This window comes from Vigna unguiculata, chromosome 3 (assembly GCF_004118075.2).
Source record: "Vigna unguiculata cultivar IT97K-499-35 chromosome 3, ASM411807v1, whole genome shotgun sequence".
In the NCBI taxonomy this organism is placed as follows: Eukaryota; Viridiplantae; Streptophyta; class Magnoliopsida; order Fabales; family Fabaceae; genus Vigna; species Vigna unguiculata.
The window spans coordinates 11,558,093-11,702,271 of NC_040281.1; the positions used below are offsets into that span (position 1 = coordinate 11,558,093).

The window sequence follows — 144,179 nt, forward strand, 5'->3', positions numbered from 1 at the left end:
AAAAATTATATTTTCCGTCAATTTTGTTTTAAATTTTATTTTGTAGAAAATACTTATAAATTTTGTTATGAAAAATATTTGCAGGAAATTGCTGTCATTTTTTTGCAAAATATTTTGTAAGAAATATTTACGAATTTTATAATTTTGTAAAAAATAATTACTCACGAAAAAATTACTTGCTAATTTAGATCTTTAAAAAAAATAGTAGAAACTTTTTTTTTTTACAAATTTTTTCAACAAATTTGCAAGAAAATTTTCATATAATATAAAAAAGTTTTATTAGTAAAGGAAAAATTTTTTTGGGTGCCCAAACTTCAAAAATAATGTCCTTTTGTAATATTTGTATGGTTATATGATTTATTTATTTATTTTTATTACTTTCTTTATCCCTACTACAACTTTCATTTGTAATTTAAATTTTATTTCCATTATCTTAAAATTTAAAACTATTCTTAAAAATATTAAACTTAACCAACATAATTTGCAACGTGTCTAACAATATCATTCTCAATCACAATATCCTTGAAAACGCTATTTCTAAAATAAAACATCATAATTTTAAAAATAAGTCGCTGAAACATCAATAACGCTCTCACCTGTCAACACCACAATTAATTAACACAGAAAAAATACTATTAATTTTTTTACCAAGTTTAAAAAATTAGAGAGATTAAATAAAAACAAAAACAGTCAAACATATTTTTTATTTTTTTAATCACGTACCGTACTGTACTGCTGCACTGACAATTGTCAACGAAATGAGGAAGTGTACGTCATTTATTATTTTATTTGATTGATAATTAGTAAATTTATGACACAGGATTTGTGTAAGAAAATGAGGTTTCAGACGAGTTGTTCGGTACTTCCAAGGTTTGTATGATCAAATTATGGGTATATAAAAAATTAAGATCATACACTTCTTTCTAATCCACATTTTAAATGAATGAATATGTAGTTTTTTTTTTGTATTATTTATTTTATTTAAATATGAGGCTTGAAACTGACAAATAGATTCTTAAAATCATGTTTAAGATTGAGTGAAGTGGAATGAGTGGTGAGAATTTAATATGATACGATGAAACACTAAGAAAGATCAATAGGGTATGGTGATTGGTGGTTAAATATTCAACGCCAAATTTACAATGGCCAACAACATTACGAGATTCAGGACAACTACACAACGTTATTATTTAATTATCATTGGTTTTCTAATCCAACCATGAATTTCTGTTTTTTTTTTTTTTTTTTTACTTATCTAAGCTTTATTTTGTACTTGGAATATGCTTCTACTGTTCTTCTCAGACTTTTTCTTTTGAATGGCTCAAGTTACTTAGAAAGCATGACTTGAATCAAAATCTTTAACCACACCCTGCTATCAAAATGAGTCAACCTGCATTGTAAATATAGTTTAGATAGAATTGGTTTAAAATTTTCTATCATTATATTTTCTTATTATTAATAAAGAGTTAATAAAGAGGATTCTTTTGTAATCATTTTATAACTACCATTTTCAGGATACACAATTTATTATCAATTTTATTTTATTTTATTATTTTTACTTTTGAGGTTTTATAACTATTTTTTAAAAATTTAATGTACTACTTTTAATAATTAAAATTATCTATGATAAAATTATAAAAGACTAACAAAAAAATCATTAAAAATGTTTTTTCTTAATTTTAAATATCTTTTTCTCAACACACTTAAAAAAAAAGAGTAAATGAATAAATAGTCACTGTGGATGACCTTATCAGAAAATGCACCAACCTGAAACATAAATAATTAATGGGTTGGTGAGATTCAACTACTGTCCAGTCATTCTATCCTCCGATTCATATCACATCAAAAGAACACTGCATGTTATCTTCAATATTTGAATAATAAATATTTATGAAGCAGTACCATACAAATTGAACCCTGTGCAATAAAATATTTGCTTGTTTTTCTCTTCATGAACAATACTATTTTTCTTTTCTAATTTGTGTAACAATTTTGTGTGAAATAACTAGATAAAAATAATAAAAGAGTTGTCTAGGTATTATAGTTGTATCACAAGTGTTTGTTGAGGAATCTTTTGTACTAATTTGAATCCAACAAACTAATAAATTTGTTTCAATGAATAAAGTGTCTTTTCGATAATGTTTTCCGAAGTAATTAATGCTATGTAACAGAGAATATAATGATAGCAAATGTCGAGGTGCTGTGCTGTTAAAGTCAATATTAAAATTTTCAAATTTGAATTTTTTTTTATTTTCATTTCTTTCCTTGAGAATGCAAATTTGTTAAAAGTATTATTAATTTCCACACAGTAAATAAATCTATAATAATATATAAATATATAAATATATAAATGAATTATTTTTTTGTGTTAATATTTTTTTTTCAATTTTATCTTTAATTATTATTTTAAAATTAATTATTTTATAATTATTTTTTCTTTAACCGTTTTTTTAAATCTTTTTTATTTTAACTGTTATTTTAAAATTTTTTTTAAACAGTTATTTTATTTAACAACTATTTTAAAATTTATTATATATATTTTAAAAATAAATATTATTAGTCTTATAAAATTAAAAAATGCAGATACACAAGAGTGATAGTGCCTGTGTGTTCTCTAATATTTCTTAATATAAATGTTGTAATGCTAATATCCGAAGACCAACTTAATCTTCTAAAGAAAATCATTTTCAATATTTTGATAATATAAATGAATTTAGCGATTTTGTTTTTTTATTACAATTTTATATTTTCATAATGATATATTCTATTTGTTAAAATATTGGTGCTTCCTCTTGATAACAGAAAACATAATTTTCTTTTGTTTTTTTCCTTTGGAAGGAAGACCCTGTAAATCAAGTATTTCTTAAATACAGATATATTTTTAAATTCTTAAAGTTAATTATTTTAGTTAGAACTTTATTTTTTTTGCTATTTTGTAAGTATTTAAATTTTTACATTTTTCAATTAAAAATGTAAGTATTTATTTTTTTGAATTATTATTTTATTAAGTAGGTGATGTTATTATTATTTGGTTTTGTCATCTGTTTACTTATCTTTATATATTAAGAAATGTGAGGGTACGTGATTGATACAAAATGATATGATTGCAAATTTTTTATCAACAAAAAAATATATTATAAACATTAAAACTCTCCTTGTGTATTTTAAGAGCCTCTAAAGTGACCTATAACCTCTTAAACACAAACAATATTTGTAAAGGATTTTAACATTTTATGGTCGGGGAAAGATAGGCCTCAAGCTCAGATTTTGCATATTATTGATAATGACAATAATACATAGACAATATTATATAAAACCACCAACCACAAATGACAGTATAATCTTTATTGTATTGATGTTACAGAGTAACCATAATACGTGTCAGATCATGTAGAGCTTCTGATAGATAATCTATTTTTCATGTACATTTATGCATTGTACAATCACTGGGACCAAGTCTTGGCAGCATGTCAGAAATCATCACCGACACTAGAACACTTCTTGCTATGTGGCGCTTAATCTGGTACAAACTTTAGATAATTAGCTTAAAAGGAAATTAAGCATAGATTAAACATGTTTTTATCTCTATAAAGATGCTAAATTATCAATAGACAAGCTTTTTAGACTCTCCAGAACTACACTGCAGAAATAATTGCGACAGCAATAGTTATATTTGTTGTCTTGCAATGAACCTGGAACTACAATTCAAACCCTTGGTGTTCACTTTTAAAAATTCAGAAAAAACAAAAAATAAAACCAAGTCTAAAAATCTAAAACCAAAATTTAGTATACTAATTAATCGGGAGGAGGAATTAATACCCTAGTTTCATTGCTTTGGCTTGTGGTTCACTGTGATGAGGGTGTGGCTGGCTTAGCTTGAGACTAATAGGAGCAAATATATCGTATCCATAACTCATACTGCAAGAAGGATTGGATGTTGCAGCACCTTCCTTTCTACCTTTTGCTTCAAGAACCTGAAATTCAAATTATTAAGCTTGAAATAAAACATATATGTATGAAACTATGAATGATGTCTAAATATAGAGAACGAGTTTCTGATATATATATATATATATATATATATATATATATATATATATATATATATACCTTTTGTAATTCTTCATTGTTCTTGCGCATGAGATTTATCTTTCTGTGAAGTTCGACGTTTTCTTGATTGGCTTGGCTTCCCTACAATAGCATAGATTAAATTAGCAGTCAGAAATTGTTGGAATACTAGGAATCATTTTAAGGAACAAGACCTGATTCATGAAACCTTTTGGTGTAGTTCTTTGACCTCATCAATCAGGATTTGATCCTGCACAGATAATAAAAATAAGTGATCATGTAAGACTCAAGCATGTAGCATGAAAGGGATCAATGATTTCTAAATATAATGGATGAGCAAGTTTTGGTTTGGTTTGGTTTGGTTTTTGACTTTGAACGATGATACCTTTTTCATGCGAACACCCTTCAAACTTCTCTCCAGTCGATTTTCCAGATTCCCCAACTCCTTAATATCCAAACCAGAAAGTTCTTGGCCCATCATTTGTCTGCACTTTACAAGAATGAAGTATGGAATATCATTCTTAGCCTATATAATTCAAGATGGAGGAAGTTGTCATCCATGTTGGATGTATATTCAAACTAATTACTGATAAATTCTCCTATTTCAAGTTGATGATGAAAGCTGATTTACACTTCAAGGATTGTATATGCCAATCACTAACAAGAGCAAGTGTGGAAAAAAAGGCTATAAAATTCTGAATCACAAAGCTGTTGCTATATTCATTATTGACTGAAATCCTTTTGAGCCTTCATCAAGTTAAAACTTGAATTCATGACCTATATGATGAAGACTCTTAAGGGAATGCTTGTCAAATAAATGGTGAAGTTGAAGTAATCAAATAGTCATGACATGATTGAGCATTTAAACACTTTCTAAAGGAATTGTGATCATACTTCTATGTTGGTGAGAAAAATTATCCAATTGTTGCATATGATATGATGATCATTATTGGATATAGTTAATTCTAAAGCACCTCTTATGCTACACTTATGAGGATTCTTTTCACAGTATAAAAAGAAAGGAGATGAACTATGTGATAATGGTGAAGATGTGTCAAATAAAGATAGAATGGCAAACCAATTTGGTATCCCTGTGTTTTAGCTATTTGACATAATAAAAATGCTAATATATACCTTCAAATTTTTGCTTGGGCATTGTTTTTCTATGAGACATAAATGTTGGTCTTTGCTTGGGTTGTTAATTCTCTCTTTCTGTAATAATAGTCAACATGTTTGGTGGTTGGTTTGCTTGTTTTGAATATGTAAAGTTAAGCGATTCTTATTATTTCTTTCTGCATTTTAAGATTATTATTATTATTTTGTTCTTATGCGTATGTATTGTAACTATGCCACATGCAAGGGTTAATCATGATGGACAGACTCTTGTCCATATTGTTTATTTAGTTTATCAGATAGATTATATACAATAGTTTTTTTTTTCTGGAAATTCTTAAATGTTAATTATATAATACGAGGTTATGAATTTTTTGCATCTAATTTCCTTTTACAGTCGACTTAAACATTTAAACCCTCTTAAATAATTGCTATAATTTTTCCAAATGAATTTACTTAATAACTCACTAGTCATATATTTCTGACTTACTTCTAATTACACAAGTGCTAGTTTGCTTAACTTTTTACCTGTGACATTCTTGCATGTACTGCACTTGTTGCCTCAAACTTGCTACTTCTCTCTGCCAAAACTAGTCAATAGCAATATAGATATCAGATATATGCATATAAAATGACTACAAAATATTACAAAATATTGGTACACGTCACATTATTTTATTTTTCTCATCTTGTTAGTGAAAGAAAAACTATATCAAGTTCTAAATTCTATCAACATTGCTTTTTACGTACCTGATTTCTTTAGTCATAAATTGAGGAAATGCTAACTGCGTGTATGTAGGTTCCGTTACATGGGCTTTGATTGCAGTTGTTCTTTTAGTAGTTTTTCGGTTATATTGTTTGTTTCTCAGATTCTTTCATTTTTTATTTCTATCAGTCAAAAATATATATTAATATAAAATAAAGTATTTGGATACTCTAACCTACCTAATATTTACAAAGAATAATCTCCATAACTTTATTTCTGAGCTTTGTATCTACGCATGCATGCTATCAATATTTGGAAGTCTTGTATAACCTTATTCACATAATAAAAGTTTGTTTTACTTCTCTCCCTTGAATCTCACCATGGTAGAAGATTACCATGAGATAAGAGTTAATCCTAATGAAATTTAATGTTTGTTAGGTCTATTGTTCTACCCGCAATCAGCCCGCTATCAAATTATCCATTAATAACTAGTCTCATACATGAGATATATATACCTCAGCATAAGAGAAGTGTGTTGGAAGTTCCACATAGAATAGAGATATAGCCAATTTAGAATATATATATAGGGTGCAAATTTTTCCTTAAAAGTCGATTTTGTAGAATTGTTAATAGTACCACATCACTTTAATATATAGTCATTAACCTTATAATATTATCTAATTGTTAAAACTTTACCAATAAAGGATTATAGGGATACCATATTAAAAGTTATCAACCAGAATCAATTTTAAGTGCAAAGAAATGTCCTATTTTTCTCATTTTTGTTTCATTATGTATATGAGATTGGGTTTTTATGTTATTCATAATGCAAATTGCATTTAACAAAAAATTATACCAATTATGTGATACTGATTTAAAAATAGCTAGCTCAACAATAATTTTGAAAATAAATGCATATTATTTATATTAAGTATGTTTATGACAAATATCATTTAGTTGCTTACCTCGATTGAAATTTCTCAAGTGAGAAATTTTTAAATTTCTTTTTATTTAAACCCTCACTATTTGAAGATTTGCTAAACTTGGATTACCGCAAGGAGCTAAAAATATTATTCAAATGAGATGATTGATAAAAAAAAGTGAGATATTTTAAAGAAGTCATATTAAAAAGAAAACTAGAAATTGACATTACAATCTCTTCAGAAATATCTAACTTTGAAATAGAACACTTTTTACATATGTCATATATATAAGATGAAAGAAAACTCTCTAATCAATGTAAATAAATTTTGATTTGTAACGACTCCAATAATACTATCACAAAAACACAACTACAAGTGAGATATAATGGGATTTTTAGAGGAAGCAGATGCAGCAGTTTCTAGCAAGGAAAAAAATACACACTGTCTAATTAAGGAATGACTAAAAATAATTCTATTTGGCCGAAAAAGGAAGAGGTAACAACTATAGGAAAACTAAATTTTGGTGTAAAGTTGCAATTTTCATATTTAAACAATATATTCGAGGGAATCTAAATATCCTACAATGTTATTTTTTGGGAAGTATCACTTTTTTGAGGATGAAAATAGTTAGATACAATCATATGTGTAAAAATAGATTACTTTTTAGAATAATATGTTAATTATATTGTAAAATTAGAAAAATATTTCGAAAATAACATTGTGGCAATATCTATTTTAGATACTTTAATTTTTTTTAGAAAGGAATTTGTTTCTAGTTTATCTATTGTCAATATTCCTGATGAATTGTGTTTGGGATGAGAGGGAGGCATAAAGAATATTTTCCAAAATGAAAGTATAGGAGGAAAAAGAAAGTTGAGATATTTCATATTTGTGCACAATTAATTGAGATTTCAAAACATGGTGACAGTACATATGTTATTACTTTTGTTATTGATTTAACATAAAAATATGGTGATGTGATTTGAAACGATGTGACTGTAAGATTGGAGCACCAAGTACATATATAAGAGTACCTGAGATGCACAAATATTGCGAAAAAAAAAAAACATGATGATATGGACATGTGAGATGCATACAGAAGAAAAAAACTGCTACTATTTATATTTAAACAAGTGTTCATAAAAATAAAAATAAAAAAACGCTCGAGATAACATAATACAAAAAAGAAACCTATATTGTGGAAGAAGGACTCTTATTTGCCCTAATTGCTTTCTTATGTGTTGCAAGTGATGATGTATTAATTCTAAATCATGATTATTTTATGAAAAATATAACCTAATGTCTATTACAATGTTTTTACTCATGATAAGATTAGATTATTTGCGAGGGTGGTGGGTGGTAGCGAAGCTTCTTCAAACTCCCATACTTGAAGACTTTCTGCGACTGTTTTGGTCTTGGTCTCAGTTCTAAATTAACCAAAATCAAAAAGATCTTATGTTCCAATTTTTTTTGGAGAATCGGGACCTAAAGAAATTTTGAAATTTGAAATTTTGACATACCTTTAGATCTTAATTGTATTGGAATCAAGTTAGAAAAGATTTTTTTGTCTTGATTATTTAACAATTTTGCGAAAATTTTAAAATTGCCATCATGTCTTAATATGTTTCGTTTGTTGTAAAACTGAAGCATATAGTGGAGTTTAAAAGCGAAAATTGTACTAGTGTAATGGTGTAATAGCTAATAGATTTTAACAAGATTATGGATGATCTTAAAAATATTAATGTGAAATTCAAATACGAAGATAAGACTTTACTACTTTTTAATGTCTTGCTCAAGGTGTTTAAGCATTTTCAATATGCTTTGTTGTTTGAGAAGGAAAAAGCTTCAAGAGCCTAAGAAAGGTGTATTGCCCTATAACATGCTCAAAATATTTGTAATAACTGAAAGCAAACAACACATGAGGGGCATATAATTTGGGGCTAGAAAAGTAGAAATCAAAGCAGTATCTTATAGTATGATATAATACGATCCAAGGATGCAACCAAAAGATTTTCTACCTATGTCTGGGGAAGTTGTTCATAGGTGTAGTTAGTGTTAACATTTAGCTGCACATGTATGTAGGAAGTTGTCAAGATATTGTAAGAGAGGAATGTATCCCAATAGGAAGGACTCACAGGTGTTGTAAATTTGGGTGGTTTAAACAATAGCTAGCTCATGAATCAAAGGGCTAAGAACTCTCGTTTTCAGAGATAGCATCTAATAGTTCTGAATTTGTTGGAGTGTTAATGGGGTCAATGTCAAATACATGGAGAAATTGAGTCATAGGCTCAAGCTGCACTTACACATTTGTCCAATAGATAAGTTCTTTGATACCTCAGAATTGAATGAAGGAAAGGTAGTTATTTTTAGGAACAATAAAGTCTATAAGGTGCAAGCCATGATGTGAGTTAGAATGTGTAACAACTATTAGATATTCAAGAGTTTGAAAGAAAGCTTTTGTATATAATTGACAACCAAAATTGAATGAGGTACTATAAAGATTTTAAAGGTAGTGTCTACAGTTGTTAAGGGGGAGGTGAAAAGGTTCATCAATGATTTGCATGAATTTGTGGCTTGTTGGACATAACAAGATTATATAAAGTTATAGCATCTGAGGTTAAAACTCATAAGTTAGAAAAGTTTGGTGGATCTAGGCAAACGAAATTTGCTTTGAGGTGATAGTATGAAAGAGCAAGACTTTTGTGATGAATGCACAAGCCTCTTAGATTGAAGTTTGAGACTAATAAGTATGTGTTCAATAGACCATATAAGTATGCTCACGTAGAACCTTGAGATCCAACACAAGTTCAAACTCATAGTGGAGGGTCGGTCTTATTCCCTTACCATCAGAGATTAATATTTACAAAAGGTGTGGACTTATATCTTGAAAAGTAAAACTAAAGACTTTTCAAAGATTCAAGAAGTAACACATTATGATCAACTATAAATAGGTAACCGAACTTAAAATATTTGTGTAGAAATGACAATGAATTAGAGTTTGTACATATCAATTTAAAAAGTTTTGCAGGAAAGAAGGAACAAAGAGGCATAAAACAATTGTAGGTACACCTCAACAAAATGGTCATGCTATAAGAGAATGAATAGAACCATTTTGAAGCGGGTAAGGTGTATATTTTGGAAGTTGATTTGCCTACATCCTTATGGGATAAAGTTGCTAACATTGTCGTCTATGTGATAAACGTGAGTCCATCATTTGCTCTGATGTTTAAGACTTCTATGGAGGTATGGAGTGGAAAGATAGTAAATTATTATAATATAACGATGTTTAACGCTTGACATTTGCACATGTTAAGGAAGATAAACTTGAAACATGAGTAGACAAATGATCTTCATTGGATACACTTAAGGAGTGAAGAGGTATAAGTTGTGGAGGTTGAAACATGGAGAAGTCAGATATTTCCTAAGTTGAGAAGTCACATTGGATAAGACTCAAATGACTATGATGTATAAAGATATGGGGAAGGGTAACGAGAAAGCTCTTGTTAAGGTGGAATCTTCTGAATTTAGATAAGATTATTTAAGGATTAGGATGACATATCAAATGACTAGAATCAACCTTCTACCTCTAACTCGAGAAGGTCAATTTGTGTGAATTTGAACTTCAATTATTAGCTTACAGTTGAATTGTTGCATCTGTCTCAGCAAGGATATTTGAAGAAGGTTGTGAAAAGGTTTAGAATGCAATAATATAAATCTATAAGTACACCTTTGAGTTATCACACAAAGCTATGAATTTCTTAATTTTGAGGAAGATAGAGACTATTCCACTTTCAAATGTAGTAGGGAGCATGTGGGGATGGTAAGTAACATACCAAATTTAACACATGTTGTTAGTGAGATTAGTAAGTTCATGGAAGATCTTGGACCTACTCATTGAAAAGTTTTGAAATGAGTGTTCAAATATTTGAACAAATTATTATGTTCCTAAAGTTATCCGAACATGATCTGATAAGAATATTTTGGTAATTCATCTAATCTTGATATTGTTGTAATATTTTATATTTCATATTTATTGGAACTACTAGTTCATGGTTTTTTCCTTTTTATCATGAATTTGCAACCATGTGTTAAACACATATACTTCTTAAGATTCACATTAAGCATTTGAATGGGTTGTAAGTAAATATGGTTTTTTTATTTATTATTCTTACTATTTATATTGTGTAATAATTATCTTTTAATACATACATCATTAACAATCATGTGTTATATTGTGTGGTTCTCCTACTTGCACAAGTATCCTGACATATTCTAAATAAATAGTAGATTGATAATGAAAAACAATTTATTTATGTCTATCACATGAATTAAGTTTATATAATTGTACCCTAACAAATGATTATTTTGTTATTAGTTTTTACATTGGATATAACACTATAGAAGTTAGTGTAAGAAGATATTTAAATCCATTGAATACACATTTATTTGCTCGTAAATGTCAATTAAAAATTAAATGTTAGTTATGTTTGTATTGAATTGTAATAAAGAAATAAGACACCATAAGTGCAACCACTATGTAATTCAATTGATCACCACCATTGTGTGAGTTATCATTAAAAAAGGTTAGGATCAAGTAACTATGTTTCATTAATTCCATAATAAATAATTTGATTGCAATTTATGAAATAATTTCAAGTTATAATGCCTTTCTTTCATATTTAATGGATATACAATTAATTGTTTTACTCTGAAAGTACTCTAACTTTATCAAATCAACATAGACAACATATTTTACTAACTTTTACAACACATTACACACTTGACATATATTAGATTAGATTTTAGAATTTTAATTGATTAATTTTAACTTTTCAATATAGGTTTTCATATTTTAAATATTGGGGCTTTAAAATTCTTAATTATTATTTTTTTTTTTGGAGTTACAGATGCTTTTCGTTATAACTAAAAAGATTTTATAAGTTTATTATAAATAATATTGAACCTATATATTATAAATTATAGATTGTGAAATAATTTTTTATATCTATAGGTTAATTAAATTGAGGTAAGTATTTTTGTATTAAAAAAGCTAGGTATGGAGAGAAACTATCATCATATTCGCATCTTCAAAGGACAGGTATGGAGAGAAACTATTATCGTATATTTCTGCAGTTGAACTTGATTTAAAAAAGATGACAATATACAAATAAAAACTGAAAACTGAACTATCATCATATGTGACTGACATGCATTTATATATAACAATGATTCCCAGAGTTACATGTTTCAGTAACAATTAAATGAACAACGGTTTAAAAATCTTCATTAAAGAGAGTTTTTAAATCATCCTTGAAACCTCTTTTTCCAGTGATACATTATATGAGAAAATGAGTTTATATACATCAGAATAAGGCTTGGATTCTTCATATAATACTAAATTCAAGTAGGTATAGTTTTAGAATCTTTCAATACATATTGGTAAATATAACTAAATTCAAGAAATGGATTATGGCTGTTACCTTGATTTCTGAAGCAGGGTTCATTAACTGATGATGGTCCTCTTTGACCTTGTTATAGCGATCAATAACAGATTTCATGCTGCAGAAAGTATATTAATCAGATGGGAACATGATCATGATCATCTATCTGTAAATCCTTATAAAAACACTTCTTCTATCAATACTGTTCTAACTTACACAAAAATCAATATTGTATGTTCCATAAATTATAAAGTTCTACGTCAATTACTTGCAAAATAATACATAATTTCATTGTTATAACATTGATATATTCTATTAGTTCCTCAAATGATAGTATACAGTGTAGTATTATTTTTGTAATATTTATATAGTAATTAATTTAATTTCTACCAGCTTGAAGTTATTTTAACGAAAGCAATATATTTTGTGTTTTAGTAAATGCCTTTTGTTTTGCAATGAAACCAAATATGGGTTAGAAAAGAAGATCAAACAGGCTTGACTAAATCTAAAATTAAACTATAATCTATTGATCAATGGAGCTAAATTTTGAAACTACTTAGAACAAAGGGAATACAAAAGGTTGAGAGTGAAATTTCAGAAACATAGAAAAGAATGCAACAAATAATAGAGATGCAGAGGATGGGGTTTTTATACGTACAAAACTTCAGCACAGATTAGCCACCCCAACTGGTTAATCTATTGTAAACTTGGATTTTTCTTTGAGCTTATAGATGATACCAAACGCTCTCAAAGACAATGGTTCTTTCTTTCAGAAACATTAATTCCTGAATGTTTTATGTTAATAGAATGCAAGCAGAAGAACAGTAATTGACTAGATTCACCTAAAAGAGAAAGTTACTCCCCAAAAGTAATAATCAGTGAGAAAAGTGGAAAAAAAAAAGGAAAAAAGAGAGAAGAAATTGATGGTACCTTGAACTAGCATAGTCATAAAGCTTGCTAGTGCTGGAAAACACAATCAATCCAACTTCTGCATCACAGAGAATAGATAGCTCTCTAGCTTTCTTCACCAACCCACTTCTTCTCTTGGAAAACGTCACTTGGCGGCTGGTGGAATTGTCAATCCTTCGAATCACGATCTTTCCTCTCCCCATCTTTCTCAACCAAACTCAAAACTTACTACTAGGGTTCTTTCTTTCTCAAACTGTTCTTCCACAAGGTGTTTCTTCTTCAAGTGCAGGTCAACGGAAGAGAAAAGAATCAGAAAAGTTGAAGGATACTAAGGATGGAAACGGGCTTAATTAGAAAGGAATCGTTGAAGGATTGAGTGAGAAATGAAAAAAAAAAAACGCGATATAAATGAGGAAAGAAAGAGAACATTTTACATTACTAGTAACAAATAATAAATAATGTTACAAATATGGTTGAGACGAAAGAAGAATAATAACCAAATCAGTAACTTACTTGAAAATTATGGGATGGAAAAGGAAAACTGGAAGAGGAGCTAGAAGAAGAAAGAAAGTGATGCAGTTTGGGAGCTTTATAGGGAAAGTGAAAAGTGGTTTTTGTAGGACTCAAGATGGTTTCGGTGTGCTCAGGTTTCAGACTGTGGGGCCAACTCAACCAGTGCAATTCACAGAACAAAAATTATATCTTAATCTGGGTTTGCTCAGAAATTTGTAATTTCAATTTATACAATTTTCTCACAAAATAGCTAAAAAAAAAGGGGAAAATAAAGAAAAGAAAGAACTATTTTTCATGTCGCATACTATAAAAATTTGTTGTTAATAATAAGATATTATGCACATAGTCAATACTAAAACACAGATAGAAGCTGATCTATACAGCTTTTGAATTTCACGTTTCATCCAAAATCTTGGGATTTTGATACCAAACTAAACATCTGAATGTAACAAAATGTCAAAATTCTGTGTTAAAATTAGGGAGGATAAATAACTCCTAATGAATATCAAATAAATATTATTAATAGATACATACGAATCATGAGTATGGTATTTAGAAATGTTGACTATCTGTTAATAATCATAAATAAATTTTATTTGAATATTTTTTAAACAAATGTCAAAATAAAATTACTAAAAAAATTTAATTATTGAAAAATTATTTAAAATTTAATTTCGTAAATTTTATTATATTATTTTAATGAATAATTTGACTTAAATTATATTTCAAAATTATTATTTTTATCTAAATTTATATTTAAAAGTTTACTTTTAAATAATTTAATTTCAAATTTTAGAAAAATAAAATATTAAAGTATGTGTCGATGTTCAAGCATCCACAAGTATTAAGAAAATTCATGAATAATTGTCATACATCGGCAGTATAGATGAGATGTTTTATATGTTTTTTTATTTTTTAAATTATCTAATATTATTGTTTAATTATATCTTATGTGTTCTATCATTAATCTTAAATTAAGTTGAAAATGAGGGATGAAGAATAAGGAGGGTACAGATCTAATTGACCACGTTTCGAAAAGTGATTGGCCGTTTTCAAATGAATGACGTGGCAGTAAGTGAATGGTATCTGAAATTGATTTATTGTTTTGGTGTTGTATTGGAGAACTCAGATTATTTATTATTTTCGTCTTGGAATCCTGACAAATACTATAAATTATATATTAGTTAGAATCCACTTACTCTTTAAACATTTTTTATATTACCACTTTATTTCATTAACCTATTTGATTATTAGGAATTGGTCCTTATTCGATTTGGTGGTAATACACAAAAATTAATATCTAACAAACTCAAATCAGACTTCAAGTGATAAATATGACCTAAAAACTGCTCAAATTAGCAAACAAATTAGTTATTTAAAAGTCAATTTTAATTTTAGCTATCTACAAAAATAGAAATCAACTTAAATTTTTTTATTCTACATATAAACTTGTTATTATTGTTGTTAAATATGGATATGTATATTACTGAAATTAATAAATCTAATTTGTTTTAACCTTTTGTGGGTTCTGCATGTTAAGAACCTATAAATTTTTGTTATACCTTGTTAATATTATTTTATATGTTTTAATTATTAAAATTATTTTATTGATTCTATGTTTTAGTTTTCAAAACATTGATAATAAATATTACGAAGTGAAATCCAACACCATAACTTTTTTTTTCTAACTTGGTGAGTGGAAAAATTCAATTGTTTTTTCATTAGAGGCGTTGAGTTTGGTGGTTACATTAGAGGCAAGTGAAAGTGATGATATAGAAGCACAGTGGTAGGAAAAGTGGAATTAAAAAGATGATTTAGAGCTCCTACAACACAACTTCATCTTCTCACTTACTTCACTCATTCTCCCCTTCATTTTCGGGAGAACACTGCAGAATCTACCATGTGGACTCAACACACAACTTCATGTAATTATTCTTCCACATGCACCATCGTTTTAGGCTATTCAAGAGTGTTTATAAATTATCTTCTTCATGCATTTTTATACAAATTTAATGTCTTTATTTTCAATTTTTCTTTCATTTCATGGATTAACATAACAATTAGACACATTGCATTATACATCAAATAATACATATAATCAGGATTTTAAGATTAGTTTTTAACTTAACTATAAATGATCATAAATCATTAATAGTTAGTTGATCTACCATTACCCATTTTATATATTTTATATATGGCATTCTTTTCTTATTATCAATTTTTTTACATGATTTGCAAGCTGTCTGTCTGCAGTTTTAGGGTAATTAGCAATATTGTTATATTGATCTTGACTGAAAAAAATGTGTGCGACATTATAAGCCATTATTAGGTGTAGTTATGGTTTTCTTTGGAAAGCTTCATAATTAGTCACATGTGCGCCCAGCTTTATATTTGATTGTAGTAAAACCTAGTAGTGGGGTACAACTATATTTGGATAGTTTTAGTTTAAAACTATTTTTAAGTTGCATTTTTTAGTTAAGTCCCTGCAATTAACGACAAAAACCTAATTAAGAATTTTAATTTCTATTTCCTTCATCTCAGTTGGCTCACCAATCGATCTAATTCCAGATGCAACACAAATCAAGGTGGGTGTGGTAGATTCAGCTGCAACTCACAGAATCTCCCAATAACTCATAATGTTAAGAGAACACAACACACTCACATGCCATTAGAGAGGCCAACTTTTTGTTTCACTCGCTGCCACAAAGACAACTTGTCGTATCTAAAATAGGAATCACTTGTTTCGGATTCAATAAGGTTTCCCAAATTGGAAATAGTTAATGACTGCTATTATATAAATGTAACACTAACACTATTTCGTGCCTCCTTTCAATCCCATAATTAAGTATTGGAACTTGAAATACTACCTCAACCATTTCAAATTCATTCATCCACCACCAACAACTCATGACTTTTTTATTACGTGCTCTAGTCACAAGAGAGCAAAAAAAAAAAAGATACGACATAAAGTAATGTTACATAAAAAAATATATTATTAACAAATTTTGTTTATTCTAAATCATTTTTAACGACCATAAATGATGTGGTATAAGGTTAAATATTCCCGTAATAACAGTCTACTATATGTATTTTTTTTTACTTTTATCATGTACTAAAAAAAAAATTACAAATGACTAAATACACTTGAAAATTGCACATATCTTTCGGACAAAATTTAGGCGGTGTCAAGATAAAATATTAAATATGTTTGGTTTGATTAGTCGGATGGTATTTATTTTCGTTCAGAAGTATTAGTTTGATATCTGTTTTTAAAAAAGTGTCAATCGAGTCTTAACTTTTGAAAAAGTGTCTAAATTAGGTCCCTTTATTAACAAAATTATTAACACCATTAACTTTATTCATGACTTTTACCACTAAATTTTAATATAAATATCAATACTTAATTTTGTAAGTCATTTTAAATATTAATACTGTTAACCGCGTTAATATTTTTTTTTTCTGAAAGTAATCTAACTGAAACATTTTTTTAAAAGTTAAGACTCAATTGACACATTTTAAAAACAGATACCAAACTGACACATCCGAACGAAAGGTGGGTACCATTCGACTAATTAAACCAATATGTTTTTAGTCTATGAACTTTGCTGCAAAATTAAAATTCGTTAGTGTCTGAAACTTTAATACATTTTAGTCCTCAAAACTTTAAATGAATGAATATAGTACTTTTAACCCAATTAAACTAATTTTTGTTATGTGTCAAACACATTTATCAACAGAACGTGTCAGGTACCGTAAAGAACTCAAATGCTAGAAACGAATTTTAATTTTACATCAAAACTCAAAAATTAAAAACATATTCAACACAAAAAATATATAAAATTTTTAAAAGTATTAAATACATTAAAATTGAAAAAAGAAAAAAAGAAAATATATATATATATATAGAGACAGATAGATAGATAATCTTCGTAAAAAAATTGGGGGAGGGGTAGGGGGCCATGACCCTCCTATGGAGATATAAGGTCCGCCCCTGGCTGTATGAAAAATATGATGAATAAAAATAAAAAATATGAATAGAAATAGATAAAAATAAAGTAAATACTTTTAAAGCACGATGATACACGAATGCTAAATTGGCCATATGTGTTTATATTATATTGGAGTGAGTAATTTGAGAAGGAGATGAGCGGAACTTACAGACTTGTGGTTGGTGATACCCACGTGAAAAAGATTTTTTTGTCCAATAAAGATAGGTTTGTTTCCTTAAATTAAACGACTAACGAATATATGTACTTAAGTAATGCGACCAAACAAAAGGGTTGGGCTTTATTTTATGTGTACACTAGCCAAGTGTCAATCATCAACAAATGATGGGTACAATTAGTCAACTACTACCACCATCCTCTAATTTATTCCTTTCATTCTACTCCTTGGAATTGAAATTCTCATCAAAACAATATCAACTCTGCATTTGCTGTTGCCATATGATAATCTTTTTAATATATATATATATATATATATATATATATATATATATATATATATATATATATATATATATATATATATATATATATATGTAAAACTGTTCTTATTATAACAATAACAAAGGGAATTAGTTTAATTTCACTTACACATTTCTTTTTTTTTTAATTACTATCTGCTATGACTTTTTTTTTTCAGGTAAGAGAATATATTCCTCATATAACTGTAAATAAGATCACACTCTTACTATCTTAAATTTTCCTACAAATAATATTTTTTACTTTATTTTTTAATCAAAGAAGAGCTAAACACAAAGTAAGGTGTTATCCCGATATTCTATAAATGTTAAGCAAACACATGTTTTGTAAAAAATAATAATGAATTATTAACATAAAAATAAATGTTAAATTATAACTTATTTAAATAATATGTAATAGAGATTTTATTATACAATTTATATTCATATTTTACTCTTTATTATATTTTAAAATTACAATGAAATGCTTTTAATATTAAGAATAATTACACAATTTTTACTATCACATGGATATCATTGTATGTACTATAGAGAAGAAGGAGAGAATTGCATTATATTTATTTTTCTCCTTTCCTTCCATTTTCTTTTGAATTTAATGATTTTTCATATTATGTGTGTGTGATTGTGTGTGGATGTGTGTGTCATGTGTAAGTGTGTGTCTGCACATGTATGTGTGTACCCACGTTTTTATGTGTGTACATGCATGTTGTTTGTGTGTGTACATGTGTGTGTATATTTGTAAAAAGATAGAGAAATGAATAAACAAGTTCATATAAGTGTCAAGGATATATATTCACAATTCTTCAAGATTTTAGGTTAAGTGTACATAGTGTCAACTCATTCTTAAGATTATATCACTCGAGACGTATCCAAAAGAGAATTACATGACTGGAGACATATAATATTGAACTTGAAGTATCTTTCCTATGTAAAAAGTCTTATGACGAGAAAGTCATATACACCATTAAAATTTGAGTTGAAGTTTCACATTAATTGACTTGCACAATATACAAGTGAGAAAAATCATAAATTTATGGCTAATTTTTTTTGTCCTCTTATTCGTTTGAAATATTCAATTAGGTCTCTAATTTTTATTTGGATAAATTAAGTTCTCGTATTTGTAAAAATGATCTAATTAATTTTTTTTTAGATTGACGTTAACATCGTTCATATACATACCACATGTCATTTTGTAGTATTTTGTTTATTGTGTTAATTTTTTTTATGTATCTTATCATTGTCATGTCATGTGACACTATGGCATTGAAATTGACACATGACGATTTAGTGTCACATGTCAATATTAATGTTTTGTATTCAATTTTGTCCATATATTTGAAATTTTAATTCAATTGAGTCCTAATATTTTTTAAAATGGAACAATGTTGTCCCTTTTCAAAATAAGACCAAATTAGTAATTAAGCTTAATTCAAACTTTTATATATATATATATATATATATATATATATATATATATATATATGTTAAAATAACTTTTTGAAATTTATATATATTAAATAACTTTAGGTATATATTCCATTAGACATTGTCATGTGACACACTGACACATGAACGGAGGCGTCACGTGGCACTGACACTGTCAAGAGAATCTGTTATTTGAACAATGACATGGTACGTGACAAAATATTTGAACAAAAAAATACCGAAAGAAAAAAATATTACGAAGTGACATGTATTTACGAATACAACATTAACACGAATCTAACGGATGTGATCTAAATTGATCATTTATATACAAATATAAAAATTTAATTAAATCAAATAAAAATTAGAAACCTAATTGAATAATTTGAGACTTTTAACCTAAATTTATTATTCTAAAATTTTGAATTGAAGATAGTAGGTTATTATGTTGTGCGATGAATCATAATCATTGATAAATATATGTTTCTCTTATTGAATCTACCGATAAATGATATTAAGGCAATTTTTTTTTTTAATGATTGATTAAAACAAGTACTATGGTATGATAAATCAATAAACCATCTTGTATCATAAGTTCTTCTAATAAAAGTTTAAGCCATATGTCATACTGAGATGAAGGACAATCCAAATAAAAATTATTATTGAAATAGTCATGGTTAAAATTTATTTCGCTCAAAGAATAAGCATGATGTAAAAATATGTATACTTAAAGAGAATGATTTCTATATCTCAATAAAAATGAACAAGTGAAACAATATATAAATAGAAAGGTGTGTATCGTCTCATCATGCTCTCTGAATTTTTCTTAGACTTTAATATATACACGCCAAATTTTTTTATATATTATTTATACCATAAAAAAAGGGAAGGTTAGGGTTGTTGGTGTTTATATAATTGATCAACTAGTATGAGATTTTTAATGACTTAATTTGTTTAGTACGAGGATCCTGTCATGTGTGGTTTATTTATCAGAGTATGCACGTGATCATTCAGAGATTAGCTGGCTTTATATATATATATATATATATATATATATATATATATATATATATAATATATATATATATATATATATATATATACACTGCTGAAGAAAGTGCATAGAAAAGAGGAAAGATAATTAGAGAAGTGTGACGGGAAAAAAATTACAGAAAGAAAAATGCAATATAACTTATTAGTATAATAGAAAAGATAATGGATTTTTTATCTTGATTTAATTTTTAATATGATAAATTAGAGAACCTTTTTTTTATTATTTATTGTCAACATTAAACACAAAATTATTGTCTATTTGATCATCATCTCACAACTAATAGTTATAATGTCCCAATTAATTAATGAACGTAATTAAAAATAAAACGTCATACAATTATAATATAGCAGCGCAGTCCTGAAATTTAAACATAACACCTTACAACTAAGGCACACCACGGTGCCACCAAAAATAAAAGAACATGATAAACAGTCTGCTGGAACCACAAAGATATGTAAAGACTGACGAATACATAGGCCGTAGCCCTAAAGATATCCAAGAAAACTAAGTTGCAGAGTCGTTTCTTCCCCGATGACCACGATTATCCCTCGCATCTGCTCCCATCAATAAATTGATGATCATCGCAAAGATAGAAACACAACATACAAAGCAACCAACAAGAAAAGGGTAAGCTAGAGCCAACAATGTTTTTAACATACAATCAAACATGCTTTCACCATCCAATTTACATACATCATCCAAGCATGTTGTGACTCTTCAATCAATACACTAAGACTCGACTCGACTCATCCGGATACGTATAACCTGGTCGGATTCCGCGGATGCTTGCACTTGTGGTGGATACCTCTGCTCACCCCCGAGCTATGTGTTACAGTGTTACAATAAATCAATTTCCCTCACCACAAGGTTAGCCCTTAGAGAATTTTAGGCCTCCTGCTACTCTCACCACAGGAGTCAGTCCGCTCTAGGTGAAACTAACTGACTCCTTAGAGTGTCAGGATGCAACCTTACTTGAATCCTTACCTAGTTATACATATGGGGCACCACCATGGACACCCACTAACATTGGCCATAGAATTACGTCCCGACCACTGAAGCGCGACCCTGAAAGTCTCACCTAGAGACCTCAAGGAATTATTCACTGACACAGACAAAACATGATCACACATTCAAATAGTATTCGCCATGCAAGGATATATTCATTATGTCAACCTTTAAAGCCAATACCTTTCATGTTTCCAGATCCAACTCATTCCAACTCATCATAACCCATCCATGCACATAGAATTCAACTTATCTCGTTATCATGCCACTTTAATGATAACCACCTCATTTAGTTCACATGCTAAGTTCATACCAAACCCATCATCTACAATCCATGAATCATGCCACGCATACATAACACTCCATTATATATTTCTCATCATAGCAATCATACTTAAATAAATACCCACCATCCAAGAGCAACAAAGCAATCCAACAACGTACCTTCTCGCCCAGCCCCTCGCTCAGGCTAAAGGGTCTCGCACAGGCGAGACGTTCTCACCCAGGCGAGCCCCGTTCGCCTAGGCGAGGGCTCGAAAAAGAAAGCAGGAGCACACGCAGGATCTCGCTTAGGCGAGACCCCTCTCGCCTGGGCGAGGCGCTCGCTCGCTCAAAAAGCCAAGTTGGTCGCCTGGGCGACCTTTCGCGCAAAAGGTTCTGGGCGAGTCCCTGTTTATCTCGCCTAGGCGAGATTGGCTCGCTTGGGCGAGATTAACAGGTCTCACCACTGTTCTCCTGTAACAGTCGCACCCACCAATCCAAAACCACACACCAAAACATGCAAGCATTCAGAACATCAAATCAGCCAAAGACTCTCAGCACAAAAGTAAAACAGCAGTAAAAACGAAGTACACGAGTGGGTTCTAGCTTCTCTTACCTGGAAAAGGGGTTAAAAGGGCTTTGGCAACCAAGCGTGGAAAATGCAGCAGCTCCAGGAACGAACGAAGGAGCTGAAAGAACAAAGAAGCATGAACACAAGATGAGTTACTAGGAAACCCTAACTGGAAAACGCGAAAAGAAACAATGAAGACTAGTACGGGTTAGCAACAGTACTTACATGGAGTAGAAATCAGCTTCGAGCTAGCTTGAAGATGGCAGAATCCTAAACCCTAGCAGAGCTTTCTGTGAGAGGGAGGGAGATGTGACGGCTGAATCTGTGAGAGTGTGAGAATGGGAACGTTAGGGTAACTGCGGACCAACTTTATCCTTTGGACCAGCTCTTTGGCCCATCAGATTTTGGGGCAGCCCTTTTTATTAAGGGTTATAAAAGAATAGGGCCTTACAATAGTCATAATAGATATGTATTATGTATGACAAACACTTACCTTTTTTTTGTTGTTAACAGTAAAAAGTTGAAGATGTAGTTTTAGGCCTCTTATGTTGTGGGAGAAAGTAGTGAGAATGTTGAGGTTCCATGTATCGTTTTGGCATAAGTGAGAATGCATAATCTGGAATTGTGTGTTTGAATAATCGGGATTATTGACCCAACAAAACTAGAAAATAATTGCAAACTACCAAAGCCAAACATATACTTCTTGCTTTAAGCCAGGTACAAAATAAATAGCTTATGATGTGATATAAAGTTTTTCATTATTGAAGAATTTAAAAAAATTGTCTAAGAGATATTACATATATTTTTTTTTAATTTTATCGATGGAGATATAATATATATATTTTTTATTATTATTAAATATTATGTATTATGATGATATTTTAGGTTTTATTTTTTTTTATATTATGAGATATTATACTCTATATATTAAATAAGTTTCTAACACATCAATATGAAGAGTAAAAAAGTTGTCTGAGTTACTTTTCATCAAACACCTCTTATACATATTTTTTCCTTTTTCTTTCTCATGACTTATATACTTATACATATTTAAATGATATCAGATGAAAACAAAAAAAAAAAAAAAAACTTTTCGCATTTACTCCTTTTTTTTTATTTGCTATCATGGTAAATCCTATTTCATTATCTGCACTGGCGGACCTAGGATGTGACAGGGGGAGCCACGGCTCCCCCATTTTTTTTTTTTGAATTTTTTTTTATATATATTTATATATTTTTTAAAATTATATTATATATTATTTATATTAAAATTATATTATGGAAAATTATAATAAAAGATAAAATAAAAAATTTTAATAGAGACATTAATTTATAAAAGAGATTAAGGTTTTTTTCTGACTATAAGATCTTTCCATCATGTAAATTATCATGAAAGTCTGTGAAGAGAGATAAATACAAAGGTTGGGAAATAGAGGTTGGAAACACATAGATTGAGATTCATGTATACATTCTTGCATGATCTATCACAAATCAAGGTTAGTATCTTATTATGATTTATGTATGTTAGTTTATGATTCTTTTTAGGATGTTTCTTCCAAATTAAGTTTATCCTAAATTAATATAACCCCTAATTATGATTTTAGGGATTCTTTTATGAAATTGGTATGAACCCTAATTATAATTTTTCCTAAATTATTATAATCCTTAATTATGAAATTTAGGGATTTTTTGTTTTTCGCTACCTGTGGTATTTTTTTTTTAAGTTTTGAATTTATACAGTATTGCTTATTTAATTAAAGTAGTATGAGTTTTATTATGTTTTGCATTGTGATAATTGTGATTTGTGAATATAAATTTTATTTATTCTAAATAGGTAAGAGGTGATAAATTTATATTAGAAAGATTATGATAAAAAGTAAAAAAATTGATTCCTTTTGTTCAAAGAGGAAGGTTTGTGATGAAGATGAAAAAGAAATGCATTTACGTTAACTAAGCTTGAGAAATTTAATAAGAACCAAGAATTTAAGACAATATAAAACAAATCTCTAAAGTTATCAGAGTTACATATAATGAATTTAACAATTCAATAGAACGTGATCTGGAAAAAAACGACATCAAATTTGACAATACCACCAAATCAAATTGATGAGATACGAATGCTTGATCTAAAATGGTATTCATGAATTGGTATCATGATATAATAGCGAATGATAGTAATATTTTTTTGAATTCTACTATTATATGTGTTTGTTATAAGAAGAGGAAATGAAGAGAAAAAAATGAATAGTTTTTCTTCTAAAAAAAATTATATATAACAAATCTAATTTGGTCCCCCTACAATTTTAGTCCAAGTTCCGCCACTGATTATCTGGTTCATCGTCTTTCCTATATTCTCGTCGACTTTCTTCAGATTCTCGTCAACTTTCTCTAATTCAACTTCAAAATTTTCATTACATTATTAGTAATTTCCTATGTTAGCTCCTCTTACATTATTTCTCGTGTTGTTCAAAGATTTGTTCCAAGACTCAGAAAAATTATGGAAGTCCCTGCTATTTAAATTCCTGATTCAAAAACCAAACATATATCACTATAAATATACACTAATAAAAATTAACCTATTTGGCTCAATCTACCGGTACCAATTCTATACATTCATGCAATACAAATGAAAAACTTTCAGAAAAAATAAAATAAAATTTTAGTCAAAACCGAGTCAAATTGTCGTATACTTTGTTATTTTCTAAAAAACTAGAAAGAACTTCATAAATATAGAAATAAATAAGAGATTTTATATTTTAGAAGATAAAATATTTTATATAAATAAAGATGATTTTTTTTTATATTATATGTAATCTTTACAAATTTTAAATAACATTTTTATTCCTATTTTAACTCAATTTTTTTGCTATAAACCTATAAAACAGATATTTACATGACATGGATATCTACATAATGATAAAATTATTTTGAGATGTTTTATATTTTATGAAAACTAAAACCTATAAATAATATGAAGCATAAACCACAACGGTAAAGTACAAAAAAAAATCTGATCATTTTATATATAACAATTAATAATGTGATCTTTTTAAACTATTTTTCTTCTACATATTTTTTATCTTTATAAAAAACAACCAAGTTGATAATTTTATAATCACTGAGAGCAGTGTCTTGATAGAAAATTATAACTGTTTATATTATGTGTTTTAAAAATATTACAATAATTATTTATAAACATTTTTAATAAGTTTTCAATATAATATATTCCTAATTATTTTTTATTTAATAATTATGATTTAATTTTTTAATTATATTTTTAGTTTTTCCTCCTAAAAATGGTGGAGAAGTCTTTATGAAAGATATTTGAGAAATGTAAGTGAACAGAAATTCTTGAAATAGCTTGTCAAGCTTAATTCTTTGAGTAAAAGCAAAGAAATCATATAAGCCTAAAAGTTTTCACATTCCCAAACCAAATGAAGAAACCTATTTGCATTGGAGTTGGTGATTTAGATTGCTTTCTTGCATTCCACTTCAATATGCAAGTAGATTCACAAAGATTGTTCACTCTTCATAGTTTTGTCAAATAAAAATTTCGTCACTATAACCAAAACTCAAACTCACTTTTCTGTAACCTTAAAAGCATGCTAATCTAGGATCTTCAAAGATACGCGTAAATTTTAAGATTTTCAAGCGTGGCAATTTTCTTAGCCCAGAAAATCAACAGATCCAGTTTATTTTGGGAATAAAAGTGAGTCAAAGTTTCATATTGGATAGAATAGACAAAGTTAAACACTATATAAGACTAAAGACCCATAATAACATTACTTTAATATTTCAGTGACCCCTTTTTATTATGGTTATGCAATCTGTCACTCGAACCATCGGCTCTAATACCACTGAATAGATAAAATTAAATACTAGAGAACCATTGGATAGAATAGACAAGGGACTAATATCATATAATCATATAAAACCACAATCTCACGATGACTATAACTCTAACCCATATATGAAAAAATATACACCCAGCGGTTTCAATTAGTTTTTTTTCCACGAAAGTTGTGAAGAGTTTCATATATACGTGGCTGAAATCATGATAAAGGTCTATCATAAATTTGAGGAGCTACTTTTAGGGCGTGATTGTGCCCACTGTCTACGTTTTTATGAACTTGTGCACGTGTTAGTTTTGATAATTTAAGAACTGTTTGGAGCTTTCTTTTAAATTTTAAAAGATAAGTTGTTTTTAGTTGAAGCTAAAATGTTATTAATCTTCTTGTGTTTGCGAGCTAGAAGGTTTAGTCAATTAAAAATTTATTTTAGTTAATTAAAATAACTTAGACTTTTTAAGAAATAAATTTTGTTTTGTTGTAGACAATTAAAACACACTTTTAATTAATAAACTGAAAATCCATTTAAAGTGATTTTAGCCAACTAAATGTCGTTTTAGCAAATTAAAAAAACCGTGAAACTTTATTCACTGTGTTTTATCTCACTAAAGTGTGTTTTGTCTGGTTAGAACTATAACAATGTAAAACAAAAGTTCATTATGTAAAACTCTCTTTTTTGCCCTAAAAATTTAAAGGGTCTATCCCCATTTGTTGGGTCTAAGGGCTGGTCCATAGGGTGTCCAAGACCCTAAACTGTCATAACCTTCTCATTCACTTCATTTTTCAGAAAAACAACTCTCACCCTCTCTTAGAACAACAGTCGTGCTATGCTAGGGTTTGGTCCCAACTCTTGGTCAAGCAAGCTCAAGCTTTTCCGCTCCACCTCATTAAGATATCTCAGAGCAATGGTGCTCACTGTTCGGAAATACGAGTCTTTTGGCTAGCTCCTCCCAGGTAAGGGAAGCTAGGGTTTTACCCGTCCTTTTATTTTATGCTTGCTCTAGTATGGTTTCTGCATGATGATAGTTTATTTGATGTTATGAGTGCTTGGAAAATGCTGAAAACTCTGTTTGGTTGTGAATGCTTGACTGTATACGCGAGAACAATGGAGAACTCTGATATTTTCGCCCAGGCGGGCCAGTCTCGCCTAAGCGAGAGCATCAGAGGTTCATCCCTGGAGCTTATGCGAGCTATCGTTTAGACGACGAGCTCCTTCTTGAGCGAGAGCCATCTAGCTCAGGCGAGGAGGTCTCGCCTAAGCGAGAGAACGTGAAAGCTCCCTGTTTCTCTTTTCGAGTTCTCGCCTAGGCGAAAGGAGCTCGCCTAAGCGAGAGAACCCTCTCGCCTGAGCGAGACCTTTCTGCCTGAGCAAGGGACTGGGCGAGAAGTGTGCTTGTTCTATTGTTTCTTTGTTCTTGGATGTTGGCCATATGTTTGGATTGATTATACTTTTAAAGCATGAATTGGATGATTATGTATGAGTGAGATGATTTATGGTTTGTGACGGATAAGTTTAACATGATTTGGGCATGTTGCATGTATGGAATGATTCATGGGCTAAAAATGATGAGTTTGGTATGGTTTTGCTATGGAATATGAATGAAGGTTGGTTATAAATGTTGGCATGAGAATTGTATGCATAACAAGTACATACTTGGATGGTGAAACATGATTTGTATGTGGTTAGGGTGTAATTCCACGATAGTTTCGTGGTGGTGCCTCATTAGTTAGGGCGTAATTCCATGAGCCTCTAGGTGAGACCTCATGGTGGTGCCTCAGTTGGTCGGGAAGTAACTCCATGACCCCTGTTAGTGGAAGTTCATGTTAGTGCCCCATTTATATAATTTAATAAGGATTCAAGGTAAGGATTGCATCCTGACACTCTAAAGAGTCAGTTAGTCTCACATAGAGCGTACTGACTCGAGTGGTAAGAGTAGTAGGAGGCCTAAAACACTGTAAGGGCTAACCTTGTATGTGGGGGAAAGAAACACTGTAACAATTAGCTCAGTAGAGCAGAAAAGGCCACCATAATTGCAAACATCCGCTGAATCTGACTAATTATATGTATCTGGATGAGTCGTGTCTCGAGTCTTAGTGTATTGTTTGCAAGTCATAACATGATTGGTTGACATAAGCATCTTGGACTATGAAATCGTATGTAACTGTATGTTAAACCATTTTTCGCTCTAGCTTACCCTTCTGCTTGTTTGTATGTTTCGTGTGTGGTTTTCTCTCTTTGCGGCACTAGTGCAGATTTGATAATTTACCTCACCTTATAGGCCTCGGTTATGGCGGAACCGAAGCCTATAAGGAGGCGATGACAATTTTGCAATTTCAGCAACCTATATTGCTTCGGTTCTACAAATAACCGGTGCCGTAAGCAGTTTTAGGCCTCGGTTCCTTAAGAACCGAAGCCTATTAGGCAGCCCAGAAATGAAAATTTTAAAATTGGCACCAGCGAGAACACATTTGGCTTCGATTGCTTTTCGACCGAGGCAATATTGGGCAGTTTTAGGCCTCGGTTGAAATAGAACCGAAGCCTATAACCCTGCCCAGAAATTCTAATTTATAAATTTCACCAGCGCCGCAATTCACCCCTCTCTCTCACTTCCTCCTTCACCAATTCGGCCCCCACGACCTCCTCTCGTCTTCCACTCCCCTTCTCTTGGAAACCCACCATAACGCCTTAACTTTTCTCCCAAACCACACCGTCGATGACGACTACCACCTCCACAACCACAAGCTCAAGAATGCAGCTCTCGAAGCTGCCAACAAATCCCATGCACCCTACACCGCCTCCCCATCTAGCGTCGCCCTCCTCAACCGCGACGGAATATTTACAAAGGCTCTTACTTGGAATCCGTCGCTTTTAATCCCAGCCTCGGCCCTGTCCAGGTCGCTCTCATCGCTTACGTTGCCGCGGGCAGCGACGACTACCATGACATTGTGATGGCAGCGTGAAAGCGCGTTGGTGATGGTTCAGCTGCAAGCGCGGTGGTGATGGTTCAGCTGTTGTAAATTTGAACTGTAGGCAGCTTGCTCATGGTGGTTCGATGGGGTATGGTGTTGCGATGGCTACGTGTTGCAGAGAACATGGAGAAGCGGTGGCTGCCGACAATGGTGGAACGTGAACTGCCAAGGTTGGTGCGCGAGGAAGCTTCGCGGAGGCTGCGAATTTTATTTTATTTTTTTAAAAAATATTGAATCTATGGCTTCGGTCTCTCTGCAACCGAGGCAGAAAAGAGATCTATGACTTTGAGTAATGACCGAGGCCAAAAGGGTGTGCCTTTTGGCCTCGCTTTAATATGCCTCGGTTCTTAAATCGAGGCAGAATCTTGAAAATAACCGGGGCCAAAAAGGGGGGTACTGCACTAGTGCGGTGATCATCAATTCATTGATGTGAGCATATGCGAGAAATCCTCGTGATCAATAGGAAAATGGTGACTCTGCTGCATAGCCTGCCTGGACTGGATTCTGTTTAAATGGGCTTTTCTTTTAGGGCTAAGGCCCGTGTATTGTATTGCCCTTGGGCTTTATTTTGAATATTGTCTATCTTTTACTCCTTTTGGTTATAGGTATCGTAGTGTGCCTTAGCATTTTCTTTTAAGTACCTTAGATATTTGTAAGAAGATTTTATACTCCGTAACTTGGCTCTTTATATTATGCGGTGTAAAATTTTATTTAATTATGTTATTATTTAAATGGGGTGTTACACATTCTAGTTAAAATAAAAATTGAACCAATATTCTTAATATTATTAAAGAACACCGAATTTTTTTTAATTTTTCTTAAGAGTTTTACACATTGAGAAGCATATTCTTGGAGCTAATTATAAAGGATGGGGTGTTACACATTCTAGTTAAAATAAAAATTGAACTAATATTCTTAATATTATTAAAGAACACTGAATTTTTTTAATTTTTCTTAAGAGTTAAGCATATTCTTGGAGCTAATTATCAAGGATCATTGAATCAAGATCATAGACTGTACTCTTGTTCCATATACTTTTTCATTTTGTGTGTGTTCTTGAGATGTTTTCCTTGTTTTCTTGAGGAAATTGTTAAACTTCAAAATAATGTATTAGCCTAATCATAGTAATTAAACAACAGAACGTAACCTTCTTATGAGAGTGAACTAGTATTCTGGTTGTAGGGTTTAAGATCTCGGTTTTTCCTTTTTTGTGATAAAGTTTCACAAGTGGTGATTAGGGTATAAGAGATTTTTTAGGCTTCAAGATTTTTTTTCTTGTTTTCTTGAGGAATTCTTGTAAAATTTGAAAAAAATAATGAATTGACCTAATTATTCAGGATGATTAAGTAATTAGATGTAACCTTCCGATGAGGACAAACTAATATAATTTTTCAAAATTTTCTCTTGTTATCATCATTAGTTTTTTATTCTGCATATTTATATTTATGTTGTTTTGAAATTAAATAATATTAATTAAATATAAAATAGTGAAATTATTGTTTTAAATTCCCAAAATGCAATTGATTTTCAAAGAATTTTGTACATTTTTCTATTCAAAAGTTGGTGAGATATCTTGATAAATTCATTCCCCTCTTCGACTTAACATATATTTGTAACATATGTCATTCAAGCAATAATGTCCAATACTTACGCCATGAAATACAAGTTTGAGGGAGATAGAGTCACTTGATATTCTATCTTTTCTTTCTAAATCTTTTGTCGCTCAAACTACTTAAGTGATGAGAGTCAATACTAATTCTCCATCTCTGGATGAGTGTGACTTTTTACACAACAAGAAAATCATTATATAGTAATTAATATTAGGCACCAAAGTATTACTATATTAACTAAGGTAGATACCATTTTGTAAACTAACAATTACTAGTATATAAAATAGTTTTTACTTGAATAAAAAATTATAATTGATTTGTGAATTACAGTCTGAATTGATTTTTAACATTAGTTACCAATATTTTAGTTACTTATTATTATTGATTCTAAATTAGTCTCTAATTTTAAATTAGAGAATAATTTAAACACTAATTTTTTGGTAGATAAAACTTTCAGTACTAAAAATTCTTATATTACATGAATCTTTCTTGTAAATTTGTTAAAAAGATTTGTAGGAAAAGACTTTTTTTTACTTTTTTTTTCTAAGAATCTTAATTGGCAGGTAATTTTTTTGTAGATAATTATTTCTTACAAAATTTATTGTGAAAAGTGTTTTAAATTTTGTAAAAAATTGGCAGCAATTTCCTGTAAATTTTTTTTCTAACAAAATTTATAAGTATTTCTTACAAAAAAATTTCAAAATAAAATTGACAAAAAACATAAATTTTTCTAGTATTGCTTGATAATGTTAGAGATCAATTTAGATTTAATTCACAAATTAATTATAATTTTGTATTCATAATAGGAAATGTTTTAGATACCAATAACATTTAGTTTATAAAATAGTTTCTTAAGTTTGTCAATATAGTGAATAATTATTTTTAGTTTTTAAAATTACTTGCTATTTAATGATCTTTTTGTAGAGTTTAGTATAAATTTGGACATTTGAGTTAGAATGTCTTAAAAAATAGTCACATTTAATGTCTTATTGTTTACTACACAACAATAAAATCAACTTTCTATTAATTTCAAAATTATAAATAAAAATTAGTAAATAATGATTATAATTACTTTATGAAAGATCCATGGTACAATCTTAATCTTAAGGTGACACTACAGTGGAAATGAGAGTTAAGTTGTAGCAAGAATTGGAAGAGTGTTTGGTGTAGCGTTATCAGTGGTGTTGAAAATAAAAGTAAAATGAAATGTTAACATCATTCCATAAGGAAGAAAAAAAATAGAAGTTAGTTTAAAATTTAATATTGTTATAGGTGAAATTAATTATCCCTTGGTCAACTTACAATTAAATCATAATATTTAAGTTAATATATTTTTACGTAGAAAAAGTTGTAATCTAACTATCATTTATAATTTTTGGCTAAATTATTAGTATCAATCACGGGATCAATTTCAATGAGACGACTATAGAAAAAATATATACTATAAGTGATATCAATTATCATATAGCATAAATATATAACCAATTTCAGACTTACAAGTTAAACGGAGTCTCACTTTCAATATTTAACTCACTCAATTCAAATAAACAACAATATTCAACTCTTTATGTCTAAAACAAAATATATTTATAACATAAATTGAGAAGAAAATTTTAGAACAATGCGAAATAGGTATTGGATCTATATAAGAGCTAGAACTTAAACTCTCAAAGTTACATATGCTAAGTCTTGAATTGACAAATGTTAGTAATGAATAACTGAGAGTCGTGTATTAAAATTTCACATAGAAAAGAGTTAGGCTAAGATTGTCCAACAAAATCAATGACTAAGCATTAGAGTTATTATCTATACTATTTTATTAAAAAAACTATAGCATAACATTTTATTCAACACGTAAGTTATTAAGTAGTATAATATAAATAATAGGGAACAAACATTATTGTAAACATCAAATTTAGTGAACCAAAAAACAAAGAAAAGAATCTTGCCAAACCAATTTCAAAACAAGCTTATTTTATAGAATTAAAAATACCCTAATATTAATAGTTAATAAGAATACTATTAATAATTATAACTACTGTTTTTATAATTACTAACTATAATAATAATAGTGCTGATAATAATAATAATAATAATTATTATTATTATTATAATAATTATAATAATAATAATTATTATTATTATTATTATTCTGATACTAATAATGACTTGCAATGATTGTATGTGTTGGGCAATGTTAAGTGAAGATGAATTAAGTGTCCATTCATACCCTTCCACCGTAAAGATTATACCATGGGTGTTACTTCCTGCAGCCTCTCAATTTTCTTCCTACACCCCATCATTGTTTTTGAATTTTTTTTTTCCAGAATAGGAGTAGGTGAGTGCTTTCAGAAAAGATGAGTGTGTGTTTTTCAGCAAAGTCTTTCCGGAAGTGATTTAAGCGTTCTGAAAAATAAAATCCGAAATAATGGGATGCATAAATAAATTTGATGGGTGCATAAAGTAACAGCCTTATATCACTTTCCTTCAGCCCATTAAATGATTGGTTTACGTCATTAGTCACCTAATCATAGCCCAATGACAGATTTCACGGGTCATGAAGTAGAAGTCTAGAACTTTGAATAAGCAAGTACTTTGTCGTAAAAAATCCTAAGGCTCACCAATGCAAATAAACATTATCTCATGGATATGTTGATTTCATTTTCTTTTCATATTTTACTATCATTTTTCTGTGGAGAACTTTCCATCCATCGATCCTAATAATTGAAAAAGTTAAAATGAAGTGTTCTTCCTTTGATAAGTTATGCAGGCTCAAAGTTTTGTACTTCACAAATTCCAACAATGCCGGCCAAATTCGATTCGTACACTAAGTTTCAAGAATCAACACAAAACAAAGGATAGACATTATAAGATGCAGAAATTTCGGCTTTCATGATCCTGTATGGAATTTTTAGACTAAGTCACAACTCACGTCTATCACCATCGACAAAAACATTGTAGTTATCATTCAATCTATATAAAATCTAGAATAGGACTTTCGAATTCAATTAAATAATCAAAAATACAATCATGTACATGAAAACATAAAACTCAATATATATGTTAAATCTTCCATACATGAAAGTGTTCCAACACAAAATATTGAACTAGCATTCCTCACTTATACATGGCTTGGTGGCATAACACTGTTCATAATCCAATTCTTTTCTGTCATGCAATGAGAACAATTTTCATCCTCCAAATACTCCCTCTTGCAAACTCATTATCATTTGATTACCCCAACTTCAAGAATGGTGATGTAAAATGGGAAGGGGATGCTTCTATTCTGAAAGGAGCGATCCAAGTCACTTCCAACACCATAGACCAAAACAACAATTTCAGTGTTGGGAGAGTCACAAGTTTTGAACAGATGCTTCTCTGGGATATGAAGTCTAGAAAGCTTTCTGATTTCACTACTAAATTTTCCTTTGTTATCTTTTCAGAAAAGAGATACTATGGAGATGGAATGGCCTTTTTCCTTGCTGATCCTAATCTCCCACTTCTGAAGGACATTAAACAAGGAGGTGGTCTTGGACTTGTGGATGGTGAACAAGTTTTGAATTCAACTCAGCACCCATTTGTAGCAGTGGAGTTTGACACCTTCCACAACAAATTATGGGACCCTTCAGGTAGCACTCATGTAGGTCTGAATTTCAACTCTATGAAGTCCAACATAACTAGGTCATGGTTGACAGATATTCAAATTTGGAATGTTTATAATTGCAGCATTAAGTACAATTCAAGTACTCTAAATCTGAGCGTTTCATTCACAATGTACAATGATAGTAAACCAGTTGAAGAATACATTTCGTACAAGGTTGATTTGAGAGATCACTTACCAGGGAGGGTTATTCTTGGTTTTTCTGCCGCAACAGGGAAATTGTATGAGGTGCATACATTGAGATCATGGTCATTTAGTTCAAGTCTTCAAAGCGATGAAAAAACAGATGAGGTAAAACCAGAAGCAGTCCCACCAGATTCCAATCTTATCAGTTCAGAAAAAGGAAAGAAAATAGGATTGTGGGTAGGGCTTGGAATTGGTCTTGGCTTGGTTTTGAGTTTGTCTTTTACTATGTTGTGGAAGAGGAGTAGAGGTAGAAAAGAAGAGTTAGTTTTTGATCTCAGTATGGGTGATGAATTCCCAAAGGGCACCGGACCTAAGAGCTTCTCCTATAATGAGCTAGCAAGTGCTACAAACAAGTTTGCTGAGTCTGAGAAGTTGGGGCAAGGTGGTTTTGGTGCTGTCTATAAAGGTTATTTGAAAGACACAAAGTCCTATGTTGCTATCAAGAGAATATCAAGAGATTCCAAACAGGGAATGAAGGAGTATGTGACAGAAGTGAAGGTAATAAGTCAACTGAGACATAGGAATTTGGTACAACTCATTGGTTGGTGTCATGAGAAGAATGAGTTTGTCCTTGTATATGAGTTCATGCCAAATGGAAGCTTAGACTCTCACCTTTATGGAGTGAAAAGCTTCTTAACATGGAGAGTGAGGTATAATATAGCTTTGGGCTTGGCTTCAGCATTGCTTTACCTACAAGAAGAGTGGGAGCAGTGTGTGATTCACAGAGACATTAAATCAAGCAACATTATGTTGGATTCAAGTTTCAATGCTAAGCTTGGTGATTTTGGTTTGGCTAGGCTGGTGGACCATGAGAAAGGGTCACAAACGACACATATAGCAGGGACTAGGGGCTATATTGCACCAGAATATTTCAGTTCAGGAAAGGCTACTAAGGAATCTGATATATACAGCTTTGGGGTTGTGTTGTTGGAGATAGCTAGTGGAAGAAAATGTGTTGAACTAAAAGCTGAGGAGGGTGAAATAACTCTAGTTGAGTGGGTTTGGAAGCTCTATGGATTGGGGAGGTCACATGAAGCAGTTGATCCAAAGTTATGTGGAGAATTTGATGAGAAGCAAATGATACGTTTAGTGGTTGTTGGCCTTTGGTGTGTTCATCCAGATTTCTCATTCAGGCCTTCTATAAGGCAAGTGATTCAGGTCCTTAAATTTGATTCTCCTTTACCTCTTCTCCCAGAAATGATGCCTGTGCCAACATATCTTCCTCCAACAATAAAAGCACTTTTTTCTTCAGTTTCTTCTTTCTTTTGGGAAACAAGTTAGTCATAGAGATGGACTCAATTAATGTAATAATCATCAGAAAGTTTTGATGTAACGTTTCAGTAATGAACTTTATGCCCTGTATATTAATATAGCTCACCGTGATCATCAATTTGAAGTGATCATCTGACAAATGCATCAGACTTGTGCACCTTGCACCTTGACATCTATATATTCCCCTTTGTCCTAGCACCATGTTTTGTACTATCCTTTTAGAAAAAGGAATTAGTAGTATAAAACAAGGATAAAACAAAAACTTTGTTAAATAATTTTAGAAGAAGAAGACCATTATAAGTTTTTTTTTTTTTTTTCTGTCTACCTCCACTTCACCAAGACAAACAAGAAGATAGAATTTCAAAAGTCTATGTTCCCAACAACATACATAAGAAGTTAATACTACATATTGTAATAAGTGTTCTAATTATGATAACAAAAATTAATATATGTTAAAGTAAAATTTTTCAGACCCTGATTGTTTTGATCGAGTGTTATAAAATAACAAAATATAAAGCAGGAATATATTTCGTATATAAGATGAAAGACTTTTATGCACAATATTGTGTAAGACATAATTAAGTCTATCTAATACAATATTTTGTAGTTCTTGCTTCGACTGATAAGTGAAGCCTTACTTAAACAAGAAGCATACAATCTTAAGTTAATGTTGCTCCTCACAAAAGTTATTCCACATTTTTATTTTGTATTTCAAAGGATGTTTTCCATCTTAAGTCTTTGAAGCTAAAGTTGCTATATCTTTAACACCTGACATACGATTTTCAACCTTTTATGGTCCTTTGCTTTACTCACTTTTTGAGTGAAAGCTCTTTAACTTGGATCTAATAAGTCATGTCAATTTTTAAGATGTTGATTAAAACGAAGAAACATTGAAAGCATACCTGGAATGTATTTAATGCAACTCCATGTTCTTGCATGATCAAACACAAGAAGATGGTTTCTCTAAATTAAAGTTGCTCGACGTCCAGAAAAGAATTTGAGATTAGTGATGTCAATTTGGGCAATGATCCATGAGTGAGTCCTACTCTACCTTTCATTAAGTCCTTCTTTTAAGAAACTCAAAATGAGGGAAAAAAAAAGCTCCAACCCCGAAAGCCTCCTCTCAAGTAGGTTAGTGTCATAGTTAAGGTAGCCTTGGCTCCACTAAAAGACTTTAAAAATAACACTTTAAGTCTGAGTCAAAAATTGAGTTGAGTCGTCTCAGGCCAGACTGAGCCGAAAATCAAGACGGTCTGGTCCACGACAATTTTTGAGACGAACTGGTCCAGGCCAAAGGTTAAGACGAGCTGGCCTGGACCGAAGGTCGAGACTGCTTGATACGAGTTGAAGGTCAAGACGGGTCGACCCAGGTCAAAAGTAGAGACGTGTCGGTCAAAGTCGCAGATCGAGACTGGCTAGCCTAGGAAGGTCAAAATGAGTCGGCTCAAGCCGATTATCGAGACAAGTCGGCTTAGGCTGAAGGTCGAGACTGACCAACCCATGCCAAAGGTCAAGACTGGTTAGCACGGGGTAAAGGTTGAGACGGGTTGAACCTGAATATAGGTCGAGATGGGCTGGGTCGGGTTGAAGGTTGTGACGAGTCAACTCGGGAGAAATGTCAAGAAATGTCGATCAAACTGGAGATCAAGATGGGCCAACCCAAATCAAAGGTCGATACATGTTGACCCAAACCGAAAGTTGAAACGTGTTGGTTAGGGTTGAAGGTCAAGATGGGTTGGCTCAAGCTGACCCACAAAATGGCTTGTACCGAAGGTTGAGACGAGTCGTCCCAGATCAAAGGTCGAGATTGGTCGGCCCGAGCTAAGGGTCGAGAAGGACTGAAGGTTAAGACGGACCAGCCTAGGCCGAAGGCCGAGATAGGTTGGACTAGGCCGAAGGTCAACATAGGTTGACCCTTGTTGATGGTCAAGATAGATGGACTCAAGCCGAAACTTGAGTCTGGTTGAGCCGAACCAAAAGTCGAGATAGGACGACCCAATTTGAAGACCAAAACGGATCGGCCCGGGCCGAAGGTTAAGAAGGCCTATCGAAACTCGAGATTAACAAGCTAGAGCCAAAGGTCGAGACGAGTCGACCTTGGTGAAAGATCGAGACGAGTGGGCCCAACCTAAAAATCGAGATGGGTAGACCTAGATAAAAGGACGAGACGTGCTAGCATGAACCAAAGGTCGAGAAGGGTCGACCTGGGTCGATTGTCGAGACAAGTTGGTCATTGGTGATTGTCGAGACAGGCAAACTTGACTAAATTCGACCAATATTTGGACGTTGCCTACTTGGCTGAATTCAACATAATTTTGGACTGACCTTACTCGATTGAATGTTGGCTAGGGTCGACTTGCGAAATTCGGACTGGGCCTAGTCGACAAATTCAGGTAAATTTTGGCTAGGATGATGCGGCCAAATTTAGTATATTTTTGGCCCTGCTCGACTTGGCCATATTTCGACAGACTGATTTTGGCTAGGTTTGAATCAACTAAATTCATCTGAATTTCAATTGAAATTGTCTCATCCAAATTTTGATCGAGGTTACCTCGGTCAAATTTTGACCAGGATTGACTAGGACGAATTCAGTCGGGACCAAAATTTTTACCCAATTCACCCGAATCCGCCCTGTTTGAAATTTAGTAAAATTGGACCTTATTAGTCTTAGACAAATTTAAAAAAGTTAACTTCAATCAAAATTTAATCAAATTCGTCCAAGTCACCCATGTCACCCGACTCAATGAGAAGATCATCTTAGGTTACCCGGTACTTAAGTTTGAGACATGGTAATTTTAGATCATTATGGTTATATATCTAATTATCTAAGAGGTTGGAAGGTTTTATTAATATAAATATTTTTTATTTTGAAATATTTATAAAAATAAATAAATTTTAAAAAATTATAAAAGTAAGCGGTATTGAAACGCAAAAAAAAAACATTGTATTTTAAAATTTAGCTTTATAAAACTTTAAGAAATCTCGTTTCAAAATACGAATCAAGAAAAAAAAATTCAGTTGAAGTCTTCTTTTTAAAATGAGATTTAGAAAAAGTAAATTAGGTTTCAAAAGATGACTTAACAAATTCAACAAAAAATTATAAATAAATGAGACTTCGTTAATTTGTTTAAAGTAAAGTTATGTTTTAAAATTAGATTTTTATTAGAGCTGTCAAAATGTGTTGAAATCCGCGAGCCAACCAGCTCATCATGAGTTCGGGTTGGGTTGGGTTAAATTTTTTTTACAAATTTCAATACGAGTTGATTTTTGACTCGACTCATTTAGAACCCGACTGATCCGGGTTGAACCTGTGGTGAGCCGGGTTGGTGAGCCAACCCGCAGATAAAAGGGTCACACAAGTTTTTTTATTAGGTTGAACTTTACATTTGGGTCATCTTAGGTTATTTTTTTAGTCAACACATAAATAATTTGTATTTTTTTATTTTGGTTTGTATTTGGATTGTATTAAAGTTTATTTAGATTTTAATTAGAATTATAAATTAGTTTTGACTGAAAAATAAATAAAAAATTTGTATTTTTTTTAATTAAGTGAACTCATGAGCCAACCCGTTTAACCCGCCAACCCGTAGTGGCACCAGTGCAGGAAGGGCTTTTGACCTCGGTTATTTTCGTCATTTTGCCTCGGTTTTAGACCCGAGGCATATTGAGATGAGACCAAAAGAAGGAACCTTTGGTCTCGGTTGCAAAGAACCGGAGCCATAGAGGGACTTTTTTGCTTTGGGTATATGAGAACCGAAGCCATCTTCACGCACCAACTACGCCACAAGCCACCGCGCCACCAACCACCGTGCCACCAACCTGCAACAACGCATAGAACAACAACATCACCGGCGCGCAGTCCACCATGGAAGGTCTCAATGCCATCGGCGGAGGTCGCGGTAGAGGCACCCGCGGCTGAGAAGGCTTCACCCTCGATCTGGTGAGCGGCGGCGGAGGCTTCGTCGGATGAGAGAGTGCCGTAGCATTTGGAGAGTACGGAGGGGAACCGACAGCGACGCATCCTTCTTTTCCTTCCTCGCCGCTTTCTCCTCCGTGTCAAAAGTTCCAAGCCAAACCCTAGCTCCATTCTTCTTCGGATCCCTTATCTCCGCCGCGAACTTCCCCCATGGCCAGCGCCTCACACCTCGGTAATGTTTCCACGCCGGTGGTGCGTGGACATGACACGCCACCGCATCAGTTGCGTCCTCACTGTGGAAAACAATGTTCTCGAGGAAGAGAAAGAGCACCCACACGTGAAGCAGAGGAGAAAAATTTGGGTTGGCAGCAGCAGAGAGAGAGAGGAAAGAGTTGCAGAGGCGCGGAGAAGAAGAAGGGGGTTCGCGAAATTGAAACCCTAAATAAACCCTATGGCTTCGGTTCCTTTAACAATCGAAGCCATATACCCCTTTTTGGCTTTGGGTCTTCTTGGACCGAGGCATATAATTCTCTTTGGCACCGATTTTGGGCGAACCGAGGCCTATAGCTCTCTTTGGCTTCGGGTGTTAGCTGAACCGAGGCATAAAACTTGGCTGGAATTGCAAAAATGTCACCGCGCCATTATATGCTTCGGTTCCTGACCAACCGAGGCATATAAGGCGAGGTAAAAAGGAAATTCTGCACTAGTGTGGGTCGGGCCGGATTCAAACTTTTTTGACACGCTAAAAAGTGAGTCGGGTTGGGTTGACTCACTAAATCATCAACCCATGGTGGGTTGAGCCGGGTCAGGTCGGATTACCCCTTTTGACAACTCTAATTTTTATAATATTTTAGATAATGAAAAAGGCGAGCTTTAAAAGATAATTTGTTTTTATTAGAAGCAGTGTTTTACATATTATCGCTGTCCTGAAGTGTTTTAAACTAGACCGATTTTCATGTTACTTTTTTAAATTACAAAAAGAGTAAAAGAAAATTTTTATGTACAACTCTTAATTTTTTATCCTTATTTCATAATTAATAAAAAATAATCTTTTTATTCTTAAAATTGATTTATGTTAAATTATTTAATATTGTAAAGTAAAGGTATAATTTTATTAATGAATAAAAATTAAAGTGTCTAAAAATAAAAATCGGTGATAATAGGAAAAAACTTTCTCCACCACCCCTTACCATGTTGTTAAAAAACAAGTACCAATCCACAATTTAAATAAGAAAAAAAATTACATTATAAAAATACACCAATTCAATTACTTAATTTAATAATTTATAATAATAAATTTCTTTTAATTAAATTATTCACTACAAGAAAAATCATTATTATCGACGGTCAAAATTCGTCGGTAATAGTCAAAATCCGTTGCTAAATCAACATTACCGACGGATCATCGACGGTCAAAAATTCGTCACTAAAATGCTTGTCTGTAAAATTTTACCGACAGAAATCATGTTCTGTCGGTAATTACCGACGGAAAAATCCGTCGATAAATTCCGTCGGTAATTACCGACGGAAAATATCCGTCGGTAATTACCGACCTAAATATCCGTCGGTAATTACCAAAAATCCATCGGTAAATTAATTACACTATTCATCTTCTTCCTCCTCCCTCTTTCAATTTTTTTTTTCGTTAATTCTCGCTTCTTTTTAATTACCAAAAATCCGTCGTTAATTCTCGCTTCTTTTTACCGACGGATAAATCCGTCGGTAATTTAAATTAGGACAAAAAATTTCCCGCTTTTTTTACCGACGGATTTTTCCGTCGGTAAATCCGTCGGTAATTCAAATTTGGGCGGGAAATTTTTCGCTTCTTTTACCGACGGAAAAATCCGTCGGTAAATTTGTCGGTAAAAAAAATTTGAATTATCGACGGATTTTACCGACAGATTTTTCTGTCGGTAAATGAAATTTTTTTTACCGACGGAAAAATCCGTCGGTAATTAAAATTTGAGAATCCGTCGGTAAAATCCGTCGGTAATTCAAATTTACCGACAGAGGTATATCCGTCGGTAAAATTCCGTCGGTAATTTCAATTTTTTTTGTAGTGATTAAATGTTTATTTTTGGTAGCGTCAAAATATCACCGGTCTTTGTGTAGTCCAAAGCCTCAATAAACATCTCTTTTGTTTTTGTTTTTCTTTCTCTTGATAGTTCAAACTTCTCTTCTTTATCTCCATTGAACGTTAAATCATTTTATACATGAATAAAACAAGGCATATTGTGGTTTTATGAATATTTTCGCTACAAATCACAGCTAGTTTTGTATGTAACTAGTTACAACATTCCATAACTCCGAATTTTGCCGTTTTCACCTGAACGTGATTGCGTGTGTTCGTTGGAACATTCATCCCAATGTTCATCACTGACACATCACAAATCACAAAAGTTATGAACGACACATAAAAATATAACACAAGAGGCAAATAAATACGTGAAACCAAAGTGTGTTAGGCTTCAAGCATCAAACTAAACTCTCACTTAGCTATGGCTGCGAGTGGATGGAGAACCATTTTGTTTATGCTAATAATCAACACTGCAAACGTTCAACCTCACTCTTTCGATTACCCAAACTTCAGTTCAACTTATGCAAAGCAACTAAAGTTGGAAGGTAATGCTTCCACCTCAGGTTCTGTAATCCAACTCACAGTGAACGCAAAGGATCCAAAGAACAACGGGTCTGGAACAGTAGGAAGAGTGACATACCCAGAGAAGATAACTCTTTGGGACAAAACTTCAAATGAACAAAAAGACTTCACCACCAACTTTTCCTTTGTTGTTTCCTCCAATCATAGTATTTATGCAGATGGTTTAGCATTCTTCCTTGCAAGCCCAAATCTTCCATCCACAGACAACGAAAACCTAAGAGGGGGAGGCCTTGGTATAGGGCTTGTTGCTGGCTCAGAAAATCTCATTGAAACTGATTATCAATTTGTGGTAGTGGAGTTCGACACCTATTCAGACAACTGAGACCCAGATGGCGCTCATGTTGGTGTAAATATCAATGCTATGAAGTCTCAAATATACGAGACATGGTGGCCAAATATCACGCAAGGGGAAGTATGCAATTGTAGTATTGCATACAATTCTAGACAGAATATTTTGAATGTTTCTTTCACGGGATCCAAGTTAGGTGGTGGGAATGAAACTACTCAGCAACTTTCATACCACTTTAATATCAGAGATCAATTAACAAAGTCAGTTATCGTTGGCATATCAGCGCGACAAGAGGATATGCTGAGGAACATACCTTGCTCTCATGGTCATTTAGCACAAGTACAAGCCCATCACCAAGTGTGGTTAGTTCCACAACGAAAAGCAAGTTAATCAGTTCAATAATGTTGGAGGGAATTGTGATTGGTACAGTTTTGTTTTTAATTTTATTAGGGTTGGTGTATATTTTGTTAAGAAAGATGAACAAAGGAAAAGAAAAGCGCACTTGTCATCTGAGGATTGATGATGACTTCAACAAGAGAACTAAAGAGATTAACTTTCATGAATTGCCCGCTGCCACCAATGTTGCTATAAAGAAGATATCAGCAGGTTCACCACAGGGTTTGAAGGAATATGCAGCAGAAGTGACGATAGTTAGCCAATTGAGGCACAGGAATTTGATGAAACTCACGGGTTGGTGCCAGAAGAAGAATGACCTCTTCTTAATATACGAGTACATGTCTAATGGAAGCTTGGATTCTTGTCTTTTTGGTGGAGGGAAGTTCCTGTCATGGAAAATGAGGTACAATGTAGCTCTGGGCTTGGCATCAGCATTGCTTTACCTTCAGGAAGAATGGGAGAAATGTGTGGTTCATGGCGACATCAAATCAAGCAACATAATGCTAGACTCCAACTTCAATCCTAAGCTTGGGGACTTTGGCCAGGCAATGCTGGTAGATCATGATAAAGGCTCAGAAACCATGGGTTACATAGCTCCTGAATGCATGAACACAGGCCAGGCTCGAAAGGAATCTGATATATTCAGTTTTGGGATTGTTATGTTGGAGATAGCCACCGAAAGAAAAGGCATTCAGCATGAAGACATGGAAGGTGAAGTATCAGTGGTTGAGTGGGTATGGGGGCTATATGGATTGAGGAATGTCCTTGCAGCAGTGGATCCAAAGCTGGATGGGGAATTTGATGTGCAGCAAATGGAATGCTTACTGGTCGTTGGTCTTTGGTGTGCTAATCCAGATGTTGCATCCAGACCACCCATAAGGAAAGTGATGAAGGTGCTTAAGTTTGAAGCTTATTTGCCCATTCTCTCACAGCAGATCCCATGCAAGCCTCTTTCTGTCCAATAACTTGTCAGATATATCATTTTTCTTTTATAATGCTTTTCACCTAAAATAATGAAATGGTGTCCTTTTATTGTCATTTGTGCTTTCATTTATATAACTGTATGCATTTATGAAAATATACAAATATAAATGTATGTTAGTGTTAGCAAAAAAAAAACATAAACTTATTCCCTTCATGTATCGTTGTTCTATTCATGCAATTACAAATACAATTCATAGACTCACGTATTCTGACCGTTATACTCAAAACAAACAAAATACGATTATAAACGACCAACACATTAGTTACCTATAAGATTTCAATGACTAATACATTAACTACTCTTAAGACTCCAATAGTTAATTCATTAACTACCTATAAAATTCTAATGACAAATACATTAACTACTCTTAAGACTGCAATAATTAATTCATTAACCACCTGTAACACTTTAATGACTAATTCATTAACTATTTATAAGACTCCAACATAAACATAAATGTTTCTCTTATCCTTCGTCTCAGTTCCTCTATTCTTCATCATGGCTTCCCACATGCAATAATTCTTTTACTCCTTTCATGAATACTTGGGTTCTTCACTTTTTTCATGGCCAACTCCGTTTTCACTATGGTCTTTTTGTTCTTTACTCTCTCAATAGTTGACTTGATCTTCTTTTTGCATGACTTGTTCCTCTCTTTGCCCATTGTTCTTATCTTTGGTCGACTTGTTACTCTTTGTGTTCCTTGTTATATTAGTAGCCACACCTGTCTCCTCATCCATTTCAAGACGTCACTTCTCACCTTACATTCATTGGTGCAGTTTTGGCATTTTAACTCGCATTATAGGTCTCGATTGTCACTTAACCGAAGCATAAAATGGCACAGTGACAATTTTGCAATTTTTTCCAAGTTTTATGCCTCGGTTCAGAATATACCCAAAGCAGAAAAGGCCTTTATGCTTTAGTTCTAAGAAAACCGATGCCAAAAAGTGAGCCAGTATTTCAAAAATGTCACTAGGGTGATATTTGGCCTCAGGTGAAATTGAATCGATGCCAAAAAGGGTTTTCTACCTTCGTTAAAAGTTGAACCGAGGCCAAAATGTTGGCCAATATTTAAAAAATGCCACTAGGGTGATGTTTAGCCTCAGGTGAAATTGAACTGGTGCCAAAAAATGTTTTCAGCCTCAGTTAAAAATTCAACCGAGGCCATAAGTTTTTTTAGGGTTCAAAAACACGAATCCCTTTTCTTCTTCTTCTTCCTCGCGCCTGCAATTTTTCTCATCGCGCCTCAATCCTCACGCCTGTTATTGCTGTTGCGCTCCAGCCACTCATTCCACCACATGTTTGCTGCTCTGTCTACCTCACACTGCCATGTCGCACCGTTTGGTCTCCTTCTTCATAAACAATGCTACAATCCATGGTGCTGTTGTTCATGGTGTAGATTTGTGGTGAACGTGGTGGTTCTATCTTTGGTGACTTTTGCAAGACGAGATAGTGTACTCGTTGATGTGTGAAGGTGCAAGTGACGGAGGTTCCTAGGTGGCGTGGTGGTTTTCGGTGAATCAAAGATGGACAACAACTTCCATGGTGGTTCGAAAGTGGTGGAAGAACATAGGGTTGATTTTCTATCGCACCATATGACTTCAGTTCTTATAAGAACCGAGGCAGAATGTGGGGTTTCTGCTTCAGTTCACACTCGAGGCCAAAAGCTAAACCCATTTGGCCTCGTTCTAATATACTTCGATTCTGAAACCTGGGCAGAATGGCAAAAATAACCGCTGCCAAATTCCCTTCCTGCACTAGTGACTTACAATGCAGCTCTAACATCCTTTAGTGCACTTCTAGTGTACATAATATAGTTTCATAAGGGCAAAAGGGAAATTTAAAAATTAAATGGGTGCATGAAGAAAAATTAGGGTGCAAGAGAAAATAGTCTAATACTAATTGGTAGCGTAGATGACTATGATGCATAAAGATTTAATGAAGACATTGCATAAAGATTTGATTAAGATATGAAGGATTAATAAAGACATGATGAAAACTTGATAAAGTGATGAGGACGTGAATGATTGGTTATGTTGATCAAGCTTGAAGTGTGCTTAATCTAGCTGCATGTGAAGATCTTGAAGCTTGAAGATTGGAGCTTAACTTGAAGACTATTTGACATATAATTTATGTATTATGTCTGGTTGCAATCTTTTAGTCCATTGAAATGGATTTTAACATGTTAATTGACTGGCTGTTATAATTTTTCAAATAACATATTTGATCGGCTGAAATAGTAAAGGGAAATCAACAGATTGAACAAAAATTTCAACCTATTCAACATGTCAGCAAGTAGACTATAAAGCCTGGGCTTTTCTGAGAGAATGTGAGAGATTCATTTTTCTAGTGCAAAATCAGTGTGATCATTATGGATAACCCGTTCTCTCAATGTTGCAACAGTTCGTGAGTGATTCTTGAAGTCTTGAAGCCTTGTTGGCTTGGTGTGGGTGCTTTGAAGAAAGCTTTTGGTTGGCTAAGGATAGCCACCACTGATGTCTAATCTTTCTTAGGCATCTGTTGTTTCTCTGGTGTGAGTTCATATCTGCAAGTGGAAGTCTTGTTGTGCTATATTAGATTCTTGTGAGATTCAAGTGTCTTGGTGTCTGTGTGTGTGTGTGTGTGTGTGTGTGTGTTTTTCAAAAGTGTAATCTTGTACCGATTTTGTAAAACTTTTGAAATAGTGGAAAGTCAAGTTAAGGTTGTCTTGATAAACTAGATGTAGTTCAGTTATGAGTGAACCATAAAAATCTATGTGCATTGGTTTGATTATTATATTCTTAATTGTTCTTTGATAAAATTTTCAAGAACACCATTTTAATCTTTTTGTGTATTCTGGTGCTTTAATGTAATCTGGTGTTCAAATAGTGTTTTTACTATGAATATGAATTAATCTTGATTGGTAATTTGATCAGATTTGAAGTCTTGCATTAATTGAGTTTCTGCATAATTTTTCTCAATATTTCAACCTGTTAATATTGTTTCTCAATTTGTTGAATTATTATGATATGTGTGTGCGACTCTCTGTTAGTGATTTCAATGTGCTAATATTATTTTTAATTGGTTAAAATGTATATTCCAGAAGTGATAGATTGCTAAAAACTTGGTCTAATAGATTTAAATTAAAGAGTTTTTCAAGTATAAAACCGAACCTAAGTTTTAGAAATAGCCAACTCAATCCCTCTTCTTGATTAAACACTTCTTTTACATCTTACACTAATTATTTTAAGTCTTTAAGAAAATAGAACTCAAAAAACTCAATAAATTTTAAATAAAATTGTGATAAAAAGGTCTTAAATTTGTTTTAAGCCTTCTAAATCTTTGAATCGTCTTAGTCGATATGCTATCAAGAAAAAAATATTATTTAAAGTATTTTAGTTAATAACATGGCTATTTTAATTTGTATTGGAAAAATCTTTATTGAGTAATTTTGGCACAGAAAATGTCAAATAGAACAATTATGGTCTATTGGGGACAAAACAAATATTCATGATGATATTGCATAATTGCTAATGCAACAAGTGATAGAGAGAATATCACCGAGGGTATTCAGGATTTTCTCAAATAGTATTAATGTAAAATAATAATTTTCTTATACGTAATAAAAAGGAAATCAATAAAAAAGACATTTGAAATGTCGTACTAACATTTAACACTATAAAAAAACTTATATTTATTGTGAATTTTGTTTTGAAAGTTTTTTCGTAGAAAATACTTACAATTTTTGTTCTGAAAAAAATTGCAAGAAATTGCTACCTTTTATTTTTTTGCAAAATGTTTTGTATGAAATACTTTTCGCAACAAATTTTGTAAAAAATACTTCCAAATCTTATAATTTTGTAGGAAATAATTACCCACAAAGAAATTACCTGCCAATTAAGATTCTTAGGAAAAAAAATGGCAGAAAAAAGTCTTTTCTTGCAAATTATTTTAACAAATTTGCAAGAAAAATTTCATATAGTATGAGAATTTCTAGTAGTAAGGTGTAACATAGAGTTGTCAAAAAAATCCATACATGTGGCTATTCGTAGGTAAAACTCGCAACCGGTAGGAAATGAATACTAAAAGTAGATATCCGTGGGTAACGGGTACGGGTATTTTTTATACCCGCATGTTAACTGGCGCGGTACAGGTATCATAATATCTATACCCGTGGATACTCGTACCCGTTATACTAATTTAAATTAAAAACAAAAAAACAAATTATTAAAATATTAATACATTGATTTTGAATTAACTATTTTTTAACCATTGTTTTAAAAAAAATATCCATTTATTTGTAAATTGTCATTCAACACTATTTAAATGAGTTATTTTCACTTTGTTTGAGATTTATAAAGGTTATGTATTGTATTTTTATTTGAATTTATGGTTAGACTTTTTTATTAAATAGTAAATATTTCTTTTGTAAATACTCGCGGATACCCGTGAATATCTATGGATATTAAAAAAATATACGGATACCCGCATAACGGATATCCGCACGAATATAAATACGGGTATAGGACAAATATTTATCAGCGAGTAGGATAGGGGAAGCTACTACTCGTACCATATCCACCCCGTTGACATCCATGGTCTAACATAAAGAAAAAGAAAAAATCGGAATTTAAAAATACTAAAAGTCCAAATTGAAAAGCGTACAAAATAATTGTGTCATCTATCCTCAATAATGGTATATTATATTCTTTACAACATTTATTTCCTTTGGTTAAAAAAATATGCATGATATATTCATAATTAATATTATCATTTGATAACTGGTTATTTAATTATTTATAAAGACATAAGTGATTAATTAAAATATTGTGACGAAAGGATCGTTAACCACGGTACATAAAAACAAATTGTTTTCCAAAATAAGATACCGTGATAGAAAAAACTCACTTAAATAGTGGATGGTCTCTATCAAACTTAATCATTTCCATTATATTTTAAACCATTCTATGCATAAATAAAACAAGAAACACATGATTGTTCCATGAATAGTTCCGCTAACTAGCACAACCAAGTTTGTACGTAATTAATTACCATTTTCAATCACTTCGAATATTGCCGTTTGCAGTTGCACTGGCACAGAACAATGGTTGTGACCCCTGCTCCTTTTTTATGCTTCGTGAATCCTATGTTCTCTTAGGAACATTCATCACAATGTTGAGGGTTGAGACAAATACCATTAACCGTATCCAGAAAAAAAATACATATAATTTATCACACAACTTACAATGTGTGTGAGACTTCAAAAAAGATCAAATTCAATGGCTGCTTCTGGATTACTATTTAGGATCATCATTTTGGTCATCATCCTAATCATCATCCCCATTGCAATAACAAAGGCTCAAACTCAGTCTTTCGAGTGTCCCAGATTCAGTTCAACTTGTATAAAACACCTTAAACTAGAAGGGAGTGCTTCTACCACAGGTTCTGCTATCCAACTCACAGAAGATAACGCAATGGACCTAAGCACGTCGTTTGGGAGCGCAGGGCGAGTCACGTATGCTGAACGAATAAACCTTAGGGACAAGAATTCAAATGAACAAAGAGACTTCATTACCAACTTTTCCTTTGTTGTTTCCTCATCAAATCAGAGTATTTATGGAGGTGGTTTGGTATTCTTCCTTGCAAGCCGAAATCTTCCATCCACAGATAGGGTAGGAGGAAGTTTTGGCGTTGGCCTTACGGATGGTTATCTTGAGCTTTTCCAGTTAGGTTATCGATTCCTGGGAGTGGAGTTTGTCACTTTCAGAAACCCATTTCACCAACCTGATGCTGAAGTAGCCATAAATATCATTAACATGAAGTCTAGAATAAATGAGAGATGGCGGATACATATTGCACAGGGCAAAGTTTGTAACTGTAGTATTGTATACGATTCTAGGAACAGTATTTTGAATGTCTCTTACACTGGATACAAAATCAGGGATGGGAAAGTGAAAAAGACTACACAGTATCTTTCATACTCTGTTGATATAAGGCAGGAATTACCAGACTCGGTTGTTGTTGGCATATCAGCTGCAACTGGAGTATTTTCTGAGCAGCATAAGTTGCTCTCATGGTCGTTTAGCACAACCCCACCAAGTGATGATGAAGAGAAGGAAATCAAGGCTGTCATCATAACATTGGAGGGAATAGGAATTGGTGCTGTCTTGTTTTTGAGCTTGTTCGGAATGGTTATGATTTCATTGAGGATGATGGCCAAGAGAAAGGAAGTAGGTCACACTTCAGATCCAAAGAGGGGTGATGAATTAGAAATGAGCACTGGACCTAAGAAGATTAGATATCATGAATTGGCAACTGCAACCAACAACTTTGATGAGACGAATAAGCTTGGGCAAGGAGGGTTTGGTGGTGTTTATAAAGGCTATTTCAAAGACTCCAACACCTATGCTGCTATAAAGAGGATATCAGCAGATTCTAAGCAGGGTGTAAAACAATACATTGCAGAAGTGACGATCATTAGCCAACTGAGGCATAAGAATTTGGTGAAACTCACTAGTTGGTGCCACAAGAAGAATGATTTTCTCTTGATATACGAGTACATGGAAAACGGGAGCTTAGACTCTCATCTTTTTCGGGGAGAGAGTATATTGGCGTGGCAAGTGAGGTACAACATAGCCTTGGGATTAGCCTCAGCATTGCTTTACCTACAAGAAGAATGGGAGAAATGTGTGCTTCATAGGGACATAAAATCAAGCAACGTAATGTTGGACTCCAACTTCAATCCCAAGCTTGGTGACTTTGGCCTGGCTAGGTTGGTGGATCATGATAAAGGGTCAGAAACCACAGACGTGGCTGGGACCATGGGTTACTTGGCTCCTGAATACATGAACACAGGCCAGGCTCGAAAGGAGTCTGATATATTCAGTTTTGGGGTTGTTTTGCTGGAGATAGCCACTGGAAAAAAAGCCATTCACCACAAACACATGGAGGGTGAGGTATCAGTGGTTGAATGGGTGTGGAAGCTCTACGAATTGAGAAATGTGATTGCAGCAGCAGATGAAAACCTAGGTGGGGAATTTGATGTTCAGCAAATGGAATGCTTACTGGTAGTTGGTCTTTGGTGTGCTAATCCAGATTCAGCATCCAGGCCTGTAATAAGACAAGTGATTAACGTTCTTAACTCTGAATCTTCTTTACCAATTCTTCCACAGCAGATCCCAGTACAAGGTTGTTCATGAAGCCTTGTTTGCACTTTCTATGATTCTCTTTAATGTTGTGTCTTATAAAGCTGATGCAATTGAAGCTTTAAGGGTGCTGGGCACGGAATGTGGTTTCTTTCTTAATGTTCAATGTATATTTTGTTGTACATGAATTTGGAGCATTCCAAATACTGCGTTTAATGCAAGGCAGTTCTTTGCCGATAAAAAAAAAGGGTGTTTGTGCTGGAACCTTCCAATACTATTTTAATGAAAAATTAGATACCAAATTTAAGCATATATGGGTATTTATTTTTTTGTTTTGTACATATTAGGCTGTGTATGGTAAATGTGAAAAAATAGGGTTTTCATTGATGCATTTGGCTATTTGCTCTAATTCAAGAATTGACACAAATACAAATTGTTGTATTGTTGTATCATAGTTATGCTTATAATTTATTATAAAGATATTATTTGATTGAAGAATTTCCTTTACGAAAACTGGCATATGGCAAAATTGTATAAACTGAAATAAAATAAATACAAAGTAGCGTATAAGGAGACGAGATCAAAATTTGTGCTAAACAAACAAACCTCCTTTTATTTATCAAATAAAGTATACTTATATGTGTTTTTTCATCATTTATAAAAATTATTCATAATGTTAAAATATAGACATGTTCTGACTTTAGATCCGTTGAAAACATGGTAAAGGTGTCCATCACTCAATTTAACGTATTACTCGTTTGGGAACAAATTTCGTTATAATTTTGTTATTAAATGGTAGAGAAGGATAAAGCTGTTTTTAAATTTTTGGTCTTAAATTTTTAAATAATATGAGACAATTAGGTATGCAAAACAAGTCTCTAATAAAATAAATTTCTCAGTAATCTTCTTACAGGTATACTTGAAAGGATATAGGTGCAACTTCCCCAAATACCCAAAATACTCGGGATTGAGGATTTGAGAATAGTTATCTTTTCTTTCCTTCTTGGCAACATTAAGTTGGAAGTCTCCTTTCGTTGTTTACTTGTGAGGATCTAATTGCGGTGAATTTATGGTCGGCAGCACAACGAAGATCAACGTCTCACTCCATTGATAAAGAGTTAATACAACTTTGGAAGGTTTTGTCATACCTATAATGTCTTTATTTAATATAGGGTTCTTTTCAACTACTTAGAAAATTGACTTTGTTGTATCAACATGCTTACATAGTTTACAAACACTTTTATAGCTTTTGCAATATGGGTATGTTGGAAAAAATGTATTATCAATAAAAAATATTACTGTCTTTATTCCTAAGAATCATTATATTAACAAAGAAATAAGATTAATACAAAGAAAATAAAATATAACTTAGAAACTCCAAATGCAAAAAAAAAAACACAACTGTAGAGAATAATCATTATATATGTGTAAATTTGTACTATATATAAATTTTTACAACACACAGACCATACTTTTAACCCTTTAACTCCAAGTACACACATACCCTCCAGAACAAGAATCTAATTATAAGAATGTAACAAAAGTTAAACACTAGTTCAAAGTGTCTTTTATTTGGGACTAGATTTATCGTGAACTTAAAATTTATTATATAGTCACTTCGATATGAAATTTTTCGGGACATGTTATTTTATCAAAGAAGATAAATCGTCTAGACACCGATCCACATGATTCGGTTCACATTGGTCTGCTACACATTGTTCCATGCTCCGTACTCCGGTAGCATATGGAATAATTTTTATTTCCCTCTTACTTTTCTTAGAATTGGGAACTTGGGTAATCAAAAGCCTCATGTGATGACCCAAACGTATGCCCAATGGTATAGATTTATGCATCCTAAACCTCTTAACAACCTTCTTCAAGCGATATTATTCGAGTCAGCTAAGCCTACTCTAGCACGATACAAAAAGTTCAATTTATTTTTTAAAGTTAAAAGGTAAGGTTATTTTTTAAAATTAATGTTTATATTAGGCAAAACATATATTTTATGAGTTGACGTTGATTACAAGAATAGAGTTAACTTAGTCAATTCTAAAATAACACAAACTTTTAATGAGTAAGAATATTTGTATTAGTATTAGTTAGAATGACACTATTTTTTTAAATAAAATATTTATATTAGTATCAAATTAATTGATACTAGCTAAAATAAATAAGATTAATGTCACTCTAGTTAATACTAATCTTTTTTATTTTTAATATTTGCATTTATTGAAGTTAATGTTGACTCGATTCACAATAATTTTATTTATTTTATTATTTATATAAGTTAGAGTTAGGTCAATTCTAATATAATATACCATTAATATATATATATATATATATATATATATATATATATATATATGTAAGTTAGTGTCTAGTTTATATGAATCTGGATGTGTTTAACAACGAGTTGGGTCGGACACGAACAATGTCTATCCGCAACAAAAAGATTCATTACCTGTTCTGTTACTCGTCGATACCAGTTTACAAAATATACGTGGATGTTTTAAATCCGTAGGCATCCATAGATTCCCACAGATATTTAAAAAATGATACTTTATAAATTTTTAAAGTAAAATTTAAATAAAAATACAAAAAAAATACAAAATATATAAATTAAATTTTAATTTTAATTTTAATTAAATTTAAACTAATAAAATACAAATTAAATTTTATTTTTAATTAAATTTAAACTAATAAAATATAAAATAAATTTTAATTTTAATTAAATTTAACTTAATAAAATATAAATTAAATTTTAATTTTAACTTTAACTTTTTGCAAATAACGGGTACCTGCGCATATGAATAATATGATACCGGCACCAGATTCATTTATAAACGAATATTAAAATACTTGTTATCCAGAGATAATAAATACATGCGGATACCAATTACGGATTTTATCCAAAGATAATCGCGGACACATGTATTTTTATCATTCCTTAATAGGTTATTGTTATAATGAATAGGAACCATATATCATTCTTAATCAAATGCTTAGATTTAAAGATAGCTTTTGTCCCACTTATAATTTTTCTCTCTCGGTTCATGTAACACTTATCTCTTTCATCCATTCATCCTCTTCATCAACATGCATATACTTCATTCACACTCATACACTTTGTTCAAACTCATTTCCTTCATCACACACATTTCCTTCATCTACACCACACCATCTCTTTTAAATCAATTTTTTTTTCTCTATTTTTTTGTGTTTTATTTTTTTGTTGAAGATAGATGTGTTTTATAATACATATTTTTTTAAAATTAATATCATTAGAGTACGTAATACACAAATTAAATTAAAATAATATTAAAATATATTTCACTTATGGTTAGTTAACCCAACTCTAAATTAAATAAATTTTAAAACAAAAATGCATTACTGGGAGTTTAGCCAACACTAAATTTCTTTAATTAAGAATTGAAAATTAGTAATGAAATAATATTATTTTTTTGGATACTATGGATGACAGTGTGGGTTACCTTATTTTGGTTGGCCCCAAATTTGGCCACTACACCTCTCTTATAGAAATGTAGGTTAATTTCTTTGACTTGTCCTACATAACATTTGACATATGAGTTTACAATAAGTATGCAGGTCACATAAAACTTTTTTGTTTTGTATTTTTTTTCTTGTAAAATATTAGGATGCAAAATTTTAATAACTTTGTTTTTATTAATTAAATTAGTAGAAATAATAGTTTCAATAAGTTCATTTCTTAAAATAAGTAATATTCATAATTTTATATTTTATAATTTTTAAGTACAAATCCATTGAAAATAGAAATGAGCAAGCTACTTTTCAATGGATTAGAAAAGAAACACCAATGAGCAAGTTAATTAGAAAAAACACACATGATGACGTGTTGTGTTAGTGATACTGGATATTATGAATTTAAATTAATGCGGGTGATGCGAGCCAAGTACGGATCAGTCTATGTTGGTCTACGCGAGCTGCAAATTATACAAGGTGAGTCTAAGTAGGTTAGTGGGCTAAAATACTCAACTCATCCCACACTTTTTTATTGTGAACTCGTGGGCCAGTCCGCATGGTCCACCCGACATTATCATCCTTAAACGATACTACTTAGAGATGTCCTTCAAAAGTTGATACTAATGAATTAACAATAATGAATTTAGTCCTTATTATATGTGATATGCAAATTCAATTTTGAGTGATTAACGTTGATTTTAGTTGTTAGCATTGACTATTTTCTTAGTGATAAACGCAACACTCCAACCATCTAATCTCTATTACGCTCTGTTCGCTTCCGTCGATGGTACTGTTACCATAGTTTTGCTGCGATGGATTTGTGAGTGAAATCATGTTCACATCCACTAATTTGAAAGAGAATGAAGGAGCGGATTCAGAAAATAACAGTTTCACTTCATCCTCTCTAAACAACAGAGATTTGAGTGAATATATTACTGTTTTACAAATATATCCCTATATATAATAAAACCACTAAATTATTTATGTGAACTATCATATATTTTTTTAAATAATTATTATATATATTATTAATTAATTATATATATACATATTATTAATTATTATATATAATATATTATTATTTATTATTATAATTTTATATATAATAAATAATAATATATGTATATATATAATAATTAATATATTAATATATCACAATTAATATATAAAATAATTATTATTTTTAAGTATATAATAATTAATAAAAATAAAAATTATATATAAATATGTAGAATAATTAATATTAATTAAAATTATTAAAAAATAATAATATATATAATAATTACTATTATTAATTTTTGTATAACTTTTTTTGAAATTTAATTGTATAAATTTTTTTACATTCATACAAATTTAAACTTTTTTATATTAAAAATTCATATAATTTTAATATTTGTTTTAATTCATATTAATTATTTGTAATCATTTTTATAACATCAAATTACAAAACCATTCTCTTTTTTTCATCAAGGGTATTTTGGTAACTTTATAATTCTATCTATTTTTACAATTTATTTTATCTATCACATCAATCAAATCTCTCACTAATTTTCATAAAACTTATCTCCAAATCCACTCATTTTATCCTCTAAATCCACTCAAAAAACCATATATATCCATTCATTTAAATCCACACAAATCCATCTTCACACTCTTCCTCAAATCCATTTACACAAAAGAACACACCCTTAATGTCCATCCCAAATATCTCTCACCGAACCAAGATCTTTTCATATTATACTTTGAGCTTAATTTTTTTTAAAGTTTTTTTATTTCACTTTTATATTTACTAGACATGTCAAAAACAGATTAGAATATGTGAGCCAACCCGACTCACCATGGGTTCGAGCCAAGTCGGGTTGATAAGTTAAATTTTTTTCCAATTATGGTGCCAAAAACAGATTGGACTTACTTAACCTACAGGTTATACGGGTTTGAGTAGGGATTAGGCTAACTTAACCCGCAACCTATTTATTTTTCATCTTTGACCTAGAAAAAAAAAATCTGATTTCATTATATTTATCTATTTTTTGATATTTTTGGAATTATGCAAGTTTCAATATGAAAAAAGGACAAAATTGTTTCTATCTTATAAATTTGAATAAAAAATATTTTTTATTTTTATATTAGTTAATGAGTCAACTCACTTAATCCACTGACATATAATTAATTGAACCGGATTATAAAATATCTAGTCACCAGAAATTGAACCGAGTTTGACTCATTTAACACCTCTAATATCTTAACAGGTGACTAACTTTGGCCTCTCCAACCCCATCGTCGTATTCACCGCTTTCTATGATTATTCTTCCAAGAGCATAAACAACAACAGGAGCTAATATTACTTGAGATTAAAAAGGTATAGTTTTGTACCAGCTATTCACGTTGAAGGTAAAGGTTGTACACAATGGTGTCAGAGCTTTGTTGAGAGTGAACAAGCACAGCAAAGTTTGTTTGTTATTTGATCATAACACGTAAAAGATCCAAATAGGAAAATGTTCTTTGTAAACTTACTTTTTTTCTTAACCTTTCCAATTTCCACCGCATTTTCTTATTTTTTCATTACAATATTCGTGAGAGGTTCGTGCACACAGTATGTTGTGTTTTTTTATAATTGTAATATTATAGCATCTTTATTACTTTAAGCAACACACATAACTTTTTATCCAAACAATTTTAAGAAGTTTTTTTTAGTATAGTTTCCATAAATTCTATAATCTAACTCAAAAGCATTTTATATACAAAGTTAAACAAGTAGACCTACAAAATGGAAATCAACCTAGCATGTTTTCAATTGTATCTTACATAAAATAAGAGAAAAAAATCTCTATCATCCTACATCCCGGGTGGGAGACAGTCATGGTTCATCCGAATTTGGGCATTTTAACCAGCTAGACATGTCTGCTCATCTTTTTTATCGATTGGTGAGTTGTGTACGTGGGAACATTCGTCACTACTTGGATAAAGACAAAGTAAACCTTATTCGTATACTAAACAAATAATAGTGAGAGACGAAAGTAACTTCGTTGTTAACGGAAATATTCAGGAAACAGCAGGCAAAAAACTTAGTTTTCCTTCTTAAATTTAATTGCAGCTACAAAACTATAACGTAATTACATAAAACAAAGTACGAGGAGAAGAAATCGTGAGATAAAGGGAAAATTAAAAATAACAAAAGATAAATACTCAGCTGATAGTCTTCGAAGTTCAGAATAATGGCAGGTTGTGATTGGCGTTTTGATCTTAATGCAATCACTCTGGGGTTTTGTTATGCAAGAGGAACCTTGGTGTTCCTCTTGATAATCCCTCTTGAAAAGGCTCTTTCACAACCATTTTCTTTTCATTACAACTTCAGAAACGGTGCGGACGTAGAACAGCTAAACCTGGAAGGAAATGTTTCTGTCTCAAATTCTGGCATCAACCTCGCAGTGGACCCAAACCATGGTGGAACTGGGAGTGTTGGGCGAGTCACAATTCCCCACCTTGTTAAACTATGGGACAAGACCTCGAAAGAAGAAGAAAGCTTCGTTACCCACTTTTCCTTTATGATCATCCCAAAAAAGAGTTCTCGTGGAGACGGTTTTGCTTTCTTTATAGCAAGCCCTAACCTCCCAAATGTGAAGGCAACGGATGAAATAAAGCGTGGAGGCCTTGGCATTGGTGTGGTGAATGGCACAGTTCCTCTCTCAAACGATTATCAATATGTGGCAGTGGAGTTTGACACTTTCTCAAACGATTGGGACCCTCAGGGCACACATGTGGGTGTGAATGTAAACTCTATGCGATCTGACGTAGTTGAGTATTGGAGAACAGATACTACTTCAAAAGGCCCTTATAAGTGTACCATTAAGTACAACTCCAAGGATCATTATCTGAACATTTCTTTCACTGGATTCAAGCCCAATGGAAATCGAGTATCACAGCACCTTCTTTACCCAATTGATTTGAGAAACTACTTGGAAGAGAGGGTTGTTGTAGGTATATCAGCTGCAACAGGAGATGGATTTGATCACCACACCTTGCTGGGATGGTCATTTAGTAAAAAAACAAGTAATAATGATAAGAAAGACAAGTTGGACAGGAGAATGTTGTTGGAGGGAATAGGAGTTGGTTTAGGTGGGGCTGTGAGTTTCTTTGTGTTGCTCCTCGTTGTACTGTGGAAGAGGGGCAAGAGACAAAAGGAAGAAGTCACTTCAGAAACCTCTTCTGATTTGAAAATGGATTATGAGTTCAAAATGAGTACTGGACCAAAGGAGATCAGATACGAGGTATTGGTATCTGCGACAAACAACTTTAAAGAGAGACACAAGCTGAGGCATTGTGTTTACAAAGGTTATTTCAAAGACATAAAGTCTTACGGTGCAATCCAGAGGATATCAGCAGGTTCATCACATGGTGTGGAGGAATATGCAGCGGAAGCAAGGATCATTAGCCAATTGAGGCACAGGAATTTGATGAAACTCGTGGGTTGGTGCCACAAGAAGAATGATCTCTTTCTGATATATGATTACATGCCAAACGGCAGCTTGTATTCTCATCTTTTTGGTGGAGAGAGTATCTTGTCGTGGCATGTGAGGTACAACATAGCTCTTGGCTTGGCCTCAGCATTGTATTACCTACAAGAAGAGTGGGGAAAATGTGTGCTTCATAGGGACATCAAATCAAGCAACATATTGTTGGACTGCAATTTCAATGCTAAGCTTGGGAATTTTGGCCTGGCAAGGCTGGTGGATCGTAAGAAAGTGTCAAAGACAACAGTTATGGCTGGAACAACGGGTTACCTTGACCCTGAATATGTTATCTCAGGCAAGGCTAGAAAGGAATCTGACATGTTCAGTTTTGGGGTTGTTTTGTTGGAGGTAGCAAGTGGAAGAAAAGCCATTGAGCAAGAAGAGAAAGAGGGTCAAGTGTCACTAGTTGAGTGGGTGTGGAAGCTATATGGACTTAGAAATGTCCTTGCAGCAGCAGATCCAAAGCTGAATGGTGAATTTGATGTGCAGCAAATGGAATGCTTGGTTGTTGTTGGTCTTTGGTGTGCAAATTCAGATAGCAGGAGAAGGCCCTCTATAAGGCAAGTGATTAAGGTGCTTAACTTTGAAGCTCCTTTTCCTGTCCTTCATCACCAACAACAACAGATGAGTTGTTTTTCACATTATGATCTTCCTTAAAGGCTACTAGTTAGGTACTTAGAGATGAACCGAACATAGTCCTCATGTTTTTTCTTATCCCGTTTTGACCTGGCAGATTTTAATTCATTTGTAAATGGCATTATGTAACATTCTAATAATTCAATTTACGTTATACAATTATACAACTTATTTAAACTCATTTATGATTTCGCTTAAAATGTATTTATATATATATATATATATATATATATATATATATATATATATATATATATATATATATATATATATATATATATATATATATATATATATATATATATATATATAATATATATATATATATATATATATATATATATATATATATATATATATATATATATATATATATATATATATATATATATATATCTGATGAATAATTGTTTGTAACCGAAAGTCGTTAACTATTTAGATACAAATTTATAAAATTAAAAATTATTCGTAATTAAAATAGTTATTATTATAAATAAATAAATAAAATTAGTCAGTAATTAATTAGAGACCAATTTAGTAACTAAGTCATTTTGGTAGGCAAAATCTAGATAGCTAATCTTTAGTGATGGTAATCAATTTTCTTTAGTAGCTAAAATCATGGTAGCTAATTTTAAAAATCAATTTAGTGACCAATTATAATTTTTTATTCATAATAATGACTATTTTAGTAGCTAATAATTTTTTTACTTTTTAAATTGGTATCTAAATTAGTCAAACTAACAACTTTTTGTCACTAAAATTGGTTACTTATGAGATATTTTCTTATAGTATAAGTATGTTTTTAATTTATGATTTAATATAAAATTGAAATTTCTTTTTATCATAAATCCATCTTTGTCGTCAAATTTAAAAAATAAATAGATATAATTTTTTTAACGCAGTTATGTTAAATTTTGCTTGAAATGTCAAGTTTCATGCTAATATTTAAGTTGTTTATACCTTTAATACATTTTTGTGTTAATATCTATTTGTTTATACCATTACCTTCCCACAAATCAAGCTTATTCATAGGAAAGTAATGCATAAATATCATACGAGTATCATATACGAGAATTCATTTTATCTTAACAAATTTTATATGACAATTCATTTTATATTAAAAAATATACGATGTTATTATAATTTTTTTAAATCATACCACAACCGAAAAACTATTAATAAATATTATCTAAATAAAATATATTAAATACATTATATGAATTAAAAATGATAAACTATACTTTTAAACGTTTTAATAAAATAAGTTATAAATTACTATATTAAATTTCGGCTGACACGTAATATTAATAAAATACTTAATATTTATAAATTAAATAGCAACTCACACGAAACAATAATATACATAATACTAAAATATCTTCATTTTATAAAATGATTTAATTTGATTTCTTTTTATGTGAGATTGCTCGTATATCTTCATTAAAATTAATATATCAAATTACTTTATTTAAAAAGTCTGAATATTATAATTTATTTTATTTTATAAATAGAGTGATGTGATGCATGAATTATAAAAAAATTTAATGTTAATACGAAAAGAACTTAATTTTAAAAAATTTAGAGAATTAAATTGAATCAAATAAAGATGAGAGATATAATTCAATTTTTCATAAAAATTAGAAGACTAAAATAAGATTTTAACCTAAAATAAAGTGCATGTCATGTATGAAACAATTAATATCAGCGAACTTGAATTGGTGAAGCATAGATCCAAAGTCAAAGACAAATTTAACGAACTAGATATATTCGTGTCAATCACGTCTTCGATACGAATACACATAATTTATCAGCGTAAAAAATCATAAATTTGTAGATTTATTTTTCAACTTACATAAAAAAAATATTTTCAATAAAAATAAAGTGGTGGCAAAATAGGCTAGGTTCAATGGGTCAATTCATCGGCTGTCCAAAAAAGTCAGGCTATGATAGAATTTTCAGCCAGCGAAACTGATCCAACCCATCACGTTAAACCGATGGCCAGCCAACCGGCTAAGCCAGGCCAACCTTCCTTAAAACTCGACCGTGAAGTAAAAAAACTAAAATCAAAACTAGCGGATTAACCTTCTTACAGGTTAGATTATGAGTTCCAACCGGTTTCTAATTGGCAAGCCAGTCATACTGGTTTTCTATGGGTCAATATCTGGTGGGGGCTTCTCCCTCCACCTCCAATAATTTATCCTGTACCCCCAAAATTCTTTTTAATTCCAATTTTATCCTTACAGTAAAAAGTAAATATTAAACCGTAAATTTTTTTTCTTTATACTTTCCAGCAGTCCACCTCCTGCACCTACCCTGATCAAATGCATGCTTTAGGATTGGAAGAAAGGACCACTAAAATATTGACTTTTGAGGTCCCAAAAGAGGGATAAGACCCAAAGAGAAAAGTTAACCCTTCAAGCTAAAAAGAAGAAAAAAAAACTATGATTATGGTTCTGTGTGTGAGTGACAGTGGGATTGGTGAGTATCCTAGGCACGCAGGCAAAGTCTTAGAACAAAGGAATCATTTTAAGACAAACAAAACCGAATAATTTAGCATGTTATTATGGCTCATTCACTAGCTCAGTGTCTTTTTGTAGTGTGATCAAACGTTCTTTTCTTTTGTTCGGGTAACATGTCAGAACTTTTTCTTCTTCCATATCTTAATTGTGATGGATCTTGCGAGAAAATTGGAGAGCTATTTGGTGTTTCATGAGAAAATATGAAACTAGAGAACAACATTGAGAATAAATTTCACTTCTTTCTTGATATGGCTTTTCCTTATGCCATTTTAACTACCCTTATCACCTTGATTTGTTTAACTTGGTGCTTCTGCTGATGATGCCAATAAGCCATAGCAATCCCTTTGTTTCCAGCTGAAACAAGGATAATAGTTCTTGACCCATTTAGCTGAAATTTTTCAACTATTTCCGTTGAAGAGAATGCTCATAGCCTCTCTGCAGATAATACCAGAAAAATTATGATATCACTTTTACATGAAAAATATGCATACTTTTGTTCTGTACATCTCAAACAAGTGCAACTTAAATACAGAGAGTCATAGTAAAATTGACAGAGAAGTAAAAACTGGTGTCACTTTAGACCCAACAGGGTTCGTGGTGTTTCATGCTATGTGAAGACCGCTGAAGATGTCATTGGCCTCAACGAGTTTTGGATCTTTGCATGCCAACCCGTTCACCAACACTGCCATAATATTCATCAAAAACCATGGTGAACATAAACTTTAAAGTAATATTATTACATGTAACTATCATAAAAGAAAATAATCATAAAAAAATAACTTTTGTATCTGCTATATATACCTTTCTCTTGTGGGTCTGCCACACAGAAATCTTGGAATGTACTGGTAGCAGCTGCTAGAATAACTGAAAGTGAAAGAGCCAAAACTGTCAGAAAAAATGAGGGAATAGCCATTTGAGAATAGCACAAAAGCACTATACTCGTCGAGCTCCACTTTGACGGCGAGAAGTGGTTGGTGCTGCTCCGGGTAACCGCGACGTGAAGAAAGGAGGGGGAGGCGAGCAGCGTTGCCACGACGTGAAGAAAGGAGGGGCAGAAGCTAACACCACTAAGAGTGATAAGTGGCGGTGAAGGAATTGCACCTATGGCTCAACCTCAGTTTCACAAAATTGAGAAACGGATCTCAAGATCCGTTTTAGCTTCTTTATTTTTTTAGTTTTTTCTTTAAACGGATTTTGCAAATCCGTTTCACAAAAACCAAAAACGGATTTCAATTTCCGTTTTGTTGTTTTTTTGTTTTTAATGAGTGTGTGTTTTCACTGAAACGGATGTTGAAATCCGCTTCAGAGAAGTGTGAAACGAATCTTAAAATTCGTTTCATTAAATTTTCAAAAATATTTAGTGAAACGGATGTCGAAATCCGTTTCACACTTCTCTGAAACGGATTTGGACATCCGTTTGGTAAAAAAAGCCATATAAAACAGAAACGGATGCTGAAATCTGTTTTAGAGAAGTATGAAACGGATCTCAAAATCTGTTTCATTAAAAAATTTAATGAAACGGATTTTGAAATCCGTTTCATACTTCTCTAAAACGGATTTCAACATCCGTTTCAGTGAAAAACCCAGAAAATGACTAAATCTGTTTCGCATTGTATTGAACATCAGTCATCATCACAAAATGAAATATAACTCCATACAACAGAGAAAGATTCCAAAAGACCATTAATAAAAAACGAATACTAATCTGGAACGTGCAAAGAACGAGGAAAGCTTTAAAAAATTTGAACCACGTGTGGATGACCTTGGAGAGTTTGGAGCACCTGAAGCAGGACCCAGTTTACACAGAATGAAACCAGGGACCACTACACTGCAAAAGAACTTTCAAATGAAAATGAAAGAGAGAAAGTTGGGACCACTGCTCTGAGAATAATAATGAGACCGGAGGAAGGAGAAGAAAGAACAGAGGAAGAAGAAAGAGAACGGAGGAATGAGAAATACATGAATTGGAGGTGCAGCACGCCGTAAATACCAATCAGCCGAAGTAAATTTAGTTTAATTATCTCAATCACCGAGACAGGTAAAAAATTAATTAGGGTCAATTATGTCATTTTTGGAGGTACTGAAGAATCTTTGGGGGTGCAGGGAGAAGCCCCCATATCTGGTTAGACTAAAATGGACCAGACTGACCTGTTTTGCCAGTAATATGTTTTATATATAACGTAACAAATTAACTATATAATAAAATAAGAAAAAATAAAATTATAAATAATTATAATAAAAGTATAACTAACAAAAATAATATATTTATAACATCGTAATAGTAATAGAATTTTAAAATGATAAGAATATTAAATTTATGAATAACAATTAAAATAATAATACAATTAAAAATATAGTATTAATAACAAATATTATTAATTAACAGAAAATTACATAAATAATAAAAATAATAATTAAATTAAAATAATAGTAATAATAATACCATAAAATCGCAAAAATAAACATAAAAAAATCATAATTTAATATTTAATTAAAATTAATTTATATAAAAATAATTTAGTCAATTTATATATATATATATATATATATATATATATATATACTTCTTTTTTAAAAAAAATTATCATAACAATCAAATGACTTTGATCTTTTTAATATTTTTTTAATTTAAACGATCTCAGCTTTTACTATTTATTTATTTCTTCCTTTTACGGTCTATTGAATTTACTTTCTAATCCTGCAATATTAGCGTCGAGAAGATGTGGTTAATTTGGTTTACTATTTTTATTTTGTATGCTATTCAAGTTGAGAATTGTCTTCGTTCATCGTTTAAATCAGTGTTATTGGGCACATGACCCAAACAAAAATAAGATAAAATTGCCTATCAAGCGTCTGACTTTCTATTCAAGTCTTCTGTTACAAAACATTCAAGAATCAAACCAAGTTGGCCTCACCACCACACCTTTCATTCATTCAATGTCAAAGAACACCAGACAGAGACCATTATAATAAAAAGATTTTTCGACAAAACTTTTCTGAGAAAGTCTTAACAATGTCTACATGTTACCCCTTAATTGGATCAATATTCTTTTTTAAAATAATTTATTATGATTTGAAAAGGAAAGAGAAAGATTTGATAAAGACTTAATCATCATTTTTGTTTATGCATCACCGTGTAAGATCAAATCATAATTGCGTAAACAGACAGAACGAGATTACTTTTTTGTGTTAAAAATAATAATAAATTTATCTGGACTTAAATACTAGAGTCTATGTTTATTTATAATATGAATATACTCGTAAACAATTTCAATCGTGAATCAACTGACATGACATTGTTACAGTAAACACAGTGTTGAATGTGAATTCTGAATATGCAACTAAATGTAATACTCATGCAAAATTTTGTCGGTATTATCTCCTGAAATATTCATTTAGGAAATATACCCGTAGTTTCAAAGAAGACTAAAAACAAGGAAACTATTCAAACTTAAAACGTGGTGATTAAACTAAGCATAAATCAGAGAACAAGACTGCTAAAGAAGAAACAAGACAAGCATATTTGACCATACCATTTCCATGGAGGCCAGAATGAATTCTCCAGCCATGGCAGCATCTCAGTACTGCAAGAACATTTATGTACGTGTTTCTTTTCATGTAACATTAACACTCTTGCTTTTTGTAATACACCATGCAGCTTCATTAGAGTTCAACTATCAGCAACTTGGTGACCATGGAGACTTCTTCAATACTTCGGGAGATGTTAAACCTCAAGAAGGAGTGCTCAAACTCACCAACAATGAAACATTCAGTTATGGTAGAGTCATATATCACAAACTATTGAATCTTTGGGACAAAAACTCAGGGAAAGTCACGGATTTCACTACCCGTTTCTCCTTTAGAATCAACGCCGCAAATCAAACCCTAGCAGATGGCATCGCCTTCTTTCTGGCACACCCAAACCTTCCAGAGTCCCAAAGAGATGGAGCTGGTTTTGGTCTTGCCAGCCGTGATCAACTGAGTACTCTAAACTACCCAAAGGACTTTCCTTTTGTAGCAGTGGAATTTGATACCTATGTTAATGGATGGGATCCTAATTATCCCCATGTGGGTATCGATGTTAATTTAATCGCCAGTTCTGACACTGCACAGTGGTTCACCGGCTTGGATGAGAGAGGATATGATGCTGATATTAGTTTCGATTCCAGTTCAAACAAATTGAGCGTCACCTTCAGTGGGTATAAAGATGGCGTCGTAGTTAAAGGGAACCTATCCTCTGTGGTCAATCTGAAAGATGTCTTACCTGAATGGGTTGAATTTGGGTTTTCTGCAGCAACAGGGATTTATTTCAACGAATATGCTCTTAGCTCGTGGTCCTTCAACTCTAGTTTAGACACGGAACCACAAAAGGGTGGAAGCAAAAGAAGGCTGGTCATAGGGCTGAGCCTTGGACTTGGTGCAGCTATTTTAATTGTTATTGTGGGGGTAACTTTTCTTGTGAGATGGATGCTGAGGACTACAGGTATGGAAGATACCTCACTTTTTGACCATGCCATGGACCATGATTTCGAAAAAGTCTCTCTACCCAAGAGGTTTTCCTATGAAGAACTAGCCACAGCAACTAATAACTTCGCAACAGAAAACAAAATAGGACAGGGAGGTTTTGGAGCCGTCTACATGGGATTTATGAGAGAGTTGAATACCTATGTTGCTATCAAGAAGGTATCTCGAGGATCTAGACAAGGGGTGAAAGAGTATATGTCTGAAGTAAAGATCTTTGGTCAACTGAGGCATAAGAATTTGGTTCAACTCTTTGGGTGGTGCCATCAGCATGAGGACCTGCTGCTGATTTATGAGTTCATGGAAAATGGAAGCTTGGATTCTTATCTGTTCAAGGGAAAAGGCCTGCTGACATGGAAGGTGAGATATAATATTGCGAGAGGGTTGGCATCAGCATTGTTATACCTGCATGAAGAGTGGGAAGAATGTGTGCTTCACAGAGACATAAAATCCAGCAATGTTATGTTGGATTCTAATTTTAACACAAAGCTTGGAGATTTTGGGTTAGCCAGACTAATGGATCATGGGACAGAATCTAAAACAACTGGTTTAGCAGGAACAATCGGGTATTTGCCTCCTGAAGCAACCACAAGAGGCAAGGCTAGTAGGGAATCTGATGTATTCAGTTTTGGAGTAGTGGCTTTGGAGATAGCATGTGGTAGAAAAGCAATTGAATCTAATATGAAGGAAGAAGAGATATATTTGGTGGATTGGGTTTGGAAACTCCATGGCATGGGTGATGTGCTTAAAGCTTCTGATCCAAGCTTATATGGACACTTTGATGAGAAGGAAATGGAGATTTTAGTGAAAGTTGGGCTTTGGTGCACTCACACAGATTACCTTCTGAGGCCTACCATGAGGCAAGCAGTTCAAGTGCTTAGTTTTGAAGTGGCAGTGCCTACACTGACGCCACGGGTGCCATTCTTTGCCAATAACACATCATTCAGCTCTATGGACTCTATCACTCCTGCTTTTGCAAATAACCAACCTCTCTCTTCACAGTCCGCCACAACTCTTGAACTCGGTTCTCCCGGAGCTGCACATTTGCATACTTACTAAGTTTCATATTTATTTCTATTGCCTTTTTTTCTGCATGTGTCACATTCTATCTTTAGCTTTTCAATATTTTCTCGTCAATTTGTTTTCTTCATACAATTTCAAGTTAAAAACTCGCTTTGCCAATTCGTAGTATCACAAAGGATGCTTGAAGTGTTGTTTTACACAGGGTTATTGATATCCAATAATGAAAAATATCGATGATCAAAACAATCTTTGTAAAGTTATAATGAAAAGGCTAAAATATTCCGTTGGTCTTCGTTTTTGTCGTAGAATCTCAATTTGTTCATCGTATTTTTATTAGTCTCAATTAGATCCTCATTTTTGTAAATTAGTATCAATTAGGTCCTTTCCGTTAGTAGAGAACTAACACAGTTAAGTATGTGTTACGTGTCAGCTCCTCGTTTGTTTGGATTTTTTTATTTATTTTTTTTGAATTTTTAATTTTTTTTTTAATTTTTTTTAATTTTTTTTAAAAAAATATTTATGTCATGTGTCACTTCTCACTTCTGTAGTGTGCCACGTGTCAATCTAATATGATAACACGTGTCAAATTAATGTATGAATCTCAATTTGGTTCTCATATTTGTTAAATTGATTTGATTTGAGTCCCAATTTTTTTTTTTAATTTTCAATTTCAGACACTCCAAATTTAGACCAAATTTTACTTTTATATAATGTTATGATTATTTTTATTAAAATTTATATTTATATTAAATATTTTAATAATATTAATTATATTTAATATTAAAATTTTAAATATATTTATTTTAATTTTTTATAAAATTGTTTTAAAATTTTACATTTGAAATTATAAAATTGTTATTTTTAAGCCAACTCTAAAATATTGTTGATATTGAATATTATACAAATATTTCGAATATAAATTTATTAATCTATATATTTATAATTTTAAAATAAAATTTAAATAAATTTTAATGTAAAATATAAATTTAAATAAATTAAATGTTGTTAAAAATATGTAATAGAAATATCACTTGTAATAAAAGTATCATCATTACATTTATAAAAAAAATTAAATTTGTTCTAAATTTGGAGCACATGAAATTAAAATTATTTTAAAAAAATTTGGGACTAAAATCAAATCAAATTAACAAATATAAAGATCAAATTAGATTCATACAATAACTTGACACGTGTCACCATATTAGATTGACACGTGACACACTACAAACGTGACACGTGGCATAAATATTTTTTAAAAAAAAATTTAAAAAATTTAAAAAAATTCAAAAAAATTCAAAAAAAATAAAATAAAAATTCAAAAAAACGAGAAGTTGACACGTGGCACCTACTTAACGGTGTTAGTTCTCTACTAACGGAAAGGACCTAATTGATACTAATTTACAAAAATGAGGACCTAATTGAGACTAATAAAAATACGAGGACCAAATTGAGATTTTGCTACAAAAACGAGGACCAACGGAGTATTTTAACCTAATGAAAACTATAACGGATTATGGTAGAAATATTACACTAAAAATTATGTAATACTGCCGCATATGATTTTAATACAAAAGTAACGATATTATGTTTAAAAATTCAATTAATAATAACATCATTTCAAAATACCATAAATTTAAAGTTCAAAACATAAAATAAAAACAAATCATAAAATAAATTGTATTAAGTTTCTAATAATCAAATTCTTTTTCAATCCCAACATAATTGTCTTTAATGTCATCATCCAAATGGGCATATTCCTCCTTCACTTCTCCTTCTTAGAAACCTCAAAGTTAAATAATCTTTTAAATTTGGAATCAAAGATATCATTCAATTCATTTTGAACCCTAATTTGAGTATTCTATTTACCCTTCCTTGCTTGTGTAGGAGTTGGAGTTGCACGTTGACCTTTCTTAGAAGCATGGGAAGATCTAATAAGAATACCACTACATGATAATTGCTTTCTTTTATTAGTTGCTTGTCTCCTTCTATGAACTATTAGTTCTCCAATACTTTTCATAAGTGGGATCATCATATAAAAATCAAACTCCTTACCCTCCCTTTTCATTGTCGTTATCTTCATCAACTTTTTTCACTAACCACTCATTACATTCATCGATACCATTCAATAGAATACAGTATATTTCATCCCTAATATTGTATCTTTGAGCAAGATGTTGATTATACTTTATATAAACCAAATCGCGTAACCTTTTGTGATTTAGCCTAGTCTTTTTCTTTGAATGAATCTGCATTATGAATAAGTAATATGTGAATTAATTTCTTTCTACACTTTACAAATAAGATAACAATGAAATGAGTCATGTCTTATTACTTGCTTAAAAACACTCTAATTTTGCTCACATCTCAATGAATTATATGTCAAACTTAAATTTTGGTTACTAGTTTTTGTAAGTTGGGATTGCATGTCCATAATTCTTCCACCATTGACCTACAAAAACAAAACAAAAAAATAATTTAGAATTAACCATTATATCTTACCGCAATTTAGAAAGTGTTTGAGTATCTCTTACTACAATGGTTAGATTCAACTCAGATATCTATATCATTTAAGTTTGTTTCTTACTTGATCAATACAAATCAATGTATAATAACAAATTGTTACCCATTTATATTCTTACACTTTATATAAGGTGTCTTTACCACAACAATTCTCTGGTTTTGTTTTAAAAAAAAAACGAGATAAACAACTGCAATTAAACGGCCATTAAAGCTTACTTTGATAGGTACAAACCTTATAACATGTTTTTTAGAGTTAAGTTTTAGAGACAAAAAAAAATACACAAACTGTTTAATTTTTATATATTTATATATATATATATATATATATATATAGTAAATGGTTAACACACGTTAATATATTTCACCATCTCTCATTTTTCCTATATCTGAATTAATCTAAAAAAGTATTCACAATTGTTATAATATATCACAAGATCTATCTACCTCATGATGTATTGTTTATCATATTCTTCATTGTAGCCTTTTGAATTTACATGTAATCAATCAAATTTATATACAATATATGTGATACAAAAATTTAATTTATTATATATTGAGTTAACGGGTCAATTAATGATTTATGGATTCAACTTTGAATTCATTAACTCGAGATCTTGGTAGCCAAGGTTCGTACTCAAGGAAGATCATGGTAGGTAGACTGGATGGTATTAAAAATGATATTAAAAGCAAAGTTAACAAAGACAAGGATACAATTAAACAAAAAAACAACGAGAAGAATCCAAGTAATAAACTAAAATTATTTTTTAAAATTCACTTAAATAAGGTAAAGCAAAAACTCAATTCAAATTTATCTATTATAAAGAAAATGATTTAAATACTAATTATTTATTTTGTTGAATTTGTTTAATTTAAGGAACGTTATTAAAAAAATTAAATCAGTATTTAAATCTAAAATTATTAAAGCTACCACAACACTAAAATCAATTTAATATAAAAGAAATCAGCGAGAATTCCAATTAATATTTTCTCTTAACATTATCATCTGTACTTGTGCTAATTCTTACCGGTAAACATTACCAAAGGTTTTCAATATTAAAAAACCATTTCGACAACATCATACAATATTGTAACAAATATTCATTTCTATATATATATATATATATATATATATATATATATATATATATATATATATATATATATATATATATATATATATATATAATAAGTTATTTATTGTTTTTATTTACACACTAAGAATAATCTTATAGTTTTTATTCACTATAAGTCTCAAATTATTATTATACCAACCGATAAAATGGAACAAAATCCACTCAGAGATGCACGCCAAAACAATAATTAAGAGAAGAAATTGCTCCTTGCACAATTAAAATAGGTAAGGGAAAAGAAGATAAAGTTTGTAATGTTTCGATCATTATATTAAAACTGATTTTATATCGGAATTTGCAATACAAGGAATACTCGCCTAAGTTTGCATTCATTTAAATCTGTACTTTGTCTAAATTCACATTTGAAAAATAAAAATTATAGAATCAATAATTTTTTGACACGTAAAGTTATTTGATGTTACATTTATATATATATATATATATATATATATATATATATATATATATATGTGTGTGTGTGTGTGTGTGTGTAGAGAGAGATAGATAGATAGAGAAAGAAAATATATGAATAAAATAAAATAAGTTTCTCTTGTAAATATCTTATATGCGTATAATCTTAAAGAATTGTTAACACTCATATACAATAATATTTCATATTGTAACATGACTCATATTTTATATTATACTATGACTCTTAAAATTTTACTAAGTCAGCATCACAATTAAGTTCGCATTCCAATTAAATTTATATCAAACTATCAAGATCAAAATATAGACTTAAGCGAATGTTTATTGTACATTCTATAGAATGTTAATAAACTATAACCAATGAAATAAATTTCAATCACATCTCATTAAGTTTTTGCAAGTTATGCTGATTTTTTTTTTAATTTATATAAACATTTTGTTTCAAAATATTATATTATTACTCTTATTTTATATTATATATGTAAATCCTTCAATTTGGAAAAAAATATATTACACTCGTAATCTTAATAAAAGATACTACTATAATAAAGAAACAAAAAAATTTAAATATAAATTAAGAAAGAACAATTTAAGTAGCAAGACAAAGTTAAATAAACTTAAAAACAAAGGTTCCAACAACATCAGAGTTGGATTGGATTCAATTTTCATTTCACCTATAATCCATATAATATATACTTTAAAATCAAACAACATTATTAATAGGGGTCGACATCCTGATGAATTAGATTGGATTTAGTTTCAATTTTATTAATTCAGTACAATTCAAATTTAATATTTTCAAAATTATATTTAATTTAATGGATTAATCAAATACAGATTGTGGGTTAACTTGAACAAATTATTCAAATTTATTTGATATTGAATCAGATTTCTTTTCAAAAGGTTATACTTGTAGTTTAGTTTTAAATAAAAGAAATAAATTAACTAAATTTGTAGTAAAGAAAAATCACATCAAATGATCTTAATAATTTATGTTTGTAATACACTATAAACTTATATAATTTATTATTATATTTTAATAAAAACATATAATATCAAAACTAAAATTTAAAATATATCTACAATTTTGTAGATATTTAAAATTCCCTAAAATCATTATCATTTTATCTGTTACCCGTTGACCCTACTCAACCTAATTGAAAACGTCCAATTTTTTCTCTGGATACTACAGGGATTGAGATTTATTGTTGAGGCCTAGATGCCAGAATATTTTAATGTTTAATCCCTGACTTTTTTAGGGTGCAATAATGGTGTATAATACATTTTAGAAGTAACAAATAGTTATGACTTGTTTCAAGAAAGATGAAATGGGTAAAAATGAAAATAAAATATGTATAGGAGTAAAAACAACAATCTTAAAAATTGTGAGATTTACTATTCTTTATCTTTTCCATTATATTTTTGCCTTTTACTAAATTAAATAAAATCCGCAATTTTAATGATTTTTCTTATTATTTCCTATCTATTTTACTCTACCAAATTACTAAATATTCAATTTTACTATTTACTCTTTTGTTCAACTTATTTCTTTAGTATTTTTATTTTCTTTATTTTTCTCGTTAAAGCCAAACAGAAAATTAAAGTTCGGAGAGTAAAATCAATTGCTTTAGATGTCCTTTTTAAATATATATATATATATATATATATATATATATATATATATATATATATATATATATATATATATATATATATATATATATATATATATAAAAATATGTTATTTTAACTTGTTGTTTTGGTAATATGATCGTATAGTCTTTTAATTATAGTCTGTCATGAAAATTTTGCTAATTTTTATTGTAATTAATTATATTATATAATATTTTTACAATAACTTCTAATTGATGGTATGAATTGTTTGCACGAACAAAATATCAAGCTAAAGTGTTTTATATTACTTAATAAAAAAAATATTTTCAATGTATCTAAAATATGTTAATTTCAATTTAGTCTTTTTAAAAATATTGTTGTTTATTTTTTTTAATTTAAAACAGATAATGATATCTCTACACCCCAACAAATTTACATCAGCTATTAATATTCATTATTTTTTTACAATTAAAAAACATATTTTGTAGTTATTATATTAATCTTAAAAGCATATAAGCATATTTTACATTACTGTTTGGTTTTTTCCTTATAAAAAGTGACAAATATGTGATAGATGATACCTAGATTTGGTTACAAATGCTTGAAGAAATGGCATGGAATTCAGCCGTTGACAAGGTAAGAGGAACCGTGGGATATTGTAAATGCCATTTTTTTTGTTGGAAATTTCTTAATTAATTTATTTATTTGTTTGTTGTAGTTGTGGAAGATAACTTCAATTAAACTCAGCGGTCCCCAACAACTTTTATAGACTTCTTTACGTGTAATTTGACAACTTCAATTAATTAATTAATCGAAGCATTGACCACCTCAAACTTAAAATTTAGTACTTTCTACCTATCACATCATCCTTTTTTAGAAAAGGATATCATCTATCACTATTATTTGTTTTTTTTTCCTTATAAATATCTCTTTATAAATATAAAAGTTTAAATTTTTAAAATTATATTATTGATTAAATATATTTTTAATTTTTAACTTTGACGTAAAATTAGAATTGATTTATGTTTTAAACTTTGGTATATTTTGATCATCCAACTTAATGAATAGATATATTTTCTTAATCTAATTATATTATTTCTTTTTTTTTGTTTGGCATGTTAACTGCATTTTAAAATGAGATTGAATCTTGACTTTTTAGTTTAAATGTCATGTTGAAACACGGTTTAACAAGAAAAAAAAAGTAACATTACTAGATTAAAAGAAATATTACTATTCATTTTTTAAATTTGAAGATTCTCAAATTTTAATTTAGGTTTTGAATTAAAACGTACCTGACCCTTATTTTGTTTATAAAATATGTTCTCAAGTCAATGCAATATGTATCGAAGTATATTTTTAATTTATTAGACCAAGGACGAAAGAGTGAACACAACACTTCCAAACAACAAATGACCTGCAATTTCTTTCTAGAAATCATGTTTCTAACTTGAGAAATTTCGGTGGAATTGCTATTTAGAGGGTTTCACATGGAATACACAAGGTGGTTCAAATAGCTATTAAACTTCCATTTTTCATCCTTCTTTTCGTAGAGGGTTCATTCCCCCGTGTTTGACTCATTCAATCGTAAAAGAGTGAACAATAATGTTAAACAACAAAACAAGTATCATTAACTACAACTCCAGAAGCACCTACCCCAACCAAAACCATATTTGTGGTATTCCATTTTCCATTGCACCCAACATCATTTCTCCAGTCATGGCAGCATCTTGCTACTGTAAGAAAAGTTATGTACATGCTTTTTTTCATGTAACATTAACACTCTTGCTTCTCGTAACACCTCATGCAGCTTCATTAGAATTCAACTATCAGCAAGTTGGTTACACTGTAAACGACTTCATTTTCTCGGGAGATGTTAAAGCTCAGGAAGGAATCCTCCAACTCACCATTCCTAAGCCAGATAGTTATGGTAGAGTGGTATATAACAAATTATTGCATCTTTGGGACAAGAGCTCAGGAAAGGTTGCAGATTTCACTACCCAATTCTATTTTACCATCAACGCCGGAAATGAAACCAAGCCGGGAGATGGAATCACCTTCTTTCTCGCAGATCCAAAGTTTCCAGACTCTGAAATAGATGGAAGTGGTATTGGTCTCGCTAGCCGTACGCAACTGAGGACTAAAAATTACGCAAAGGATTATCCTTTTGTAGCAGTGGAATTTGATACCATGGCTAATGACTGGGATCCGAAATATGATCATGTGGGTATCGATGTCAATGCTATTAACACTACTCACACTACAGAGTGGTACACTAGCATGGATGAAAGAGGGTATGATGCTGAAATTACTTTTGAATCTGCGTCAAACAGATTAAGTGCCACCTTCACTGGATATAAGAATAATTCCAAATTTGAACAGACCTTGTTCGCAGTGGTCAATTTGAGTGATATCTTACCTGAATGGGTTGAATTTGGTTTCTCTTCGGCAACAGGATACACTTATGAGGAACATACTCTTAGTTCATGGTCCTTCAACTCTAGTTTGGAGATTGAACAAGACAAGGGTGGAAGCAAAAGAGGGCTGGTGATAGGGCTGAGCGTTGGACTTGGAGTAGGTGTTTTAATTGCTCTTTTGGGGGTAGCTTTTCTTGTGAGATGGATGCTGAGGACTAGAGGAAGAGAAGATGTCTCCCTTTTCGACCATGCTATGGACAATGATTTCGAAAAAGTCTCTGTACCCAAGAAGTTTTCCCATGAAGAACTGGCCAGAGCAACTAATAACTTCGCAACAGAAAACAAAATAGGACAGGGAGGTTTTGGGGCCGTCTACAGGGGATTTATAAGAGAGTTGAACACCTATGTTGCCATCAAGAAGGTGTCTCGTGGATCTAGACAAGGGGTGAAAGAGTATATGTCTGAAGTAAAGATCTTTGGTCAACTGAGGCATAAGAATTTGGTTCAACTCTTTGGGTGGTGCCATCAGCATGAGGACCTGCTGCTGATTTATGAGTTCATGGAAAATGGAAGCTTGGATTCTTATCTGTTCAAGGGAAAAGGCCTGCTGACATGGAAGGTGAGATATAATATTGCCAGAGGGTTGGCATCAGCATTGTTATACCTGCATGAAGAGTGGGAAGAATGTGTGCTTCACAGAGACATAAAATCCAGCAATGTTATGTTGGATTCTAATTTTAACACAAAGCTTGGAGATTTTGGGTTAGCCAGACTAATGGATCATGGGACAGGATCCAAAACAACTGGTTTAGCAGGAACAATCGGGTATTTGCCTCCTGAAGCTACCACAAGAGGCAAGGCTAGTAGGGAATCTGATGTATTCAGCTTTGGAGTAGTGGCTTTGGAGATAGCATGTGGTAGAAAAGCAATTGAATCTAATATGAAGGAAGAACAGATATATTTGGTGGATTGGGTTTTGGAACTCCATAGCATTGGTGAAGTCCTTAAAGCCTCTGATCCAAGCTTATATGGACACTTTGATGAGAAGGAAATGGAGACGTTGATGATAGTTGGGCTTTGGTGCACTCACACAGAGTACCTCCAGAGACCTACCATTAGGCAAGTTGTTCAGATGCTTAATTTTGAAGCTCCATTGCCCATTCTCACACAAAGAGGATCAGTCTATAATGCATCTTTCAGTTCTATGGCTTCTAGGACTCATGCTTTTGCGAATAACCAACCTCTGTCTTCAACTTCAAGCAGTAGTGTATTCACAGGATCCTCACAATCCACCACAACTCTTGAAATCATTACTCCAACAGCTGCACATTTGCATACCTACTGAGTTTGATACGTTTTCTATTCATCTTTTTTTTTTTTTCTTTTCTTAGTGAAATTCTGTCATATCATATGTATGTTCTTCCTACAATTTCAAGCCTAAATCTGGCCCTGCCATTGTGTAATGTTATAAAAGATTCTTCAACAGATCTAATATCGTTCTCTATTTTTTTTCCTGCCACGACTAGTTTATAACTCATTGTCACAGAAAGGAGAATAAGAAGAGGGAGTAGAAAGCGTCCAAGAAAAAGCAGAAATTAATGTAAACTTGACTTATTTGGAAGAGTTGTGAGACAACTCTTGCAATTAGTAAGAAGCTGACATCTCCAATCAAACACTTTAAAACAATAAAATTCTTCTTCCTTAGTCAACATGAGATTTAAAATTTACACAAAAATGAACCTAACAAAACCATTAAAAGATCTAGCAACCATATCAATGTTTTATCCTCCTTGAAAAATTTATTCTTCACTTTGTTTAATCCAAATTGCAGATGATTTTGTTGGATTTGCCCCACAAAACGCTACCTGATTCCATGTCATAGACGGTCCATTCATCAGCCACAGGGTGTCTAAAATAGATGCAGTTCCTCCTACATCCTACTTCACTGGCCAACACAGATACACCACAATTACTTCCCACAAACACTGCTCTTTCCCCAACACTCTCCACCTTAAACCAAGAGAGTCTACCCGTATTCAGTTGATAAACCTCGACACCGTCCACACCATGCACCCTCGATTTTCTTGATAAAATAAAAACCAGCAAAATTTCTCCCTCAGACTCCACCAAATATTCTCTGAAATGGTTTGAAGAAACCGAAGGAACTATCCTTGTGCCACTTAAATCAGTGACTCTAGCAACAGAATCAACGGCTTCAATAACCACAAGACTCCCCTGAACACTTAAAGCATAGAACTTTCCTTGAAATCCGATTGCATTAGTGAATTGCACAACCTTTTGTTGGCTCCCTAATGGCTCGGTGAGGGTACAATCTTGCATGGTCCATTGAGACTCTGGTGTTATCCATGAACCGTTAGACCTTACTTTTAGTTTGCAAAATGCAAAAGCTGGTTGACTAATTCCTGTTAGGATCATAACTGCGCAATTATGATCTTCAGGTGGTGAAGAAAGCACAGCGAGTTTAATTGGTACCTTGGGATCCCACAAAGGAAGACGAAACGTTTCTCTCTGAGTTGGATTCCACAGATTGTACATGTAAAGTGGTTCAGCTTCAGCTATGAGGATGCCATTGGAGCACCCCACATAATTTTTCCAAGGGCACCTTGGCAGTGTTCTGAAGAAGGGTCTACGCCAGCACCCAAAGGGCATGTATGCATATGAAGTTTCGATGGAGCCACTTCGAGCAACGTGTCTACGGTACTTCTCAGTGTTTGTGGCATCAGGGTTGGAGAGTTGAATCCAAGGGAGTTTGGAATGTGGATTGCATTGCTTTGGTGGTGTTCTCCATGACTTGATTATGCCACCAACATTGATGTTCTTGTGGAGATTTGGGTTCTCTTCTATGATTTCATGCAAATTCTTCGGAAGGTCAAGCCAAGATTTTGATTTCTGATCTTGTTTGTTGCCTGGGTTTTGCTGGTTCTGCTGCTGATTTTTCTTGTTCTTTGCCTTCAGAGGCATTTTTGGAAATGAAAAGGACAAGATGGTTCAGTTGAGATTAAGATTGAACCAGGACGTGGACAATGACGAGGACAAGATCAAGATCCTTAATAACAAGTACTACGCGGACGTGGCTGCCAAGAAATTAATGGGCGTGGGCATCACGCTATAGCCAACCCATAAATCAATATTTATTTGTTATTTTTTACCTTAATATAGATCCTCTTATATTTCATTACCACAATATCGTTTTATTTTTTTCACTGGTGAAAATCGATTTTTTCAAGACTCCATTTCTATGCAGGCTTTTAATTTTTACTTCTGAAATGTATTAAAAAATATTTAATAATTTAAAATAAGAATTTTGAAAATTAAATGTGTATACTCAATTAATAATTTTTTTTCAAATTATAAAATAATATGAATCATTAATGTCAATATAAATTATTTGCAACATAAAATATTAACCTAGTGAAAAAAATATATTTTTAAGAAAACTAGAATATTATTAATGTTAATAATAATTTTAGCAATTTAAATACATATATAAATATTAATTTTTGATGTAATAATTTCAAATAAAAATGTAAATGATGTATCTAGTTATTAAATTAATTATATTACTAATAATTATAATTTATTAGGAATATATATATATATATATATATATATAATTAAGAATAATTAATAAACATTTAATTTTACAAAATTCATAGTTAAACACTAAATGAATTCTTACCTCAATAATTATTAATGCAGTTTTATGAAACAAACATACAATGCAAGATATAGGTATAAACGATCACTAAGAGGTTCACCGAGTTACAACAATTGTTGATGGTGACGTTGGAATGTGATAAATATATCTATTTTAGTATATGTGTTGATGAATGTAAGGTGGTGAGCGACATGTTCTGGACACATCCTGATGTCGTCAAGTTGTTAAATTCATTTAATATTGTGTTATTAATGGATAGTACTTACAAAACCAACAAACATCGGTTGCCATTGCTTGAGATTGTTGGTGTGACATCAACAAGATTAACTTTTTCATCCGTGTTTGCAATTTTATCAAGTGAAGGACAAAATAATTTCATTTCGCTCTTGAAAGGCTAAGAGGTCTCTTTATAACGTCCGAGGGTGGTGATAATGTCCGTTTTTACCTCTTTTTGTATGTTTATTGTCATGAATAAATCAACTTTTTCCTAACTTTTATCTTGTTATCCTCAAGTTTAGTGTGTTTTGTATTGTTTTGTGTTTTATTTGTTTTATGCTTGTTTTGCCTCTAATCTCTCTTCTAAGTGTGTTAAATAAGTTAATAGGAAACATTTGTGGTGGAAGAAAACAAGCAAGAACTCAAGGGAGCATGATTGGACAAGAAAAGATTGATTTTGAAGCAAATACCCATGTCGGGCATCACTAGAATCACGCCTAGTGCTTCAAATACATAATGTTATCAAACTGCTCAAGGCTGAGCGATGGCGAACTAGGGCTGAGTGCCACAAAGCTAAGCGGTGGAAAGTGGGGTTGAGCGCTATTCAGTTTGCAAAATCTGGTGTTGAGCGCTACTGAGACAAGGTTGAGTAGTGAATGTTATGGACTCTGAAGATGAGTTTAAGTTTAACGATTGTGTTAATCGCTTTTAGCTTGTTTGCTAGTCATGGCATCTATTCTTTGAATATGTTAATGACTCGTGAATCATTCCTTATAAGAAATACTTTGTCAAGGCTTGGACGAACAAAGTTTTGCATTTAGGGAATACAACATCAAACATGTATGTTTGCATCTTATTTATTCAATTTTTATTTATTTATGGTTTTATGTGATGCCATGTAAAAATTGTATCAGAGTTGAGTCTGCTTACTAGAGCCTCAAGAAATTTCTTGGAAGTAGTATGGGAGACTTATGCTCGTGTTGGGATGAAATTCACAACATGATTATCTTAAAACATAACGAAATAAAGGCGTCTTTCGAAGAAGTCTTAATCTGATAAGTGATTCTTACAAGGCATTGAGTTATAAAAGATTAATGGGATATGTTTCTAGATTTGCCTTAGGAATCCTTGCTCCAGAGTTAGAAAGAGTTAAGAAAATAGAATTTGATACTAGTCTTTGTAGTTGCATTCTGAGACAAACTTATGGTCTTCCATGTGCTTATGAATTAGCACGATATAACCCTGGGATGATTCCTCTACAAGAAATTCATATAATGTGGACTAGGTTGACCTTCTCAAATGTGTCCTCTTCACAACCAGAAGGGCAATTATCTATTCAAAGGGAACTTGATCTGGTGCTCAATCATTTCAAAGATGTTGACATTGCAGGAAAAGTGACCATCAAACAAAAATTACTTGACATAGTTTGTCCTTCGATGACATCGATGTTGTCGTCAATAAGTAAAATTAAAACGAAAGGTGCACCTAAAAGTCATTGATCTAAGAAGTCAACCAAGCGTGATCCCTTATATTTTGAGCATGTTGGCGCCTTCATTGAGAATTCAAGACAAGACACATATGTTGCAAATGAAGAAAACAAATTGAAGGCCAAAGGTGTAATGCAAGAAAAGATAATACCCATGCTAGAACAATTCTATCCTATTTGTCAATCTTACATAGTGGATGTTGTAGATGTAGTGGTTGATGGTCATTGTGAGTATAGATGCATTGCTGCATTGTTGGGGATGGGTGAGGAGTCATGGCTCCTAATCAGACATGATTTGTACAAAGAACTTAGTGGCGAGATGAATATGCAACATTAGTTAGAGGCCATAATCGTCTAGAAGAACTAAGAAAGTCTTTGCTAGTCCATTCATCATCAGGGGTATGACTTCTATACACTAATGTTGAAACTTATTTAATAAAAAAAAATTATGATTTTGTTTGATTATAGTTTGATTAATTACAAACAAGCTAATCGGGACAAGCGGATGACTATACCTGACATGGGGTATGTGATTCCTAATCGATATAATGTAATCCTAGTTTGTTTGTTGTCGGTTCAGAATTTGACGATATTTCCACTTCATACATTTCCACCTAGTACGCAAAGTCAACATCGATTAATTTGTATCAGACATATTTATTGTTCTCATTTTGTGCACGTAAAGTTCTTTATTAATTCAAAGCACTTATTTTCTTTATTAACTAATTACATATTTACAAGTTTGACTACAGAAAGGTTGTCCATTACCGATGATGGATATCATATCATCTTGGCCGAATGAGCATAGAAGTCAAAACAAAGTCAAAGAATAAAAGGAAAGTAAGACAAGTGTAAATAACCATATCAAATATGTTCATGGTCTATTTTCTCAGAATATAAGCTATATTTTTCTTGATATTATTTTCAATTTTGATTCAAATTTCAAGGTTGACTATAGAAATAAATCTGAAAAGAATAAGGGTATGTTTGGTTCAATATTAAAGAATTGATTCTAGCTGAATAATTCTCCAACGCATTAATTGCTTCTCATTCAACATAAATTTTTACCCTTTAATTAATTCTGAAAACCAAACATATATAGGTTCTGTTTTAGAAAATTAATTTTACGACAATTTAACGCAGAAACCAAACACACACTAAAAATACACAGATATTGGATTGTAACATAAAAACAAAAAAAATCTTGAAATGGTTCAAAAATCCTTCTCACTAATTGACGTGTCCGACGTAATGTCACTTCAATTTCTCTAAAAAAATATATTGGTGTCGGAGGGTATTTGAGGAGTTGTTAACCTCGCTACCCTTGAGAACTATCATTGAGTGATACATAAAGGTCACCTAGTGAAAACTGTTGGGAATGTATATGGTTAGATTTTGGTGAGCAAGTGTGTTGTTGAGTGAGAGGTCATAATTGCAATAGTTTTAACATTTTAAATTTAATTTCCTTATTCCCTTTTTCCTAACTTTCATGTTATTTTTCTTCTCTCAATACATTACTGATATCACTCACCCACATTTCTGTCTTTTTCTCTGTTGTTTTATTTTTCCTTTTTATACCTACTCCTTGTTATTCTTTAGTTGTTGTGATCTATCTTCTTTCTTCCGTGAACATGTTAGATTAGTTTTCTTTTCTTTTTTCTTAGTATTTTTATATTAGATTTATTCTCTTCTTGTCCTTAGTATTTTTTATATTTTTTTTCTTACTATGTTTGCTAGTTTTTGTATTGCAAGATTCTATGCATGAGTTTGTATACACCCATATATGTCTTTATTATGTATGGAATCACAATTTCGTTAATGAATAATTTGTTATTAATTGAGAAAAATCAAACTTGATTTAATGAGTAATTTATAGTTTAAGTACATTATCAACTACCAAAAGTTAAAGGATTTAAATTATAAGTTACATATTCATATTTCATTTGAAGATAGTGTTATTGAACTTATTGGAGCTCAACCAGAACCAATTGCATTTATTTGGAAATAGGGGGAAATATTTAGTCAAGTACATATACTATGAACTTAAAATTTCATTTTTATTGGGTTTAAGATATTAAGATGATCAATAATTTCATTATTATGAGTTTTCATTATATAATATTATTAGTTTAATAATTTTTAATATATTTTTTGTTGGGTTGTGTTTATTATATTGACAGGTTTTGTTTGGAAACAAAAATAAATAATTCTACACTTGTATATAATAGAGTTACTAACATATTAATCCGTAGTAATTTGAATATCCCTCACATTAGTCATCAATATTTATCAATAATTTTTTTAAATTTGTCGATAATTTTTATATATGAGCTAATTACTGATAAATTTATATCGTCGGTATTATGTCGAAACATACATGTTATCAATGGATTTAACTCGTTATTGATAAATATTAATCGTTAGTAATATTATAATTTTTTATAGTGATGGTTAGTCCAATAAAAAACAAAGCAACCAATTTTCCAATGTCTGTGTGCTTAGCATTTCTCACTAACTTGGCATGGATGAGAAAGGATTGTCTAGCCTACAAACTCGTATATCTTTCTTCACAAATTGGTGAAAACAAACCATTGACCAATCTCACATACATGTTTTTTTCAAAGAGTACAACGTAAATCATCATTCCACCATTTCTTTTTATGCTCTAGAGGTGCACAAAAAATCTAATTTTTTTGATTCAATCCACTTTTGCTTTGATCCAATCCATTTAAAATCCATTTTATTAAAAATTCAATCCATTTAAAATCCATTTTATTAAAAATCCAATCAATTTAAAATCCATTTAATGGATCTGAATTTCAATCTAATCTACATCTTATATATTTTATGGATTGGATATCCATTCTATAAATCAAGATTTTCAAATATGGATAATCCAAAAAGTCCAATCTAAATTTTCAGTTTAAATTTTTAGTTGGGTTAGACTAAAGGTTGAGATTGACTAGACTAAATTTAGACTTGGATGGACCTTGGTCGATGACCTGTACAGACCAAGCGGGCCTAAAGATATGAACGAGATAGGAGGGCCTGACAAACCGGACGAGTAAATCGGGCCCAACGACTCGAAAAATTCGGGAGAGTCCGATGACTCGAACGGGCCAGGTGGACCCGATGATGCAAACAGGTCAAGCAGACCTCATGACCCGAACGGGCCAAGCAGATCCGAAGATCCAAACAGGCTAGACGAGCCCAAAGATCCAAACGGGTCAGGCGAGCCCGAAGACCCGAACGGGCCAGGCAAGTCCGAAGACCCGAACGGTCAGGCGTACCCGACGATGCGAATAGGTCAGGCGGGCCCGAAGACCCGAAGACTCGAAGGGGTCAGGCGAGCCTGAAGACCCGAACAGGCCAGGTGGGTCCGAAGACCCGAATGGGTCAGGCGGGTCCGAAGACCCGAACGGGCCAAGCGAACTCGTAGACCCGAAGACCCGAACAAGCCAAGCGAGCTCGAAGACCCAAACGGGTCAGGCAGGCCGATGACCAAAATAGGTCAGGCGGGCCCAAAGACCTGAACGGGCCAAATGGGCCCAAAGAACTGAATGGGCCAAGCGGGTCCAAGAACCAAACAGGCTAGGTGGGCCTGATGACCCGCATGGGCACGGCGGGCCCGATAACCCAAATGGGTACGGCGGGCTCGAAGACTCAAATGGACTAAGATGGGTTGGCCTGACGACTCAGACGAGTCGTGCTCAACGACCTGTACAGACTAAGTCATGTTGGCCTTACGGACATAAGTTTTAGAAAATTCAATTTAAATTTATTTTATAAAAAATGGATTATGGATTTTGAACTTAATCCAAATATTTGGACTAGATTTAAATCTTGATCCAAATATTTGGATTTGGATTTTAAAAAAATCCAAACTGGTTTTGCAAAAAAACGTATTTGGGTTGAAAATCTAATCCAATTATTTGGATCTAAAACGGATGTAGATTCGATCATTAAAAATCCAATCCATGCTCAATCCTACTGTATGTACTGCTTAGATAATCTAAATACCAAATTTTATCCTTTATTTTTTTTTTATGAATTTGGATAATTTCATTAGACTAATATAGAATCTATAAATAATAATGATATTTTAATTACAATCGAAATTTGTCTTTGTTTAATAATCAACAATACACATAAGATACATGTGAAAAGTTAGTAATTGCATATTCCATGTTTCATTTTATGTGATTATTTTTGTCATGCTTTCTCATGGTGACAATATATGAACAAATATAAGACGAAAACATAATAATCATACATAGAGCATGTTATTCATAATTTCTTTTTTCCCAAATAAAATTCTACTCAAACAATGTAAATGAATATAACACAAATTAATAGAAAGCAAAATCATAAATAGCAAGAGAGACATAAAAGTAAAACCTTTCATAGTTGCATAAGTCTCGCGATTGATCATTCTCCATCATCGTTTAAAAATTTAAAAGTGATCACAGAAATAAGATGTGGATATAAAAATTGATATTGAAACGAAGATCTAAAATCTAATATTGTTTTTCTATGATAGTAGAATTATTTTTCCTTTCTAAAATTTCTTTTTAATCCTATTGCATAATTTTAAAAAAGTATGCAAAAATAAACTTCAACTGTTTTATGAAAAATTAATAAATGGAGTACACCTTAGAAGAAAGGAGATAAATAAAATAAAAAGGATAAAAAAGAAAAATAGGAAGCAAAATACCTCTTTTAATGAAAAATATAAATAAAAACAAATTTTGTTTTAATAATACAATAAAACCCCTTCTTCTTATCATTTCAATAATTGAAAGTGAATAACATCAAGAAACAAATCTTCAACATTAAATATTAAAAAACATTAATTATCTATAACATTTAATATCATAGTATTATCAATTTATTTTAAATGAATCATGTTTGGTGTGGAGACTGAGATAAAATGAAAATAAATAAATAAATAAATATATATATATATATATATATATATATATATATATATATATATATATATATATATATATATATATATATATATATATATATTGAATGTAGCTTTAGGGTGATTGACACGAATCCTTTGATCCTAATAAGCACTGTGCATAATTTAATGCCACTTACTATATATAAAACAAGCAACAATGGAAGATTGTATTTGAACATGGAGGGTCAATATTTTGTGAGGAAGTTGATTTTGGAAAGAAATTTAAGAAGAGGAACAATGACACGAATGTTGGATTGTAATGGAAAAGAATCTCTGAAATGGTCCAAATGACCACACAAAACACCTCTATTTGTCCGCCACCACTTCCTCCATCACCACCATCCTCCCTCCTCCTCCTCCTCCATCCAACACCGCAACAACGCCCTCGATCACATCATCACAACCTTCTTTCTTCCATTTGGGGCCACTTCTGATCGATTCCTTCCGCCTCCTCCCGCCTCAGATGCAGACTCTCCCTCCCTTCTCTTGCATCAGAGGTTCCTTCTGCTGCCCATGGATTTCCATCCTGCCCTCAATCTTCTCACCCAATTCGGATGCGGTTTCGTCCTTCTCCGCTCCCTCTCCCGCGTTTTCAACTTTATAGGCCTCCTTTTGATGATCACCTTTTGGTTCAAGGTTTGGCGTTTCAGCTGGAACTCCAAGAGCGCCATTCGATTCCTTTGCACTTCCGGAGGCGTACCACAAATCCGTTTCTGCCTCGACAGAGTTGCGTGGGGCGTTTCTAAGCCAAAGACCGCGCCTTTGAGAAAAACGCGCCGGACCAGGTCCAGTTCCTCCATGAGGAGGCGCACCAATGGCCCCCGAGGCAGAGCCAATGTGGGTTCCGAAGATGGGTCGGAGGGGAAGGGCGAAAACCAGAAGGAGGGTGGCAATGAGGATGAGGTGTTCGACTTAATGACGCTGAAAAGTCTCGTCAAGATGGAGAGACTAAAGGCCAATGCGGCGTGTGCGGACCTCGAGAAGGAGAGGACAGCGGCTGCCTCGTCGGCGGAGGAGGCAATGGCGATGATTCTGCGGCTGCAGAATGAGAAGAGCGCGGCAGAGATTCAAGCCACGCAGTTCCGGCGAATGGCGGAGCAAAAGCTAGACTATGACCAGGAGGTTATTGAGTCATTGCAGTGGACCATCACGCAACACGAGGTTCAGAAATGTGAATTGGAGGATCAGATGGAGATTTGTAGGGACGATTTGAGGCAGTTTATGAGGGACGAGGATATACAACAACTTGAAGTTGAAGTGAGTAGAGATTTCATGTATGATGATGAGGAGGAGGATGGGGATCGTGATGATAATTCTGTAGTTAGCTCTCCCGAAACCGAATCACAGACCTTGTAAGTTCTGAAGCTTGTTTGTTATATACAAATCAATTGCCTTTACATAGACCTGTTTTGGTTTCCAATTGTAAATTGTATTTAACCATAATTTAATTATTAATAATATCGAAGGCCTATATATATTTTTTATTTTTTGCTCGTGAATTATACTCAAATTTTAGGTTCAATGTTATAAGTGTGAATAAATTCAATAAAGCATACATTGTTTGCTAGGAGTCAACCTTGTAGGATGCTAGTTATGTATCCTGAATGCACTTGAGTATAAATGATGGATTACACTCTTAACTTTCGGGTTTATTGTTGTAACTTTGTTGAGAATTGGATTGAAGTACTTGCGTGCAAGAATTTGTTCTGATGCTGTTGACAATAATGTATCTAAGCCACATAATCTGAAAGTTTAGCTTTACTTACATAAACTGCAAGGATTCTTTGTAGTGGACGTATTAAGTTAGCCTCAACTTTCAGAATTACTTGTGACTGTGTGAATAAATTTAATGAAACACTTAATGGTTGGTGATTATGTGCATGCGGTTGGGTGCCAGAGTCGGTGTGATCATGTTTTGTGGTACAGTTTTAGCCACTTCACTGGTAGTGAGTACGATTACACATTATATATTCTTTGGTGTTTCGAATATATTTCTGCACAAGTGATATCTGTATATTTGTATTACAATTATGCTTATAGTGGAGAGGTTCATATCAATAAGCTTGATCATTATATGCGTTTAAGAATTCTTGAAAGAGGTACAACTTAACTGAAACGTTCACATCTTTGTGGTTTTCTGGTGGTGTTTTGTTTAAAATAATATTCATTCTTTTAGTTGTTTGAGAAAACAAAGGTCATTGTAGTCTCAACTCAAGATTGCAATTACATGATATCCAGTATTGTATGTGCAATGCAAAATACCTTTTCTGGCGTTTGTGTTTTGCTCTGTTGGTTTGGGGAAGAAGCTCACCTCCTTGCAAGCATAAATAACTTCCTAAGATGGAATTAATTGCATGTGTAAACGTATCGTATTCCCTCCGTCTCTCGGTCAGGGAAGAGGGGGTAGCACTTCTTAAAGCTACAAAACAAAGTACAAGTTAACATAGACGTGGGAGAAAAATAAGAAAAAATTGGAATGGTTTTTTTTACAAGTCAAAATTAATTTATATATAAATTAAAAAGTAGAATTTGAAGAGATTATATAAGAAACTTTTTATAGATTAATTTATGTATAAACTATTCTTTCTAATTTATGGAGAAGGATATTGAGAATCTTGTCTATATTTCCATCTCTTATGAAAATAAGAATGGAACTCCCATGTTTTACTTTTTGTTAGAAAGAAGTTATCAATAACAAAATATCATCAATTCCTGAAAAAAAAAATATGGGTAGCTCCTGAAAGAGTTGGTAGAGAAATATCTTAACGTGAGATGGGTATATTATGTTTTTTATTTATTTCACTTGAGTTCACACTCATTTGAATCCGTATTTGAAAAGAAAAAAAAATCGAATTAATAATTTTGTAATTTTATTTTAAAATAAATCATGTAAAATTATTTGACTTTATATTCTGTTACATTTTGTTTGTTTATATATATATATATATATATATATATATATATATATATATATATAAAGAGAGAAAATATATGAATAAAATAAAATAATAAATTTTTCTTGCAACATATTTCTTATATTTATCATATATCTTATATCTCTCATTTTTTACAAATTTTATAAATTTTTAACCCTCATAATATTTCATAGTGTAATTATATGACGCCTTAATATGACTCTTCAAATTTCATAAGTCTGCATCCTAATTAAATTTGCATCAAACTCTCAAGATTAAAATACAAACTTAAATGAATGTTTAAAATATAATTTGTTAATGAAATTGAAAGCAAAAATGTCTATGGGCGAGAAATAACAAAAAGGAAAATATAAATGACTACACTACTAAACTTAAGGTGGTGGTGTTAAAGAGACAAATGAAGGAGAATATTATTGATTGAGTTTACGATCTAACTTTAATATAAAAAGTTAAAGTTAAAATTAAATTTCTAACTTGGTTTTTTGTCCAATCCCTTGAGATTTATTCGTTTCACTTAAACTTTCTTATAACAAATTTCTTTATCGGACTAAAATAAAATAGTCTATGGATTACATGAAGAATATAATAATCGATTATAATTGATTATATTAGTCAAAGCTCAAATATTTTCGATCTGTTCTAAGAAAAGAAGTCTTCAAGTTTTATATGAGAACACTTTTCAATATTCTTAAGAGTTTAGTGACTTTTTAAAGAAGAATTTTCTTAGAGCATTACACTTTATTTCTTGTTTAAAAAATAGGTGTTCAAGATTAATCAAAAATGGGCGCTATTGGATTCTTATTGTATAATTTGTCATATCAAGTGATATCTTTATTATTTTATTTTTTTGAAATTTGAGTTTGTATATTTGTGCATTGTTGTTTGATGTGTAACCGGTCATCGAGTGTTTTCATTATCTTTATAAATTTTCTTGAAAATTGGAGTGATTTGTATATTTGATTATAGTTACATAGGTGTTTTTTGTAATTGGATGATTCAAAATTTTCACTAAAAAAAATCTAGTTCAGGTTTTATTAACTAGATGTTAATTTAAGAAGAATTAAACTGGTAAAAAATTTCTTGTGTGGTTTTTGAGTTTTCCGGTTTTGATATCGTAAATTTTGGTTGTTCTTTGTATTCATTTGCTACTACATTGAATTCCTCCAATAATCAATAGTTTAAGCAACATTTTCTTTAAAATTTGTAAAGATAATTTTTCAACTAATTCACCCTTGATTATGGTTTTAGTTATTCTTTGTTTTACACAAATCTATAAAAAAAATAATGCAAAAACATAAAAAGTATAAGAACTAGTAGCTTAAGGGTGTGTTCGCATAAGTGGATCCTTCCAATGCACCGAATTGTAAGATGGATTACAAAAGTAATTTATGTTCGTCTTGAAAGATGATTGTAGATAGATTTACGAAATAGGGTAAAAATTCATTCCTCTACTGCAAAGAAGATTTGAGAGGATTAATGAAAAATTTACCCATATAACCTTATTATATTCAAAGTCAAACATATAATTCTTACCTATATATATATATATATATATAATTCTTAATTATTATCAATTATTAATAATAATAATAATTAATAATAATATTCATATAATATATATATATATATATAATATATATATATATATAAAATTGATATATTAAATAATATATATATATATATATAATAATAATAATTAATAGTAATAATATTAATAATTATTTTAAGTGATAGTAATTATTAAAAAATAATAATAATAATTTAATATAATTTATTTTTATTAAAATTTATTAAATAATAGTTTTTAAAATATAATATTTTTAATTACTTTAAGAATTATTTTATATAATTTTATTATAAAGGGTAGTTTAGTAATTTTCAAAATTGATTTATTATAATTTTTTATTTAATCTATCAATAACTCAAATCATTCACTAACTTTCACAAAATTCATCTCTAAATCCACTCATTTTACCTTCTAAATCCTCTCAAAAAAACATACATATTCATCCATTCAAATCTACACAAATCAATCTTCACACTCTTCTCCAAATTCATCTTCTAAAGCAAACACAGCCTAAAAGTCTCTTTATAGTGTAATTGTTATTATATAGTTTTGGAAGAGTTGTTATTGATATAATAAAAGTTTAAATACTCTTTTTTTTTTCTGTCATATTTGTTTAATTTGGTTTTTATTTAGTTTTTATATTTAATTAGATCCTAATTTTTATTAATTTTAGTCAATTTTGATTTTTTTTAACACGTTAAATAGTTAACACTTGTAATCAATGTATGCTTTGTTTTGCTTTTTTTTTTTTTGACCGTTAGAAAATATAGAAATACCGAGAGCCATTTAATAGCACATGCACCCCAGTTCTATGGGACATACAAACCAAATACCACTTAGGTAAAAAAAAGGAACAAAATACTGTATTGAAATTCTAATAAGACAGTCTTAAAACTCTCTTCACCAAAAGTTCTATGATGTGCTCATATCTTTAAAGAAAAAGATGAGAAAGGAGTTAAAGACTTTAGAGAAAGGATAGAGTAATTTTTAGATAATAAATTTATAGATAAATGAATCTTGTTATAAAATAAAACTCTTTTAAAGAAACTTTCACAAGTTAACTTTTAAATAATAAAATATAGAAGTATCATTTTTAAAACTATTTTTACTCTTAAATCAATTTTCTAAGACTTAAAAAACCAATTTTTTAAGAACATCTTCATCACATAAATTATTTTATAAGGTGAATTTTATTTTTTTATGGATTCTATAATATCAGGTCGCTTTTAAGGCATTTATTTAATATTTAGTTTAATACAATAATCTTATAAATATTTTTATTAACATTTAATTTTTTTTTATTCTAATCAAGTGTTATTTAATATTTTTTAACTTATTTATTTGTGTAAAAGTAGCATATTTCAATATCAATATTTTACCATGCCCGTATTTTAGTTTCCATAAAGGTATAATTATTTATTTGGTACTTTACTTTTTTGTTTAATTCAATTTGGTATCATAATTATTAGTTGGTTTCAATTTAGTATCTAAATTGTTTAAAAGGGTTCAATTTGGTTCTATCGTTAAGTTGAAGTTAACATAATGTCCGTACATGTCACGTGTTAAGCCGTGAAATTTTTTGATTTTTTTTAATTTTTTTTTATTCTAAAAATTTATAATCTGTTACGTGTCAGGTTATTGTCGTGCCATGTGTCAGTTTACCGTCATGACACGTGGTAGTGGTAATATTTGTTTTCAATTTAGTTTTCTATTTAAATTTTTGGTTCAATTTAGTACCTTATTTTTTTAAAACGATCCAATTTTGTCCTCTCTAATTTGAGACTAAATTAGTAAATAAGTTTAATTACAATTTATATATACATGTTACAATAATTTTTTTTAATATATACATCAAATCACTTCACCTAAATACTTAAATTATTTATTTTTTACATTTTTATCTTTGTAATTTTTTACACTTGTAAAAAATAAGATAATTTGAATACTTAGGTGTAGTGATTTGATATATAAATTCAAAAAATATTTTAATATATATATATATATATATATATATATATATATATATATATATATATATATAAAAGTTATAATTAAGTTTAATTACTAATTTGGTCTCACATTTGAATGAATAAAATTAGATCGTTTTAAAGAATATTAGGCACTAAATTAAACAAAAAATAAATAAATAGACTAAATTGAAAAAAACTATTACCATTTTCACGTGTTATGAATGTAAATTATTACGTGGTACGATAATAATATAATACGTGACAATTTACAAATTTTTAGAAAAATTTAAAAATTAAAAATTAAAAAAAAATACAAATTTAAAAATTTTATGACTTGATACATGTACATAAATAATATTAATTCCAACATGATGAAAATGAACAAATTAAATTATTTTAAATAATTTAAGTATTAAATTCAACCAACTAATATAGGAGACCAAATTAAACTAAATTAAATAATTAAAATATCAAATGACTAATTATACCTTTTCATAAATTAAGTGTATGAGTTTTATAAATTTTATTAAAAAATAGGGAATTAAATGATACGTTTGATAGCAGAAAACTGAATCTGATTTGGCATCTCTATCGGTTGAATTGTCCTTTAGTTCTTCCTCTATTTTATATATTTCACAGCCTCCACCTCCATCACTGACAGGTCAGTGTTTGCACTTTCAAGGCTGAGGCGTCGTTGTGAAAAATAAGGTTTGTGGTCTTAATTATCAATCATAATCTCTTCAAACAAGCTTCATAGAACATCCAAACGAGGATGTTGCGACTTTCGATTCGACGAGGTAAGTGGTTGCACGTACTCTTTTGTTGAGATGCCCACATGCACAGGCGCTGTTGAAGTTTTAGAATTGGAATTGATTGAAGAAATGATTAATTTCCCCCCCCCCCTTTTTTTGTTGTTGCAGCGAGAATGTTAAACTTTCTGGGGCCTCAGATCTCTGCATCGGGAAGGTCCCATTTCTCAACTGCTGTCGAACCATCTTCGAGTAAGAGCAATCCACCGGTAAGTTTTTTCTTGGAATATTTGCTTTCATGGGTATCTTTTAAGTACACCAGTTTTTGAAAAAGAATCGAAGCATTACTGCTGATTTTTTCATTTTATAAAAGTGTAAAAAATTATATACATATATAATATTTGCTTAAAGTTTGTGGAGTTTAGGATTATCTGGTCAAGTGGAGCATAAAGGGTTATCTTTTTGGCTTAATTACTCTACAGTGGTCCAAAATTGAAGTCTTGAAGTGATTTTCAAGCTTTAGGTCCTGCATGTAATTTCATTACCAGGTCATAAGAAATTTCAGAATAGGATTTGAAAAGAAGTCTGTTAAGAGTCCTTAGTAGAATAAACTACTAGTGCTTAAGCCATGAGACTCACACTTTATGGACCAATCTGTTGGATTGGATTCTCTTCTTGTTCTTTGGTCGTAAATGGTTAAATTGGTTTTTACATAATTCAATATATGGTATCCTCGTTGACTTACATACCTTTTCTGTTAATTAATTCTTTTAACATCTGATTGCCCTTCTTTTTTGTTGGATTCCATTAGAGGGTTCCAAATCTTATTGGGGGCAGTTTTGTTGACTCAAAATCATCATCTGTCATTGATGTTATAAACCCAGTAAGTGTTTTTCTTTCGTTTGATTTATACTGCATTTATAGTTGTGTGTTTTTTTTTGTGGCTCTGTAAAATGCAGAATTATTATATATCTTTAATCTTATCGCAGGCAACCCAAGAAGTTGTTTCACAAGTTCCTTTGTCTACGGATGAAGAGTTTAAGGCAGCTGTATCTGCGGCAAAGAAGGCATATCCATTATGGCGTAACACTCCAATTACAACACGCCAACGTGTTATGTTGAAGTTTCAGGAGCTTATACGCAGAGATATGGTAAGCATCTTAGAACATTCTATGACTCTCACGTTCATTCTAAATCAAAGAAACACCCATACTGGAGCACAATATTTGTAATTGTTTTAGGACAAACTTGCCCTGAATGTGACCACTGAACAAGGAAAGACGTTGAAGGATGCACAAGGAGATGTATTTCGTGGTTTAGGTTGGTTTTTCTAATATGCTGCTTGAGAAGATTTTGTTGTGTGATAATAATTATGCTCATAGATTTTGATAATGCAACTTCTGAATATATATTTGTCATTTAGAGGTGGTGGAACATGCTTGTGGGATGGCAACTCTACAAATGGGGGAATATGTTTCAAATGTATCACATGGAATTGATACTTACAGTATTAGGGAACCACTTGGTGTTTGCGCTGGTATTTGTCCTTTCAACTTTCCTGCAATGATTCCCTTGTGGGTAAGCAGTCTTCTATCTTTTGGGTGAATATATTTCATATTCACCTTTACTTTTTGCTTGGCATGTTATGCATATCAGCATGCATGAGATAGAAAATGTCTCTATAGAATGAACCAAAATCTTTGGCCTGAATATGTTTTTAGTTCTCAAAGTAATGAAATGTACATAATATGGACAGCATAACAGATTCTGAATGTATATCATCTGCAGATGTTCCCTGTGGCTGTTACTTGTGGTAACACCTTTGTTCTAAAACCATCAGAGAAAGACCCAGGTGACCTTTTTTATTAATTTTGGTTATCTATGAATACCCCTGTCTATCAATACTGGAAAAATATAGTCTTATTATGTTAGTCGTTCAAAGCAAGCTTATGGTGTCAGCCTGAACTATTCTGTGTACACCTTGAGTTGGAAACTTTCTGAATAATATAATTGCCTCTAATTTGTAACCTCCTCAGTAGGTGTAAAGGATTTTGCGCTCTGATAGAAACTGGTTCAAATTAATAGAGAAAATGGGGGAAATTCCCCTGATTAGACTATGATTGCAGAACTTTCGAGGATTTGCACCTCCGGTTGCCTCCCAATCCTCTCAAAGTAAAAGATATCCCCCTCTTATGAAATAAGGCATATTGCCTTATTTCTTATCATCCAGCCCCCTAATTACAAATTTGCAACGAACTAAGGTTAGTAACAATGAACTTGTACCTATCTTAGTCACTCGGCCATTTATCTGATTTATGTTAAGGTCTGAAAATTGCATATCTTTGAAATGATAACTAAGACACCAAGTTGCAATTTCCAGGAAATAGAATTATTGACAATTTTTTAACACCCTTTTCTCTTATTAACCTTTACGTTTAAATAAACGTATTTTTTGGCTATGATTTATGTAAATGAGGAAGACGATGTTAATCTAGCATGAAAAGGAAATAAGTCAACACCCAATTAACTTAACATTGGTGTCTTTTGACAGGCAAGGATTTTGCTTAATGTTGGTCATCTTACTGTAATTTGTTTGTGATTGTGCTGGTTAAGAGAACGTTGTCAGATGTTACGTTTTTTTGGAAAATTCTTAATTAATTTTCATGATAGCTATGGTCTCCCTTGTCCACCTAGTCAGTGAGTATTATCACCATCTGTTAGTTTTTTCCTTCCTACCCTTAATGAGCTGTCGTATTACAAGGTAATTGCTCTAGAGGGGTTGAACATATCTTTATGAAATCTTTTTGGAAATATTAAGTTGTTTGAAACTAATTTATCCCCTCTTCATGAAATCAACCTAGAAATCCAAGTTCCTAGTGCTTTAAATGAAAAACAAACAGGAAAAATCTTATGCTTTTACAAGAATAGAGATTATTTTCAATGAAGATTAACTCAACAGTACAATTCCTCAAATACAAGAGAAGAGTAAGAAAGATTGGACACAAATGTTTTATGCTAGTTCAGTTATTTCAGACTTACATCCAGTTGGATTTTGACAACATTAGTCAAATCCTTCAACTATTAAGTTTCAAAGTATAAAAACACTCTTTACACAAGAATCTTAAAAGACTCCCTCAATTGAGCCCTACAAGAAGACTGTCTTAACACTCACAGAAGCCTTCTTCAAACAACTCGAGAAACATATCGCAAGAACTGAAACCTACTAAAATTAACAAGGTTAAGGAAAGAAATCACGTGGAAACTGATTTACACTATTCAAATCTTTCTAAAATTTTTCTTTAAGAAAAATTTTCTTGCAAATGTAGCTTCTTGCGTTCTAAAGAAGAAAATTAATCTATTATATAGAAAAATAAGATTTCAAAATTTAATCTGTTACATGAAGTTAGAAGTCGCTTTCTCACTTCAAAACTTGTTTTAATTTGTTACAAGCCTTGGCAATCCATTAAAACAACTATAGAAGCGCCTGGAGTTGAGCCGAAATTAATTCAATTTTTTTTCCAATGATGTTCATCAATTAAATCATTTTTTATTGTCCCAGAAGTTGATTACCGAGTTTGTGTTATTGATCAGATGGTACGGTAATTGATTAAATCGAAGTTTTGTGCTTTATTTGAGCTGCTCATTGTTATGTAGTTGATTGAGTTTTTGTAATCTATTAAAACAGAGCACCCAGATTCAGACAGAACCACAATACATGTTGTAATCGATTATCATTTGGCTGCAATCAACCAATATGTGTCTTTTGAAAAACTAAACAACTTGAACCAAGTGAAATCTGTTACCATGTTATGTTTTTTAGCAAACAAGTTAAATTTAAATGATTTATTTTAATTCTATGGCTATATAAAGAAAATTATTACCTTAAGCGTGATCTTAGCTAAAACTAAAACACGCATCCTTAAATATAAAACACACAAAACAAGATGCCACATTCGTTTTATGTTTGGCATGTAAAATGATAATCCAAAATATAAAGAGAAGGTCTTCAATACTTGAAGTCAACAGGTACTCTTAAGTCCTAGGACACAAAATTTGCTTCACCAGCCCACTTTTATCGTTCATCTTTCTTGCTCTCATATGAAATGGGAAGAAATAAATTTCAATGTAACGTCAGATGTGTTATCTCTGCTTCAGACCCCCTAATAAGATATCACTTGGCTATTATCTGAAATATGGTGTATTTTTCCAGGTGCTTCTGTAATGCTTGCAGAATTAGCATTGGAGGCTGGTTTGCCAGAGGGTGTCTTAAATATAGTTCATGGAACCCATGTATGCATCACCTGGTTTTTTTATTGAACTTTTGTTTGTCACTTATTTCTTGAGATGAAGGTAGTGAAGGAATCGTTGGCATTTGGTGATTTCATCATGTATTCAAGTTTTAAATTAAATCTACTAATTGCTTATAACATTGTACTTATACTGTTGATACCATCATAAATTTGATTTTACTCTTAAAACAGTTGTTCCAAGTTGAGAAGGTGTCAATGTCTCAAGCAGTAGTTGTTCTTTGTTTTTCTTACTGATTGATCTTCTTAATCATTCAACTGGTGCAGGATATTGTGAATGCTATTTGCGACAATGATGACATCAAAGCCATATCATTTGTTGGTTCAAATGTTGTAAGTCATTTGATACTTGTTTGTTTTCTCCATTTCATGATTTTATGTCATTCTTCTTTCGGTGACCTTAAACTACCCAAAGGCAATCCTTATTTGTCAGAAAAGTTAATGTTTTTTGAGGCTTGACTGTCTTAAATGTAAAGATGGATGAGCAAAATCACGTGATTAAATGCTTAGATTTTTCAGATAATAGACCACTTTTTATTACTGTGTGTGCTTATACGATGTTCTAATTTTGTGTCAAAGGCTGGAATGCACATATATTCAAGAGCAGCAGCTAAAGGGAAACGTGTTCAGGTAGGTGTGGTAGTTTATTTCTCCCTTTCGTAAAATTGATGGTGTTTAGCAACGCAATAATATGAAGTTGGGCAACTGCACTATTGTTTGCAGTCTAACATGGGAGCAAAAAATCATGCCATTGTCATGCCAGATGCAAATGTTGATGCTACTCTAAATGCTTTAGTTGCAGCTGGTTTTGGTGCTGCTGGTCAAAGATGTATGGCTCTCAGCACAGTTGTTTTCGTTGGGGACGCAAAATCATGGTATCATCTATTCTGTTTTGAGTTAATTCGTATTTATTGCGACTTTTATAGTAACATATTACACTTGGAGCAAGTTTAAGTTCCTTTATTTGGTTGTTCAAAATGATCTGGAATTCTCAATGTATTTTATCATGTGCCAAGTGGAATCATCACCCTTGCACTACAAAGATACAATCTAACTTCTCCATAGAGAAAGTTCTGTGCAATGACCGTATAATCAGAGCTTGTTTATATGGTTATTGTAATGCCAATGTTAGTATGACCAATTAATTATATTCATCATTTTTAATAATTCTGAGAACATTGTTCTAAGGAAATACTATTCTGAGTTGGTGAATTTCCTTGTGAAACGTATGTGAAGGGAAGTTTACTTCAATATTTTTTGTCCTTAGAAAATTTATTTCAATGTTGTACTCGGCAATTTTTAAGAATTGCAACATTTGCAATATTTGTGCAGGAAAGCTAAACTCGTAGAGCGTGCGAAAGCTCTCAAGGTAAATGCGGGAACTGAACCTGATACAGACCTTGGTCCAGTGATCAGCAAGCAGGTTTGTTTATGATTGGAAATCTACTTTTTCCACATTGGATTTGAAAGCAAAGATCTTGTGTATCATTCAGGCATTACTGTCATTGCCAATTGTGAAACATATTTTAGCTATTTGTATTTATGTTTCTCGGATAATTTTATTGGCTGCACAGGCAAAGGAGAGAATACACAAACTAGTTAAATCTGGGGTTGAAAGTGGTGCCAAATTACTGCTGGACGGAAGAAATATTGTGGTAGCTTTTATAAACATTCTGATTGAAAGTAATGTAACAACCAATTTCTCTTGTAGTAACGAATTCATACATGCATGACAAGTAGGTTCCAGGATATGAATCTGGCAATTTTATTGGCCCAACCATCTTATCAGATATCACAACCAACATGGAGTGCTACAAGGTTACTGAATAACTTTTAAGTGTATTCTAAAAGAATTCCCTTTAACTTGAAGTTTAGATGTTTATTGTACTTGACTGTCTTTGACATTGCACATGCAGGAGGAAATTTTTGGCCCAGTTCTCCTTTTCATGGAGGTGTGTCTGTTTGTTTCATCCTTAGAATTGCATTATTTTCAATTAAAAGAATCACAAAAGTATAATTTTCGGTAAAAGGTTTCCCATTTAGGAACAACTAACCAGTGTTAAATTATTTGTAACTAGAAAACATTTCCATGTCTTAGACCAATTATATTGAATTTTTCATTGACTCAATTGACACATGCTGATAAAGTGTTCTTTTTTGGTCTTTGAACTTCATCAGGCTGATAGCTTGGAAGAGGCCATAAGCATTATCAACAGTAACAAATACGGAAATGGTGCTTCTATATTCACCACTTCTGGTGTTGCTGCAAGGAAATTTCAGACTGAGATAGAGGCAGGCCAGGTAATGTTTACCTAAGTGAGGAGTATTAGCAGATAACAACACATTCTGTAACTCTTTCTTTCTAATACCCTTGCTCATTAAGCTTAATTTCATATTGCTCATATTAAGCTTAGTATCAATCATGTTTTCTCCATCTACAAAATATCTTGTAAGATCTTGCTCAAGTTTCCAAGTTGAGTATTTGTTGATTATATAATAAACAAACAAATATATTTTGACAGTGTTATTTTATTCATTGATAATGACTTGTTACTGCATCTGAACCAGGTCGGCATCAATGTTCCAATCCCAGTTCCTTTGCCCTTCTTCTCATTCACTGGCAACAAGGCATCGTTTGCCGGTGATCTCAACTTCTATGGTACGATAATGATTTCTCCCAAAGTTATTTATATTAAATACATTGTTTTGGAGAATTTGCTTAGGCAAATAATGTTTGTTTTGAATTTGCTATGCTTTATTGAATTACAGGCAAGGCTGGGGTTAACTTCTATACACAGATCAAGACAATAACACAGCAATGGAAGGATTCAACTGATGGTAGCAAGATTAACATGGCAATGCCAACCTCTCAAAAATAATGTTGATTAGCCTGAGTGTGCAATATAATGCTTCTGAAACATTTGTTCCCTTCAATAAAATGTTATGCTTTGTTCTTTCCCTTTTCTGATCTTTATGTTTCTTTTCTTTTGCATATTTTATTAAATGAATGTTTACGTGGAACTGAATCCATTAATACTGCTGTATATGTACCTATGCATTCACATGAAATGGTGTTAACGAAGGAACTTAATTGAATAACAAACAGAAGAATTAACATTCCATAATTTAAAAATAGAGAAACTTAGTCCAGTACAACGGTAACATCCTACATTTTAAATAACTATATCATTTAATTTATCCTTGCTTTAAAAATAAGATTTAAAAAATCTTACATTTTACTAATGTTTTGAATGTTATTATCTATATATATAATTTGAATATTAAAAAGTAAGTCAAATAGTTTTTAAAGAATATTGCAACTAAGTTAAATTAAAATAATAGTGAAAATAAGTGATAGAAAAAAGAATATGTGTATTATTGAAAAAAAAATAATTAAATGAACCTTTTAATTTTAAATCTAAAAGATAAGAAATGATAAGAAGAAAGAATAAAGAAAATAGAAAAAGAAAAAGAAAGAGATAAGAACAAAAAAAGATAAGGGAATAAGAGGACATAAGATCACATTTAATACTTAGGTCAAACTTTTATTTATAAATATATATATATATATATATATATATATATATATATATATATATATATATATATATATATATATATATATATATGTAATAGGAAGATCAAACTTTTACTTTTACTTATAAATATGTATGAATGTAATAAGAAGATGCAAAAGAAAGAAGAGAACTTAAGAAAATGAAAGGAGATAAGATGAGAAAAGATTATATAAGACTAAAATAAATACACATGTGATGATTACTTGGAAAAATTAGCTTATAAATAGATGAATTGGATAAGGAGTGAAGGCAAAGGTGTGTTGGTCTGAGCAAGAGAGAAAGAGAAAAAAAAGACAGAAAAAAAGAGAGGGAGACACAGAGTAAGAGAGAAAGAGAGAGAGAAAGAGAAGATTTGGAACAAGATATTAAAAGAAAAGAAATATTGGATGTTAATATAGACAAACTCATATATATATATATATATATATATATATATATATATATATTATTTTATTTACTTTCACATAACTTATTTTTAATTATTATTTTATTTATTTATTTATTTTATATAATTTATTTCTACTACTATACTAATTGTATTTATTTATTTTATTTTATTTATTTTTATTACCCATTAGTTCTATTTATTTCATTTCATTTATTTTTAATTATGAAATGGTATTGGTTATTTATTTGATTTAATTTATTTTCACTTATACATGAAATCTAATTATTTATTTTATTTTATTTATCTCCAATTACACACTATTCCTATCTTTATTTCATTTAATTTATCTCATTTTACATCGTGATCGTGTTTATTTATTTTATTTCATTTATCTTCAATTATGTACCTATCCTTTATATTAATTTATATTTGTGTTATTATATTTATTTTGTAATATTTTATTTCATATATAGTTATTTATTTTAAGTTTTTGCTTTGATTCATATTTTATTTCATTTTATATCTTTTAAAACATTATTAATTTATAATTTGAATATATATATATATATATATATATAAATATTAAAAATAAATATTATTTTATAAACTTTGATAAAAGAAATTTACTTATATGTTTTATTGTTACTGTACACCTTTTGTGTTTGTTTGGATGGTTATATATTATTGGCTAAGAGTGACATATCTTGAGAGTCATCACATATTGTAAAAATGTCTAAGGTTATGTCTGTTCAAAAAGAGTCTTAGTTTTCATTCTAATGAATTGAGATCAAACCCATGTAAGAGTGTTTATTTTTTAGAAGTTACAGTTTGGTACACAAGATGAAAGACAAGGATCATAATGAGGTTTAAGGAAGTTTTATCAAGTAGGTGAATATTTGCATAGTTTAGAATAATATCCTAAACTAGGATATTCATAGGCCAAACTTGGGACTATTTGATACTTGTTTAAAATCACTAAGGTTAGATAGTCAGTATATATCTCTTTTATGGATCGATAAATGGTTGATATTCTCAAGAAATAAATTATTATAATTGTACCAATATTAATGTTCTCTCTAGGAAAATCTTATTGTATAAAAAGAATTAATTCTATTTTTTTATCAAATAATAACTTTATTTTTTGTATAATAACTGGGGTATTACATTTAATGGTATCAGAGCCTCTCTTCCTATCAAAACCTTGGGTATGGTCTTTTCCATGTTTGTAGTCTCTACTAATAAGTAGAGGTACAAGTTCTTTGTTCTTACATTTTTCTTAAATAATAGAAGTGTACGATAAGTAGACTAGTAAGAATAAGTCAGAACAATTAGTTCTTGTAGTAAGGAGAAGTTTTAAGCATTACTTTCAAACTTAAAAAATAAATTATTATAGAAAAAACTAAGGTAATTGTTCATTCTTCTAGTAAAAGATGGATAACAGACCAAACATTACAAATGAATTGTTGAAAAGAATGATAATTTGTCTTGGAAAATATGAATCGAAAACAAAATGTTGAACCCATGGAAAATGAAGGATTAGAAACCTTTCCAAGGAACAATTCACAAAAAAATTTAAGGATTTAATGTTGATGGTGTTTAATCATCGATACCAGAAATTGAATTTTTTTTTATTGGAATGACGTATGCTGATGCAAATAAAGTCACATATGTTGCCCTTGTGCTTGCTGAAGAAGTTGAAAACTGGTGGAGATTTACAAAACAACAATTGAAAGATGAAGGGAGACAAATTACTTGAGAAGTCTTTAAACACAACTTTTTGGAAAAATATTTTCAAAAGGATCTTCGAAGGATAAAGGGAGTTGAATTCATTAATCTTCGTCAAAGAACAATGTATGTAGGAAAATATACAACAAAATTTGTTGACTTATACAAATTTTGTCCTTACTTTAACGATAAAGTTAATGAACATTCTCATTGTTCTAAATTTGAAAGTGGACTGAGACCTGATATTAAACAACCAATTGGTTATTTAGAGATCTCCTCATTCTTAACTTTTGTAAATTGTTACATGGTGTATGAATTTGATACTAAGGCAAAATAAACTCAATGGAGGCAAGGAGGGCCTTTGAGGCACAAAAGAAATGAGTTCAATAATAAGAAAACCTATCAACTTCCATCTCATGTTTCTTAGAATTCTTCAAGACAAAAACACTCCTCTTTTGGCAATACTTTAGGCATAACCAACCCTATCAAACGCTTTCACTATGGAGGACCTCATCTATCAAGGAACTACACCACAAGGACTATAACTTGCTCCATGTGTGGGAAGTTAAGTCATTATCATAATGAATGCAAATAGTTAAATAAGAAACAAGGTAATAGGGGAAGTAGCAGTAGAAGAAAGAATCAGGTTGGGAGACTAAAGACAACTGGAAGAGTCTTCACGGTAAATGGTATTGAAGTTTTTCAATCTTAAGATCTAATCCAAGGTAAATGCATCATAAATGGTCGTCTCCTTAATGTATTGTATGTTTCAGGTGCTACTCATTCTTTCATATCACATGATTGTGTCAAACATTTAAAGTTATTTATCTCTTTATTACCATATGATTTAACTGTGTCTACTCCTACCAATGTCTCAGTCATCACTTCACTTGCATGCACAAATTGTCATATTTCTATAGGCAATAGAAACTTTTATGTAAATCGTATATGTTTACCCTTGTCTCATTTGGATATTGTTCTTGGAATGAATTGGTTATCTTCCAACCATATTCTCCTACCAACCAGAATGAAATCCTAAAAAGATCTCAAGTATGAATGATCCTAACTTATTTAAAAAAAGTCAAGGAATTTATAAACATTAGTAAGTTTCTTTTTGTTTGTGAGTATCTTGATGTTTTTGCTAAGAAATTCTTGGGTTACCTCTACAAAAATAAATAAAATTCACCATAGACTTGGTACTAGGATCAATACTTGTGTTTGTAACCCCCTATAGCATGTCACTTATATGTAAGTTCCTAAAAAAAACATTTTGTCCGTCTTTGTAGGGTCTCGAAGGGCATGGAAACACATAAGAACTCATGAATTAAAATGGAAAAATATATAGAACTCTAGTTACTTCAAAAATGGTAAGATCTTTGGTGCAAAAACACAAGAGGAGGGACAATTAGTAGAGATGAAAAACAAATAGAGGAATTGTTGGACAAACAATTCATTAGATCTAATGTTTCTCCTTGAGGTGCTCCAATGTTGTTAGTCAACAAAAAGGATGGCACTACCAGGTTGTGTGTGGATTACCTTCAATTGTTGTTTTTATTAATGACATTTTAATTTCAAAAATCATGAAGAGCATGAAAGATATTTGAGGATTCTATCACAAATTCTGGTAGAGAGAGTAATTGTATGGAAAATGGTCAAAGTGTGAATTTTGGTTAAAAGAAATTCAATTTTATGTTAATCTTGATAAACTCATGTGTGTTATATTAATATTTTATTTATTTTAAATTATATATTATTTTATTTACTTCCATTTAACTTATTTTCAATTGTTATTATTTTTATTTATTTATTTATTTTATATAATTTATCTCCACTTACATACTGATTATCTATTTTATTTAATTTATCTCCAGTTACGTACTGATCTTATTTATTTGTTTTATTTATCTTCAATTAAGCACTGATCATACTTATTTATCTCGACTTACACACTTATCTTTCTTATTTATTTCATTTCAATTATATCCATTTATGTTATGCATTAGTTTATATTAATTCATATTTGTGTTATTATATTTGTTTGTAACATTTTAATTCATATACAGTTATTTATTTGATTTTTGTTATTCTTATTTTATTTTGTATTATTTTAAACATTACTATTATATATATATATATATATATATATATATATATATATATATATATATGTGTGTGTGTGTGTGTGTGTGTGTGTGTGTTTTTTTTTTTTTTATTATTATTTACATTTTGTGTTTGTTTGGATGATTATATATTATTGATTAAGAGTGACATATTTTGATAGCCATCATGTTTTGTAAAAGTGTTCAAGGGTATGTCTATTCAAAAAGAGTCTTAGGTTGGTTCCAATGAATTGAGATGAAATTCATGTAAAAGTGTTTATTTTTGGGAAGTCACTATTTGGTACACTGTGAGATGAAAGACAAGGATCATGGTGAGGTTTGAGAAAGTTTTACCAAGTAGGTGAATATCTTCATAGTTCATAATAGCGTCCTGAACTAGGATATTCATATAGACCAAATTTGAGACTATCAAATACTTGCTCAGCATTGCCAAGGTTAGGTAGTGAGTATGTATTTCTTTTGGGGCTGATAAATGACTAATAGTTTTGAGTAACAAATGATTATAATTGTACAAATGTTTTATGAGAAATATGTAACTACCTAATCATTGTCTTGATAAAATGAGATTGAATCTTGTGGTTGTAGGTCCAATTATAGGCATATGAGTATGTGTAATGTTGGTTAAGCTTATTAAGATTGATACTTTATGGTTATTGTAGTGTTAGGCTCATGGTCGATCTAATCTTTCCAGAAGCCGATCTAGTTTTCAACTGTATGTAGGCCGGCCGATCTAGTTACAAGGCTCAAGGATAATCTAATGGTTAAGCATAAGGTCGATCTAGTTGCAGAACCAATGCTGATATGTGGTTAGGCACAAGGCCGATCGAGTAATGGGACCCAAGACTAGCTTAGGTATTATATATGAGGTTGATCTATCTATTAGATCCAATGTTAGGAGATCACTAGGTCAAGAATGTAAGATAGTAAATTAGGAAATTAAAACTCATAACTAAGTAACTGTTCAAGACATGGCAAGAGACGTGAATTAAATGGAGAAATTTGATGAACATTCAATAGGAGGAGAATCCAAGAGGTTAGGGAATAAACATAAAGAAGGACATCGAAGGAAGAGGAGGACAAGACAGTTTGAGTGATCTAGCTGATTGGACTCTGAACCTTTTTGGTAGAACAGTTATAAAGACCTCAATGTATTTTTCTTTCATATACACCTATTGTACAAGTGGAAGAAAAACTTGCTTAATAAGAACTGTTTAAAAAAAATTGTTGAAAGATTTATTTAAAAATTGACTCGTAGATAATTTATATTAATATCCTTAAGAGATATTAGATATACAGATAATCTTCTATTCTATGTATTATGTACAACTTATTGTACAAAATTTAAGTTGTTGTAATATATATATATATATATATATATATAATTACGTTATTATTAAAGTTCTCACAACGAAAATATTATTGAAAAAAAATTAATTCTTTTGTTTTATTAAATAATAACTTATTTTATATAATAGTAATAACATTTTTTTAAGAACCAAAATAGTAAAGTCTGTAAAAATTGCAGATACCGAAAGAGGGATCGAAGCTTAGAAATATTGATTGTATAAGGATTTAATTAAATTGACATTCAAGGATTTAAATAAAAAAATATTAATTTAAATATCGTAGACTGCCGTATTAGTTATGGAAGTTTATAAATATTTAAACAAGTGCTAAAAGTGCCACTTATTAATCATATTAGTTTACATTAAGAAACATTATGACTTAATAATAAATATGAAGACTTTTACAGATAAAAATAATAACAAATAATTAACTTATGCGGACTGAAATAAGGGAGGCTGCTTAATATTCTTATAATATTGTGTTTTTAAACTTACAATATTATTTTACTATTGGCTTATAATTTTAAATGTTATTTTTTAAATGATTTTTTATTTTATCATACTTATTCTGTATGATAAATATTAATATAGAAAAATAATTTTTTCTAACATGTTCATTATATTTCATTCTATATTTTTTATTTATTTATTTACACTGACAGATTTTGTCAAGAAAAACTTTTTTTTTCTAAAATGTTTGTATGAAAATATAATCAGGATTAAATATTTTCAAATTATTTTCAAAAATTGTATTTCATTTTTAAATTAAATTCTATAATGATTTTGTCATTATATTTTATAAAATTATATAAAACATCCTTTCAAAAAACTTAACCTAAATATTATATTATAATTTTTACATGAATATATATATATATATATATATATATATATATATATATATATTTAATTTAAAAAATAAATAAATATTTAATTTAGAAAAAAGGCAATTTATTAAAATATTTGGAAGATGATATACATATACATCACTTTTACATTTCATATGTGTCATTGTACATTCCATCTCAAAGAAAAAAAGAACAAAAAAACCCTCATTCTTTTTTTTTTTTCACCTATCCGATGGCCCCAAAAATAATTTCGTTTTTTTATACTTTCTTTTTTTCTTTTTCCAAAATCACTTGTTTTGTATTAATACACAGTTTTAGTAATGTGACACTAATATATTAAAAAAAATTAAAAACATCGATTGCATCGAAAATGGCATGAAACGGTAAATTGAATAGATAAACAGTTCCCTATGACTGGGCATGCAAAGGTACTGGTATTAGACAGGAATTTTGAATTTGCACCACCAAAATTTCTCTATTTTTCACATGCACCTGCAAATATTGTTGAAAAGATCACACTTTCTCTCTTTCTATTATACTACTTTTCAACTTCAACTTTCTCCATTGGTGGACTTTCACACTGTCTTGTCCTGCTCATCACCCAAGTGCTGCTGGGTTTGCATGCCTAGTATTCTTTTCATCATAAATTTGCATTTATGGGTATTTTATGTTTTACAAAAAGAAAAACACTTAAATTAATTGGGTACCAGAATTGTAATACTTCACTTTTAAATTGTAAGTCTTGATAAGTATGTATGTATTTATTTAATTCTCATTTTCATACAATTTTAAATTACTGAAACATTTTGAATTTATAAAAATATTTTATTTACTGTACTTAGCCAACATCACCATATTAATATAAAGAAAGCATTGACTTGTGTGACTCTTTACTTCATCAATATTATATTTTCTTCATTTGACCCAAATCTTATTTAACTTGAGAGATAATGTTTTTGATGTTTACTCTTTCCACCAAAGACACAGACAAAAATCGAAAAGAATATATATATATATATATATATATATATATATATATATATATATATATATATATATATATATATATATATATATATATATATTTATTTATTTATTTATTTATTGGTTAACTTATTATGATGTCACTTAGATAGGAGAATAATAATGATTTCCTATAAATGGACTATAATAACAATAATAAATTATAATAATAATAACAATAATTTCCTATAAAGACTATTCCAAATATCTTTCTAGATTGGTTTTAATCTATATCTCCATCTTCGAAAATATTCACATACTTTTAGTAATGATGGAAAAATTAACTTTAAGAAAATATGAGCTTAGTTGAATGTTACTCTCCCATTTCCAAAACAACACTGATTTTTAACTCTCCAACTTAACGTTTCATTTGTTTCATCGGTGAACCAAACGTTAAAAAAAGCATTTTACCCAAAATTCTATCATATACATAATCATATTGTCCTCCACTTAAAGTTGATAGTTTATTTGAGAAATCCTGGCCTATTTTGGTTACCAGAAATGAAAATTAACAAAACTCCGTTGCCTATGGTATGAAAAAATGTTGGTATAACAATTTTTTAAAATACTTTATGTTTAACTAAAAACTATTGAAGATTGATGGTAATAAAAATTTTGTTAGAAGGTAGGTGTGTGGTATAAAAAGTAAATTGTCGTATTTGACATGCATCCTTTCTGTGATATTAAATCTAAATTGTCTATTTTTAATAATAAAATAATGTATATTATAATTTTAAATTAGAAAAAATATAAATATAATTAAAATATCACTCAGAGTGTCAAACGGTGAGATTTGTCCTTTTCCGGCGGTGTCAACCTATCACTGCTCTTTGACATGCACCCCTCTTTTGTTGTGATATTAATTCTAAATTGTCGTATTTGACATGCACCTCGAATGCAGCAGGTTTTGAAAGAAGCCCACATGGGCTGCATTAATAATTCATAAATATACTTCAATATTCTTAGGAAAAAAAAAAACATGAAATGAATTCATGTTTTTTACCACAAGTGGTTTAAAGGTTCATACGTTATTAAGTAGATAAAACGTTGTACATCTAGTACAAAGAAAAACATCGAATGTTCTGAAGTTGACGAAACATAATACTAAAACAAAGTCTCCAACTAGGAATAATAACAACCATTGTGACTTTCAACTGAAAAGAAACTTATTGTTTACCTGTTATTCAGACACTTCAGAATAAACTTTGAACTTTAGCCAAATGCTTCTTCCCATTTCTGTGAGAGGCGAAGGTAATCTCGCAAGGGCATTTCACATTACAGATTTCACATATTACTTCTTTAATATTCACCCCAGCAGGTTTCTTTTGCAGATTCTTCTGTGAAACAGGTTGATTCTTTGTCTTCAGACCAATCAACATGGCCAAGTGTTTGCTTCCTTGCAGGTGTGAATTCAAGGTTTTCTCGCTCGATGTTGTTACATGGCATAGAGCGCAAGTCCACTCCTTCTGAACTTTAACTTCCTTCTGTGTAGAACTCTCACCAACCTCTTTCATGGCAGCAGTTCCTACAGTTTCCAACATGCTTGCTGAACCATTCTCACTTTGCTCAAGTTCACGCACCACAGGAACATACTGCAATGTTCAAGATTACCATAATATATAACATTGTCACAATACTTTATACATTACTATCAAGATGATCACAACGTTATCGAAACCTTTACTTGGATGTCTGTAGGAATTTCTTTTTTCACGATCACCTCCGAATCTTTAGTGGCTTTGTGCTCTGTTTGGATCTCTTCTCCATTTGTCTGCACAAGATGTTATTTCATTAAGAACTTACAATAGAAACACATTTTTGATGAGTACACAAACTTACGGCAATGTAGATGTTTACCTTGCTAGCAATGAGTTTCATTAAGGCTTCTGTTCCATACTCTTCCAAATATCTCTCTGCATGCACTAAAAAGTTATCTTTCTTGACAAAAGACTTCCTCCAGTTATTGAAACTACGTATGATTGCTTCTGGATTTGAGAGGCATGTTCGAATAATATTATTGTAGGCATAAGAAGCCCGTCCAAAGTCTGGCACAACGAGCCAGAAGATGATCATTAGCTTCGTGTAAGGCCAGAACGGGTTCCTGATGTTTTAGACATGGGAATGAAAAGTTAAACAAGTTTATGAGTTGATTAAAGAAGAGAATCCATTTGCTCCAACATAACTTCAATTAATAACAATAATTATGTCTACAATTTTATTTCTGTTACTTTTCTAAGTTTCAACAAAATTTAAAAGACAGATTAACTAGATATCTGTACGGCCATCAAGCTTAACCAAATGCAAACAAACACTAGATGACTGAATAATAAAAAAAAATACCAACTTCAGAACAGAAGAATATTTTTAATCCGAAGGATTTGTTGGAAACGAGAATAGTTCTTAACATTCAAAACAAAGCTAATCATATTGATAGAATGAACTGCATGTGTTATGTATATGTCGTACACAACAAAATAAGCTAGATTTTACAGTACAGTTCATTTTTGTTGAGAAAAAACCTTAAATCATGCAGCATGCGTATTCTTTGTAATCATATCAACTGCATATTTCTTGGTTTTGTTATGGCTAATTGCAATAAAGAAAAAATAGTGTTAAATAGATTACACTTGAGGATCAACCAACTTAGATCTCAAATTGTTTTCTATTTGCTGAATCAAGGTTCTAGTAGTCACTATGCCTTGAATGCAATAAATCTTTAGCTGTCAATTTGGGAATATCCTTAGAACACGCTGAAGAATGAACAAAAGAAAAACAAAAAACACAGAGACTCCTAGAAGGACTTCCATGTCCTATCTCTAAATTTAAAATCAGAAACCGGAATCACACATGCAAAGTGCAGAGTTTGATGCTATCACATTGATCTTAGAGTCCAATAAGATATCCAATCCCGATCTCAGTCACAGACAAAAACAATCGGTACTGTTATTGGAGAAAAAAAATGTTCTTACCATTCAAGAGGCCCAGAAAAAACATACTCAAGTATGTATATCAGCGAGAGGAGTATCCAATACGATATCAAATCCTTGGTTTCTCTATAGGAATTGGTCTCAATTGCTTGTACAGAAGCACATCTGTTAAAAACAATAAAGAAAAAACTGTAATCCCAAACATCAAAATGAGTGGACAAAGCAAAAAGTGTCAACCTTTGTTAACACGCCATGCACCCAGTGAAGCACAATGAATATTAAATAAATGGTGCTTTAGAAACTTACAAAGGGTACCCCAGAGCAAGAACAGGCCTGTAAAAGAAACCAGGAAAAAAAAAAAAAAGACTGTTGATCAGGCAGCGTTAATGGAGTCCAAGGGGATAAAGAAAAAACCCTTTACTTCACATAGAGAGAACATGTACAACATTGGAGAAGTAATATTAAGATAAGAGTGTAAGTTAATTTTTTCATGCGATGATCAAGGTAAGGAATACGAAGCAACAAAGAGAAAACTTGAACTTGCATTGCATACCATGCGCAATGATCAAGGCACTTGACGATGAGTTTAAGAAACCAGAAATAAGACATCTCTTGTGGGACTAAATTATTGGTATTGTGAGGTTGTTTGAATGCAGAGAAAAAAGGAAGAGGAAGATAAAGGAAAGAGAAAGTTTGGCTCAAAGAACATGAAATAGTAAGAGAGAAGGAAGTCTTACAGAAGAAGTCTAAGTTTTATTGGTGGTATTCAAGTGGGAAACAGAAGGACAATAACTCACCTAAAAAAATGTTATGATATGATTTTTTTTTGATTAAAAATCATTTACGTTATTTAATCAGCATTAAGGATTTAATATGATATTTTAGCTTTTAATATTTTTTTTAAAAAATAATAAGAAAATATATTAAAAGAGTATGTTAAAATTTGTATAGCCGGTACATTAAAATAGTCCTAGATATTAAAAAAAATTGAAAATAATAATAATTTATAAAAGCAATCCTTCTCTTTAATTTATTGCACATTTTTTAAAATGATGCCAAAATAAACTGAGAACTCACAAACACATTTCTGTAATAAAACAAATGAATTAAAATTCTCCGAATACCTAACATAATTTAATTTGTAGTGATTATCTTATTTAATTTTTTAAAAATCTAATTTATATTTAAGTTAGTTTTAATTTATAAAAATTTATATATAATTTTGGTTAATATTATTGTAGTGATAAGTAGATTTTTGATCTACCTTAAACAAATTTTACCGTTTAAAACTAATAAAAAATAATAAGATATACATATAATAAATTATAATATATTTATATTCTATGATTTTATCAAGATTAAATAATTTTTAAATTAAGATAATAAATTAATAAAATGAACTAGAGAATCAGGCACAACAACTTTACTTTTGAAAAAAAAAATATAAGTCTACGAAATTATTTATTTATAGATAAGATTAGTAAAAACAAGAGAGAGATATTGAATGCTCTAATAAGAGGAATTATCATATCTCTTGATTAAATATTAGAGTCACTCTGGGTTTAGTAAAACTTTTGTCATCCCTTTTTATTTTTAGTAAAACTTTTTCTATCATCCCTTTTTGGTTATATACATTTATTCTACATGTTTTATACTTAGTAGAATATTGTTTACATTATAACTAAAAATACAACTAAGAGACTTTAAATGAATTAAAAAATGATTTTGACAAAAATTCAAAAGAAAACTTTAATTATAACTCTTGATGGAGAATTAAAAATGTAACAATTAATAAGAACAACAAATTTTTAAAATAATGAATTGAAAGAAAAAGTTAAAATTCTCATTGTCCATAACATAATTTAATTTGTAGAAATTATCTTATTTAATTTTTTAAAAGAATTATATAAGTTAATTTTAATTTATAAAACAATTATATATAATTTTTTTCTAATATTATTGCACTGATAAGTAAGATTTTGAACAACCTTAAACAAATTTTATAATTCAAAATAGAAATCAAGGATACCAACCTTAGTTTTGAGAAAATAATTCTTAATTTGAGAAAATAATTTTTAAGCTTAAGAAAATATTTATCCATAAATAGGACTAGTAAAACCAAGACATAAAAAAAAAAATATTGGGTGGTGTATCCTCATGTCTCTTGCTTAGAATATGAGCATGGGTCCAATGGTTAGTGTATTTTTTAAAAAGTAAATAGTGAAAGAGTGAAATAGTGAAATAGTTATTATGATATCACTTGAGAAAAAATTGTGTGATTTCATAATTTATATTTTTTATATATGTATTTGATATTTTATGTCTTAATTTCTCAAAGAGATTAATTAATCATTAGTAGGATAATAAAGTGGGTTGGGTCTGACATGTCAGCTTACCAATCCCACTAAATAAAGATTGATTGAGAGATACTTTTGAACTCGTCAATCCACAATAGCTCAATTGGTTCATCCTGTCAATCCATTGGGTCACATGTAGTAAAATGAGATTTTGAAGAGCGCTTACCCTTCTCCTAAACAATAACAAATACTTTAAGTTAAAGTGACATATAGCTTTTATAATGTACACACGACTATTTAATTTTAAAAAACTTTAGTATAAATAGAAATCTATTAAAGTAAGTTCATTTTATAAAAAAAATTATTATCTTTCTAAAACATAGAACTTTTCATTTCTCTACCTTCTCTCTAAAGTTTTTAAACTTTTTTCCGTATATTTGAAGATCAAAGCATACTATAGGACTCATGACGATGAAGCCTACTTTTCTATTTTGATCACTTTGCTGAATAAAGTAAGTTCCTTTTTCCTCTTTTTAGAGTGGTTGGTCTTTGGTTTGCATGCCTAGTTTAAGAGCTCTTGATGAATATCAATTTAGTTACGGTTGTTAGGGTATGATCAGGTAATTGATCTGAGTCTTTCTTATTCAAATACTTCTTCTCTCTATGAGTAGGGGTGTTTAAAAACTGAGAAGACTGTGTTGTGCTCTTATTCAGATAAGAGAAGTTAGTTATTTAAAATTGATTGTGTTTTGGTATGCAATTGTAGTTCAATTTTGAATTGAACTGGTTGAATTTTGTTGTATGATATGAATTGGTTGGTTTGAGGATGTGATTTGGTGTTTAGATTGAATTGAAGTTTGTGGTAAATTTGGATATGTGAAATTGTAGTTTAATGATGTGCTTGCTTCAAAGATCGATAAGTCAGGTTAAATTGGTTTCAGAAGGTACATTTTACTTGGAAATGTTGAAAGGGGGAGCTACTTCAACTCGATGGTTCTGATGATGTCCATGTCCATACATCATGTGTATTACTAGTTTAGAATTAGTCATGTATTGTTAGATTGTACATTAGGGTGTTAGAGCAAAAATATCATATGTAAAACAAGCTTGCATTGAGTTGTATTAGCCATCAAACTCTTGCTTGTGCATTCGTAAATCGATTAGCTATTTAACTAATAGATTAGCTGAGGGTACTGCACTAAGGCAGTGAAAACACACTCACGATAATCTATTAGGTAAATTCCTAATCCATTAATGACTGCATAGAACTCTGTATAAAACCAGTTTCTGAAATCAGTTTTGGGTGTGTGAAAAATTACAGAATTCCTAAGAAACATTATGAGAAATTGTCCTCTGAGATTTACAGAGTTCCTAAGCATTCTTGAGAGATCATTCAAGTAAAGATTCAAGGAGATTGATGGTGGATTCAACCTTGATGGGTCAAGCTTGGATCTAAGAACAAATTGACAAATCTGCACAATAATAGGTGTATTCGTTTCTTGATTCTTTCTTATTGTATTTCTGTTCATAGTTGATTCACTGAGTAAAGTGAAGGTCTAGGTGCAATTGTGTGGATGCATTGCTTCTAGGGGGAGTTCTTGATTTGTAGATCAAGCTCCTTAGTCTTTAGGGTCTTGAATTATATAGATGCTCTTGTAATTCTTGGATCTCTATTAAGTTAGTGGAATCCTCCTAAGTGGGTTTACTTAGGAGAAGACTGGACGTAGATTCATCTTGAATCAAACCAGTATAAACTGTTGTGTTCTTGGTTTCTCTCTTCTCTTACACCTTTCTTGATTGGTTTACATAGTCCATTAACACAGAACTGTAAAATTGGTTAATTGGGTCATAAGGGTTAAAGATACTTCCAAGATTCAATTTAACTAAGTGAAAGACTCAATAACCAGTTCAGATCCCTTTCTTGGTTGGGTTATATTAGATAGATCTGTTTTAACAGGAAACATTGGTTTTGACTTGTGAGAAGGAAGAAAAATACCCTTTGGAATCAAAGAAACAAATTCATCAATCTAATATGACTTTTGAATTTACAGACTTGCTAGGTGAGTACTCTACTCAATGAGCAAGAGCATAGTTTGCAAAGTCAAAAAAGTAGGGGAGGAGGTTCCTTCGTTGGGCGAGTAACACCTTTGCTAAGGGAGAGTGCATTTTTGTTAAAGCGAGAGGGGCAGGAGCATCGTAGCGAACATTGGAGGATTTTCTTCTAGTATTCCCTAGCTGGGTGAGCCATAATGTCACCAACGAGAAAGGGAGATTTAACTAAAATGATATATCAATTGTATGGAATTTGAAATGATATGAGATATATGTATTTGTGTGATGGTTTAATTACGAATGAGAGATGATAATATATGATTGTGATGGGATGAATGTGGAATGACATTCAAGGGAGAAAACATTTCACTATTAGGTTAGGTGTATTGAATAGGGATTAATAGGAGATTATCCAAACTCTACTAAATATTCTTGTTCACATAGGAGAAAATATTTAGTCAGTGAAAATAAATGGAAGTTGATATGGAAATTGGTTTGTAATATAACCTTTGTAGTGTGTTATAGTAAGTTAGTTACTCCTATGTAAGAAAGCTGAATAAAACTATGGGATCCTTGTAAACTATGAGATGCTTATAATTAGAAAAGAAGTTATAAAATCCAGGTTTTAAGAAGACCTCTCCATTATTGATAATAATTAACAACAAAATTATAAACAAACTAAAAAACAGCTTGTATTACAGAAATGATGTTGCACTGTGCTAACCTCCTACTAATTCTTTTCTTTTTTCATTTGGCTGCAACTCAAATTGTTACGAAGCTTGCTACTACAAACTTTCCCCACCCTTTGAAGAGCTAGAAATCACTTCTACCAAAGTCTTAAAATTGCTTGCTGATAACCCTTCAGGCGTAGATGCATCTTCCACAGTTTTCTTCATCTCAAGAACGTTGTCTCTAATCTTCTTCCCATCTTCCTGCACCAGAATAAGATTTAAGCTTCTAATCAATCCGTTTTTGTTGAACACCCTACCTTCTATCGTCACCCCAACCTTCCAAACATCCTCTATCACTCTTGCACCCACCATTTGATCTCCATAGAATGGCCTGCAGATCATAGGAACCCCACTCGAAACACTCTCAGTCACTGAGTTAGATCCACAATGAGTCACAAAAACTCCTACCGAATCATGTCCCAAGAGTTGGGTTTGTGGAACCCAAGGCACCACTTTCCCACGCATCAAGGTTCTCTTCTCAAACCCATCTGGCAAAAGACCCCTCACACTTTCCTTCAGAGACCACACAAATGGAAATCCACTTTCTTCCAATGCCTCCGCCACCGCCACAATCTCATGTGGAGGTGGCGTCACCACCGTCCCAAACGAAACATACACCACTGACATAGAAGGATTCGAATCCAACCACGACAAGCATCCACTCGGATCTGCCCCAGATAATAATATCGGGAACCGAACCGGCACAACATAAAGCATACACTGCAATTTGGATCTCATGTCTTCGACGAACAAAGGTGGGTCTAATTCCTCAAAGAAATTCATAACCACTGCCTTGGCTTGAGGTAGCACCTCACCCAGTGAAACCAGCGTCCTTGAAAACACCATCTCCTTTTCTCCGGTGAAAAGAAGATCCTGCGGAATATCTTTAACACACATCTTGGGCAACCCCGGGGATATATCAAAGCGAGCATCTTCATCGCAGTCTTCAAACTTCTGGCGTATAAAGTCAATGTAGAAATATAGAGAAAGCGTGCATGACATGGGTGGCCAAAATGCAATCCAAGGAACATTGAGGCTCTGAGCCACAAGGAGAGAAGAGGATACAAAAGCATCGGAAATGATGCATGTGACCTTTTTCTTGGTGTCTTCTTCAGCCATCTGTATACCCTTGCGCAAATTCTCAGGTCCGGTGCTGAGAAAAAAATTGAGCTTTTCGATTGGGTGGTTGGCTAATGGGTGACCCTCGTAAGGGATTCCATCGTTTATGCTATAGGGCTTGATGTTGGAGGGGTTGTGGGGTTTTGCGAAATGCAACGCATTGCATTTGTGTGTGCTGATGAACGAGAATGTACAGCTTGGAGTGGCCTGAGAGAGTCTGAGGACGAGGTTCAAGATAGGTACAACGTGTGTGCCGAAGGGGAAAGGAAAGACTGCAACATGTTTGTCTTTTGTTGAGTCTGATGACATGATTTGGAAGCCGCAAGGAGAAGCTCGGAAAGATGAACAAAGGGAACTATGAACTTGGAATGGATTGGGAGAATTGTGGCCAACCACACATTCAATCGCTGTAACCGTTCTTCGAACAACTCGGATCGTATTCTTTTGTAGATGTTAAGAATTCTATGTTCTTTTCTTGTTAAAAGTTTTAACTTAGATTAAATAGATCTACGATAAATTGTGTATGATCATATTTTCATTTAATTTTCAATATAAGTAAGAATATTAATTTTTGTTGTGGTAAAGTTTTTATATTTTTAATTATTTTAAATATTTTTCTCATTAACTTGCACTTAAAACTTTGGCGTAGATGGCCTAATCAAGGGAATAAATTTATTTTAAATTGAAAAAAAAATTAGATAAATTGAAAATATAAAAACAATTTAGTTAAGACAGTTTAAAAAATGTCAAAGTAAATCATGAAATATAGAGTTAAATTGAACTAAAATTTAGATTAGGACCAACATTATATTTTAATTTTCAATTGTAATAAGGCAAAATTATGAAAATTTTACGAGGTATTATTATGGATTAAGTTTGATTTTGATAACAAATTAATTTAAGAGAAAATAATATATATATATATATATATTTTTTTTTTTTGATAACACAAATGATTTTTATAATGTAATCCAATTATAAAAACTAGGCATGGTAAACTTATTAACCTCTCAATCAAAATTTCCATCTTTTATTCATCTTTTTTCTATCCTGTCACAAAAATCGAAAGTGTTCGATCGGCGTTCTCGGTGGTGAAAGGAGTCCACGAACTTGGAGAAGGATCCATATTCGATTTGGAACGTCAGGTTTTGGTTAAAATTTTTAAATGAATCAAAATAATGTATTTAAATTTTATATATTTAATTATTATTATTAAGGCTTAAATAGTCATTTAGTCCTAGTTTTAGTCGATTTTTTTCACTTTGGTCCTACTTTTGAAAATGTTTTCAATTTGGTCATACCTTTCGTAATTTTTTTTCAATCAACTCATTTTCGTTAACTCCGTCTAAATCGTTAACGGAACAGTGGTCAGCATGGTGATTTTGTGTGATATGGATATTCTTCAGTGACATGTCCGTTTGCACTGTCATAGCCCAGATTTTAAATTGAAATTTAGAGTTTGTGTTCATTGTGGTTGTCTTCCATTAAAGTTCAGCTGAAAAGGAATGTCTCGTGGGGCATCTTCATCTTCTTGCAATAGCTGGGTTCACCGAACTTGCAATTCTTGCCATGGTGGTTCTAGGGTTTCAGGCTCACCCCCAATTTGTGATTGCGGAGACATTGCAGTGGTGCACACAGCTAAAACTACAAAGAACTTGGATAAACAATTTTGGGGTTGTGCGAACTTTAAGGTTTGTTTCCCAGTGTTTCTTTCACTTTCAGTGTTTCACTTTCATCTTCATGGTTTTTTTATGTTGCAGAGATGTGGTGAAGATGTGTTGGGATGCAACTTTTTCAAGTGGTGTTACGAAGAGGGTGCTGATGAGCGAGATGCCATTATCGCTAGGCAAAGGTAGAAGATCGCTTATATTGAAAATTCATTGAGTGTTTGGAAGAATCGGATGTAAGCTGTGATAGGTGTTCTTATTGTAATGAATGTAGTGATTTTTATGGGTTGTAATTGTCATTGGCTATCTTGAATAATTACATGAATGAATGAATGAATGATATTCCTTTATCGTTAATTACATATTCTCAACTGTTTAAAATTGTTTGTTATTTTTGTGTAATTTTAATGAAATGAAGAATGAACAATTTGAAAATGAAGAAGGCAGATAAAATTCTGAAAAGTGCAAAGTTGATGCATTACTAATTAAGGCTTTTAAGCCTTCCATCAAAATATCAGTGATCAAACTCCAGAAATTCTTAAAGTACATCCTGATTTCCCAATTATCACATTCATAATACATAACAAAATATTCCCCTCCCCCAAAATACATTCAGTAATCTCATGATGGACGTGTTGGCCTTCTTATTTGCATTTTTGGCCTCATCTTTCTAATTCCATAAGTTGGTTGGCTAGGCTGTTGTACTGCAATGTTGGGTGGTGGTCCTGCTGCTGGTGTGATTGGTGCTACAGGTGGAGTGCATAAACAAAACCCTAATCACTAACACTAAACCCTAGTCATTAACATTAAACCCAATCAATACTGAGCAAAAATAAAACCCTAAAGCAGGACATATCTCCGCGATGAACACGTTTTTCCCTCCGCAACGATTCTACAAAGATGAGCGTAAACCTTGGATGCTAGAAATTGATCTCAAAGGCGCAATTCCAAAATTTCACAGAGCGACGAAAAAATCCCCAATTCGACCCCTAAATCCCCAATTCGACATAAACAACCCTGAACCCAATTTAATTCAACTTAAACCCTAAAATGAATCTGCAATTACAATTAAATGGTCAGCACAGTAACATAACACACACGTCACTTAACAGTGTCCACGTCACACAAAATCACCACGCTGGCCACTGTTCCATTAACGATTTAGACGGAATTAACGAAAAGGAGTTGATTGAAAAAAAATTACGAAAGGTAGGACCAAATTGAAAACATTTTCAAAAGTAGGACCAAAGTGAAAAGAGTCGACCAAAACTAAAACCAAATGACTATTTAAACCTATTATTAATATAATGAAAGTCTATATAATTTAATATTAAAATTTTTGTATGTTTTTTTAAAAATTTTAGTTTTGAAAATGTATTTGACATTTTAAATTAGTTTTTCTAGTTTCATTTTTTTTCTTGAATATTCTAATATTTGAGCACGTTCTCTTATAATAAGTTTTAAAGAATTAATATGAAACATTATGTCTATAATTCACAAAAGTTAATATGAAAATTTTCACTTATGATATTTTAAATTTTAAAAAATAGTTTTCTAATTCAACAATTGAATTCCTAGTATCATGCTTGAAAAGAGGTGAAGTAAATTTATATTATTTTTATCTTCAATTGTATCTTTCCTTTTATCACTTTACAAAAAATGAATCAATTATTTTATTTTCATCAACATACCTATTTAAAAAAAATAAGACTAAAAAATAATTTATCAAAATCTATTCAAAGATTGAGAGACGTAATTACTATAAAAATATGATAATTAAGTCACATTTAAGAAATGGTTATGAAAAAACATATACTACATAACTTTTCTTTTTATATTCATAAAAAAATAAATATACAAAAAACTCATAAGATGAAAAAAAAAATATCAAACTAATATTTTTCTATCAAGAGAAGGGAGATAGTTATATATATATTTTTTATCTTAAAAGAGAACGGATGAGAACTAAGAACGAGACAATGAATTTATATCTAACTTTCTATTTTTTTAAAACAAAAAACAAAAGAAGAGATGCAAAAGAAATTATTGAATACAATACGTGAGAAACTTAAAATGAAAAAAATATCTCAATAAACTTTATTATGTTTAATTTTTTTTATTTTTTATTTTATTAATATTAAATATTATATTTTATAAAAAAATAAAAAATTAATTTGAAAAAAAAAATATTTAAAAAAATAAAAAAAATCTTTGAGGGACCATGCCCCTGACCTTCTAAGGTCCCCCACTGCAGACAATGAACTTTCGTTCAACTCATACTTTAATGTGAAAATAATTTCACATCAATTGAGTTTTCAGTAAGTGCCCTTACAAGTTTTAATATATAATTTATATTTATTATGAGTAACTTATGTGGGGGTACTTTAGACATTGGAATATAGTCTAAGACTATATTTGTTGAAATGTTAAGAAAATAGAGATTCTACTTATACTATCATCTACCACATATGCATAAAGTATAACAGAGGAACAATAAAAAAGAATTAAATTCTTCCTTAACTTCACCATGGATGTTAACTAGGAGAGCATTCTTGAAGCAATTAATCGAGAAAAAGTAGCAAATTGCTACTACAAAGTCTGGAACGAAAGTTGAAGGTTTGATTCGCAAGACGTTATATGATACCAAATATGCAGTAAGACGATATTCTTTTGGGCATTTTGCTTTATGCACCGTATTGTTTACTATATTGCAGGCCCTTCTTTATTTTTTATTTTGTTTTTTCTTGCTGTTTGTACATACGTCTTTTACTAACCTACACCACCACTTTTTTATTAGACTAGTTTATTCTACTTTAATTTCATATTACACTTCTTCACATTTTAATATTTTATATATATAACCGTGTCATGTGTCCTATATGTTTACAATTTAACTGTATTTTTATATTGTGTTCGTATTCGTAGGACTTCATAGATGATGAAATGTATTTCATTTAACCTTATTCATTGTTTATTTTTGAACTTCCTTAAAAACATTAAATAGCTAGCGGAAGAAACATATAAAGGGAATTTACCTTGTACTTCTAAATAGATTGATGAGGAAAAAAGGAGTCAAACAAGTTATTTGGTTTGAAACCTGAAATGAGACAACAATTCTATAAAAGGAGGCTTCCTAGCTGCGCAACACCCATTTATATATGTCAACATAAAAATCATGATTTTAGTCATTCACTTGTAGTCCTTCTTAAGGATTCATAATAATGGTGTTGAATAGGTTGAAGACACTCGATCCTTTTACTCATGGCAATAATAGTAACATTAGGCTCAACCTTTGGTTAATACACATAGGAGACTCAAAAGAATACATATTTGATAAACCTCTTGTCACTTAGAAATTTAACAAAAACTCAAGTTTTCCCTAATGGAATAAGAAATGAACCAAGGTTTCAATTCAAGAATAGTACAATATTTTGAATGATTGAAAATGTGTAAACTGACTTTGATGGGAAAAATAAAATAAAATACTACTTTTAAACTACTTGGAAATACTCCTAAAATGCAACTAAGATGATGAGTGAAACTAATCCTAAGTCTAAATGCAAAAATGAAATGTAAAAGTACAAACACTAAGGTCTTATATGTTAAAATGAATTTTAAGTGTTTAGAAATGTGATATGAAAGTATATTATGGATGAATGGATGATATACGGTGTGTTGTGAGTGTTGGAATGACGTAAAACAACGTACAAATGCAAAATACGAGCGTGTTTGTGAAAATGCCTACAAGAAAACATAAAATGTAGAATGTGTTTGATGAAATACCTCAATGAACTGTTAATGGTAATTGTGCAATGAAAATGCTATGAACATGACTTGCAAGACTGGTTACGTTAAAATTATTCTACCAACTTTAATATTCAGTATTGGCTTGACAACATTCCCTCTTGTTAACTGCACAAACACTTCACAACAGTTGTATTTCACTTCCAGTTTTTCCAATCCTTTCGATTAGCTCATGTTCACCTTTGTCTAAGCCAAATTCTCCTTCATGTGAACTACACAGCTTAACAAAAGCATCAAATTAGAACCATTAACTTGCACATCAGAATTTATTTACAAAATCTAACTAAGAGTAATCTCAAAATAATGCTACCAAAATAAAAGGTGAAACTCCTAAGGTGCAATTAGTCATTATCCTAAAGGTTAATATACAAACCAAAACTAAAATAAAACTAAACATACTAGATTAACACCTATTATAATCTACTAAAATCTATTTTACTAAGAAACTAAACTAAAAATAATCTAACAAAAGCAAATTAAAACAATTTTGTAAACTAGAGTTATACTACACTAAACTAAATTTGAATTAAAAAATAAAAATTAAGCACTAAAACAAACCCAAAAAGATTTAAGTGATCTGGAAAAATTCCACCAAAAAATGAGACTTATTAATCTTACACATTTTACATTCATTCCTTTTTAACCTCATTACTATGATTCGAGTTGATCTTCCTATGATTTCACCTTATAGTTATGGGTAACAATTAATATAAGAAGTCATTTGCATTATTCGTTGAATTTATTGTGTACTATTTTTTTTTCATAAATTTCTTTTGTTAATGTTTCATCAATGTAGGATTGCATCAAATGTTATCATAATGACCATTAGGAAACAATATACTAAGTCATAGCCTACATGAGGTCACTAATTGATGACAAGGAAGAGATTTTTCCAACATTTTAAAGTAAATTTTCTCATATTTAATACTCTAGCATGCAATTGTTGCATTGTTGTTGTATTTTGAAATTGTCTTTGCAAATGTATTTACATAGAGTAAGGTTAGTTGAAGACTTGAAGATGAAGAAATCATAAAAAAGAATTTGCACTCAAAAAGCCTCACAAAGGCTATTTGAGATGTTTATGATAGCCCAAAAAACGAAAAAAAAAATAGAGTAGATGTTTAATGATAATTGGAACTCAATACTAACGATTTGGAATTCTCTTTCATATCATGCAAAGTGCTTACAAGCCTAATAAAACTAAGCATCTTAAATAGGTGGTATTTTACACACAGGTGAATCCATTAGTATATAAGCATGCAATTCGCATGGTAAGTATATCAAAGAGAGTTTGTTTTTATTTCTTTGTAACACATGTTGTTTATAGGAGAAGGAATTGAGTCGTCCAGGACATATTGATGAAGTTTTTAAGCAAATTCATATACGAACGACCAGTGGTAAATTTGTGGATGAAGATATAGAAAAACTCATGTAAGTCTAATTTTTTTAATGTTATTTATTTTATTATATTGTGTATTATATATATGATATCATTTATATTTTTGAATAATAGGAGGAATTTAAGAGCATATATCAAAGGCTCCATTCTCTGTTGGACAATCTGAATCATCCCCTATATGCCCTACATAAGAAGAGAGAATAAGGACTAATGATTGGATTCCTGCTATATGTGAAAAGAATAAAGGTTGGATCTATAGGATTAGAGAGGTCACTCATACTAAACATGGGGAGAAACTCACATATCATGGATGTTCAAATCACTCTTATGATTCACAAGAGATTGTCCAACTAAAGCAACAAGTTTTGAATTATAGAGAGGAGAATGAGAGGTTAAGTCAACAACTACAACAACAATGAAAATTACAATCATTTGTTACTATTGTCCTCCCTTTCCTTCTACCAAATGCACAAACCACATTACAACAACAACAACAAAAAGAGCAACAACATTAATTTGAGCAACGCCAACCTCAACAAGACCAAGAGCAACCACAACAAAATAACCAAGAACAAAGTCACCAAGACCAAGACCAACACCCATTGACATTACTACTCTAGATATTAGGTATTTAGAATTTTGCACTTCTATATTATGTTAGCACTTTTAGATTATGTTTTGTTAGAACTTGATTTAAATTATATCTTTTTAAAGATTCAATTTGGATTATGAGATTGGCACTTGTTTGTTTTAGATTAGATTTTTTTACTTTTTGATGTGGATTTTATGCTGTTGATAACTTGAATTTGGATTCAGTGAAATTTGGTATCAAATTTTAGTGTCTATGATGTGTTGATAAAATTTTATTTTGTTTAAAATAATTTCATTGCAAATGACAATGAATATAAAGAAATAATGGAAACAAAAAAATATACTTTTTAATTTGAAATATACATTACACATAGATTTACATACAAAACAATCCATATGTAACTCACCAAGTATTATTTACGAATTATTCTGTATGTAACTCACACAACATTACCTATAAATCATTCCATATGTAATTTACATATATGTATTCATCCAAAATTACATACAAATTATTATTATTATTATGTATGGAACTTACAAATAATAATCAATATAAAGAAAAAATGGAAATAAAAAAAAATATACTTTTTAATTTGAAAAATACATTACACGTAGATTTACATACAAAATAATCCATATGTAATTCACCTTGTATTACTATAAACCATTCTGTATGTAATTTATATGTATGAATTCATCCAAAATTATATACAAATCATTATTATTCCATATGTAACTTATTTATGAATTATTTTGTATGCAATTTATCTAACATTGCATATGAAATAATTTGTATGTAATTTTCTATGAATTTCATTATTTATGCATTATTTCGTATGTAATATTACCTACAATTTTTTTTTTCGTAAGTAAATTTACCTACACCTGGCTTATAGAAAGATATTTTTTTTCTATATGTAATTTGTAGGTAATATCCAATTATCTATGTATTTTATACATTACATACGAATTTCAAATGTTTTTTATCCTTTAATTTTTAGTGAAAATTGGAATTAATTCTTCTTTGAAACTTTAGACCAATTTAGTCCTCTATAGTTAAAAATGCGTGGATTTACTTTTGTTAACAAAATTTTGTGAAGTTTATTTGATGTTTCAAACATGTTTCTCAGCTAACATTGAAACCAAAATGCGTCAAATTGTGTAAACAACTCAAATGCTATTATGAAATACGTTTGAAACGTCTGATAAACTTCACAAATTTTGATTAAAATGACTAAATCTACATATTTCTAAAGTTGGGAAACTAAATTAGAGTAAAATTTAAAGGGAGACTAATTCCAATTTCACTAAAAGTTAAGTAACCAAAAACATATTTAACCCTTAATTATTTAATCATAATTTACAAAAAAAAAAATCATTACAACTATACAAAAATTGAATACAACAAAATAATTAAGCATTTTTAATAAATATTAATTAGCCATAAGAGTTTAACATATATGAATGAAATTATAAGTAAAAAGTGAAATATAAATATATATATATATATATATATATATATATATATATATATATATATATATTTGTTGAGAAGCTAAAATAATACATTCAAAAAATATATAGTTTTGAAATTATATTTTATATGGGTCTCATTTTAGATAAGCTCCTTTAATTTCATCTCTTCCACTCATTGAATATTCTCATATTTGAGGATGTTTTTCTAATCACATTACAAAGAATTACAAACCCATCACATGTACTTCCTTAAACTTTAGAAAAGACTCCTCTAATTGAACAGTTATTTCATTAGTATCTGCTTTGAAATATATAAGGGAGTTGAATTTGTCTTGTTTTCACCTTCACGGTAGTTTCCCTTTAATCACTTTAAAAAAATGAATGTATTATTTTATTCTTCATTAACGTCTAGAATTTTACATATTACATGAAATTTTTCTAGCAAATTTGTTAAAATATTTTAGCAAGAATTTTTTTTTCTTATTTTTTTTAAGAATTTCAATTGACAAATATTTTCTTCTTGGACAATTATTTCCTATAAAATTTTAAAATTCGCAAGTATTTCCTACAACTTTTTCTTTTGCGAAAAGTGTCTTATACAAAATCTTTTGCTAAAAAATTGGTAACCATTTCTTACAAACTTTTTTCATAACAAAATTTGTAAATATTTCCTACGAAAAAATTCAAACAAAATTGGCAGAAAATATGAATTTTCTTAATAGTGATTAATATACTTATTTTACTTTAAATTAAAAATAGAAAAAACTTTATAACTTCAAATGTAAAATTATAAAACAGTTTTATAAAAGTTTGGAATAAATATATTTATTTAAAAGTTTATTTAACATTTTATACCATTTTAAAATGTTATAAATCTATTTTAAAATTATCAGATATTATAACTTAAATTAAAAGAAAGTGTGGGTTAAGGCGATGCTAATATTTTAACTTTTTATTTTTTATTTAATCATTAAAAGTGTGGGTTAGGCGCCAGTATTTTGTTTTATACAAAAGATTAAATAACATGTGTCATGTTGTTTGTTATGAAAGATTATTTTTAATATCGTCCAAAAATAGAGACCAAAAATAATAATTTTGAAAGTGCAAGTATCAAACACAGTGATCAAATTTCGACTAGAGACTATTTTCAAATTAAGGTCAAATTTCAAACAATATTGTACTAATATTTATAATTTAACTTCTTCATTACAAAAGGTATATGGAAAAGCTACGCATCTGAGCAGACAAACATGTGCAGGAGACATTGCAAAAGGATTACAAGAAATTTTAGGAGATCTATTAAACGCTAAAGAAGATTATGCATACTACATATTTCCATAAACATGATTGAAGAAAGTTTAATGCACACAAACTTCGTCCCCATCAGTGATACAAATGCCTTTCAATCCAAATTTTCTCTGGAGAACCATAACCCTAATCTCAATTTTCTCTACTTCGTTATAACCCTAATCTCAATTTTCTCTACTTCGTTAACCTAATTCCTCTTTCAATTAAACACCATGTCATTCTGTCGTAGTAAATAAATGATTACGTCACTCTACAATGCACCACACCAGTGGAAGAGTTACACGTATACATTATTTTTTTAACGATTTTAACGAAGTTAAGTAAAAAAATTTAATTGAATGATATTTTTAAAATTTAGGATCAAATTGAAAAAAAATCCTAAAATAGGATCAAATTGAAAATTTTAACCAAAATGATGAAAAAATTACCTATTAATAATTTAATTTCTGCATTACAAAAAGTTATCCATTAAATTAATATAAAATTAAAGTATCAATAGTGGACAGTTTTAAGGAAACACTTATGACAAATTAAAAAGTGTTTTTCTTTTTCTCTATCTAATCTGTGGTTGGAAATGGGAAGTATGGTGGAGTTAGGAATCAAACGTGATTTATGTGAGAATGGTTGTTGGTTAATTAGTGTACGTACATCGCCATAAGTATCTCTCTATCTATGTTTTCAATTCATCTCTTGGAATGGTGGTTACCTCCTTCATATTTTCCATCTCCTATTCAAATTGATATTATTATATTGAATAATAATAATAATAATAATTGATATAGGTCTTGGTTGGGGAATAAAATTTTAGTTATTACATGTAATTTATTTTAAATTATCTATAAATATTAATCCACAAATAAATAATAGAAAAATGTTTAGAGAATCTTAGAGAGGTAGGTGCAGAATTTGGATTTTGTAAGAATGACACCACATCACTCTAAAAATTAATTTTTGTTAAAGACTTTTCCTCGTAATAATGGTGGTTGGTTTCATCTCAAACGTAACGGTAAGTATGCAACTTGTCGTTTCTTTCTTTCTCTGTTCCATCACGCAAAGTAAGTTGGTAGTTAGTTAGTGATGTAAAATCGAAACTCGAGACAGTACTTACTTAATGACTTCATAAATGTTAAACAATAATAAAAAGCCGTGGGCTGAATTCCATCACCATTTGTGTTCCACCGTTTCCATTCATCTAACTCAATGGAAAACAAACACATAGCAGTTATTGCCTTTCCTTTTGGCAGCCACCTTAAGCCTCTTTTAAACCTTGTTCTCAAACTAGCTCAGGCTGCTCCACACTCTTCATTTTCATTCATTGGCACACACAAATCCAACGCAATCCTTTTCCCAGGATCCCACATCCCCAATAACATCAAACCTTATACCATCAGTGATGGAATCCCAGAGGGTCACGTCCTAAGCAATAATCCAACTGAAAAAATTGATCTTTTTCTCAAAACTGGTCCTCACAACTTGCACAAGGGAATACAACTTGCTGAAGCCGACACAGAGAAGAGAGTCACATGCATCATTGCCGATGCTTTTGTCACCTCTTCTCTCCTTGTGGCTCAGACACTCGATGTTCCTTGGATTGCACTTTGGCTTCCAAATTCATGCTCGCTTTCTCTCTATTTTTACACTGACCTCATACGCCACCACTGTGCAAACCATGCTGCAAAGACAACCTTGGATTTCCTTCCGGGGTTGTCTAAGATCCGTGTTGAAGATATACCACAGGATCTGGTCGTCGTTGGAGAGAAAGAGAGTGTGTTTACAAGGACGCTTGTTTCATTGGGTAAGGTGCTACCTCAAGCTAAGGCAGTGGTTATGAATTGCTTTGAGGAATTGGATCCACCATTGTTTGTTCAGGACATGAGATCCAAGTTGCAGTCTTTGCTCTATGTTGTTCCATTTCCCTCTCCGCTGTTGCCACTATCCGACAAAGATTCAAGCGGGTGCTTGTCGTGGTTGGATACCAAGAGTGCCAGATCGGTGGTTTATGTTTGTTTTGGGACCGTGGTGGCACCGCCACCCGATGAGCTTGTAGCGGTGGCAGAGGCATTGGTAGAAAGTGGGTTTCCATTTCTGTGGTCTCTAAAGGAAGCTCTAATGGGTGGTTTGCCAAGTGGGTTTGTTGAGAGGACCAAGATGCGTGGGAAAGTGGTGCCTTTGGCCCCACAAACGCAAGTTTTGGCACACGATTCGATAGGAGTTTTCCTGACTCACTGTGGGGCTAACTCTGTGATGGAGTGTGTTTCAAGTGGTGTTCCTATGATTTGTAGGCCATTCTTCGGAGATCAAGATATAGCTGGAAGAGTTATAGAGGATATTTGGGAGAGTGGGATGATAATAGAAGGTAGGGTGTTCACAAAAAATGCACTGGTGAAAAGCTTGAATCTAATTTTGGTGCAGGAAGAGGGGAAGAAGATTAGGGAAAATGCTCTGAAGGCAAAGAAGATTGTGGAAGATGCAGTTAGGCCTGAAGGGCAAGCAGCAAAGGATTTCAAGACTTTGGTGGAAATAATTTCTACATCTTAAACTGGAGCAATGTGAAGGATGCTCCAATGGAGCTAGGTACCCATATTCACTGTTTTTGTTGTTTTATTTTTCTAAAGTTTTAATGTGTACTTGCAGTTAAGATTGGTAGACTCTTAGTTTATGTTCCTGTAAGTTTGAGATGTCACAACCTTTCTTAGCCTAATGTTTACCATATAACATATTTGTGATTTTTCAAACCACAACAAAAAACTACACTTTTGATCGATTATTAGGCATGAATCTTGTGCACCCTGTCTCGTACTCGTAACCAAGGCAACATAATAACAGTAACAAAGATGGTTCTGGTTCCCCCGTGTTTACCGTCCATATGGTATACAATGTGTATTTTATAATCTTTTATTAATTATAACTTGTGTTCGAAAGATCGTGGGTCTTTCGAGAAAATATACAGAGACAAAGATCTATGATTTTCTCACATTCAAGTAAATAAGATCACAATAATTTAAGTTTTAAGTACAAAAGAGTATTTGACATCGATTTACTACTTCCTGAGAATGCATTGTATTATTAATAAAAAGTAAGTAATTGATTGTGAAATAAAGTTAATTTATAAAATATCTACGTTTTGATTTATTGCTTTTATTATTTTCATATATGTGTTAATTATTATTTTTAATTAAATTCGTAGCATATTATACTTATATTATGTATATACTGAAAATTTTTATGAGAATAATTATATTTATTTAATATTATTTTCCCATTTGTATCGAGGATAATACGTTAAATAGTAGAATTTTAATAATTTTTTTTATTTAATTAAATTAGTAAAACTATAAATTTCATAAATCTATTTTTTAAATAAATAATATTTACAATATTATAATTTTTAATTTTTAATTTTTAAGTGTTAGAAATTTCATAGCAAATATATATAACTAAAACAAGAAAAAGATATAAATTTCAAGTAATTAAAGTTGTCAACAAGAATTAAAAAATAATCAATATATTCCAAACTTTTTCTTAGGAGTCCGCGGGTAAACCAATATACCAAGATTGTTGTCCTAAAAAACATAATTTGTGATAAAATCACATTAATATCTAACTAAATTGTTCAATCATCTACCATATGTAACTTTATTAAAAAGAAAAGAAAAAAAAATACAAACATGAGTGGACTAAGGAAAATCCATACCACCAAATTAAGCAAACAAATACTCCAAAAAAAAAATAAAAATCAATCGTGTCTATGAAGAACCCACTTAAAGATCAAATTTATTCCATGTGCTTCTAATGCTCCAAGGGAACATTGATTTAGCATATAAAAAACTTGAACCACATTTTGTGAGCCTCATTCCAATCAAAAAGTTTTGACCCTGTAAAGAAGCTTAATCTGAATAACAATCATGGTAACAGTACATATCAAATAAAATCCCAAAAGTAAAGACACCAATAAAGTCCCACTAAAATCTCTAAAAATGCCAAACACTAACAAGAAGAACGTTTACAATTTTTTGTGTTTTATCATAATGACCATCAATATTAAAGAATTTTAGAATTCTGAAGTTATTATAATACACAAAAACAAGGATCTAAGTAAAGCGGTATCAACTTTAATCCTAATAATGTGAAATATTCAAAGAAACATTGTGCAAACTAAAATTATTTTGAAGCATTCAGATACTCCAAAATATATGAATAATAGTTGTAGAGGAAAATCAGTTATTAACAGTTGATTGTCATATTCTTTCTTGTTTCTAAAAGATTATTACTTTTTGTTTCTTGAAAGCTTGTTGTAAGTGATTCAAAGAAAAATCAAATTTGAAAAGACATTTTTAATAACTCCTTGGCAGTGACTTTTTCTTTAGAAATAGACTTTCCACTTTTTATAGGTGAAAATTAAATTATCCTGTAAACTTTCCTTGAATCAATTGATATGGGTTTTTAGCATATAGTTATAATTGGGTTAGATTTTTTTTTTCTATTTATCAACTAACATCAGTTTGGTCCTCAAGTTTTTTTTATCTCAATTTGATCTTATTTTTTTAAAAATGATTCAATTTAGTTTTTACTGTTAGTTTGACCAGACGGTGTTAAAGTCAACGCCACATGTCAATTTTTGAATTTTTTATTTTACTTTTTACCTGTATCACTTTACAGTTGTGTCACGTGTCAAAATGATTCAATTTAGTCCCTATATTTTTTTTTTACTTTCAATTTAGTTTCAAATTTTGTAAAAATGAAACAATATTGTCCCTCCTTAAATTGACACTCGATTTACTTTTTTATAAATTTTATGATGATATTCTTATTAAAATTAATATTTCTATTAAACATTTTTGAAATATTTAATGAAAACGATAAGTGTCGAAAATGTTTAATTACTTCAAGAATTTTACTTCATGAACTCCAAATGAAAATAAATGAGCACATTCTATCGTGAGAACAAAAATAATTTATTCAATCCAATCCTCTTCAATTCTGTATGAGCTGGGCTTAGACTAGTTCTAAACCTAACTGGACCTAAAGTTTCATAACTTAACTAATTGAGACTTTGATTTTGGATTTATAAAATTAAAAAAATATTCAATAAAAATTCAACTAAGTAGATTGAATTTAAAATCTAAAAATATAAATTTGGGTCATTAAAATATATTTATAGTAATATGGATTTGAATAATTATGAATTAGATATGGAAATTTAAATTTTTTGCCCACCCTATCTCTTGCAATTAATGAATTGGTTAAGCTTTGTCAGGGGTTAGTTAACCATCAAAACCACGCAAAAATGATCATTTTCATATCTCATGTTTATTACTTCTAATAATGTTCTCCTTTTTGCTATTGTTGAGAGCTCTCAAGTGAAACTCATCTCCAATCTTCTGAACTTATTCGTGAAAGCATGTAGGTTAAAGGTTAGTAAAAGTAAACACAAATTGTTCTTCTTTGTTGCAGTTCCTAGATCAAAGGAGACTTAGCTTTTTAGCATGATACTAAAAGACAAATTGACAAGGATTGATATTCAATTCATCATTAATACAATTTATACAATCTCTTGAGTAAAGTTGGTCGGATTATTTTAGTACTAAATTTTGAATTGTACCAAATTACCATATTCTATGTTTGTAATGTTATATTTTATATATTTTTATTATATAAAATTATTATTCTCTATTTTATTATTGTTGTGGATTATACATTAATTAATAAATTATATTATTTGTAAATATCAATTATATTACACAATTGTTATTAATCTATGGATAATACATATTAGGTTTCTGATGAACCGTCTATGATGAGTTGGATTATTCAATGAACGGTCTATGATAGACTTAAGTATTCAAAAACTTGTTGAGAGGTCCCTAGTCTCTGGTAAGGATATAAAACTGATATCCCATTAGTCAGTTTTAAGAGACGACGTAAAAATACATTTATAAGATACGCTCTACCAGAAAGAGAGCGGTATAGTCTCACAAGTAAACAATTTCTAAATACAAAAACCCAAAAACTAACTACCAATATAATTGCTAAATACACGTGGATACAATAACCCCCATTCAGCTATATTACTACTAACTTGGTGCACTTGCCAATAGGTCATACAACTTGATAACTCTCTTAAAACTTGATATCGTGTGATGTTGGGACTTTAAGGGCTTAAGCCCTATGGATACAAAATCTCAACATCAGTTCACCCCATCAATTGAATCAGTTTGCTAATGCTATCCAACTTTATATTTTCATTATTCATCTTGTATCAGTTCAATAGTATCTTCATATATAGAAAACTAACTAGAGACTTTGCGATGCATAAGCTCTTAAACCTTGTCACTAATTGTTGTAGTCTTTTTCTTCGAGACTTGTCTTAACACCTTGTTATTGAGACTAAGAACAACCACTTTGTGAACTTTTTCCAATAACATTTTATTGTCTTTTTCTGTCATACTTACATCAAGCCTATATTCACCTTCCAAAGCTTCAAGGAGGCCTTGTGGAACCAAAATAGCATGAATCTTCGATTGTTAGAATCCAAAATCATTCAAACTAGTGAATTTCTTAGCCTCATACTTTACAAAAGTCATGAGGATTAAATCCAGGCTCACTACGTCAATTTATTGTGAAATAGCTCTTAGTAAACTCACTACAAAGCATCTATTTGATAATGTTAATTTTCACCATTTTTATTAGTCATTTTACATTAGTCCTCACTTTGATATTGTTTTGTAAGTAGCTAGATATTTGGTTACTCTAATTTAATTATTCCATTAATCCCCATTATCTTTTGTTTAATAATTGAATAGGAAGTACTTAGGTTAGGCGAAATAAGATTGGAATTCAAGGAAGTGTAGAAGGTCAAAGCTGGAAATTCTACATTGTGGTTGAGCACCATTTATATAAGGCTAAGCACCAACTCCTAATGGCAACCAACGTTAGGCGCCACTCATACGATGTTCAGCGTCATCTTCTAGTGCTCACTTGCGTTGGGCAGGCCTGGATTGGCGTTGAGCGCCACTAGGACAAGTCTTCAACCCTTACCTTTATGGACCTATACCCAACATGAGAAGGATTGTGTTTGGTGGTGTTTTTGTTGATGTGCCAATTTTGGGTTATTTCCCCTTGCTTCTTCGAGAGAGAAGGAGCTTTTGGTGGTTTTTGGTACAAGAAAAATGCAAACAACATACAAATAATTACATACGGATTTTGATCCTATATAACTCAGTTGTTACATTACGAATCTGGAAAATCTAGTTACATACGGATTTGTCCGTAGGTAATGAGAAATAAATTTCTTATCGATTTTTCGTATGTAACATTCGTATGTAATTTTGGCATGTTAGGTCGGGGGCTTTTGTGAAAGATATTATTCGTAGGTAATGATAGAAAATTAGTAGGTAAATAAAAAGTTTTACTTACTGATTTTACATACAGATCTAAAAACAATTAATTATTAAAAATTAAAACCCAAAATATGTTTACATTCTCTCCTGCTCATGACACTCTCGTGTTCCCTCCCTCAAATGAGACTTGCTCACACTCATAGAGAAGAGCGTCTTTCACATTTACTCGTTCACCATCGTTCAATTTTTTGTTCAGTCTTCTTCTTTCTTCAAAAAACACATTTTGGAGAGTTTGGGTGGTTGCTAGGGATTTTAGTAACATCACTTTTATCCTCCTTGGATATTCATCTTCTTCCATTATTCATCTTTCATATCATTTCTAATCTTTTTCACATCCTAAGTGTTTAATAAACTTTCAAAAGTGTTTTTTTTTCATAGTTTTAATTACTTAAACATCAGTACAAATTATGACACCATTCTTTGTCTAAATTAGTTATTTGTTACAAATATTATCGTGTATTGAACAAGTCCTTTATAAAAATAAGAAAATAATAAATATTTATTAGTTGATATTGTACAATTGGTGCACTTGCCGATGAATAAATCATGCTAACACTACCAAATGACAAAAATAGTGAGAATCCATAATTGAAACAGGAAGAAGGTAAACAAAAGAAAAATCAAAGAATCACACATAAAATTAATGAGGCTCAAATGAGGTGTCATTGAAATTCAATCTAAGTCCAAGACAAAAATTTACTATGATCAAATATTATAGGCATTTTTGTATTTTGGGGTTTATTTGAATTTAAATTTGTAAAAATAGGTTCGCTAATTTTTTTTTTTTGCAAAATAGGGTTAACTTGTCAGGGTGGAGGACAACATTATAAGTGAAGTCGTCCTCTACCCTACTGGTTTTTTTTTTTTTTCAAAAGTAAAATCATGATGGAGAAGACCGGTTTCTGTTTATTGTCAAAAAAGTGAAGTAATCCTCGCATACGACAACTTCACTTTTCACTTTGTTTATATATTACCAAAATACAAGCTTTTGATATCTTTATGGTTTAATGTGTTTTAATAAACGAGTAATATACATTTATTTTAAATTTAAATAAACTGATTCAATTCAATTTATGATTGACCTAGTTGCTTTTGGAGTGGGGGATTTTGACAGGAGTAGCAGTGGTTTGAGAAAGTTAACATAATTGCATGCGGGAAGATGCATGTTGGTGAAAATTAAATGCAGGGGACAGGTTTCCTATGGGTGCACCTGCGCTGATGATGTCTCCACAAGCGAAATACATTATTGATGTCAGATGAAAGTTTTAGTAATATATATTAAAAAAATTGAAAAGTGAAGTCGTCATGTAAAAGGACAACTTTACTTTTTGACAGAAATCGACTTTCTAGAGTATGATTTCATTTTTTGAAAAAAAAAAAAGAAAAAGAAACCGGTAGGATGGAGGACAACTTCACCTTTAATGTCGTTCTCCACCCTAACGACTTGACCCTATTTTACAAAAAAAAAAAATCAACAAACCTATTTTTACAAATTTAAATTCAAATGGACCCCGAAATAAAAAAATAAAAAAACCAATATTATAACTTGAAGTTTTTCCCTCAATAATTTTTTTTTTGTTCAACTCTCAGATTCTTATTATTACAGTTGAACAACTCTTAATTAACAACAAAATTTGTCAATGCATATTCTTATTTATATGACATAACTATTTTAGTTAACTTTCATAAAATACGCTTAAACGAGAGAGGACACACATGAACAATTATTTCCACGATTGGCCTAACACGTCATTCAAAAAACTAATCTTTGTAAACAATAAGAGACAATGCAAGAAGACACAAACGTTCTAGTCGACAATTTGGAGCATCTAGAGTGTTATAAAACTTTATTGAATCAATCTTCAAATTGGTCTATTACATGAAACTTTTATATGAAGGTGTTTTTTTCAGTGATGCACCGATATGCAGCTATCATTATGACATGAAGAGCATGATAAAGAAACAATGGTGAGGTCCATACATAACTTTATTCCCTCATTATTATGTGAAGGGAATTTCTGTGTAGATTACCTTGCTATATGGAGGGTCAAAAATGGCTTCATAGATACTGAACTTCCACTTGCTGCAACCGGATCTATCTGTCGTTTATTAGATTCTAGAGTTTTGTTTGTCATTTTATTAACTATTTTCTACCAAAAAAGTTAAGTTTACAATCTAAAAAATGACTCTCATGTTTGCATGTTATGTACTTCTTCTCCCTTCTTTTTTCCTATTTCTCTTTAGTGAATATACATATAAATTTTGGCAATTATTGGACCTACCGAGCAATTAATAAACGTTCTGCAAGGATAGTGATAAGTTTAATCTGTGTATATGGAAAAATTGGGATTCATTGGTGCTGATTTTGTACTATTCTGTTTTCTCTCTCTTAATTTGTTATTTAATACATAATATGTATAGAAATACTATTTATTTTGTATATTAACGGTGTTAATTATGTGTCACATGTCAACACGTAGTTTTTTTAATTTTTTTTTTAATTTTTTTTTTAAAAAATTAATTTTAATTTAATTTTAATTTATTTTTATAATTTTTTAAAAAAAATTAAATACTGTAGTTTTTTTAATTTTTTTTTTAATTTTTTTTAAAAAAAAATAATTTTAATTTAATTTTTAATTTATTTTTATAATTTTTTTAAAAAAATTTAAAACTGCCACGTGTCAATCTGATATTATGCCACATGGCAGACACAATGTGATGTGGCAGTGACAGTGCCATGTGTCACTATTGGATGTGAAAAATCTCAATGTAGTCCATGTATTTGTTATTTTGTCTCAATTTGGTCCCAATTTTTTTTAAATTGAATCAATTTCATCCCTGTATCAAATTTAATTTTTATATAAATTTTACAATGGTACTTTTATTATATTTGATATTTTTAACAAATTTAAGTTTATTTAAATGTATATTTTGCACTGATATTTATTTATATTTTGTTTGAAATATTTATATATCTATAATTTATACATAAATGTTTTTTTTTAATTTTATATTTGAATTTATAAAGTTTTTATTTTTAAAGCAACTCTAACATTTGTCTATAAATTATTGATATATAAATATTTGAAACAATATTTAAATAAAGTTCAATGCAAAATATGCATTTAAATAAACTTAATTTTGTTAAAAATATCGATTACAATCAAAATACCATTGTAAAATTTATATAAAAATTAAATTTGATATAGGGATGAAATTGATTCAATTTTAAAAAAATTGGGACCAAATTGAGACAAAATAACAAATACAAGGACTACATTGAGATTTTTCATATCCAATAGTGACACGTGACACTGCCACTACCACATCACAGTGTCTTTGCCACGTAGCACAATGTCAAATTGACATGTGACAATTTTAACTTTTTAAAAAAAATTAAAAAAAATTAATAAAAAAATCAAAAAATCACGTGCTGACACATGACACATAATTAACACCGTTACTGTACAACTAACGGAAAAGAACTGATTGTAATGAATTTTCAAAAATAGGGACTCAATTGAGTCAAATAAAAATGGGGGGACCTACTTGAGATTTCGCTACAAAAATGGGGACCTCTGGAATGATATCAATGTTTTAAAATTTGGTAGTGTAACGTCCCATTTAAATAATAATATAATTAAATTAAACATTACACAGAATAATATAGTAAGCAAGGACCTGGAGTATAAACGCTACTCTCTATAGTTATCCCAGAATGAACTAGGGTACACCACGATGCCAGTGACAAAGTATAATAAGGGATCAACAATATTTCAAAATAAAGCCCAATGAAAAGATAATACATGGGCCATAGCCCTAAAAGAAAACTCAGATGAGCGGAATCCAGCCCAGATAGGCTATGCAGTGGAACCTCCATCATCTTGATGACCACGGGGAGTTCTTGCATCTGCTCACATCAATAAATTGATGATCATCGTAAAAGGAGAAAACCACACACAGGAACACAAACAAGTAGAAAGGGTAAGCTAGAGTAGAAAATGATTTTATCATACAATTGCATACATTTTCATAGTCCAAGATACATACATCAACCAAGCATGTGATGACTCGCACACAATACACTAAGACTCATGACACGACTTATCCGGATACATATAATTAGTCGGATTCAGCGGATGATTGCACTTGTGGTGGCCTTTACTACTCTACCGAGCTAATTGTTACCGTATTTCATCCCTCACGCACAAGGTTAGCCTTAAAGTGTTTCAGGGCTCCTACTACTCTAACCACTTGAGTCAGTACGCTCTACGTTAGATTAACTGACTCTTTAGAGTGTCAGGATGCAATCCTTACCTTGAATCCTTACTAAATTATATAAATGAAGCACCACCATGAACTCCCACTAAAAGGGGTCATGGAATTACGTCCTGACCAAATGAGGCACCACCATGAGATCTCACCTAGAGATTCATAGAATTACGCCCTGACCAATGAGGCAACACCACGAAACTATTGTGAAATTACGTCCTAACCATACTAACATCATATTTCATCAATTAATATAGAATCATTTCTCATGCCAATTCCATGCCACTTTCATAACCAACCATTCCATACTTGTCACATGCCAAGATCATGTTAAACTTATCCATCATAGACCATAAGTCATTTCACTCATACATATCCACCCAATTCATGTTTTAACAGAGCAATATAATCAAAACCAGTGGCAAACATTCAAGAACAGAGAAGAAAACAGGTCCTGGCACATTCTCGCCCAGACCTCGCTCAGGCTGAAAGGCCTCGCTCAGGCGAGAGGGGTCTCTCGCTCAGGCGAGTTCCCTTCGCCTAGGCGAGAACTCAAAAAAGGGAACAGTGGTGCTATCGCGTTCTCTCGCTTAGGCGACAGCTCGCTCAAGACTGAAGCTTGTTGCTTGAGCAACAGCTTGCGCAACACCTGAAAGGGTTTTTTGATACTCTCGGTTAGGCGAGACCCACTCGCTTGGGTGAGATTATCATATTTCCTCCACTGTTCACGCAAGCCAACATACAGTTTCGTCTATAGCAATGCACAACACACATTCATATCATGTTAAACATCATTTGATCATCATAGGCACGAAATAGAGTTGAATAAAACCAGCAATGTACTTTAAAACTCAAAAACCCTAGCTTCCCTTATCTTGCAAAAGCTAGTAGAAAAACCCCAACACTTAAGCTACAAGCACCACGGCTTGGAGAACGAATTTGGGAGCTGGAAAATAGCAGAAACAGATTCCAAATAGGTTACCATGGTGAACCCTAGCTAGAATCACAAAAAAAAACAAAGGAGAAGAGTATGAACTGAAAATAACTTACGTGAGTGGAAGAATGAGTTGAACTCACTTGAAGGCGAATGGGTCTCAAAACCCTAGTAGAGCACTGTTGAGGGGAAAAGGAGAGTGTTTGAGAACCTGATTTTTTGAAAGTGAGTAGAGAGTGAGAGGGTTAGGCTGGTTTAGGGGCCATGGCACTTTACGAGCCAGCCTAGGCCCAACTGATTTAAGACAAGCCCTTAAAAATTAAGGCAGAATAATTAGTGGGCCTTACAGGTATGGGTTGATCAATTTGGTCACCACCTTTAAAAAAGTTTAAATTACGTTTCAACTTTTGAAAAGATGTCTCGATTGGGTCTTTTTTACAGCATTAATGGCGTGTTACGTGTCAATCTGTGATTTTTTTTTTATATTTTTTTTTATAAAAATATGTTATCACATGTTAGGTCCCTAGTGTGACACGTGACATTATTAGTGCCACGTCCAAAACTCTGCCATAGAGAAACGCAACTATTGTGCATTGCATTAGGGTTTGCTGTGTGATGGATTAAGGATTTTTATGCTCTTATAAATTTGATTTGGGCCAGCTAAATTGGGGTAACGTTTGAATTAAGATTTTAATCATTAGTGTTTTATTATGTATAGATTGAATTTAAATAAAAAAAAATTAAATAAATATTTTCTTATAACTAAAATTATTTTTAAGGATAAAATTTTAATGAATGAATGAATTAATACAAAAATTCAAAATAATAATAAAATATTAATAATTAATAATGATAAAATTTTTATATTATAAAAATAAAGAAAATCTGAAATAAATGTTTTTATAATATAGTATTTCTATAAATGTTATAATATTTTTGAGATTATGTCTTTTATTATTCATCTTAGTTTTTTTTTAATTTGATTGAGTCAATTACGAAAGATTTTAATTAATTAATACAAAATTAAAAAAAAATATCAATAATTTATAATGATAAAAATCTTATATTATATAAAAAGAACAATTAAAATAATTTTTTTCTATAATTAAAATTATTTGTAATGATAAATTAATAAATAAAATTATTTTAATACAAAAATTGAAAAAATAAGAAAAGCATAATCTTTGTTTAATAAAGCTTATTAAAAAAAAAAGCATATTCACAGGTGAATATACTACTATCTTTTATGCCAAGGTTGCCTAAATTCTTCCTTTTGATACCATGCACAACATGCCCGAAGAGAATATAATTCTAGAATAAATCATATAAAAAAAAGGTAGTAAGTTATTTTTTTTCTTAGATTAATTTTGTTATTTATGGTGAGTAAGATCTTTTTTTTGTCTATAATAGTTTTCACCGAATTTACTAATAAAGTATTATTTCACAAAACTTCATAAAAGCTAAATATATTTGAACCACCAAAAGAGCTAATGGATTATATTTTATTTGTAACTTCTTGTAAAGTAAAACAATTTATACGTCTTGTCTTTAGAGTAGAACTTGGTAGATATTTTGATCAAAACTCTCGTGGTATATCACAATTTTCTTTATTTCTTTGAAAGTTAGGCAAATCTCTATGTTTCAACTTAAGGGATATTAACAAAACATATTGATAATTTCTAGAAAATATTTTCTACACTATAATAAGTGAGTTTGAATTCTTCACTTGAATAATATTTATCCACTAGAAACATTCAAGACATGAGTTTTTTTTTTTTTTAAGGTTTTGGTTAGAAATAAAGTTGAATAACATTCAACTAAATAAACTCATAAGTCTTCTTTTAAAGGTTTTGGTCAGAGATAATGCTCTATAATTTCTTGTAAATGTTTTTATATAAGACTCATCCATTCATGTGAGTCTTCGTTATGCATCCATTGAATGACCCACTGATTTCTTTTATTAACTTTGTTATTTATCCACCATAGTGATAGGCTAACTTGATTCAGTTCAATAATAAAATATTATTTCACAAAAAAAAAAATAACACGATTTAATCTACTGAAAGGAAGTTGAAATGGATGGGTATCTTGTTAACACAACTTTTCACATTATGAAATATGAACACTATGGAATAAGATGCCATTATATTAATTTATATCACTTTCGTGAACAGATACACTGCAGATTTTACCCCATACCCAACATTCCGGCCACATTCACGTTTTCAGTTAATCATGCAAGCAAAAAAAATTTCCCCTAATTTCAGCAAATCCAACTTAATTTTGCAAAGAAGGTGAAAAGAGAAAAGTTTAAATTATACCTTTGGTCCTCATTTTCGTAATAAAATATTAATTTGATCCTTTTATTTATTTTTTATCTTAATTTGTTCTCTATTTTTGGAAATTTGATGTAATTAAGTCAAGTGTTTTTTGTTAGTGGTGTAGTAATGGTGTTAAATGGGGTGACACATGTCAGCTTTTAGATTTTTTTTTTATTATTTTTTATCTTTTTAAAATTTAAAAAAAAATTGTCATATATCAAGCTGACATCGTGTGCCATGTGGCAGTGATAGTGTCACGTGTCACTATTATGCCAAGTATATTTTTTCATTCTCAATTTGGTCTCGGTATTTTAATTTTTGTCTCAATTTAATCCCAAATTTTGTAAAAATTGTGCAATTTCGTCCTCCTCCAAATTGAAACAAAAATTAAATTTTATATAAATTTTATACAGATATCTTTATTAAATTTGATTTTTTATTCAAATTGATATTTTTATTATATATTTTCAACAAAACTAAGTTTATTTAAATTTGTTTCATATTCAATTTTACTTAAAATTGTTTTAAAATTTTAAATTTATTTATTTTTTATTGTTACATAAACTAGTTAATTTTTCTTAAATTATATAATTGTTATTTTTACACCAACTAAAATATTTGTATAGAAACTATTGAATTTCACATTTTAAAAATATGCAATTATTTAAAATATAAATTCAAATAAAAAATAATATTAAAGTATGATGTAATAAAATATCAATATAATTTATGAATTTTTTTTTTGTTATTAGCATTATTTTCTAT

General features: G+C 30.8%; 11 protein-coding genes and 1 pseudogene across 15 annotated transcripts; 9 read left to right on the plus strand and 3 right to left on the minus strand.

The window, feature by feature from the left end:
• Window positions 1-3,250: 3,250 nt before the first annotated feature.
• Window positions 3,251-13,828, minus strand: LOC114179317 (MADS-box transcription factor ANR1-like). Of its 4 annotated transcripts, none has more exons than XM_028065616.1 (9): window positions 13,674-13,828; window positions 13,182-13,434; window positions 12,291-12,369; window positions 5,710-5,771; window positions 4,454-4,553; window positions 4,277-4,318; window positions 4,111-4,191; window positions 3,820-3,974; window positions 3,251-3,520 (listed from the first exon to the last, which is right to left on the minus strand). In XM_028065616.1, the coding sequence occupies exons 2-9, from the start codon at window positions 13,361-13,363 to the stop codon at window positions 3,505-3,507; spliced, it is 717 nt and encodes a 238-aa protein (XP_027921417.1). In that variant the 5' UTR covers window positions 13,364-13,434; window positions 13,674-13,828; the 3' UTR covers window positions 3,251-3,504. The 4 variants fall into 4 exon arrangements, with proteins under 4 accessions (XP_027921417.1, XP_027921414.1, XP_027921415.1 ...); XM_028065613.1 differs by having other exon boundaries at window positions 13,182-13,437; window positions 13,674-13,747; XM_028065614.1 differs by having other exon boundaries at window positions 13,182-13,488; window positions 13,674-13,739.
• A 20,199-nt stretch (window positions 13,829-34,027) lies between these two features.
• On the plus strand, window positions 34,028-36,028 carry LOC114175692 (L-type lectin-domain containing receptor kinase IX.1-like). Its single transcript, XM_028060474.1, has one exon. The coding sequence runs from the start codon at window positions 34,028-34,030 to the stop codon at window positions 36,026-36,028; it is 2,001 nt and encodes a 666-aa protein (XP_027916275.1).
• A 6,405-nt stretch (window positions 36,029-42,433) lies between these two features.
• LOC114179120 lies at window positions 42,434-44,244 on the plus strand (annotated as a pseudogene).
• Window positions 44,245-49,519: 5,275 nt separating this feature from the next.
• On the plus strand, window positions 49,520-51,439 carry LOC114179130 (L-type lectin-domain containing receptor kinase IX.1-like). Its single transcript, XM_028065354.1, has one exon. The coding sequence runs from the start codon at window positions 49,520-49,522 to the stop codon at window positions 51,437-51,439; it is 1,920 nt and encodes a 639-aa protein (XP_027921155.1).
• Window positions 51,440-58,101: 6,662 nt separating this feature from the next.
• LOC114179134 (L-type lectin-domain containing receptor kinase IX.1-like) lies at window positions 58,102-60,054 on the plus strand. The gene has a single exon (XM_028065361.1). The coding sequence runs from the start codon at window positions 58,102-58,104 to the stop codon at window positions 60,052-60,054; it is 1,953 nt and encodes a 650-aa protein (XP_027921162.1).
• Window positions 60,055-66,076: 6,022 nt separating this feature from the next.
• On the plus strand, window positions 66,077-68,294 carry LOC114179422 (L-type lectin-domain containing receptor kinase IX.1-like). The gene has a single exon (XM_028065763.1). The coding sequence runs from the start codon at window positions 66,093-66,095 to the stop codon at window positions 68,130-68,132; it is 2,040 nt and encodes a 679-aa protein (XP_027921564.1). The 5' UTR covers window positions 66,077-66,092; the 3' UTR covers window positions 68,133-68,294.
• A 6,925-nt stretch (window positions 68,295-75,219) lies between these two features.
• On the plus strand, window positions 75,220-77,715 carry LOC114179803 (L-type lectin-domain containing receptor kinase IX.1-like). The gene has a single exon (XM_028066264.1). It carries the CDS (start codon window positions 75,392-75,394, stop codon window positions 77,546-77,548), a length of 2,157 nt encoding a protein of 718 aa, XP_027922065.1. The 5' UTR covers window positions 75,220-75,391; the 3' UTR covers window positions 77,549-77,715.
• Window positions 77,716-86,717: 9,002 nt separating this feature from the next.
• LOC114176741 (probable myosin-binding protein 6) lies at window positions 86,718-88,038 on the plus strand. The gene has a single exon (XM_028061874.1). The coding sequence runs from the start codon at window positions 87,070-87,072 to the stop codon at window positions 87,910-87,912; it is 843 nt and encodes a 280-aa protein (XP_027917675.1). The 5' UTR covers window positions 86,718-87,069; the 3' UTR covers window positions 87,913-88,038.
• Window positions 88,039-93,600: 5,562 nt separating this feature from the next.
• Window positions 93,601-101,053, plus strand: LOC114177993 (methylmalonate-semialdehyde dehydrogenase [acylating], mitochondrial). Its single transcript, XM_028063639.1, has 18 exons — window positions 93,601-93,826; window positions 93,950-94,047; window positions 94,590-94,661; window positions 94,768-94,929; window positions 95,020-95,098; window positions 95,202-95,356; window positions 95,567-95,630; window positions 97,989-98,068; window positions 98,353-98,418; window positions 98,665-98,715; window positions 98,809-98,960; window positions 99,418-99,508; window positions 99,660-99,740; window positions 99,826-99,903; window positions 100,002-100,037; window positions 100,264-100,386; window positions 100,654-100,744; window positions 100,855-101,053. Exons 1-18 carry the CDS (start codon window positions 93,802-93,804, stop codon window positions 100,962-100,964), a joined length of 1,614 nt encoding a protein of 537 aa, XP_027919440.1. The 5' UTR covers window positions 93,601-93,801; the 3' UTR covers window positions 100,965-101,053.
• Window positions 101,054-110,072: 9,019 nt separating this feature from the next.
• On the minus strand, window positions 110,073-112,792 carry LOC114176990 (uncharacterized protein T19C3.4-like). Of its 2 annotated transcripts, none has more exons than XM_028062195.1 (6): window positions 112,594-112,792; window positions 112,347-112,373; window positions 112,083-112,205; window positions 110,971-111,214; window positions 110,792-110,884; window positions 110,073-110,705 (listed from the first exon to the last, which is right to left on the minus strand). In XM_028062195.1, exons 1-6 carry the CDS (start codon window positions 112,647-112,649, stop codon window positions 110,307-110,309), a joined length of 942 nt encoding a protein of 313 aa, XP_027917996.1. In that variant the 5' UTR covers window positions 112,650-112,792; the 3' UTR covers window positions 110,073-110,306. The 2 variants fall into 2 exon arrangements, with proteins under 2 accessions (XP_027917996.1, XP_027917997.1); XM_028062196.1 differs by having other exon boundaries at window positions 110,798-110,884; window positions 112,594-112,790.
• Window positions 112,793-117,029: 4,237 nt separating this feature from the next.
• On the minus strand, window positions 117,030-118,656 carry LOC114179836 (anthocyanidin 3-O-glucosyltransferase 7-like). The gene has a single exon (XM_028066306.1). The coding sequence runs from the start codon at window positions 118,546-118,548 to the stop codon at window positions 117,175-117,177; it is 1,374 nt and encodes a 457-aa protein (XP_027922107.1). The 5' UTR covers window positions 118,549-118,656; the 3' UTR covers window positions 117,030-117,174.
• A 10,949-nt stretch (window positions 118,657-129,605) lies between these two features.
• On the plus strand, window positions 129,606-131,216 carry LOC114176045 (anthocyanidin 3-O-glucosyltransferase 7-like). Its single transcript, XM_028060948.1, has one exon. The coding sequence runs from the start codon at window positions 129,688-129,690 to the stop codon at window positions 131,023-131,025; it is 1,338 nt and encodes a 445-aa protein (XP_027916749.1). The 5' UTR covers window positions 129,606-129,687; the 3' UTR covers window positions 131,026-131,216.
• Window positions 131,217-144,179: the final 12,963 nt, after the last annotated feature.

Excerpts from the sequence above, each read along its gene's own strand:
- LOC114179317 (XM_028065616.1), bottom strand. The coding sequence starts at position 13,363 with ATGGGGAGAGGAAAGATCGTGATTCGAAGGATTGACAATTCCACCAGC. Across the intron at positions 5,772-12,290 it reads ACCCTGCTTCAGAAATCAAG|TTTTGGCAGAGAGAAGTAGC; the intron begins GTAACAGCCATA and ends GCTATTGACTAG. Across the intron at positions 4,192-4,276 it reads TCAAAGAACTACACCAAAAG|GGAAGCCAAGCCAATCAAGA; the intron begins GTTTCATGAATC and ends ATGCTATTGTAG.
- LOC114175692 (XM_028060474.1), top strand. The coding sequence starts at position 34,028 with ATGGCTTGGTGGCATAACACTGTTCATAATCCAATTCTTTTCTGTCAT.
- LOC114179130 (XM_028065354.1), top strand. The coding sequence starts at position 49,520 with ATGGCTGCTTCTGGATTACTATTTAGGATCATCATTTTGGTCATCATC.
- LOC114179134 (XM_028065361.1), top strand. The coding sequence starts at position 58,102 with ATGGCAGGTTGTGATTGGCGTTTTGATCTTAATGCAATCACTCTGGGG.
- LOC114179422 (XM_028065763.1), top strand. The coding sequence starts at position 66,093 with ATGGAGGCCAGAATGAATTCTCCAGCCATGGCAGCATCTCAGTACTGC.
- LOC114179803 (XM_028066264.1), top strand. The coding sequence starts at position 75,392 with ATGTTAAACAACAAAACAAGTATCATTAACTACAACTCCAGAAGCACC.
- LOC114176741 (XM_028061874.1), top strand. The coding sequence starts at position 87,070 with ATGGATTTCCATCCTGCCCTCAATCTTCTCACCCAATTCGGATGCGGT.
- LOC114177993 (XM_028063639.1), top strand. The coding sequence starts at position 93,802 with ATGTTGCGACTTTCGATTCGACGAG. Across the intron at positions 94,930-95,019 it reads AGCTTATACGCAGAGATATG|GACAAACTTGCCCTGAATGT; the intron begins GTAAGCATCTTA and ends TAATTGTTTTAG. Across the intron at positions 100,745-100,854 it reads CGGTGATCTCAACTTCTATG|GCAAGGCTGGGGTTAACTTC; the intron begins GTACGATAATGA and ends ATTGAATTACAG.
- LOC114176990 (XM_028062195.1), bottom strand. The coding sequence starts at position 112,649 with ATGTCTTATTTCTGGTTTCTTAAACTCATCGTCAAGTGCCTTGATCAT. Across the intron at positions 112,374-112,593 it reads TGCCTTGATCATTGCGCATG|GCCTGTTCTTGCTCTGGGGT; the intron begins GTATGCAATGCA and ends TTTCTTTTACAG. Across the intron at positions 112,206-112,346 it reads CTTGCTCTGGGGTACCCTTT|ATGTGCTTCTGTACAAGCAA; the intron begins GTAAGTTTCTAA and ends TGTTTTTAACAG.
- LOC114179836 (XM_028066306.1), bottom strand. The coding sequence starts at position 118,548 with ATGTCATCAGACTCAACAAAAGACAAACATGTTGCAGTCTTTCCTTTC.
- LOC114176045 (XM_028060948.1), top strand. The coding sequence starts at position 129,688 with ATGGAAAACAAACACATAGCAGTTATTGCCTTTCCTTTTGGCAGCCAC.